The sequence below is a fragment of the Dermacentor albipictus genome, chromosome 5 (assembly GCF_038994185.2).
Source record: "Dermacentor albipictus isolate Rhodes 1998 colony chromosome 5, USDA_Dalb.pri_finalv2, whole genome shotgun sequence".
Classification (NCBI taxonomy): domain Eukaryota; kingdom Metazoa; phylum Arthropoda; class Arachnida; order Ixodida; family Ixodidae; genus Dermacentor; species Dermacentor albipictus.
The window spans coordinates 74265519-74409697 of record NC_091825.1 but is presented as its reverse complement, the minus strand read 5'-3'; the positions used below and the strand labels follow the sequence as shown (position 1 = coordinate 74409697).

The window sequence follows — 144179 nt, the reverse complement described above, 5'->3', positions numbered from 1 at the left end:
TATGTCTGCGCGTTAAGGGGGAGGAAAATGAGGAGAAGTGGGACAGGGAAGCGCGCCTCTCCGTTTCTGCTGCGACAAAGGCCGGGCGCACTTTATCTCGGAAGTAATCGGCGACATGTTAGGGGGCTACCCGAGATATCTGATATCTTCGTCTGACGCGCCTAGCTGACGTTCAAGCGAGTGGCAGCGAGAAGGGCAAGTCGCTCGCCGCTGCTGCCGCTCATGATTACGCCAGCTTTCCGGCATCGAGTGTCTGCGGTCTGTGTTCATGTTCACCAATGCATGTGGGATACCGTGTTCTCTAGTTTATTCAGTAAACGAATGTTTAGAACCATTTATACAGTTGTTAAGACTGCTTATCTTACGGCGCTTTGCAGTCTAACAATTTGCTATCCCAATCGATGTGTCACCACTCGGGCAATACTGGGTTTTTATTGAAAGGGGCCCGAACCACCTATCGGGCTTGGTGAAACTACACAGTCCGCGGGTAGCATACGCGGCTCCGAGCGTCTCAGCCATGTTTTGATATTATACTTGGAGTGTGGAGCTCGCATGCCGATCGCGAAATCACTTTTCTTTCAAACGCTCTCGGTTCAGCAGCCCTGTCCTCACTCTCTCCTAATGAACTATTTTGTCATCGGACGCACTATCTTGTCATTCCCTTAGATGGCTGCTATTGGCCTATAGCTCACATCAAGCTGCGGTCGTCTAGATAACTAGATACCACGACAGCCGCTGCATGGGTGCTGCCACGAGTCCACTGGCTAAGCGCACTGCGGCTCGCTGAGGACCACCGCGTTTGGCTTACGTTTAGAGCGTCATAGGCACCAAAGGAGAAAGTCGTGGCGTCTACGTTAACATCCAAAATCAAATTTGAACTGCGCGCCATGGTGACATTTAGAAGGCCGCTGTGGGTACGCCCCACTGCCACCCAGCCTTCGCAGTGCAATTAACTGAAAAATGAACGCGGGCATAGCGGATGCCGTGTTTGAATGTCAATAATTCCGCGTCTGCTGAACAAATTTAAGTGTTTATTGTGGCAAAGTATTTCTTGAATAGCCTCTTTTCACTTAAGTTGCCTTTTTCCACTTCGATAAAAAGGGGTCCAGGGCCCCTTTAGGCATACAACATCAACCATGCGCTGTGCAGCACTCGTAACATACATTGTTGAATAACAGCTTAGCATGTACTATACAGTGTTTGTTACGTATAACAAAACTGGATTAGGAGACATACGCATAAGCATTAAATATTATATGAGAACTGTCCCGATGGGTAGGATGAAGCTGTCTACACAGCTCGAAAACAAGTGCATGCAATTGAATTTGGTACGGTGAAAGACGTGCATATCGCCAAGAAAGCAGGAAAATATTTTGACATATCTCCTGCGATCAGCTATCCTTGCACAGTTCGCCACTAAGGGGGAGCCTTGGCAAAATAAGGTATCCTTTGCGCAGTTCCCGTTGGATACAACGCATTTGAAAAATCATCGAACCAGTGATTTCAACGTCGAAATTACCCTGCTTGAGGTTGACGAACTGTAGGTGCATCCAAAATGAACCAGTTATACGCCTAGCAATTGCTGGCCCCTTGTCATCGCATTCTGTATACAAGTTCCGGCACATAAACTACAACTAATAATAAAAAAACATCGGAAGAAAACGGGTGAGGTGTAGTATGGTATAACGCAAATTGCTTTAATTTCTTGTTTTTCAGCCTTAGCCATTTTCCTAGCACGTCAGACAACACTGAATAAAATTAAGGTCCTAATTAGGAAGTAAGCATAACTTCACTGTCCGTAAGAGACAAGTGCAGCCTGATTAACAGGGGCCAGGTCTGACTTTCTTGCCTGTGTTCTCCGCTTTCGCCTACTTTCTCACTGATGGTACCTATAAGTTTCTTTTCATGCAATGGCTGTCCTTCCAGACCTGGTCTCAAAACTCTCCATGAAGATCGCTGAAACACTGGGACATCTTGCTCCACTGAACTCTCTTCCATATAAAAAAATATGCCAAGGAATGACAGCCCTGTGGCAATAAAAGTAGCTAGATCACATCATTTCAATAGAATTAAGAAACAATATATGGCGATCACCCCATCTGTGTGCTGCTTCTTAAGCTAGATTTACAATAATTATACCTTTCTTTAACAATGCCTTTTTTTTTACCTTGACTTCTTCTCTTTCGGCAAAGGTTGTGCATCCAAAAGCCTAGTGACTTAATCCCACACATGTTGTTCGGGAGCTTCGGAGCCCAGATAGGTTAACCACTTCCCGATACCGATTTCGCCACTGGATAATTTAAGCAAGTGGGCTCACCAAACATAGAGGCACGTCTCATGGAATTGGGTTCTAACGCACCCTTTCGCGCGTTTTTAACCAAACCTAGTGAAGACTGCCTTTCTGAAAGAGCGCTAGTAATCAATGATGGTTCGTTAATGTTTGGTGCCTTGTGCGAGTAGTACTTTTTAAGTCAATGTGATGCAATACGAATGCCTCAGAGCGAGAGACAGACCGCAGAAAGGAAATTTTTCACCGCCAAAATACCACATCACGGGAAGCAGTGGCAGTCAGACAAACAGCTCTTTGTAAAATAGCTTTGGTCTCTCTCGGCCTCTCATTCTGGCTACGCGCACTCGTGATACTGGATAGTGATACAATATTTTTCCCCATATGGCTAACGCCTTCAAGGAACACGTCTGCGCCACAGCATGAGGAATTTACGATGTGGAACATTGTCCCGACTAAAGTGGCACGAACCAAAATCACACATTTGACAGCATAAATGTCGAGATTGCCGTGAATTAGGCGTAATATTGGAGAAGTATGATACCTTAGCGGCCCATTCGTTCCTCTTATTAAACCTCTTGGCAGTCTCAAACACCGCATTCTTCACAAAGCAAAGTTATTTCCACGCACCTTTGAGCGTCCTTGAGTGTCCGAGATGCCAGCAGCCTTTGAGCAACAACTTGATCCCAACATACGCGGTAGATCGCCATAGCCGAGGTTCCCAAGGAACAAGCCCAAATTGTTTCGTCATTGGTCAGATCAAAGCTGTAACTGTTGCCGAGAAAGAGACTTGCAATCAGTAAAACCACTGGGATCCCACACATTGCAGAGCAGTCACTTATGAAATATTACTCTCATGATAAGTATTCTTACATTAGAGAGAGAAGGGGTACAAAAAGCAGCCACGAAACAAGGAGAATCACGATGTTGTAGACCAGCCTGCCCTGCTCGAATTTTCGAATAGCAAGCCTCCCCCCCCCCCCCCCTGTTTGTAGAACAGTATCTACATTATGTTACAGAACACCTTCTTTGCAGGATAAAGCGAAATCACCGTCATTTCCACGCTTAGTGTGGACTGCTGTGGTTGCCGTCTGCTAGCCATTAGTATGTACACGTGCGTGTCTGACGACAGATTATCGTCGTTGCTCTTTCGTTGTCGTGGCACACTCATAATGACTTGTCAGCGCTTCTAATGCGGTAGCATTGTTAGGGTGGTTCAGGAATTTGCGGGTGTTTTGTATGCATGCATGCATACATACAAAAACCCCTGGAAAGTGTATATTTATTTATTTATTTATTTATTTATTTATTTACGGATGGATCTAATACTATTACCCATGGCCGCGCCCGTCTTTGTGACGCAGTTTCATGTGTACTGACTCTCATTGAGACAAGTTCGTGACGCATTCTCTGACCCCTATCAATATTGTAATTAATTTCGTTACCCTTAGGGATACATTTCAGGCATGTTCTAGTTAGCAAAAAAAAAAAGCAACCCGACCACGGTGACAAATTGGCGCGCACTAAATCTTAGTTCGACAAGGTTGTGGAGCTTTTTCATGGCCACGCCACAACACATATATTTCTTTCGGTACTCACGCTTGTCGAAAACTCGACGAGCGATTGCGGAGAGTAATAGCAAGACAGTGCTGCTTGCGCCGGCAGATAGCGCAAAAGATAACGCCGAGGAGCTAAAAAAACAAGAACTCAAAAATCCGTCTTCTGAGCAACTGAAAACTGGGTTTGCACCCACGCAGTTGTCTTGAGTTCAAGTAGAAGGTATTCTGCGAGTGTCTAGCATGGCCTGGCTGAGAGCCGGTGTTGTGGCCACTTCTGTGTACGCAGCCTGCTATCGCGTCGGCTGAGGTCAAATTGTTTTGGAAACGCGTGGTCGCTCGTGCATTTGTGCTCTTAAATTGCAGGAAATAATTCCCGTGAATGGGGAATGCTTGGAAATCCGATGCTTTCTTCATATTTATAGTACGGCTTGGCATATGTCGGGTATTTTAGAGGTCAAGTATGTAACAGCGAATTGATTTCGTTTGTAATAAAACCCACTCACCACTTTCATGTGTTTACCCTCTACATGCAATGTGGCTGCCTGTTCTCTCAAAAGCAAAACGGTGTACTCTTTGGTCAGCGTGCGTGAGTGATACATGGCCATGTCCGGGGCGAACCTTCAGCAGTTGAAGCAGAAGCTTCAACTGTTGCAGGCTGGCCGGATGAGGAAGCTTACAGAACGTCTCGTTCTTCATTGGCGCAAGAGTTGAACGGGCATTCTACTCTCTCTGAGTGGCAGAGTGAAAACATTTTACTTTCTCCCAGCTGACGGAGTGAACAACGCATTTCACTTGACTTTTGCGAGAATAAAACAATGCTTTGATGTATAAATTGGTCCCTTTACTCCTGTGATACCCTCCCTAGGATTTAGAGTGCAGCGGAATAATCTCGCACCGAGCTCGCGGAACCACTCCGGGCGGGACCTTGAGACAGGCCATAATTTTTAGCACTCAACAAGTTAGTGAGCGTTGCATGTGGTGCGTCATGACGCAGTGACGCATGATGATTTTAGCTACAATAAAATTCTCACAAGGAAATGAAATTAAATCCACACAAAGCGTAATGCGTTCGAAACGTTTCGTCGGGTTAGTGCTTGTCATGGCCTGATACAACTGTCTGTACACAAGTCGCGCTTTATCCCAGTTACGTCAGTGTTAGACGATTATTCAAACATTTCTCTCTGACTGCATCAAAAAGTTCCTGTAAACTAGCCAAGGTCATCGACAAAAATTTTCAATTGCCTACTTCTACCGCTGTTCGCTAAGCTTTGGTTTAACCTCTTTGGCTGAATTAGCTGCAACATCTTGCCTGTGCACATGCCGATAATTAAAAACGGTTTCGAATAAACGGGTACACTATTAGGCGCTAGTAAAAAGAGCTAAATTCTAAACCGCATTATGTTTGATAGGGCTTAAGAACAAAATACTTTTTGATTGATGCTTTCCTTACTTGGCCTTATACCTTGCGACGTCTGTCCCGGTGAGCGGTTGAATTGTAGAATTAGGTGCAGAAGCATCGATAAAGATCTTCGCTACAACCGCCATTGGGGCAAGCAGAGCAATCACGAATTGCATGCAGTCAGTCCACACCACTCCTCGAAGTCCTCCCTGAGGGAAGACAAACAGGGAGTTTTTGTTTTTTTAAGCACGGGGGAGGTTATTTCATTTCATTTTCCTTTTAATACATTAAAGGCCCCACTAGAAGGAGCATTACATATGGGGTGGCAAGAATAAAAATACGTAGTCACAATAGCAGGAAGTTTTTTGCATTTTCGATGAACTTCGATGGGCACATAATGACAGCAACGTCGTTAGGAAGACCGTTCCAGTCTGCAGCTGTGCGAGGAAAAAAAAAGAATGTGAAAACGTGACAGTGCGTGAGTGTGGATGGGCAACCTGTAGCTGATGGCTGGTGCGGTGAGATATGGGTGTAGGAGGAAGTATATAAGGTGCGACGCGCATAGGGCTATGAAAGAATTTGCGAAATAAAGATAGGCTGACAATGCGACGACGGAGCGATAAGGGGGATGATGCGGATGCAGTTTTTGTTGAGGAAACGCTGATATCAAAGGAATATGACGAGTGGATGAAACGAGCGGCGTGATCTTGTACAGATTCAAGATCATTATTCACGTATGCTTGATAAAGATTCCAAATAGGCGATGCAAATTCTAGTTTTGACCTGACAAATGAATTGTAGGCTAACAATTTTACATGTTGAGGAGCATGATGTAAATGGCGTTTTAGAAATCCTAACGTCCTGTTGGCGTATGATATTAGGTTAGTGACATGAGAGTTCCAGGAAAGATCGCTGGAAAGTGTTACTCCTAAATACTTGCACGAATGAATTAGTTCTACTGGAACTTCAGAGATAACGGAAGGAAATACGGGAGAATTACGGCGAAGGTGAATGGACAAATATTTACACTTACGCGGGTTAAGTTTCATTATCCACTCGTTACACCAGTCCTGGACAGCATTAAGATCACTTTGAAGAGAAGATTCGTCAACAGTGTAAGTAATATCATGATAAATCACACAATCGTCCGCGAACGTACGTATGCTAGATGTTACGTGTAATGGTAAATCATTTATGTATATTAGGAAAAGTAGAGGGCCGAGCACGGATCCTTGCGGGACGCCTGATGTTACAGAGACTGAATTAGAACTCCTATTAATAATGGTGACGAATTGCGAACGATCATTCGAGAATTCTTCAATACACTTCACTATACTAGGGTGAAAATTTAAGCGGGAAAGCTTTATCAGAAGGCGTTTATGGGGTATTTTATCAAGGGCTTTAGCAAAATCTAAAAAATATTACCTCAGACTTACGATTACAATCAAGGTTAGAGCGCAGATCGTGTAAGAAAGCGGCAAGCTGAGTCTCGCAGGAGTAACCGCGGCGAAACCTGTGCTGGGCAGGATTGAAAGAGTTATTAGAGTCGAGAAATGCCATGATGTGAGTATAGATGACGTGTTCCATGATTTTGCAAGAAATACTAGTTAGAGAAATGAACGGCAATTTAGAAGTGAGTTCTTGGTACCTAATTTGTGGACTGGAACGATCTTCCCATGTTTGCAATCTTTGGACAGTTGGCTTGTGAGGAGTGACTGAGTGAATAACAAGCACAACAGAGATGAACACGTATTTTTTCTGTTCTGCAGTATTTTAACGTTGATGTCGTCAATGCCAGCAGAAGATGAAAGCCTTAAGTTTTCTATTAGAGACAAAAATCCCCTCTCAAGAAAATGCTAGTGAAGGCATTGTCTCCTGAATAATTGCGAGGTTTGGAGAAACAGCCGGATCAGTTTCATTAGTAAACGCGGATGAAAAAGCTGCGTTAAAAATGTTGGGGCATTCGGATTCACAGAGAGTTTCGCTTGATGCATCGTTGAGGGAAATTGTGCGTGTATTCTGGGGATAATTTACTTCCCAGAACCTACTGGGGTTACTAGACAACATGTTTGGCAGGTCATAATGCAAGAAAGAGTGTTTCGCTTCTCGCACATTTTGTAGGTACGTAATTTCAGCTGCCTAATACTTGTCCCAAGCGTTCTGACTAGGCCGCAACTTGGCTGAACGGAAAGGACGCTTCTTTTTGTTTTCAAGATGTTTGAGTGTATTATTAGGGTTTGGGGGTTAGTTCTTATATTTATGCTTGGAATAAACCTGTCAACCAAACCTTCAATTTTGTCTTAAACAAGTACCAGTGATCTTGAATACATCTATGAATAAAGTCAGTTTGAAAACAGGGTCAGAATGTGCGATGTTTATTATTTATGGCAGTATAGGTTCCTTTATCATAAAGTCAGATGGTACGTTTGCTAGTTGTCCGTGAAAATGGTTTAATCGCGAAGCCGACTTGTATGACGTGGTGGTCGCTGACACTTGGTAGATGCGTGATGGAATGAACATATTCCGGATCATCCGCTAATATTAGGTCGAGAATGTTAGCGCAGTCCTCACTTACACAGGTTGGCTCCGGTATATATTGAACAAGATTAAAATTACGGCAAACATCAAGAAATCCCTCAGCATCTCTGTTACCTGTGGTAGTTAGATTATGCGAATCAATACTCGGGAAAGTGAAATCTCCAAATAAGAGAGTACAGGTGCTTGCGTGCTTCGTTTTAATTTCATTTATTGCATTATTCAGTTTTGTGGGAAACTCCGGACTGGTAGGAAGCCTGTAGCAAACGCCAATCAAAACTGACTGAGGTGAAGCGTGACATAAGACCCATAACATTTCTAGGTCTGATGAAATAATAATGGTTGTACATGGTAGTTCATGCCTGGTTGCAATCAGTATCCCCGCCCCTCCCCTCCTATCTGGCGATCTTTGCGGAAGACCCGGAAATTAGGCGAGTCGGCAAGGACTTCGCTATCGCAGATGTCACTGTTTAGCCACGTTTACGTCAAGATTTATTAGCTTGCTGGCGGAAGATAAGACGATATTCGAAATAAAGTCGAGCTTTGAAATGAAACTGCGCACGTTAGACAAAACAGCTGACAATGAAAGTACTTGTTGTTGAACATGCTTAGAATGACCTGTTGATTCACGGTGAGATGATTCCTATTTCTCTTCTGTTACTGGTTGTGGAGCTTCATCTAATATGCAGCGTCTAGAACCAATGTGTGAAGTTTTTATGCGCAGGGAGAACTTATCGGATACTAATCTGGCATAGCCTACAAGATTTTTGCGAGCATTACGGACGGAAGTGCAAAAGTCTTCGCCAATGCTGTAGTTCGTGCCTTTAAATTTATAATCACATGAGAGATTGCGTTCTTTAGTTTTGGACGATGTGAATTTTACGATCATAGGCCTGGTACAATTAAGTGAGTGACGCCCCAGACGTTAGTACGCTCTGATAAATTAGGGTCGATGTCAAAGCCTACTTGCCGATAGCAATGGCGAATGAGAGTTTCTTCTGAGTCCGCAAAGGTTTCAGCGGGGTTAGTGTCAGGAACATTGTAAAAAATGAGATTGTTACGACGGGAGCGATTTTCTGCGTCGTCCCCTCGTGCTTCCAGTTTGTCGACTTTGCAGGTAAGTTCGGTTGTTAAAGTTTTCAGGGTGTCTATTTCAGAGTGGAGAGCAGAAATGGTAGTGTAGTGGGATTCCAGAGCGCCCATGCGCTTGTTTAGTACGACCAATGTTGTCAGTAGTTTTTAGCTGTTGTTTAATGTCTTGTATATCAGACAATAATGCGGTTTGCCCGGTAGTTAGTTTCTGGAGCTCGGTAAGTACGGTGTCGAAACGGTCGGGGCTTGGGTTAGTTTGCACGTCACCCGACAATAGCAAGAGAATACGAATAACATACGAGCGCTCCGCAACAATACAGGCACAGCACTGAGGGCTTGGTAGCTGCATTAGGAAAAGATTACAGCTTTTTTTTTCGCGGAAGCCGCTTGAGACATCCAAAGTGAGTCTCGCCACATTTGATTGTTTAACCACCATAACTGCGCAAAATAAGTTGTAGTTGGGCAACCTGTCCAACTTCATATCTCGAAAACAGAATTTCTCGCTACATATTTGTTATCTGTTCCTTTTTTGAAGCATCTTTTAATTTCACGCGCTGTCACCATTGCACTAATTTGATTTTTATTTGCACCCATATACGAAATATATGCTCGGGAATAAATAAGCAATTCCATTTTGCGGTATGTAGGTAGGTAGGTTGGTAAGTAGGTTGACGGCTCTTAAGTTGTCCATCCACGCAGATGACATCTGCATTTGGATTTTGGGGTACCAACACAAACATTCGGCACGGATAGCCCCGGGCACAATCTGCGTCATTGATCACCAGTTATCGACCCTTGGCCTATCTTTACCAGCGGAAAAGTCTGCTTTCATGCTTTTCGCGGGAGCGAAGTGAAAGTCAACACGCGTGACGCTGAATATTAGAGGCCATACAATTCGTCGTGAAAATATACAGTTCGATTCCAGGACATCACCATCGACGCCAGGCTACTATGGTTACGTGCAGTTGAAAGAATTGCGGTTGCATCAGTGCAAATAGTAAATGCACTTATTCGCATGGCAGGTGTACGTTGGGGAGACACTCCTATAGCGATGCTTAAACTGAACGCTGCACTGATGGCAAGCCGCAATCTCTATCAGCTGCTGCTGATATCACCATCGCCGAGCCAATTCGAGCGCATAGAGGCAGTGCACAGAAAGGGACTTCGTTTGCCGCTGGGTGTTCCTCAGGCTGCTTCAAACAAGAAGGTTAGCAACGAAGCAGTCTCCTCAACTCTGCATTTTGTCATATCAGGCCTTGCTGGCGCAGCTAATAATGCTGGGCGAGTTCCCTGCAGACACGGCGCTTCTCCGGCGGCTAAGAGCAAGAATTTCCTCCCATTCCCATGCGGCGCTTAACACCTTCCGCTTTCTGGGATCGGAATCGTCTAAACGGAGTTGCCTCGAACCACCATGGTCTTTCTCGGACGTTACCTGCAGCCTCAGTGTACCACACCTACAGGCGAAATGGTTCATTTCAACTGCTGAAGCAAAGACCACTTGAGCACAGCGTTTCAAAGCCCCCTACAAGTGTACACAGACGTGTCGGCGTGTGTAAAAACAGATAGCTGCGCAGCGACATTCTGCATAGCCTTGCTTGATGCGTCATGGTTTGGCCGCCTGGACTGCGTAGTTTCGTCTACAACAGTGGAAAGTGCCGCAATTACCCCTGCCTTGCGAAAACTACGTGCTTATTCCGCACATGACGATATGGTGCTGACGGACCGAAAGCTAGCGTTACAACGATTACACTATGGCATACTTCGAGAGAAGTTTACAAGGCAACTTCTGGCACTAATCAAAGTTCTAATGAGCAAGGAATTGAACGCGAAATTTAGGTGGATCCCATCTCAGGTAGGAATTGAAGGAAATGAAAAAGCTGATGCTCTTGCACGCCTAGCACCGACATGAGTCCCAAAAGTAAAAGCGCAAAAGATCTCTCAGAACCCTAAGGACGGAATCCGCATTCACTTTAGGGTGATCCACCAGGCTCCGCATCAAGCCTGTTTGACCCATCGACTTATTCGCGAAGATGCAACGCTGTTGTACCCCATCCGAACTGGCTCTGTGAACCGGCTTTGCTTATTCAAGACTGGACGATGGGCTTCCCCGCTGTGGGCCTTTCGGCGTGATATCGCCGACATCGAACATTTCATTTAGCTACGCCTGCAGGGCGACACAGAAAGAAAAGCAATGGTTGACAGCCTACAGAAAACAAAAAACAATGTTCATTCGCACAAGACCTTTGAAGACGTCGTTTTATCCTGGTTTCCAGGAAGAGACTGCAACGACTGCTAATTGCCTTCATGCGAGAAACGGGGCTCTTCGACAACTGGTGACCCACATAGTGACACTCACAAGAGACTCGGGCGGAACAATTTCCAGCTAACTCCGCCTGCTGCCACACCACCATCACCACGTACCAACGAAGAGGCGACTCACCAAGACTGTGTAAAGGGTGCCCGACAGTCCGATGAATACGTTGCACCAAAAAAGCGACGTCTTGAAAACTGTAAAATGGGAATCACAGATGCCAACAGTTGGATGTTTGGCGTTGTAGACAGGCATGCGCTATTTTCATGTTATGAACTACCGTTCTTTATTTTATATAAGGGTGCCATTTTATTTATAGTTATTAACATGTATTTCTGGTAATTATTCTGCATAAACAATAGACTATTTCTTCATAGGTTACTTTTTTTCATATAGAACGTCCACTGGAGCACTCGTCTTGCTATTCCTAGCCATCGCTATATATTGTAAGACGACCCTGATGCTTTCTCTTAACGCCTTCCTAGTGGGCCATAAAACTCTCACCAGTTAGGTCGACATTTTTTTGAGACACTTTGAAATGTCGCCATTGTAATTTTCCCGTTAGCCATGCGCTGTATGAAATGGCGAGTGCACTTGAACTATTGATAATCTTTACGAATTTTTGGCACTCTGGAAAACCGGAACGAAATAACTTCGACAGGAAGTAACGTCAAAAGTAACCTCTAGTGCTCGTAGCTCTTACCTAGTCGAAGAACGAAAAGTTTGTGCTTTGGGTGACTAAGTAACATAATTTTCAGATGACAGCTGCCACAAAGACTCAAAAACATCTGTTAGGTTCTGTAGGTTTCTGATCCGCCGTCTCCGCAGTTTTAACGATGTTTCAAATTGGAACATGCTCACGAGTGCGCCAAGAGTCGATGGCTCTAGACTAATATGAAGCAGACCTTTATAATTGTCTCATGGGCTCTTTTTATTCATCAGCGTTCAGATAACGTATGTACATACAACTTGTTCTGTTTTCAGTTATACAAAAAAACGCTGTCGATTTCAGATATATTTTCCGGGGAATCATTACAAGCAGTGTAATCAATAATTTTTTAAACACTCCCTGTGCAAACATCATTATTCATTACTGCGCGGTATTGTACAGCATGCGCCATTACTGTATTCCAGCTTGAGCGCTGTAAAGCTGATGGGAATGCGAAAAAAATGGTAACTAGTCATTGATATTTAGCCTATAAAACTTGTACAAGAGTACCTTTGCTTGCACTAATTATTCACAGGATACCTAGATCATTTGAACGAAGTCGGCAGAAGAATAAGAAGTGGTTTATAGTCCATACGGCAAGCATTAACTAGTCACCAGCGCCGAACATACCACGATCATCATTAACAAAAACCACCTATGATTGCTTTCTAGCGGTGTTAACATAGCGTACTGAACACTGCAGGCTAACAAAAAGTGAATGGGGAGGTCGTTATTATAGAAACGCTGCGATCTCTATGTAGATCCTCAAAAAAACTTGAAATAAAACTCATGACCACCCAACAAATGCAAGAACGAAAAATGATGGGCTTAACGTGAAGATACATAAAGGAAAACATTGGTTTATTCTAGGGACCAAATGAAAGCAGCTGATAATCTTCCTGACGATAACGGGAATATAAAGAGTTGAGATAGCTATGCGCCATGAAGGGTAGCTAACCGGTGGTCTATTAGAGTTACAGAATTCGTACTAAGCGAACAAAACCGTAGTCAAGAATTATGAAGAACTAGGTGGTGTGATGAGATTAAGATATTTGCCGCCATAAGATGGCGTCAGCTAGAGCTAGACAGGGCTAACAGGAAACCGATGGCACAGGCCTTCGTCTTCCTGCAGTGCACATAAAGCAATCTGATAATGTATACCTTGTACAACGACTGCAGTTAAGTGCCTCTGTTGCAGTCCGGAAGACAGGTCGTCACGTGTTACTCTCGTTATATGTCAAGAATAATTCTATTGAGAAATTCAAGTTTAAGGTTCCCCAATTCATTCCATTGGCGAGTGATAGCGCAAAGTTGAATCCATGGCTAAGCTCTCATTATTGCGAAGTAAATTTTTCTTGACTTTTCATGGACGTCTACATATGGATGTTTGCCTAGAACGCACATTAACATTACATCTTTTTCGTCATTGTACTTATAAAACGGACAACTTGCTTCAAGTACACAGAATTATGAGGCTGGGTTATGTTCCTCCAAGGTTTATGATATACTATATTTGGAAGCGTAGGAAAATACGTCAAACAGACTTACCCGTTACAAGCGTGAGCGACGCGGCAAAAATGGAGATCGCCCCAATGCTTTGCTGAATGGAAAGAGAAGCGTATTGTTTAACGTTTGAGTTGTTTATATAGTATATACGATATAAAAGTTACCGCAATATTTTTGTAGCGGGTCGTAAAAGGCAACCGAATATGTTCAGTTGACACCTCAATATGCATTGTAATGCCCACAGGAGATCACGAATGATTAACTAATAGGTTAATAAGAATCACAATTTCACAAAGAGCGACCAAAGAAAGCATGTTGTCTCTGTTTCCAGTTAGTCCGCGGCACACTCTGAACATAAGCCTAAGCACAATGAAGAGATATATCAGGTGATTAAATATATTATAATTACACAAATACGGCAGAAGTATGTGATACACCGGTGGGTACCAAGCCCCAGCGCTAATTTTACAGGTGTGATGCGCAAACAATTGTGCGACAGTGACGGCTATCCATCCACTAAATTGGGTATTTATGGGCACTGTTGTAGCAATAGGAGTGTAAGCCTGCGCAATTCCGGGCCAAGCGTGGATGTAAAACTTCATCATTTATTTTTTTTCTGCCTAAAGGCCTCACGTAACACGCGAAATTAGAACGGTTCCTGGATAATAAACGCTCGTATTCTGCTTAGCGGCACGAAATTTGCCATATTCCAGACGTAGCAGGCAATGAAATCAAAGAAAGCAAAGGGTTAATCAGCTGCGGCTGAAATTGAAACGTACAAAGTAATGAAAAAATAGGAAAATAAAGTGGAGTAAACGATTATTTGTCACTCTTGGTAACCGAACCCACAAGCTTCGCATTACGAAAAATAGCGGTCATGTGTTTTGGGAGATCCCCTCTGACAATTGCACGGGGAGCATACCTGAAGTAATTGCTTCACCGAAGTTAATGTATCCGATAAAATACCAGCATAAAACATTTCACCGACGATTATGACACTCCCTGATGTGAATTTTAAGTGCAGCTACTCAGGCATTTTCAATTCGCTATACATAACATCAAATAATTTCTTTCTGCAGGACAAGGTGCTCTTGCCTGCGGCGCTGAGCCTCTGCTCGGGCAGCTCGTTTAGCAGCAGCGGTAGATGTATGATTTCCACTGGTTGCGTCGCTCCTTGTTCAGAAAGAAAGCGTGAAGACGCGGAGAAGGCGTGGTTTTGGCAGAGCGCATTCTCTTGCGGCGGCGGCAAAGCAGCGCATGCGCAGTGGGTCCGAAGCCCACACCAGTGCTTAGTTTCTGCACTGGCTGCATGCCTATTTTTGTCGATACTCCGCTTCCCTCCTCGCCCTTTTCGTCATTAACTTCCCCGGCTTCCGCCTTCTGGTTGCACTGCACCTTCTTCTACGCTTTCTTCTTTACGTTTTTCGATCTTTCTCTGTTCTCGTTCGCTCGGCTACACCGGCGCCGAGGCTGCCACTAACACTCGCCGCAGGCATGGGCGCCTAAGAGCTGTGCTCTAAAATAAAAAATGTATCGGGTGAAACATCATAGATTGCTTTCCTGTAAAAAGGGGACCATGTAAAAGTGATGAACGGTGCATTCCTAATGTATTTTCGTTTCCGCAAAACTAGCTCCTCAAGTGATCTTTCCACCAACTCCGCCAATGACAGTAAGCTCTTTGAGCACTTAATATGCATTTAGATTTTTTCAACGCACTTTTAACCCACATAGTGTCCCATAATTTATTTCTGGGAAGGCTGTCGCCAAGTCATGCCTGAATTTATTATTTGTTTGCCGATAGAAGCAGAGATTATGTTGATCGGTACTTACGTGTTACAACGAACCAACCAGTATTGGTGAACTTATAATGCCTCTTCAAATCATTCAGCGCGCTTTCGGAATCTTTTTTATATGTAGTAAATGTGCAAATAAAAACGGTTTGTCATCATATGTCAACTCTTCCGGTCTGTGCTATGTGCACAGACCGGAAGCAACTATAGGGATAAATATATTATTTCTTGTAACTATCTAGGTGAAACCACATATTGTAGCTCCAGCGACTATATCTTGGAAAGTACCTCCTGCATTATTTCAAACTGGTGTTCTAAAATGACATTACTCTTCTTACACAAGCGTTTAAAGAACGCGAAAGGCCGCACTTCACCTTTGCCACAATTTCTATTATTGTTTTCATTACCGCTGTTAAGCAAGACATTTGCAACTCGTTCAGTAGATTAACGGCAAAGTCGCGGTATTCACACAAACACGGACATGCATTTTTTGCACATGTACTTGCACTCATGTGTGTTTGCGAGATATATAATGCTTAGCGATTTCACACACTTTCTCTAACAAGGCATAGAAAAGTGTTTTGGAGTGTTCAAAACACTTTGAATTTCGATACTTCTTTTCTTACCGTAAAGAAAATGTAGATTGCACATGCCGTCAGTGAAATGGTGGCGTTGAAGCGCAGACGAAGGTACTGCGCATTGGAGAGAAGGAAAATGTTACATAGTTATTCGTGCTGTCAACTTAAATAGAGCATTCATAGTCACTACTTGCCGTGTGTTCTCAACGATGCTTTTCTGGAAAGTTTTTAATGCTGCTTTCACTCGGTGGTAATTATTGCATATTACGAAACCTAATATGTCAAGTACTACACTTCAGTAGTTGCATTATTGGTTCTATACCTCCAATTCTATCCGTGCTGAACTTCATACTGTGTTTTCGCGAGGCTTGTCAGCCCATTCTTGACGGTAAGACTAGCTCAAGTTCCAAGCAATGCATCCTGAATAGGCCCAACAAAAGGCATGTATTTCAGTAATTGCGCTACAATATCATCAGTTTTATTTTACTGAACTACAGAACACAACCATTTAGAACACCTGCCTGTTTCTTGGCAGGATATGACAAACGTTGTTCCAGAAGTGACACTATAGTAGCCGCAATAAACGTGAGGTGGTCGGGGAGTCAGGTTGACGACCTTTTGTGGGGAAATAAAGTAATAAATTTAGGCCAGAATACCCGGCCAGATGTGCAGCTGTGAGGTCATCGCCCGCGCGGTGAACGAAGCTTGTTATCTTGTGAATTCATCGTTCGATGTTGACCCCACCACTTGCCTTGACTTAAACAAGCACAAAAGATAACGCATGCAAAGCCTCTCTCCGCACCCAATGACTACTATAGACAGTATTCATTCCTCGACAGCTCTTTTTTTTTCTGCTCAATTTAGATTGCCTAATGAACTGGTGGTATGCCAAACATACGTACGTCTATTTTGTGAAGTTCAAGCATCGTATGTCTTCAATTGTGATGTGTTGTATACTTTATGTGGTCTAACATTCAGTGCCCAGTGTTCATCCGAGATCACTTAGTTTTCGAGATCGCATTCGGGTTCAGCTTATAAGTGTAAAGCACCCATGCTGTTCAGTAAATCGGGAACCACAATGCCCTCATGTCATCCTGCGTCGAGCACGAACCATGACTTCTCTGCTGCTACACGAACGACATTTATTTTCACCCTCATGAAAACGCCAAAGAGCTGTGACTTCCATAAATAAAAATCTTATACCTCAATGTTCACATAAGGCGTCACATTGTCCTGCACAGTGCACGCTACCAAGCTCTCCTGATACACAAATATTCAACCTTGTGTACCATCGTGGAAGAGCATCGCTTAACTTCCACGCCTGTGTTAATAAATATTATACAGATCTTAAAACATGCGACCAAAAAGCTTTCACACATGTAGTTGAAACGATAACAGAAAACCGCGTTTCATTAAAAAGCGATGCAACGTGAAAAGCCTACGGCGATAGGTGGGCGAAGAAAGCTTATCGCGATATGGAGTGGTGGGACAATTCGTGATCGTAATGAATAAAGCCGGTTTCGTTCCAGAGTTGTTACAGTTATAGAGCGCGCTTCAGAATAATGAAAATATCTTTGTCCCTCATGACGCAAATATTTGAATGAAGGCTGCCCTAGCCACTATAACATCGCCACACGACATAAATATTATGATGAGAGCAAATGGAAACGACCTTTGTTTTTGAACTAACGTAATACTTTCCTGCCTAGCTGAATGCTACGTTTAAAGAGGTTGTATTGAAATAAAGTGAAAAACACTCAGTAACTTCATTGAGTGTGCTCAACAAGGATTTATCTCCTTATCAAAACAAGCGTTATATAATAGCAGGAAATTTCCTATTTTTCAGTTTGCAGAACTTTCAGACACAATACGCCGATTTGTTGAATTGAATTGATGGCAAGACGAAATAATTGGAACATGAGTACAGCGCTGGATGCTTTGCATTTCGATGCAAGAATATATTCTATTCTAGTATATAGGCCTAACGACAACTTGGGATTTGATGTACCGCAATGAGCCTTATAGAATCGTCCGCTCGATGTTCTGAAGCGTTGAAGCTCGCACTCACGGGAACGTTATCTTTGGGTGGTTGAAAAGGAGCACGTTGCTACATTCGCCTGGCTCTTTTCGATTGTTCTCCTGACAGGTCAAGCTTACTCTGGTGCTGCGAGCCCTGCAGCCGAAGCAGTCATCATGACTAAGTACGTTTTCGGTCTCAAAAAACCCAACGCCACGTAGGGGCCTCGTCACCGGTGGCGACAGGTCGTCTTCACAAAGGTTACTGAGTTCTGGTGTGCCGGTGAGCACCCGCTACATTCGAGCGTCGATCATCGTGTTGTTTTGTAGATTGCAGCGTCGGTGTGGTTTATAAGATTCCGTTGTCATGTGGCAAAGTGTATGTAGGGGAGTCAGGCCGCTGCGTTAACGAGCGCCTTAGAGAACATGAGCGATCAATACCGACAGGCATAGGTTCCCACTTGGCTCAACATTGTGAGAATTGCAAGTGCAAACCCATGTTTCGTGATACCACGATTTTGAAAGAAAGCCGCGATACCACCACCCGAGAGTTATCGGAAGCATTCTTCGTACAGTCGTTAGGGTCACAGCTCCTTAGTGTGCCTTCTTTAAACTTGTACAGTGCTGAATATGATTTTTTAGACTCTGTGGCATGAGTGCGCTCTTGTGATCGGATGTTGGTGGTTCCTGCACATGGTGCTCACTGTGCATGTTCCTCTAGTTTCTGCTTTCTATAAAGGAGTGACGCCATAAAATGATGTCAGTTGAGAGTAGCGCCTTGTCTTTAGGGGGGGGGGGGTGTCGCCTTTCTTGTTTCCATTGTATTGCGCTAAACGAAGTATTTATGGTACAAGCATAGTGACCTTATTTGCTCAAAATTGTTAAGAAAATAGGTTATTTAAGAGGAACTTCAAAGCGCACGACTAAAGAATGCAAGCGAACAGCCTATAAATCACTGGTCAGGCCTCTTCTTGAATATGCATCTGTTGTTGTGGTCACCTCATTTTGTACATGGCAAAGATAAACTCAGGTCTGACCATCAGAAAGCTATCAGATTCAGTTTTAACCGTTACGACCGCAACTTTTCCCCCTCCGTGCACTACCACGTCTTATCAGTTGAGAGTTGACACTTAGTTATTATAGTTATTTGCGAGAACTTCCACATGCTCAGTTTGTAAAGCAAATGCCTAATTCTGTGTTTTGATGTTTCCTCTTTTTTGTATATAACTACTCCTGCAATGTCTCAAACCTGATACAGCAGTATCTGTAAATAAATAAATAGGATGCAACTAAAGGTTATCCTGTCATGTAGCCCTAGTCGCACTGCTGCCGAAATGTAACTAACCTGCAGGTACACTTGCATCGTTACACTCCTGTTGAGGACTCATCGTATAGCATTGAATTTTGTCGTAGCTCCAGGGAGAAACGCTACAGCATCATAAGGTATATTCAACATATGCATTTCTTCACCAGACGTCCTTTTTTTTCTAAGGGACTGCCGTACGCATTTATATAGTCTTCCTGGACATTTACGTATCTAGAAATCAGGACTACATCGTGGCTGCGCTAGTTAGGCGTGTGCTACAGTGCGGTAAATTTTACATTCAAGAGCCAAAAAATTCCGCATGTCATGCTTGAACTATATTTTTCCACTAGTGCCTGCAAACGGCTTGGTTCATATATACACACGCACCGAAGAGCGCTATTCACATTTCGGCGCAGAAGTTGTAGTGGCGCGGTGATAGGGCCAGAAATATGGAGGCTGAATTCTTACTTCCGTTGCATCCTAGGTCGTTACCGAATCCTTTGCTCGTGAGGCACATCGTAGAAGTCAAAGAAAACTGATGCGTCTTTCTCGCATCCTATTCCTTAACTTCCAATCCTCACATTCTCAACTGCAATTACAAAGCCGGCTTATACGACAGAGGCGTACTTTTACCTCAACCAAATAGTGGCGCCGCGAGCGTCGCAAGGAGCCGAGACTGCCTGTCACAATATCCGTACTGAGGGTGCTAGTTGTGCTGCAGCCTTACTAGTAATGTTTGGGCACGGGCTAGTTGGTATTCCATGGTATCAATAATCGCTTAGAGCGCATACATAGACTAGGGACAAACAAGGACGGCGAAAACAAGCGCTTGTCTTCCTCGTCCTTTTTTGTCCCTCGTCTATGTATGCGCTGTAAGTGACGATTGTTACTAGTAATATCTGAGGTTAACTTTTTCAGAAACCGTGTGGTCTCAGCACCGAGCGCACATTGTCTATACTAGGTCGTCTAACAAAGCCTAATAAAGCAAAATAAAACAAGCAGCATACAAAAGCATCGCCACCACACTAACATCAAAAACTCACAATGCCTTACACATTTACGACAGTGCTATGTCCCCCAAGAAAACGAGCCACTTCATATGGAAAACACGGGTCCTCATAACAAGCTGGCTTCTTTTAATACGCCAATGACTTCCACTGATGTTCGCGATGTGCTTATGAAAATTCGCAGCCTTTGGTCCCGGCGAGATTCAGTATTCACTACGATACAGCATATCTGCTTCCGTAGGCACTCTACTTATCACCAAATTGAACGAGCTTTGCGAACTGGGTACCTTACAAGAACAGTGGAAAGAGATTATAGTCGTTCCACTTTCGAAACATGGCAAAAACATACACTTTGAGAAAATGCTCCCTATTTCTCTGTCTTCGTACCTTAGAAGAATGCCTGATTAAGCTGTGTCATTCCATCAACACGAATTTCTTTCAATACACATCTGTTGTACCTGACAACCCTTTTAGATTTAGCAATGATATGCAAGTTGCTGTTTTTGATCAATGTATGCACCTAGGACTAGCAGAACGATAAGCTGACCTATACCGCAGGTTTTTGTCAACACAGATTATAGAAAACCGTGAAAAGAGTGAACAGTTCTTCCTCAACCTCGAATATTTCTTCATGTTAAAACCATACGGGCTTTCTTTGTAGATTCATGTTCCGTGTGGGCGCATGCTAGTTTTCGCTTTAATGCGACTTTCTTCACCTTGCGCGATTCCGCAGAAGTGATTTACAACCTCGAAAACCTAACACTGAATAATTATGTCTCAAAGAAAACTTGACACCTGCTAAGGACTGTACTACAAATGCGAAAATATATTTGGAAAAGCCACCATTTTGCTGCTTACGAAGCATGTGGAGCGAAATAAAAGGTTTTGAAGAATAGGCACCTCTCATGAACACAACAAAACAAAACTGTATATTATGAATTACACAAGTGAAGTCGGTCATACATTTGGAGGCAGATTCCGCAGCGTGCAGTAAATTCATCTGAGTCCTTTCTTATCTATGTGCTCAGCACTATCCATAGGCTAATAAGAATTCCATAATATGTCTTTTGCAATAAACTAAAATTTGAAAGAGTGCATTGCTTCTTGTTGCGATGCAGCGGCTCCCGATTCGTGCTGGAAAGAGGGCGTCATAAAGGGCATTTACCCTGAATTTCGCATCTCTTAAGAAATCTTTTCCAATATTGTACGTACTGACAAAAATAAACTACCGCTACAGTAGAGACGCTGATAGAAAGCTCTAAAGAGGGCAGAAAATTTGCATGGTGATTTTCGCTGTGCTGCACTCACAGGCGTCGTAGACGAAATCCAGATATTCTTACTGGGACCTAGCAGAAGTAAGTGTCGTGTGCAGGATTGGTGTTAACGTTAGCAATCCTGACATTCACCAGATGAATTTCAACGTACGGTTTCCAAATTAGGTCATCCGGATGAACATGTAAGTGTGTCTCATAAAGAAAGTTGCCATTGGGAAAATCTCCCGGTCGATCCCCTCCCTGTTCACCGAGCGAATATGGCGAAAAATACATTAAGCTCACGTAAAATTAGGCTATTTGTCGTGTATCTCATCAGCAAAAGACACTTACATAGATACTCCAGTACTTTATTTGCAGCACGTATTCAGATGAGAAGACATTTTCATTAACACGATGACTTCTAGTAGAGGTCACACATCATGTGAACAAGCCCTGCCGAAACGCGGTTCATGTGATTGTGAGGGATACACAATTTTGAGCTTTTCACAATGATCTATGATTTGAAAGAAAGCTTTCTAGAAACGTTACTATTCGGTAACTTACTACAGTAACATAGGCCAGAATAATTTGTGATTACACGTGTAACGCGGAAATAAAACGAGTATGTACTTCAGCAGAAAGTGATAGTCATTTTATTTCCACTTACAAACGAATAAGTATTTTCTGGCATCGATGGTTTTCAGAAAAATCGAGAAACATACGGTAAACTTTTCTTCAATTGCTTATCAGGTTACTCTTACATTTTAGTTCACCCGGGTTTTGAATGTGTGCTTATGAATAGAACTTAAAGGGAACATGAGAAAATCCGCGTTGACTCCATGTAACTAGGTGACACACGTGATAAGGTGGCCCTCTAGATACACGGAGCCCATGTTTTTACTACAGCTATTACAGCTTTTGTAATTTTGTGATGGTTTAGGAAATGACTGAAAAGTTTGCTTTTCGAGAACTAAGTGTCCTGACACCTGACACAATAAAATATTATCCATCGCACAAAACAGAACGTTTGCTGTGTCGGTGTCACTAGAAACCCTGGTAACATAAAAAATATCAGACATTCTAGTGAACAACCGAATAAATCTACTGGCAGTTGATGTCCAGCATGGGGCCGCCATGACCACTGTACGCAGGGCAATGGACCTCGATGGCTTTCAGGTGCGTTCTTACATCCCCCTGGGATCTGACGCACTCACTGGCGTTATCTACGTCGTAGACGTCGCCGCCCTTAATAACGACTTGCCCTTTCTTATTTAGCCAGCAAATGGTGAGGCCATTATTGATGTTAAGCGGCTATGCAGTTCACGCTGTGTGAATATTTCATTCAAGTGTAAATATATGCCCTTGCATGTTAATGTGAGAAACTTCAGAAATGCAGGGTGGCCTTTCATTGCGAAATTCTTCAGTGCCGCAAATGCATGAAAATGTGGCATGGTGGGCAGCGTCTGCGAAAATCAGGCAGCGTGCCCCCGCTGCACCGAGCCCCACGCTGCAGATAAATGTGGCGTGACTCTAATGAAGTGTTCGAACTGCGGAGGGTCACATGAAGCTTCATCGAAGAATTGCCCCCATATTAGGAAGAAAATGTCCATCTTGAAAGAAATGGCGAGATATCATTCATCTGATCGCGAAGCCGGCGATCAGGAAGTGACGTTCTCATTGTTGACGACCCTCAAGGCAGGCTGTTGCCAATGCGACGCATATGCCACTGCCTACAACACCACCTCTACCTCTACCGCCCAGGCCAGGTTCTGTGGAAAGGACCCCGAAGAAGGCCACTGAGACCACATCTGCCGAATCTTGGCCGGCCCTACTAAAACGACTGCATACACTAACAGAATCACAGCAAGCTTGTGCTTTACGACCCCCGACATCTACTGTAGGTGATCTGTGCTACCAAGACAGCCAGATGGCTGCAATGCTGCAATCGCTAATTAATACAATGTACATCATAATGAACAAGCTGCAAACACCAGCAGCTCGAAGTGCTTTGGAAATACTTGATGCACTACTTGATGCAATACTTGATGAGCTTCATGGCTCGACCAATAGTCCCCTCCCGTACTGAAGTTGAAAGTGCGCCGATCTTTAAATGTAATGCCAGAGGCTTAAGGAGCCGTACAGCAGAGTTTCACCAATTCGTTTTTACAAATCGCTTCCCCCTACTGGTCATTTGCGAACGAAATACATCAACTCCACTCAGACTGTCCGGTTATGAACTTTTCGTCTCGTCCACATGCGGTGCGAGCACGAAAGTAATCATCTACATCCGCACGGAATTTATATATGTCGCTAACGTGGGTAGAGCCTCATGACGACAACCAGCATGTCTGCCCCCATGCCAAAAAGAAGCACGTGTCATTTACACTATTTGGAGCCTACTTATGCCTAGCGGGTCACTTTGACGGGAAACGACTAGACAAAATATTACTAATGAAAAGGTGACATTAACGCGCATCAATAGCTATGGGGAAGCACTAAAATTGATTCCAGAGGCAGGAGTCTCACCTCTTTTGCTGTCCACCATGATATTGCAGTGTGAACGACGGCAGCCCTATATTTCTCCGGGGCACGACCTATGGTAGCTGCTTGGACTTAACTTTGGTGTCACAGCGCTTTTCTTCGAGCGTCCAATAGTTTACGGACATAGAAACACATGGAAGCGACTATATTTCAACATAGATAAAGATTAGAGGAGTTGAGCAACGCTCCTCTACTGCCTTGCGTATAGTTTATTGGTCAATGTTTAAGAAGGATATGAATGACGCATGTCGGGAAGAACTTTCACACACTATGGAAGATGCGATCGCAGAAGCGTTGAAAACATCCATCTCCTCGCTTACAAGATCAGCAAGGTGAACAGACTAGGACATTGAACTAGGGAGTCGGCATGCGGCACACCGACAAGCGGAGTGAAGGTATCGGCGCATGAAGTACGTCTTGGATCTGAGGGCTTCACGACGCACAGAAAGGAAAGTTCGGTATCGCATGGGTGAATTGGAAGGCAAGCGAGAGAAAATTTCTGTCAGTCGTGTGATCCCCGAAAATCGCTCTCGCACATATGGGGAACGGCTAGGGCTCTTCACTTATATCTGCATCTAAGGGAGCCCTTTGCTTCTGTTGATCCCTACTAACTCACCTCAGAACTCGAAGTGGCTGGGGAGTTCTGGGCTCGGGTTTAAGGGTCCGTGATCATCATTAATGAGACAGCACTGAATGACATCCCTGAGGTAGGTGAATCAGAAGTCAGCGTGTTATTTTCCCTCAAAGAACTCGACGCTGCGTTGGCAATCTGCAGGCGTTCTTCATCACCAGTACCAGGTGGCAGACGCTGCCCTATGCAACCTTCAACATGACGCACGCGGTGAGCCGCTCTACTACTACAATGAGTCTTGGAAAATCGGCGCGGTTCCCAAACAATGAAAATCGAGCCGCTTGATTCCCATTCTGAAACCCGGGAGGTGTCCGTTTGATTTATTGTCATATCGTCGGATTGTGCTTTCGAGCTGCGTCGACAAAGTGATGTAAAGAATTATTCTTGCTTGCATGAAAATATACCTAGAGCGATTCAACATCTGTCCGGACGCCTGGATGGGCTTTTGTCGAGCTCACTCTTCCATCGACAACGTCATTGACATCATAACCTGGGTCCGAAATTAATAAAGCCCCAAGCGCCTATCAGTGGTGCTTTTTCTAGATATCAAAGAAGCATGCGACAACGTCGCCCATGAGGCCGTACTGAACTCACTTGAGGCTGTGGGAGTTGGTGGGCGGATGTATCAATGGCTTCGGGACTACATTACTGAGAGGTGCTTTTTCTTACAGACCAAAGACGGCCCACCACACTTCGGAACAATAGACTGAACTTCGGAACACTACACCTGCCATGGTGTGCCGCAGGGTGCAGTGTTGAGCTCCATATTCTTCAACCTCGTACTTGTAGGTCTAGCGGTGCACTTACCGTGGACAGCTCATGGCTCAATATACAGCGACAACATTCGCATCTGGGTCTTTGCTGGGACTCCCCCTCAGGTACGAGCCAGGCCTCAGCGGGCGGCCTCTATGACGCGTCTTATCTCCGCGAACACGACCTCAGTGTGTCTGCTGAAAACTGCGGATTGGTTGGCTTTGCGAGAAAAGAAATATTGTACCCTGTTTTAATGCACGGTCAAAGTGTGTCATATGTTAAGACGCATCGCTTTCTGGGTGTCGTCATTGACCACAACCTCTCGTTGAGCCCTCACTGCCTCTATCTAAAGAAGAACGTAGTTGCCATTGCTCTCGTTTTCAAATTTTTCTGCGGGAAAAACAGGGTTACACCGCTCCATTCTATGATGCAGCTTTACAGGGTACTGTTTCCCAGATTGCTTTAATACAGTGTACCAGTTTTGTCAAATACATGCCAGACGAACATTCGCGCTTTGAAGAGCACACAAGGTCAAGCCCTGCGCACGTGTTTACGGCTGCCTCTGTGCACCACCACAGCAGCAACAGTTTCAATCGCCGGAGGCTTATGATCCAGACAAACGTGGCTGTCGACTCTATCAAAGCGCATGTTCGTCATCTGTCAGGGGTTCCCGATTATTATTCAGCCTCGTTACTAGCCAGGAGACCTCAAGCGACCTTTTCTAGTGTGACTAGCGCTCATCAAGGGTGCATACCGCCATCTTATACACCAGTGGCGAAGCCTTCATCTCCCCTGTGGTGACTGGGATGCCTTCAAGTTAATTTTGCCATTTTCGGAATTACAAAGAAAGCCAATCGTATATCGCCGGATTTGAAGCAACTTACGCTCCTATTACTGCACCAGACTTGTCATGACCACATACATATATATACCGTTGGTTCGACTTCATCGACCAGCTGAAGTGCCGCATTCGCCATTCCAGCTAAGCAGCTTACAGATAGACTCAAATTGTCACACATGACTACATCTACGTCGGCAGAACTTGCAGCCCTCCATGCCGCTATGACATACGTTACCGCAGAGTCCATAGAAAAGCCAGGTCTTCGCGGTATCAAGCCAGCATTACAACCAAAAACTTACAAGCAGATGATATCTGACATGAGGAAGTGCACCACCAGTCTCTGGAAAAAGGATACAACATTATCTTCGAATAGATTCCTGCTCACTGGGGAATTGTCGGCAAAAACCTTGCTGACACGGATGCCTGGTCCGCCCCCCCGAAGACAACCAAAAGCATGCAACCCCTTTGGCGAGATCGTACGCTGCCAGGGAACTTCACCTACTTGCACGCAAAAAGTCACACTATCTCTGGAGTTCACGTGCCTTCAATGGCCGATTGCATAAACTGGACTCCACGCTGTGGATACAACTGCCATCTAGACTTTCCAGTGGCGAAACAACTTTGCTAAGCCGTTTGTGGCTACTCTTAACGTCTATTCCTATCGTATGGGAATGGCCGAGACCCCAGTGTGCGACTCCTGTGGGTGTAGGGAAACCATCGAACACCTATTGTGTACCCGCCTCGCTACGATGTACAACGCCTCTCTTTGTGAGCAAATTTAAACCAACTGGACTCCTGATCATTATCCGAGTCACAGACACTCGGACCGTGGCCAAACCCGTCACAGGCACGCAAATCGATTCGTGCACTAGTACAATACTGAAAGTGCACCGGCTTACGAGACCACTTATGGTGTCCCTGTGCATCCTCCCATACGCACTCAGTGCTTACTCTCTTCGTTTTTCCTCTCTCTAATTTTCTTTCCCCCACTCCCAGTGTAGAGTAGCAAACCGTGTGCTCGTCTTTTTCACCATCCTGCCATTCCTGACTTTGTTCTCTCTCTCTTGCAGAGACATGTAGTATTCGGTATCAAAGGTGCTGACATGCTCTATTGAAGAGAGCCTTCGTACGCGTTCTCTGGCTTTGATTAGCAAAAGAAAAAAAGGAAGAACACAAGGTTAAAACGTTCAATATTGAGGGCAATACGCACTACGTTGGCGATCTTACCTCGAATATGGATGTTATTCGAAGACGGTACAGCACTGGGACGAACACGTGGGTGGACAGTGGCATAAACACCAGAGGCATTACGTAAGCCCAGGACATGTGCCAGCCGTAGGCGTAGTAGTGCGCGGGAAAGCCGACGAGTCCCGTCGAAGAGAAAAGCGACGCCACGGAGGAGGCCGCCAGAGGAATTGTCTTCAGCAGTCGACTTCCAAGAAACACTTCCTCCGTCGTCGCACGTGTTCCGACTCCTGCGTTAGACTTCCGAAAGGAAAAGTACAACCCCAGGGAGAGGTTGCATGCAATCAAGGCACCGAAGATGGCGTACTCTAGGACGAGCGCCATTGGTTGCTTGGCTTCCTCCTTGCGATGCGAGTTTGGCAGAAAGCTGTAAATTGCAAGTTCTACGTCAGATACAATAGAAGTAATATATGGACAGCGCTAGCACTTTTGAGAAGTGTTCTACTCGTTAAGCCTAATTATTATAGGTGTCTGTTAGAGAAGCGTTTTTCATTAACGGTCTCTTAGTTACAGTGCGTAAATAAAAACTCATTACAAGTCGATGAAAATGTGCGATCTGCTTCCCATGGTTGCACGATACCGTAGCGGTGGTGAACATGCCATAGCGCACGCAAGGCAACATTGTTCGAACAGGGAGGAGAGATAGGAGATAATTTGAAAGAAGGCAGGGAGGTCGGCTTGAGATAACATGCTCAGTCCTACTACTCTGCAAAGAGAGGGGGGAACGGGGACATAAGGGTGGGATGAGGGATGATGATCAGATAGAAAGAGGGATGCTCAATGGGGAAAACAGCTTCAATATACTGATAATAAAGATTTCGAAATCTTATTCATGAAGTAACTATCTTGTTCCGTATCTAGTCTGTAGTCACCAATTCAAGTGAGCCTAAAGTTAAAGCGCTAAGACCAAGCTGGTGTGTGGGCCTCCCCTGCCTGAGCAGCCCAATCGCCAAACAAAGCTTTACAACATGTAAAGAGCTGCGATAAGCAGCTCCAGCATGGTGAGCACCTGAAAGAAAGCTTTAGCCGCCAGATTCTGGAGACCACCGAAAATCACGCGCATTGACTCTACCAGATGTATCAACATTTTCTGAACGCTCTCCTTCTCATTGTGTCCATCTCCTTGCTTGCCCGCAGTGTCACCGGTTTCATAGGTCCGATCAGTCTTGGCTTCATGACGCAGAGGACTACTAGGGCCCGCTAGCATGGCGATGGGGCTAGAAGACAGCAAAGACCATTCCGCGTCTGTAACAGCCGGTGTAGGTGAATGTTTGCCGCGCACTCTCATCGCCCTTGCATTAGCAGTACGCGCCTCTACCACCCCGATGCACGTACAGGCAAAGGTAGTCATGGCGCCTGTGCCCCGCTACGTAATGCTTCCGAAATGGGTTTGTCACGCTTCTTTTGCAAGCGTTGGTCACTTTGGCGAGCAGATTGAGCAGCCTCTTTCAGTGAAGTCTCTTGCCATTTTTCGAAGAATACGAACTTCTTGTTTCACCTTGGGTCATTCCTTCGAAGTTACTTCGGGAGAGACAGTACAGCTGGGGCATTTAAATGAAGACGCATCAGAGTCGGTGGTATTATGTTCTCCGCCGTAACGCGAACACGTGGCTTTACTTCAACAAACACAACTCACGTGTCCTAGAACTTTGGACATTTCCGGCTCTGAAGAGGCCTCGGCACCAATCATCCTACGCGGTGTATGACGTAGCCCACTTGGAGAGATGCTGGTCATATTGAAGAAGAAAATATTATCTTGATAAATTGGTGGTTCCTCAAGCAATGAACCTCAAGAATGCGAACCGATGGCCTGAAATGACTCTTGAGGTCCGCATACGTAATTTCATGCTCCACCTCGGAATTCACACTAGTCGTTGTCTCCTTGCCGTAAGTAACACAGGAGCGGACGGTGGACGCTTAAATGTGGAATGGTCTTTAACTTCACCAGTATTGGGGATTTTAACGCGACAGCGTTAAGGAGCTCGTGTCGCAGAAAAGCCGGTGTCGTCGGCGTTGGTGTCGGCGTCGTCGGCGTTGGCCGTGAGCGATAAATCCCAGCAGGCACTTCATGAATAAAAAACAACTTGCAAGATGGGCTAGGTGGGAATCGAACCAGGGTCCCCGGAGTGTGAGACGGAGGCGCTACCACTCAGCCACGAGTTCGATGCTTCAAAGCGGTACAAAAGCATCTCTAGTGAATGCGGTGTTGCCTTAGAAACGAGCTGTTTCTAAGGCTCAGGCGTGCGTCGCTTCCTCAGGCGCACATTTCGTTGCCGCGCCGAACGCGGCGCTGCTCGACGCTCACCGCGTCCGATGCGGGGCGTGTAGTCGCTGCGCCGTAGTCTACTGTCTTACACCCCTTGTCGGGTCGACGGGAAGGCTGCCGCGTTCCACTCTTGAAGGCGAAGCTTAAGCGTCCTCCAATTTTTTTAACATCTATTGTCAGGATGTTCTTGCGAACGCTGATGCTGATCTCGTTTGTTTCCCGAGGGGCCACACTTTTAAAATATTCGGTTAGAAACTGCCTGCGGAGGGAGTTCATGCTGTGTGGCGTCGAGAGCGGCACGTTGGAAACCATTAAGGATTTATGCTCACGCTGATTCGGTAAAGTAGCCTCAGTCGACATACGGCCCATCTTCTTCATACAGTGGCTCGATTCCAGGGCGGGCACACCATGGCTAAGGTGTGCTCGCTGCCAGAGTCCATGACTTCTGTCGCTGAGCTCGCCGAGGAATCGAGCTGGTCCGACCTTCCGAAGGCACGTCGTCACAAAATGAATGACGAAGCAGACCTCTGACCTTGTTCAGGTGGTCGTGGGAGTGTCTTCTTGCTCATCCTTGATGAAATGACTCTCACGAAAATGACAAAAACGTAAAATAATTGCATTGAGAGGCCTAGAGAACCAGTGAGCCCTCGTCACTACATTGTACTAGTACAATTTATACAAGAAGGCCTATTCGTAGGGAAATTCATACGAATATTTACCCAAGTTTCAAGGGCAGTTGGGGTTGCTCATTAAATAATTGACACTTAAGAAAATCGCCACCAAAGCTCCGGCTATACTATAATAAAGAAGAACTTCGAGCGACTAATAAATGTAGAAAATAATACGAAACAGAAACAACATTAGAAGGATAAAGAACGAAATAATAAAGCATCAATTAACGCACCGACTGCCTGGAATGCTATGTTAAACAGGTACTCTGAGCGCGGTCTATCGGCAACACGATAACGTACAATCGCAATCCTTGTTGGTATATCAGCTGCTGTTGATATTCTTACTACACGAAAACATAGACAAAAAAGAACATTCGCACAGCCAAGAATAACTCACATCCATACGAATACTACATATAGAGATTACCTGCGTATTCCACAAAAGCGAAAACAGGAAAGACTGGTGCAAGTTGTGATGAGCGTGCACAAACTGCGATTTTTGGTAACTCGTCTTCAGTGGTACCACCGCAGTGTGGACAACGCCAAAGTACTTGTCAAATGTTCGAATCCAAGGCCATACTTTCGTTACCAGCATGGATTTCAAAACTTTCGCCGCACCTGCATTCGCGTACACTTTCCAATTGAGTTCCCTTTGTCAAGCCGCAGTGTGGCTGTCCATTTTAGCTCGCTTCAGTGCTGAACGACCGCTCGGCTGACTAGTAGGTTAATGCAGAATCTTGTGGCAAGGGGAAAAAAACGACACGACTGCTGTGCCGATTCTGTAGCACTGTACTTTTTCGACGTGCGTGTGCGAAAAATATTGCTTGATCTATCAACTGTACAAAAGGTAGCACCGTAGAGCTTTAGTAAAGAAATAAACGGAGCTAGATGGTGGATTTCCTGATTGTATTGTGCTTAGTGTTGCACGACCGGAATAGGAATCAATTCGTTCTTGTATAACTGTAACACTAAGCGCAACACATCTATGGAAGACCGTAGAGCTATTGCATTTCGTAGTGGCTGACGTTTTTGGCGTAATTGGAAACATCAGTCTACTTTGTAAGCGCCAGATGGAAAGCACCCGTCAGGAGGGTCGCGTGTGATTTTTAATGATACCCACTAAAGCATGGTATTGCTTGACACATTACTAATTTAACAGCAACCTCACACATGCGGTACAACATTGATGTGTTGCTTTATTCATACACATAAGCATAAAATGTTGCGCTCAAATTGCGCAACTGACCACTTCGGTCCACTTGTACGTGTCACACAGGCTGTTACGAGCGACCTGTCAAGTGTGAGAAGCATTCCGGGCTGCGATTCTATGACAAGATAATTTGACTCATCCCAGGAAAGACTATTAGTATAAACCCGGGCATCAACCTGTCAAGTGTGAGAAACATTCAGGCGTGTGTTCCCATGATGAGATAATTACCCTCTTACACGAAAAAGCTTCACCCATTTATGCCCTGTGATGACACAAAGGGAAGGACGAAGAGGAAGAGACACGAAGGGTACGAGCTGATTGACTACAGAAGTTGATTAAGACACTGGTACTGCTAGATGTTCCCCAACTTTTCCAAGAAAACATTGACGCCCACAAGACCACGAGGGGTTATTTAGGTCCGTCTTGGTCACGTGGTAATCAGAACCGCTCGAGGCTCAAGTAGAGTCACAACCATGTACCGATGAAGTGAATAGATCCTTTTAAACTTTTTTCATCATGGCGATGCCCGCCTTTATCACCATTTCCTGATTCTTTCAGTTAAGATCCACGTCACCCGGTCGAGCTCATAACAGCTGGTCGGCAGCAATGGGATACCCCCCCCCCCCCCCCCGTTCGCCCTGGCTTCAGCAGAATGGCGAGCACTTGGCTTTATTTATTTTATTTATTTATTTGACAATAACCCCAAAGGCCTTCTAGGGAATGCACAAAATGAGGCAAATAACCGTGCGCAAATGTAAGTACAATAAACAAACAAAACTGGGAAAAAATAATTACAATGCAGCAACGTATAAACACAGAAATGACAAAAAGAAGAATAGTTAGCAGTACAGCGACTCTAAATGATCGGCGCATGAAAAAAAATACGTTTAGATATCAGACGGTGAAATGGTATATATAAGGTATGCAATGGTACGGCGTAGAGCATGTGTAAAGATCGAGGAATTTTTTTCCGTGGCAATGTGCGGTGGCAGATTATTCCACTCTATTGAAGTGCGAGGTATAAATGAATGACCAAATGCGAGGGAGTGACACATGATGCATTTGACTTAGCAAGAATGATCCCGACGCGCAAAATGGCGGAGGGCTCACACATGAACTCGTTATGAAGAGATACGTGACAGTAAACCTTATGGAATAGTGTTAAACGAGATATATTACTACGAAGGGGCAAGCCTTCAAGCTTGGCTTAATTTTTGTTGCTGTTAAACTGGTTTCTCGGGAATAATTTGGAACGATGAAGCGTACAGCACGGTTCTGCAGTGTTTCTAAGTCAGTTATTAGGTTTGTCTGATGGAGATCCCATATGACTGACGCTTACTATATTTTAGGGTGTCTTAGTGTTGTGTGCTAACACAATCCTAATCCATAAGAAAGGGGACGCCAAAGACTTGAAAAATTATAGACCGATCAGCTTACTGTCCGTTGCCTACAAAGTATTTACTAAGGTAATCGCAAATAAAATCATGAACACCTTAGACTTCTGTCAACCAAAGGACCAGGCAGGATTCCGTAAAGGCTACTCAACAATAGACCATATTCACACTATCAATCAAGTGATAGAGAAATGGGCAGAATATAACCAACCCTTATATATAGCTTTCATTGATTGCGAGAAAGCGTTTGATTCAGTCGAAACCTCAGCAGTCATGGAGGCATTACGGAATCAGGGTGTAGATGAGCCATATGTAAAAATACTGGAAGATATCTATAGCGGCTCCACAGACACCGTAGTCCTCCACAAAGAAAGCCACAAAATCCCTATAAAGAAAGGCGTCAGACAGGGAGGTACGATATCTCAAATGCTATTCACAGCATGTTTACAGAAGGTATTCAGAGGCCTGGAGTGGGAAGAATTGGGGATAAAAGCTGATAGAGAATACCTTAGCAACCTGCGATTCGCTGATGATATTGCCTTGCTTAGTAACTCAGGAGAGCAATTGCAATGCATGCTCACTGACCTGGAGAGGCAAAGCAGAAGGGTGGGTCTGAAATATAATCTGCAGAAAACTAAAGTATTGTTTAACAGTCTCGGAAGGGAACAGCAGTTTACGATAGGTAGCGAAACACTGGAAGTGGTAAGGGAATACATCTACTTAGGGCAGGTAGTGACCACGGTTCCAGATCATGAGACTGAAATAACCAGAAGAATATGAATGGGTTGGGGTGCGTTTGGCAGGCATTCTCAAATCATGAACAGCAGGTTGCCCCTATCCCTCAAAGGGAAAGTGTATAACAGCTGTGTGTTACCAGTACTCACATATGGGGCAGATACCTGGAGGCTTACGAAAAGGGTTCTGTTGAAATTGAGGACGACGCAACGAGCTATGGAAAGAAGAATGATGGGTGTAACGTTAAGGGATAAGAAAAGAGGAGATTGGGTGAGGCAACAAACGCGGGTAAACATCTTAGTTGAAATCAAGAAAAAGAAATTGGCATGTGTCGGACATGTAATGAGGAGGGAAGGTAACCGATGGTCACTAAGGGTTGCGGACTGGATTCCAAGGGAAGGGAAGCGTAGCAGGGGGCGGCAGAGAGTTAGGTGGGCGGATGACATTAAGAGGTTTGCAGGGACAACATGGCCACAATTAGTACATGACCGGGGTAGTTGGAGAAGTATGGGAGAGGCCTTTGCCCTGCAGTGGGCGTAACTAGGATGATGATGATGATGATGATCATGATGATGATGATGATCATTAGTGTTGTGTGTGCCAATTTTAGTCAGTGTACAGGAGCATGTTTGAGATTATGTTTAAAGAAACCAAGCGAACGGTTTGCGGAGGCGAGGATATAGTTGATGTGATTATTGCACGTCAAGTTAGGAGATAGGTGCACGCCAAGACATTTCTAGGATTTCTTTGTGTTCTAGGGTAGCCAACCGGAGATAATATCTGATTAACCTCCATGTCTTTCCTTTGCCTTTTTCTCTCTCTCTCTCCCTCTCTTTGTCGTTTAGGATGTAAGATGTTGAAGTTCGGGTTACCTGATTAGTAAAAGGCATTTAATTTAGTTTTAGCAAGATTTGGAGGCATTAGCCCGGTTGAATGATATACGTTCATGGCGTTTAGGTCAGATTGAAGAATGTCATGATCAGAGTTAGAGTGAATATTGTGACATATGACGCCGTCATCATGAGAATTTATCGTTCTTTGAGAATTTGCCAGGTTTTAGCTCATCTGATTTCTGAAACGCAAAATCGGTTTCTGTACGTGCAGGCTCCTGTTGAAACGTTCGTCACATCACAGAGTAAGAAAGTTTTGGCTTGGTATTGACCATGAATTTAAGCAAACGGAGACAGACAGAGTTGCTATTACTATGTGAAGAGCTGGGAATTGAGGTCTGGGAAAATCAGAGAAAGCCGCAGCTCCTTAAGGCGATTGAGAAGCACGGGGCTCTGGGCGACGAAATTCCAAGAGCATCGGAAGAGATAGAGAAACGAGCTGTGAAAGCTGAACAAAACGCGGTAGTAGAAAGGCAGAGAGCTTATCAAAAGAAAGCTGCAGAAAGAAAGGAACAAGAGGAACAGAGAGTGCACAAACGAAAGCTAAAAGGTAGAATGGCCAGATGCGTGCAGCGGCACCTGGCCATTCAAGTGAAGCAGGAGTAAAAACAAGGGATCTTATGCTGTCATACAAGGTAAACAATGATATGGCATTGTTTCTCGTTATTTCTGAAAGAACCTACCGGAAACATTGGTTGCCACTAGAGAGTTGGCCATAACAGATTCTGACCGTTCTTCCTGGCGAAGAAACGCAAATAGTTGCAAGGCTAACGAAAGACGAGGCAGATGACTATCAGAAAGTAAAACTGCGTTGCTAAGGAAATAGCTGTTTTCAGCGGAAGCTTTCCGGCACCGCTTTCAGAAGACAGCCACAATGCGGGGTGAGTCTTTCGAAGATTTCACTTATAAGCTGAAAGGCAAATAATTGAATGGCTATAAGGGGAAGATGCATTCAGTTGTCGCGACAAGATTGTTGAGTTAATCTACATGGAGCAGTTCTATGGGACATTGATCGAAGAGATGCGCTTGTGGATTCAAGATAGGTCAGGCGAAAAGGGCTTGGAAAGGGCTGTAGTGCTAGCATATGAATTCGCTGTACGTCGCGAATCCAAGAAAATGCCTATCAGACCTCCAACTAAGTTCAGCAAGGAGGAAAACACGCACCCCTTTTACAACGAGAAAACTGGAGGTGGGACCAAAGACGTGCCAACCAATAATTCAGGCCAGGATAACAACGTAGCAAAACACGAAGAAAATCACCAAGAACATTGGAGGCTACGAAACCGGTCATCTGTTTCCGTTGCCAGGAGCCCGGACACCCTGCGATCAGTTTTCCCAAGACACGAGTTTTATCATTCGTCAATAGCGAGGATGGCAGCTTGGTGCTCTGAGAACCCCGTGTACACAACCTAGTAGTGAATGGATGGTCATATGAGGTACTTAGGAACTCAGCGGCCACAATGGACATTGTCCACTTTTGGTACATGAAACCTGAGGATTTCACCGGGGAATGTGCGTGGATCTGGAAGCTAGTTGAAGGGAACAGTGTTTGCTTACCCATAGCCATCATGAAGATTGAGGGCCGTTCGGACTATTGCTTGCTAAAGCAACAGTATCGCAAAATATTTTCAAACATAATCCCTACTTATTTTCAAATCGCTCGGCCATGCTGTTGAAGGAGAAGGGTCTCAAATTTGGCGACCATACAGTCGATGCTCTCACACGTTCAAAAGCTCGTGAGTTAGCGGCGAAGATAAAACAAGCGAATGAAGCCGAAATTATGCCTCATGACAAAGACACTCAGGAAGCATAGCCCATAACTAGTGAAAGCGGGGAGGAAGACGCTAGCGAGGAGGCATCCGAGGCAGTACGAATACCGCAGCAAGGGCATGCAGAGGAATTAGAAACTAATTTGGTACAGCCACATTTGGAAAGCTTTCTAGCCCTACGTAGGGTTTATGAAGAGGGACTCGCGGCAGGACAAGAGAACGATGTATCCCTCTACATGCTGAAAGAACTAAAGTAAAAGGGGATATCCAGAAAGAGCACTTTTCAACGCCGTGGTGGTCTTTTGCACCAACAGTACAAAGACACGACAGAGTACAGTATGACCAGCTCGTTGTTCTCTCAAAATACAGAACTCCATTCTTCAACCTGTGCCATGGCAATGGCTGTGGGGGTCATTTAGGCATAAATAAGACTAAATACCGGTTTCTGCAAAAACTATATTGATCGGTATGCTTCAAACATGTACAGAAATATGTAAAGATATGCGAGGCTTGTCAGAAAGAGCGGAAGCCACACGATACGAGCAAAGGTCCTGTCAAATTAATTTCTGTAATCACTGAACCCTTCAAACGCTTAGTCGTTGATATGGTGGGACCCCTTCCAGGGACCAGCTGTGGGTAGAAATACATTTGGACAATGATTCGTCCTGCAAGGAAGTTTCTGGAGGTCGTTGCTCTAAAAGAAACCAATTCAATCACGGTAGTTGAAGCTTTACTCTCGGTGTTCCCTAGATTAGGTTTCCTTCTGAGCTACAAAGCGATCAGGGCAGAGTATTCACCAGCGTCCTTACTGCCACTTTCCTAAGAAGGTGCGGAATTCGTATCATCCGCAGTTCGGTGTGGCATCCGCAGAGCAACAGTGTAAAATTATCACACTGTGCTGAAATGGTACTGCGGGCTTTGTGTTACGAGCACAGGAAGGACTGGGAAGCGTGCTCAGCGGCCAGTATAATTACATTGTTGTCGGTGCCGCATGAAGCCACAGGGTTTTTAGCCCAGCAGACCTTGTTTATGGGAGGGCGCTTCAAATTTCCCAAACTCTTCCCAAAGGCATGGGAAGGGCGTGGAGATGATACTAGAGTTGTTGAGTACGTATCAAAACTGCTAGAGCGGTTGCAATATTGTCAAGAGCTGGTGGAAGCAAACATGAAATCCACCCAAAGGAAAGCTAAAGTATACTACGATAGCAATGCTGGGAAGCGGACATTCATTGTAGGAGATAAGGTGCTTTTGCTAACCGCGTCCAGGAAAAAACAACGTAGACGCCATCAAATTACCGGGCAGTCGTAAAGAGCTGAGAATCTTCCACAGGAACCCAATGAAGCCATATCGAGAGCGCGAAGCCAAAGTTCACTAGCAGTAAATATGCCCGAAGAAGTGGAAACAGAACTTGCGTATACGATGCCGCCAACGGAACTACCACTTTCTAATGCTTACACGGATAGAAGCACCGACAAAAATTTAGATGCACGCCAGCGAAGCGAACTGCGCGAGCTGGTGGGCGGCTTCGAAGACTGTCTTTTTTCTTGGATCGACCAAATAGAACAAGCTTGATAGAGCATGATATTAGGCTTGTATCTGGCGCACCCACTGAGGACAGGCCCTACCTGGTTTCACCTAGGGAGAGGCAAATTTTGGAAATGGAGATCTAGAGGATGTTAGAGCTAGAGTTAGTTCCCTCCATGAGTGTGTACACATCCCCGCTAATTCTGGCGGATGCTCCGGGGAAAAGCCCCTGGCCTTTTATCGATTACGGGAAGCTAAATTCCGTAACCAAGGATCAGAATTATCACAACTCGGGTCAGAAGTGCATCACAAAGCTGCATGCGGCGAGCGTGACTCGGAAGTATCGCGAAAAGTAATGAAACCAACTACACTAGTGTTAGGGGTCAGAGAAAGCACAAAGGCTTGTCCCAGTAAGATTCAGTACAAGCGAGACTAACTGCGTCGCATGCTCGGGCTGCTTATGGCTGCGTCACAACGCCAGACGCTAAGAGCGTGCCCCAAAACTGCTGAAAAAGTGAAATAATGTTGCAGCTCATAGGAAGCGTCACAAACATCTCCCAGCATGGGTCATTACCTCAAGCTTACTACGCCAGGACGGCCTAGCGTAACAAATCTCGGCACCTTGCCGTAAAAGTCTGAAGTGCTTGAAATGCGTCGCAGGCTGTCAAACAAAATTTCTCACCTTGCCACAGTCCAATAGTGCAGTGGCACCGCGATGAAGTGCACAAGGAATGCAAGAATGCGCTGGTAGCCAAACAAGCAAGCCTAAGTCCAAAATAAAGGGGTCGCCAAACATGCGAACTCTACATGCACAGCCGGCCTCGTTCGCTTTGCTGGCGTATCTGATGCATGACGCGTGCGTATGGCGCATCTGGCGTGCCGCCAAATTGTTACTCTATAACACAAAAAAAGTAAGTCACAAAATAAGCTTCACTTATGCACAAAATATTTTCGTTTTAGGGGGAAGAAAAAAAATATAGAAGAAAACGTTCTCTAACTTTATTTCATATTTTTTTCCAGTGCTCGCGTCAGCTAACAGATGGGATTAACACTAACCGTGACGTTTTTCCTGTTGGCTGTGATTGCCGATTGTGTCCCCTCTTCTTGGATTTCTTTGTCTATGGCGACACTATCCCTCAGTATATATAGGTCCAAGCCCAGAGTGCACTCTGGTTCACCAAGAAGATCTTAAATTTGCTTTGTGGTAAATAACAACCTTTATGCGGACTCGTGCAATGTGGCTGCGCGACCTTGTGCGGGAGTCCCTCCGCGTTCTGCTGTGGTACTTTGAGCGACTTCTGCCCCGCGTCTACCGCGAGGTCTCCCTGGTGCCGCTCTGTTTTGTCTCCTCGTCCTCTTAGGCTAACTAGCGCTGACGCTTGGGTGATTGCTGCTTGCATGGGGGATCCTTTCTTATGGGATCTATTCTCAATGGGTTTGGCCGCGGCGGTTTGAGTCCTTTGTTGCACACATGGTAGCCAGCGAGGTGTCTTCCACCGGACGAAGCGCATCTCGGGGAGCACTGATCAATGAGCACCTGATCGCGCATTCCGTAGGTCATGTAGATTTTCACGTGCTGCTGAGGGCAACCATTTATGTGGTGCCCTCTTTCTTGACATGTCTTGATTTTGCACAGATGTAGAAATATTCGGGCCTGAACATTATAAAGAGGTCAGCCCACACTAGGCGAAGTTTTACTTAGTGTTAGCGGTTGTCTTCATCGTCAGAAGTCGCTTTTAGCGCTGCGGCATCCCCCTGCACGTTATGTGGTAGTAATAACAATTGGGCGTAATATTTATTCGCGAAATGAATCTCGTACTTAAATATTTGTAACTAATGTCTGTAATATGCCTTGTTACTTGATGTGCTGATGTTCTTTTGTAGCAGGATGGGCGCCGCACCACGAGACTCGCGTAGTTAGTACTTCTCGCGGAACTACCTATGTCCGAAACTCATGCCAGTCATCAAGATCTGCGTCGACCTTCGGTGGTTGACTATACTCTTCACAGAGAGGAGCATGGACTGCAATCAGGGAGGCACACAGGGATTGGCGCTATCTGCTGAGGGCCTCTGTCATACCATCGTTGTCGACATTTAACGAAGTCACGGTCATCATCGACATGGCTCTGTGCGATGTTCCTACAGGGAAGCTTTCGCTGGTGTGACTTCAACAAATGCGTGGCTCCTGTGGCTTGGCAGTGTGTGAACGCCATGTGGCCTTGTTGGTTTACTGGGTCCTCACAGTCCATCGATGAGTCACCAGCACTGAACTAGACGAGAACGTGCTTCCCGATTACTCAATGCACTGCTCTTTTTAGTGCGACGTCCTTGAATGCAGTCTTAGCATCAGGAATCTGCAAACGTCTGCAGAGAACTGCAGTCGCGGCGAAGCTAGGTCCCTCGTGAATTCCATTGTCTCCATGCGACGGCTCGAAGCGTTCCCCTGCGAAGCACTTGAGCTCTCCGTACAAGACATCAGGGAGTACCTAGAATCCCAAGCCATTTTGAATGAGCTCGGTGGCGTAAGCTAGACAAGTCTCAATAATCCCACTGCACTTATTCAATGCGCTTCAATGGTTCCTTAGCACAGCTTTAAATTTAACGTCATATTTTTGGTCCAGATAAGAACTAGTTTGGTCATTACATAGAACGAACTGCAAGACTTCACTGCACAAGGATAACAAATTCTTCGCGTTGCTTTTCGTGCTCTTTGGTTCCAGCATTTGAGTACGTAACAAACAACTAAATTGTTCTAAATGTTGGCCTCGTTTGATATCCCCTAGGCATTCATCAAGCCTGATCTTTTGCTGACTTAATCAATGTGAATCATCATTTCAGGATCGTGAATTTAATTGCATGTAGGTGGACTTTTGCAATGTGTCCTCGCCAATACATAGTCACAGGTACATGCATGAAGTGGGACATGCATACCGTGCAGAAAGACGCACGTCACCTCTCGTTCGCACACTTGGACCATCATCTTTGGAGGAAATAAAAGAAAGCTATCTGGTTTACTTATTTCTTCATAAAATCTAGCATCATCTGCAAGTAAAATATGACGTTTTCTTGAAGCCATCTGCGTATCGAACAGATTTGATCGCCAACACAAAGTATATCTTCCTTTCTCCCATACAAAGTTATATTACGATTAATATAATTCGATAAGAAATAATACCAGTAGTTGCTTTAAAAATTCCCTTTAAGTCTGAGAATATAATGTTTATAGATTTTAGTTTACACAATTAACCTTGGTCTTCCACCAGTGTAAATAGTGTCTCCCCCAATGTTACCATCTACCTAATAAGTGTTAATTTTTTAAGTGTTCCATTACACTCCTCACTAAAATTTAGTTTGCGTGTCAGCTTCTTAAAAAAAGAAAGCCACTTATCATATTAGGGTGCTTTTCTGGGCCAGACATTACTTCCAAAAGCCCACTCTCCGGATATTGGGTTGTGCCTTTCTTCGAAGCCATATAACTTATTGTATCCGATTCTGCGGCCTTACATATCGCTGGTATAGATTCATTGCAGCATATCGAAAATAGTGCCGTCCGCATCAACGCATCGGCTCCTCACAACGCTCATATAAGCTTCACCTTCAGCGCGTTAAATCTCCTCGCCATAAATCATCTTGTAGAACTACCATCATCGTCTTTTACCGCCAACTTAAAAGCTCGCAATTACATTACAGCAGTGGCAGAAATATTCTTGCGGACCCTATCATTACTAGGTTGTCTATACAACGTAATCCTTTAGTTCCAAAACCACGCAGCAAATATGGCAAACTAAATATTGCTTTAGCTAGTGGTAAAATATGAAATAAGTTACGGCCTCACGCGAAATTTTCCCCTACATTATCACAGTACAAGCGTTCACTGAGAGCTTATATTACAACTTTGCAAACCGCATCTTTTCCTCGGCGTATTTTTGTTGCTGTTGTTTATTATGTGCACTTTTGAGTTATGATGTGTTGCGATATGCTTTACTGCTTTAGCATTGTAGAATATGTGTAACCCTTCTTTGTTTGTTCCTAACCGCCATGGGCGCCCTTTTAGTTATACAGGTTGTGCCAATGTACACACTATCATGCACCGAGATTTACGGATATGCAAAAGCCATGCAGCTGAACAGAACCAAGGTGATGTTGTTTGCCGTCGCTTGTAGAAAAATAAAGTTTTGCATGCGGCCTAATTGCATAATTAGTCAGAAATAGTTCATTGTCTTCTCAATATAATTCAATGAAATGGCTGAACGAGAGCGCTCTATAGGAATATGAAACACTTCCGATACAGCTTTCTGTTGCTCAATATGTGCTAGAATAAAGTGTTCTTGTCGAGCGCGAAAACGACCCGCGAATACACGCATAGCGCCTGGAGCGGCGAGTTGAAGTTGAAATTTATTTGCCTCATCAAAATGTGGGAATGCTTGGGCAAAAAGTTAAAATCAATCCACTTGAGAAGCGCCCGAGCCCCCATATACAAGGCATACAAAAAGGGCGAAAATATACATTAACAAGGCATTTTAACGGTTCACCATTGCAGGTCAACCTCTAATGTTATACAATGTAATATAATGCGAACGGCTTGACAGTAATTATAAAGGCATAAAAATACTAACAGCAATGGAAAACGAGTACTGACATCATGGAATGAAGAACTCTCGTATGTTACGTATACTGCACATTTCCTCATGAAAGTCTTGGAAAATTAGTCTGTTCAACAGAACTGCAAGTGCATGACGCAATATTTGCCGCCCATGCTCCGTACGACAAAATGGCACGTGCCAATATTCTTTACTACGGAATGCATATACAATGGTGTTCCTTTTCAGCGATGATATGCTAAGAAAGGCATGCCCGCTGCTATATACAGATTTTCTGTATCTTATGCATAGAAAATATTCGTAAAGTTTGGGAAAGGGAACAATTTTAAACAGACGAAACAGTTTAATAGTGCGTGCATTGTAATCAGCAGTAGCGATATGACGTAACGCCTTTTTTTGTAGCACATGTAGTTTGCTAATGTTAGACGATGGGGTATTTCCCCAAACCAGGCAACAATATTTAAGATATGATGAGAAGAGTGTGTTGTAAATTAACAATTTTACGGATAAGGGAAGGTATGAGCGAAATTTTACTAGAACACCAACACACCTGTGTAGGCGAGACATAACTGACCCAGCGTGAGGATGGCATCTCATTTTTTATTGCAAAGTATTCCTAGCGTTTTCACAGTATCAACTATTTGAATGTTGCCGCTGTCGAACTTTATCACTGGTCTTACAATAAGCGAACTTTGACGTGCACGGAACAGCACAGCTTTTGTTTTTTGAGGATATATTAACAGGCGATTTGCAGTGCTCCACGTACTAAATTTTTCCATAGCTTCGGTAATAACCAAGATTAGGTGCTGCATGTCGCTGCTTTTAGATAGGAGGCTTGTGTCATCAGCATACAACATATCACTTGGATCCTTTCTAATAGTTATCATGTAATTACTATATAGCACGAACAATAACGGGCCGATAATACTTCCCTGAGGGTCTCCTGTGGTGATATTCTGGCAAATAGACACGTGGTTTCTTATGGCCACGCACTGGCATCAATATTGTAGGTAAGTATTTAGGAGGAGCGCTGCGATTCCACGAATGCCATACAACTCCAGTCTTTCCAAAAGCATTTCCTGGTTGATCCGACCGACAGCCTTCGAATAGTCTGCAAATACACCGATGCACAATTATGTATTTTCAATAGACTCAAGAATTAATTCCTTTTCCTTAAGGAGAGCTGTTTCTGTGGATGTGTTAGGTAGGAAGCCATACTGTGATGAGGTAATCACGTTAAATTTCACGCGAAAGTTCACTAGTCATTTATAAATTATCGATTCCAAGCCCTTGGAAAACATAGGTAGAATCGAAATTGGCCTATACTTAGCCAAGTAATTTTTGTCGCCCCTTTTATAACGCATACTGAGTTTAGCTACTTGCATCGGTTTTGGAACGCAGCCTGAAGATATTGGTAAGTTATATAAATAAGTCAATATTGGCGCTATTATTTCAACCACGTGTTTAACCGAAGCTATCTCTACACCATCAAAACTCGTGCTTTGCTGTTTTTAAATGAGTTAAATATGGCATATATTTCGGCCTCATTAGTTGGTTCGACATACATCCTAGAAGGGTTGCTATTTATGGCATGTTTGTGCCTACTTGACCTTTGTGGACCTGACCCAACTACTCTTAGAATTGTATTAAACTGTTCAGGTAATATGGATGGCATTTTCAAGCTCGGAATGAGTCATATGTGGTGATGTAACAATGCACTAAAATAGTAAATGCTTATCCAAACAAATCGACATGGTTATACTCGCGTGGTACGCCATCGTGGCGAGAGCCAGGGCACCATCGAGCTGCGCGAAGTTGATTTGTAGTGTGTGCTCGAGAATAACAACTAGTACCTCAGATATGTGAGATGGTGTTTCTACGGTAGAAGATCCCATCCTGAAAAATAGAAGCTTGCGAATAGGGGCATTATAGAATTCAGTACAAGGGTCCTTGTGGATTTTTTTCAGGGTGACGTCAGCGTTATATTGAGCGTTTAGACGGCGAAAGAAAATTTTCAAGTTATCTTTATGTCCTTCATAATTGCGAGCATGCTCGGGCAAAAAGAGAAAGCATTACATTCACGGTTTTCCGCGTACTCTGTGTGCACTACGTACGACAATGATACCGAGAATACAGCACTAATAAACGAACAGAATTTGAAAACAAGTTTACATATTAGTACAGTGTAGTTAAAGGTAAACACTTTCACAGTATAGCTGTGGAGGGCGAAAATATAGGACAAAATAACGAATTATGCATTTTTTTAGTAAACTGGATAGAATGTTGGCGTCTTGGCAGAAGGGTAAGGTTACTCCTCAAGATAGAAAACCTAGTGGCTCAGTCGGCCGGTTGGCTCTCACCGTCATAAAATCCCGCAAAGGACACAATGACGCCACGATGACACGTGAATGCATGCCAACAAATATTTTTTTTTAAATCGAGAATTTCCTTGCCTTTTCCATCGACTTCTTCCAGTGCTGCTGCTTCTGTCTTCCACGCCATGTCGGTGGTTGGTTCTGAGCGTGTATATACACGGAAGGAGCGTGCCAGAGAGAGAAAAGGTAACGCGAGAAGCGCGTTTGAACCTTTTAATCGCCTCTCATGTACACAATGCTATCAGAACTCCCTGTGTATGGCCACATTAGCCTCTTGTCGGCTGTAATTATTGGTGCCCCTACAAAGGCATTGCAGATTATGCAGTGCTTACCCTTCTACTAACGTGCAAGTCCCCTAAAGAGTTAAATAGAATAGTAGAGAGGGGCCAGGAATAAGAGGCGGAGATTCGGTAGAACAAGCGCAATCGAGAAACGAGTGAATAGTAGCCTTGCGATTTATAGCTCGCAATTTGCATATACAGTGGAAGGAAAGGGCGGGACAGGGAAAAACCGACGTAAGAAGACAAGGAAACGCTGCTACAATAGACACGACAGCGGCTGCGGGCAAACTGAATTACCGATGCTGTAGTATTGCGCTATTCCTAAAGAAAGAGATAATGCAAATCTATCAAGCGAACAACAGACGCTGGGCGTACAGACCGAAAGCCAAATTAAATCACTTTATAGTTTAGGCATCGCTGCGGAAGACCCCGCACGGCATGTCAACTATTCTGTGACCACCGCGATAGGTATGGGGCTATAGCATTGCTTGACTTCGTGAGTTTGGCCCAGACCACCGCAGCCGGATATCGACGGGGGCAAAGTACAAAAATGCTACTGCACTCATATTTAGGTGCACGATAAAGAACACCAGGGTGTCGAAATAATCCGACGTCCGCCACTACGGCGTGGCTCATAATGAAATTGTGATTTTGGGCACGCATAGCCCCACAATTCTACAAACACTTCAGCAAAATGTGATGTGCCATGTGAGGAAACTGCAATGCTCAGCGCTCTCATATATTATGAACAATGTCGAACGATAACTCCTCAAGCTAACATGTCTCCCTGTGTATTATGTGTACTACGCAGTCAAACAGCAGTGGTGCACGTAAGGTACCGTATAACATCAACTCACCCCTCTCATATTTGGCTAAACGCTGCATAAATAAATATTCGCAGTGAACATCGCTGCCTATTAGCGTCAATCATAGCAATCTACAAAGAAAGATTCGCTTTCATTGATCCCACCGGGTTGGGGACCCACATATTTGTTAATGCGAATTCACCTGCTTAAGAATTGTGCTCATTAGTGGAATTGTTTCATCCGAATTGAGAAAAAGCAGCTATTGTGTCCACGCAAAAGTTGATTTAAACGGCTTCAAGTCTATGGTCATTGCATCATTGCGGACTTCCGTATGATCCTAGTAGTCGAAATGGCCTACAATGGATAGTCCTTTCAGAAGGTGCATGAACGGCGAGAAGGGAGGCACTTGCAGAAGGCCCCAGGAAAATATATCAATGGGGGCACGAAAGCAATTGTTATGTTGTGCAAATACGAGAGAGTTAGTTGACGCTGAGTATGTTCCTGAGTCATGCGGCGGAGTTTTGTCCCTGAGTTAGGTGTTGCGGCGAACTGCTCCTAAATTTAGTGCTGCTGCGTAATGTTTGCGAGTATAATGCTGCTGCTTCTGAGGTCGTAAAAAAGCAAATGAACAAGTCAGCCATATTACGATCTCTCAGCAGAGTTTCATCTCCGTAGTTGTCATTAACGTGGTGTTTCACGCACAATGGGATCAGTGTTCTTTCTAGATGACACTACTTTTCAGCACGACGACATCACTTTGCGGAGCGCCACCATTGTGTTGACACTACATTTCTTCATCGGGTTCTTAGGCGAACTTCACACCATGCTCAGGGAGGGTAGCGTAATAATTTTCCGACGGGACCTTGAACTGTTTGCATCTTATTCGTCGTCGTCGTCCAGTGGCATCAGTGATGGCGTCATGCACCACCTAGTCAGTGGCCCGCCAGGCAGGCCCCAACCAAGTGCGCAGTCTCGAAAATATTCATTACTATCGCTTATTGTAGCGGTGGTGCAATGAAATGATGGCGCAGTTGTTAGCGCATGGTCGATTCGCATGGTCGCGATGGTGAGACTGAAATTCCAAGCCAATGAGCAGCGACATGAATTATGGTTGTGTGACTGAAGCGCGACTACATATGTCGGTGCAAAACACTACTTGATGAAAATTATGCATCCAATGCGTCGCCAATGGAAAAAATTGAAACGACGCTCGCCTGAAGAATCTCCAAAAATAGCACCTTCCGCATGCGTGCCTGCAACACCTTATAATTCCCGAGGGATCAGCTATAGCCCGCAAGACATTTTACGTCTCCTTATGGAATTCTTAAGAGCGACTGGTTTGCTGAACACATGTTGAAGCCCTTCAGCAGTATTGTAAGAGACGCTCGGGTGGAGCGATTGCCGGCCTTGATCGCCAGGCTGAACTCGCCTGTTGCTACAATTCACCACCACCACCACCACGACTACAGTTCATTGTAATTAGAGAAGAAAATATGAAATCGCAGGCTGTTGCCTTGCAACATCGAATAGCTATGACTATGCTAAACTGTGCAGGCTTTCTTAAGTTTGCTCAGGGTGTTGCGGGCTGAGGCATTCCGATTGTGTTACCGTATTTAACAGTGTAACGTCGTCAAAGCTCTCTTATGCGTAGTCATAAGAAGTAATGCCAATATATACGGTGCTAACCTTATAAGACTTGATCTGTAACTTTATTGTTTAAGGGCTTTTTCTCTAAATATTGTGCTTTAGCTATGGCTTTATTACTAAAACAAAACTACAGAAGGCATGTGCGTGAGATTAGGGAAGAATAAAGTGTATTTTTTGTGAATTACTTCGACCTAATCTTGATTTCATCTGAACAGCGAGATAGCGGATGTGCGTTAGTAGGAAAGACACATGCATATGGTACTTTGTTCAAAATGTGGAGGAACCGATTGCTATGAAATTATGCAAAACTCTCACGTCTAAGCGGTGTAATGCTTGCCATTATAGCATGAGTCGTATAAGTGTACTTGGGTCAACTCAGCTTACGTTGTGACGTGATCTTGTGGCAAATATTTTCACTTAATTACGCTTCATTTTGTACTCTTGTGTGCTCTGTATATGCGATGTGGTATGAATTGGTGCAGTACAGTGAGAGACGACTTGAAGCAACAAGTCTCGAACAGCAAAAGCTTTCCAGTATACAAAAGACAGCAAAAGAGGTGACGAATGGTGACAAGCGCTGTTGAGGGTTGCGAGAAAGGACGAGTGCGAGAGGATTAAGTTATTACGTCTCGCATAACTAAAAATAAACTGTAGAAGGTATTCGACAGGGATAGATGGTGCTGATCCATGATGTTTTACAGCGCGAACTTGTCACCTCTGTCGCCCTCCTTTGTCCAAGTTCGCGCTATGAAACATCATGATTTTTCTTTGCACCGGGAATTAACCTCGCGAAATGTATATGGCGTTGCCCGCCTCTACTTGTCGCTATTCTAAGATGTATGGACTTCTGTGATACCTTCGCTACCATGTTTACATATACCTTGGTTGCTCGTCTATGGTGCGGTAGCAGTGGTGGTGGGGAAGAAAATCGAATCTTCACCATGGTCAATTTAATTTTTTTTACATTAAGATGAGAAAATTTGTGCGTTCTTTTTCTGGTACGGCTTTCCGATGACAGCGGCACGACGCAGTAAGCGAAATACTGCTCTCATACCAATAAAATGAATTTTTCGACATCATGGTCAGGGGGCCGTGCAATGTCTTCAATGTGTGTGAAAAATCCCCCAAATGTCAACAAAGGCCGATGAAAATGCAGGCAACATTGGAAAGGCGAAACTGCTTCAAGTTTCAGTACAGCACTAACTAAATCTTTAGAGATAACATAAAGATGAAAGGCCACAACCTTGACAGGGTGGCCAAGCTTCGGGACAAATAAATCGTCTCTAAGTGTTCAGCTGAAACCCGATGCTGCGCAAAAAGGCGCGAATGTCGGCAAGTGTTGAAGAGCGCAGAGTTTCCAGCAATATCTACGAGAGTGAACTCAGGCGCTGCAATCATCCAGCCCCCAAGGGAATGATGGCTAGTACATGGATTTGTCTGACCTTCAGGCTCGTGGATTAAAACAACGTTGTGGATTTCTTTATTATGTTTTATGGCTTTCAGTGCCCTAGATTTCAGTGGGATATATGCTTTTCTACGCCTAGAAAACTGTGATCACGGACAATCATAACAAATTTTAGCAGTTAAGCCTGTCGAGATGGCCGAATTGACAAATGCCAAGCGCCTTATCACGCTGACTTGCAAGCAGTAAATTTATAAGGGCATATTGTACGCCGCTTGTCGATGCACACATCCATGGGGTAATGGTTTCAATATACCATGCTAGAAGTCCTTTGTTCGAATCCAACCGCAGCACAATTGCACCAATGCTTATTTCAATATTTATTACACAGTACTACGTCTAAAATGACGAGTTTGAGAAGTCACAAAGCCGTTGGCAGCCAGAAAGAATGTGCTTACTACCAATCAGTCCCAGGCTGGCTCATCCACCCCGCTTGCAGCTTCTGTGGACTGTAGCGCCATTGTTTCCTCTTGTAATTATTCTAGGAAACTCATACTTAAGAGAGGTCCAGTAGGTCCTATGGCCCACGCCAGTGCCCGGCAACTGTTGGGCGATGTCCGACAGCCTGCGTCTCAAATTTCAGACTGTCGCACTGTGTCGTTCGCAATTTGAAACTTTGTAGACATCCGCATCCAAAATTTGAGATCCGACTGTACCCTGAAGCCGGTAAGTCGAGTCTGAAATTCGGAACGCGAACTCCATCATCATCAAAACAACGCACTCTACGGTACCATTCTTCTACTGCTGCTACAGATTATCGCGCGATCAGGATACAAACAGGTTGTTTCCTCTGCTGTCTGTCACCTTCCTTGAAGTACCAACATTTCCTAATGGTGCCCTTGACAACGACATAAGTCTTGAATACAAGTGTAAGGAGCTGTATGTTAGGCTTTTGAGCATGTGGGCAGCCTTTCTGGCATTCGATATGTGCTAGTCTGCATTGCGGCAGTGTTATACACGCGGAACGGTGACATGGTAGACAATATGGAGGACAGACGACCCTTGCATGTGTAAGTGCGCAATAATAATGACGTGCAGCTACACAACATTAATAAATAGCGGTCTTCCTTCACGCACCTGGATAACCTTGACAAAACAACATTTGGACTAGCTGCGTGTACATGTCACACTCGAAGGTGTACCTATCCTCGTCGCCGGTAAATGCGGCGCAATATTCTGACCAGCTTCTGTCATAGAATGCGAACAGACGGTGACACAGAGACAGTTTACACAATTCCTGTGTTTTGCCTTTTGCCTCAAGGTGCAAAACCGACTTGTCGATGTGACCCGCCGTGGTATGCTCAGTGGCAATGGTGTTGGGCTGCTGAGCACGAGATCGCGGGATTGAATCCCGGCCACGGCGGCCGCATTTCGGTGGGGGCGAAATGCGAAAACACTTGTGTACCACGATTTAGGTGCACGTTAAAGAACCCCAGGTGGTCGAAATTTCAGGAGTCCTCCACTACGGCGTGCCGCATAACCTGAAAGAGGTTTTGGCATGCAAAACCCCATAATTTATTTTTTTAGCTTGTCCATGCGTCTGTTATAATACTTAGGCTCATATTCTCCCCATTGGCATCCGTCATGCAAGCCCATGAGAGCGGATGGCAACATTGCTTAGGAACGCGGAAGCAGTTGGTCATGTTCTGTGCCAGTGCCCGCAGCACAGTGTGCAGAGGCAATCACCGTCCGTCGTGCTTAAGCAGTTCGACGACCAGCCTCTGTCGGAATAAATTTCGAAACGATTGACGCGACTTAACATCCTGTTGCGACTCGGGGTCTGGAGATGTGAAATGTAATTGTCTCGTGAAGGCATAAGGGAACGTGGGGCTGGGCCCGATATCCAGGACGTTTTACAAACAAGAATATATTTACATATTTACAAGAAAGTTCAAAGTAGTACAGAAAAAGTTCATGAAGAAGTTGTAGCAGCCGATGCCTCTCGCCATCCGTTGCTCCGTTTATGCCCTGCGTGGTCATTGTTCAGTCACCTCCCCCAATCCGGCGTCAGGAGACCGATGACAGGAGGTTCCACCGATCCGGAGGCCTGTTGCCCTTTCTCTCCGAAGGGAGCTTTGTCGGAAAAACGCAATCACTGGGCACAAACAGGAAATCGATCGTACACTGACTCCATCTTCGGCGTGGACATGCCAATTTGTGCGGCTGACAAGTGAATGACCGTATCCGTGCTAATTGCCCAAACCTCTCTTGACCTAGGTTACGGCACATGGCTGGTCATAAATAATCCATTTTGACAACCATTATGACGAGGCCACCGGCCCGTTCCTCCTAATGACGCTAGGCGTGACCGGAGATTGTCGTGGGGTGAACGGTCTTTCACAACAATCCCATTGGAAGGTCGTGCAGGTACTGCAGTGCTTCTTGAAATCGACCGGCATTTGAGAACGCCTGTGATTTGATTGGAACGCCTATTCGATAATTTATTTTAGTTCTTTTATCCCTTTTTTCCTCGTTCTTTACTCGTTCCTTGTTTTTCTTGCGCTTTGTCGTCTTTACAACCCCGATATGCCCTAGCCCAGTGCAGAGTACCAAACCAGAAACTCGCCTATGGTTCAACTCCCTGCTTTTTTCATCTCTCTCCCTGGGTAAAAACCGATAGTTCAATATGAAAAGCCGTTCACGATGGCGTCTCTCGTAGACGCTTATCGTCGTTCACCCGCTAAGAGTGTGTTCTGACCGAAGAAAAGTTCCCATGGAGTGCTTCCGACCATCCTTCACCGTTCGTAAGAGTGGCTACGCAAGGATGGGGGTAGATAAGATAAGCTACCACTATTACGTAGCCAAAAAGTACCGAACACCTCCTCCTCCAATCCTGCTCTATACACTGCCCCCACCCCCCTAAGCGGCATAACGACAACGTGAGAACATTTTCTAAACAGCGACACCCCCTTTCAGATGACAACACTTAGATGACACTGACTATATAATTACCCTCGAAGAAACCAAATTTCTTGCAACCAACAACAACCAACTAAATGACAGCTTAAACCGTTCCAAGGGAAACTTGCCGACCGGTTAAACGCACACTGTATAAATAGAACCACCTCCGACCGTCCCCAGCCTGCCACCCCATCCCCCATCTCGACCATAAAAACTTAAAAGTTGCGCCTCGTCATCTCTGTGGTGATTCCCCGCGACATGGTTTCGAAATTCATCATTATTTAATACAACCAGACAGGCACTTCCATCAGAATATTTAGGTTGTTTACCGCCTTTTAGCGGCAAAAAAAATTAAAAACCTTTGCCGCTCGGCACAGGAAGCGTCTGCATGTGCCGGGAGTTTCTAGAATGTTCTCGATGGTTCTTTTCGTTGTCTGTTGTCACCAGAAATAGCGTAATCTGAGTGTTTACGTGGCAATTGTGCAGTACTTTCTGGAAAGCACGCGGGCCGCAGCGCTTACGCCGCAACGTTCGACGAAGTCATATATAAAAGTCGATGCGCTGAACACGAGAATAAGGTTTCGATGATCGCCGGGTGCGCCCACCATCGAGCCCACCATCGCGTTTCGGACATCTTCTCTGCAATCGTGGCCTCTGTTAGAAATTGTGTTAGGTTGTTCCTAGGGTGGCCCATAATTCAACCGAAGAGCTCCTCTTTACACCACGCATAAGGCAACAAAATTTGCTTTCTTCGGGCATGTCAGGTTCGGCGTGCCACAGTTGGCGAGTTATCTCCTTTGTGAAGCAGACAACTGGGGCAGCTGCTTGCAGGTTTCTAGTAGTGCTTAGGGTCGATATTTGCGCACTACACACGTGAACGTCTGTAGAAAGCCGCCGCGGTAAAGATCCCACGTGGTTAAGCTGGTCTCTTGATTTTCGAACCCCGCCTCTGCTACATATTCTAATGAGAAAAAGACATTGCACAGCTTGTCTCCGCTGTTTTATTTGTTAAATGTAGCGACCGTTTACCAAGTCACCCGCCAGCTTTACGGGTGATCAAATATTGATCTGCGGAATGTCAGTGGCTCCCTAGGGTGCTGGAGCACGATCGTTGTTGACGACACTGGGACTGTCACTGTTGCCGCTGTCGTGTTCGTGCACTTCCTGGTCTGCGCAAGAAGTTGTTGTTGTTATTGTTGTAGCCTGTCACATGTGTGGCTCATATGCACTATGGGGAATTGGCCAAGGAATGGGTGGATGATTCCAAATTAAGATGGAGCATAAGTTTTCTAATATCTATGAAATTAGCATCGAATAGCGTAGAATTGCCTGTTAAAATAGAATCAGGAAAGTCGTGTGGAATGAGCAATAAATAATTTATAAGGATTAAAGAAATTAGCAGGGCATTTCTTTAGAATCTTTAAGAAATGTTTAGACAGTGAAGCAAGCATCTCTGTGGCTGAATCCTAAAGTAGACGCACCGAATCAAAGAATAGCAGGTTCTGTCAGGTCGAAGCCAATTCTTCGTAAAGGTATTTCCAGCAATCTTTTTCTCCCCGCAGTAAAGTGGCGGCAAGATAGAAGAAAGTGATGTATCGTCTCCTCCTCATTGCAACATGAACAGAGGTGGGAGGGAACAAAACTCGGCCTGTGTGAGTAGAAATTCAGGGAGGGAATGCGGCAACGTAATTTGGTGAGGCAGACCTCAAGCATCTTTGTGTTACAGGATTCGCTACGCCAAGGAAATGCCAGGTGCTTATAATCTGGAGAAGCAGTCAGATCTGGATTTGATAAGGCTATTCTAACTGATCGCATCCGAGATCTTGCCGCCATTATCTGTGCTGTCACTGGTAGAACAGGACTAGGGCCGGAAGGTGATGTCTTTGCCAGTGAATGGGCAGTTTTATTAAAAAGACAAACCTTTATAACCAGGCAACCAAATCAAAGGAACACATCACACATGGGCAGGAACTAGCCAGTGGAAGAGGTTTAGCATGGGTGAATCGTTAGTAGCGGTAAGGTAAGAGCATACAGAAAGGGAGTCAGTAAGAATAGCAGCTGTTGTAATCATTTCGCCTAATTTACGTAAAGCTAGAATTACTGCTAAAAACTCAGCCAGAAAGATAGGCGCAAAATCGGGCAATTCTAAAAAAAAAGACCAGTCGAATGCACGACAAAATATTCCAATGCTAGTTTTTTCCTTGCACTGTGATGCATCTGTTGCAATCATAATGTTTGTTTCTAGAGTGCTTAGGTGTTCTTGCAACTTGACGTTTAAGATGCCGTATGGGAGTAGCTTCTTCGAGTGGTTTGGGAAAATGTCATCGAACCTGATCTCCGGGTATTTTGGATGCTTACTATTAGGAAGCACATCGAGAATTGCACATTTAGTGGTTCAAGTAATGTTTTCACAAATATGATCTGTGGTGTATGAAGCCTGGGCCAATGAACGGGAAAAATAATTCTGGATTGGAGACGAAAATTATATGAGGACGGTTTAATGGTAATTCATATAGTCTTAAGAAAGTCTGAATGGTGACAAGGCGAAATCGGCGTAAAATGAGTGGGATTCATGCTTCCAGCTATAATACGGCATTCGCAACGTACTTTAAAAGGCCTAGGCGCAGACGTAGCGCCTCTGGTTCTAACAAAACTAGAGGCCGAAGCTTGTACGAAGCAGCACGTAAGAACAAAACACATCCAAATTTTAATACCGGACGGACGTACATTTCATATACCATCATGAAAGATTTTGTTCGCATACCATTCTTCGATTGCTCAACTAGCGCAATCTGCGCATTGTACGAGCTCCTTTTGTCACAATACATTCAATATGTGGCCGCCAGTTAAGATTTTCGTTGTGAATAACTCCAAGGTATTTGATTGACTCTACTGTGGGATAACTTCGAGCTGATAGTTAGGCGATTTGTATACTGGGTCTCTAACGGAAAAAAATTAGGAAAGTACGCTTATCAGCATTCAGGTTTAAGTGTAAGCTATCCAGCCAGACTTCCAGTTCCCTTAGATACGACTGCGAAATTTCGTAACAAGAGCATATGCCACTAGCCATACCCAAAAAGGCAATGTAATCAGCATAAACGTAGGTATTGACACCTGGGTGAAGGGATTCTGCTCAGTAAAATATTAAATAATACTGGTGAAAGTACCGCTCCGTGTTTACTAGAAAATAGCCACTTCGAAAACAACAGAATTCCCTGTCTTAAAAAAATTCATGCACCAATGCTAAAATATAGGCTGGAAAGTAATGAACCTGTAACCGATTTGTTACAATCGTATGTTCAATGCTGTCATAGGCTTTACATGTATCTAAGGTAACTAAAGCCGCATATTGTTTTTTTATGCCTGGCGATGCTAATGCGAATATCAAGGTCTACATGCACGTGCCATATTCAATAGCCAAATCTAAATCGAACTTGACAAGGGCTCAACAATTCATTTTCATCAATGAAATCTATTATATGCCCGTCAAGCACTCTTTCAATCAGGTTTACTATGTTTGATGTCAACGCAATTGGTCTGGTATTGTCGATAGTATACCTAGCCCCTTGCTTTTTAAGTAATGACATAATTTTGGCGATCTCCCATTCTTGTGGGTTCCCTGGATTACTAACAGAGTAGTTTAGCAACTTCAGAAGCTTACTTGGAGCGTCTTGAAAGAAAAGCTTCAACATCGCATTTGTTATTCCATCCCGGCCAGGCGCTGTAGTTGGCAACTGTAGCATGACCTGTGCTACTTTCAAATAGGATATCTCTTTCTAGTCTGAGAATGCAGAAATAAAAACAGAAGTTCCAAGGTGCGTTGTGAACATGCGGGCTCTCCAACCCTTTAGCCAATATTTATAAGGAATCCTGTATTTCCTGTGAGGTATAGACGATTGAGTCTGCATCATTGCTCATTGGGAGTCTGTTTCTAAAACGAATGTAATTAAACAAAGCACGTTTTTTTTGGACTTAGATAGATATTCGAAACGTTTTTTATTGTACGCATATTTTCTGCGTTTAAAAGTACGTTTGAAGGTTACCGAAATAAATTATTAATCTTTCCAGTTTTGTGGGTTCTGATTATCTAGAAGTTTTTTCCAAGCAGCTTTATTTCTCCAATGAACTCATGTGCAGTTACTGCTCAATCAGAGACTACATGAGGTACGCTTAGCTTTCTGAATTACGAATCCAGAATTTTGTCGAGTCATCTGTAACGCTTAACAAATATTCAAGCCAATTTCTTGGTCATTACAATTAGTTAATGACGCAATGGTGGAGCGCAAGCAGTCTTAAATTTTTTTTTTTGCAATTCACAAATATTCTGCCTTGGGCAACTGATGTTATAGGGCATGCAATTTCAAACTATAAGAGGGATGATCGCTCTTTGTACAGAAATAAATTGTAGTGCAAGATGTCATGGCGATACTCGTCCTAGAAAACGCCAAATATAACACTGAGCGAGATTGCCCATGAACAAATGTAGGTCGTCCGATAATAGGGCATGAAAGATTTTTATCTATGGTCCAGACCCACAGACGTGTCATAGACGCATCTAATCTGTAACCCCATGACACGTGATGCGAGCTGAAGTCACCAGTAGGGATGACTTATTTTCGCAACTGGCAAGCACACTATCCAATTTGTATGTACCATGTATGCCCGTAGGTAAATAAGCATTTATAATCGAAAATGAACGGTAGCCTGGGATGCTAAGCTGCACTGCCAAAATTTCACATTCCGGAGACACTAACTTGAAAGCAATTTCCGCTTTATGACAGAATTTATATGACAATAAAATCATTAAAACACTCCCTAGTGAAAGGCGATCTAATCGAAAACATCGAAAATCTTTAAAATGATAATTTTTCTCAGGAGTAAGCAAGGTTCCCTGTAAGATTATGACGTCAGAATTAAGATGGGTTGTTATGCAATTGAAGCCTGTTGAAGCAGAAAACAAGGAACGACAGTTCCGCTGTAGTACCTTTAAAAAAGCTATGGTGATGATCTAATTGAACTAATTACTTCAGTGACTACCATCGCAATGTAGTTTCTTGGATGCCAGAGTGATAAATAGGATCGCCCTTTTAGTTTTTGGCATATGGACAAGACGGAGTTACTGGAGGCCCAGTTTGCTTTGCTGCCTGATATCCTGACCTGTTTTCATGTCAACCTGTGAGTCTGACTGACGCGAAGGACACGGAAAGGATAAAACAAATGTTTGGCCCGACATGGTACTTGGCGCTAGGACTGAACTCGCTACCTGTTTTCCAGTACAAGCAATGAATTAGGTTATTTGTGTTGCAGCTGTTTGAAACAGCTGTGTCATCTGCATAGTAAACACTTGGGAAATACATTCGGTAACACTTGTGACAATATGTTTCATAGCCTTTATGATTGCTTTTTGACTGCTGAGTCAGTGAGTTTAGACAAGTTGTCTTCACGTAAAATAGATTGCCTCGCAGTGAAGCAAACGTATACAAAGCTCTTTCCTTGACAACTGCAATAGCTTCTCGCCGCGAACATCGTTGCTTGTCAATTAGCTCGAGTAACTGTATTTCGTTAGCTCTTGCCAAGGAATTTCCATAGTCAGCTGCATGGTTTTCTTAACATAGGAAGCACGTTTCGACTCCAGCTGCACACTCATTGGGGGAATGACCTTCACCGAAGACGCGACATCGTGCATTTGATTTGCAGGCTTCGGCACTATGGCCGAAACACCAACAGTTCCAGACGTGGACGGGAAGCGGCAGGTTTCACTCTAAATATAGGTGGCCACACATTTAGTTTACATGGGCAGGACATGCCAGCAAACAAAGCAATAACTGGTTCAGCGGCAACTTTTTTCCCGACAACGAGTCGGTTACATTGGTATACAGCTATGACGCCAGCATCAGGCAGTTTCTCCAGATTCTCAGTTGGGCTAAATCGCGAGTCTATGCCCCGGACAATTCCTTTAGCGCATGCTCGATGGGGAGGAATAAACACACTCACCGGGACAGATGCGAAAGTCCTACACTTTAGGAGGTCTGCGACACAGGTCGAATCTGATGACCTACAAGCTATCCCACCTCTTCCAAATTGTCGGACATCGCTTATCATGTGGAAGTCACGCGTCATCGCTTGGAACTCGGTCTGAGCAGCCTGTGGGTTGTTCAGCCGCTCCAATCCACCGCTCGAGGGCACCGGTGCGACAGAGATGCTACTAACACCGCTGTGGAAGAAAGATTGCAAAGGCAAATCATCAGGAGAAAGGGAGGCTGACCAAGTCCGCTCTCCGGAGGCTGGTTTGGCCGCCTGAGGCTAGCTCGATGGTCAGGGACGGCGTCGGTGCTGTCTTCGTGGTTCGGGCTTAATTCTTTCACGCTTTGCGGGGGCGTCCAGTACATGAACACAAAGCATTTCCACCAAAATTTTTGTATTCGTTTGACGCATCAGGACGATGCTTTTTTTTAAGCGGGGGGAAGTGACAAGTACACATTGTCAGTCTCCGGTTAGCCTTCTCAGTGGATGAGAAATTTAAAACGTTATTACTCGGCGCAGGACGTGCCTGCGTGTGTCGGAAGTTACTCGAATGGTATCTTTGTTTTTTTACGTAGCCTGATGTGACATAACTTGTGTAATCTGATTTTATGGGAGACGCCAATTGTGTAGTACTTTCTGGAAGACAAGGCCACACCAGCAGTTCCGCTGGTACCTGTCACTAGTCATGTATAAATGTTAACGCGGTAGAGCCGCACATTAAATTTCTACGATCGCTGAGTTTGCTCGCCCCTATCATTGTGCTTCGACTGTCACTTGCTTTTAGAGGCGCAAATTCGCTTACTCAAAAGTTATTCTCGAGATTCACAATTTTGCTATTGTGTCCTTCAATGTCAATACAATGCGACAATCTATATATATATACATATATATATACATACATATATATATATATATATATATATATATATATATATATATATATATATATACACATACAACTATGTATACATATATATATATATATATATATATATATATATATATATATATATATATATATATATATATATATATATATATATATATATATATATATATATATATATATATATACGCGCCCCAGGCAAACTTTGCGGTGTTAGAAAGTGATCCCAATAAATCTACACCAAGGGTCATTGGTGCATGAGAGCACTATGGCTGTACTACATGCCCAACACACGACTTGTCTCGGGGATGGGAGAGCCATATGTTGCAGCATTGCTTCGATGCTAGTCACTTTACCATCGGCTTTCATCGTGATATGCGTTGTGGCGTTTCTTCTTTACAAGTTCGAGGATTGCTGTAGGAGTGGTTTTGCAATACGTTGTGGTTGCGAGTGATTTTACAGCGAAGTTGTACACCCCTACCACCCAAAGAAATTTTCGTGTCGTTGTGCTAAGCAAAAAACTCCCCATAGGTGAACCGATCCTGGAGATAGTGCAATCATGGGCCTACCCGCGGTGGAGGTGAAGCCGGCGTTAAGCACTCCCCATAAGTCCGCCTATCCCGAATATAGTGCAATGCCGGACCGACCAGCGGCGGAGGTACCGTTCGCCATTAAGGAGCCCACACAGACAGTTTTGCTGGTCATCCTTCTTCACAGAGTGGAAGGGAACTGATATTTTTTTCGTGACAGTAGATTAGCACAGTGTATTCGTAATGGTAACAGCACGAACAAGACGTCGACGGAACGAAAGGACACAAGACGAGCCCTCACTCACAACTACCATGAGTCAGCGCTTGTCGTGTGTCCTTTCATTCCGTTGTAGTTTTTTTAGAGCTGTTACCATTATGACTGCATACGAACTCGCCCAACTTTCTACTTTAGCACAGTGTACTTCGAGAGCTGCTGCCGCTTCCTCCGAATGCGTGAGGTTTTACACTTTTCCGTGAAATCGTGGAGGTTGAGGTGGGTTCCGTTTTCTTGAAGTGAAATCATGAGTTCCAGAAGGGAAATATCTAGGAAACGTTTTCTTTTAGATATTCCACTGCTTTGCGAATGATGAGACATTTGCAGAAAAAAAAGTTAATGTGGCCTCTAATACGAGTCGCCGCTTGTCGTTGTGGCGCTCTCCGGTACTGTATATGCGATGGGAGCGACTGTCCCCTGGAGGTTGTGGCCGTGGCACACTAGGGAAGCGATAGGGTGTGACGACAAATTTAGGTTGGCGCTGCCTAGCTTATCGAAGAGCAAGAGCCGCATGGGCAAACTGGTGTGGTTAACAATACCTGTATGGTGTCAGAGAAGGGTGCCTACGGACATTGCAAATTCCCGTGTACCGCGCTAGGTTCACAAATACGACAAATAGAGTGACCTGAACTGTGCTCACTGTCAATAATTATCCTGCTAGTGAGGACCATTAGGGCCTAAGGTTGCCTGGTGGATGATGCATTTGGACGTGAAAATAGGTGTGAAGGTGTCAGCGGTACCCTTTGGAATTCATGGGCCTCTTTGATTTGAATTGCTTGAGAGCATTTCACCAACGAAGACGGGCGCTCAAGGTGTGATCAACGTCCATTACCGAATGTGCTTGCTCACTGACTCCCATCCCTTCATGCCAAGATATCCATTCCAAAACTACCCGTAGGTTAGGATGTCAGGGCGTGAGTGTTTCGACAAGTGTGGTGGTGAAAAGAAAGGGGATCACTGAGCTCGTCTTTCGTTGTCGGATCGAATAATATTTCTGTTGGCAGCGTCTGCAGGCTGGAACACGGTAATGTGCAGTGGCTTGTGTTTCAGCTCCACGACTGCTGGCACCTTTACGAATGAATTCGTGAACAAATAGGAGTAATTTATTACCGCAGTAAGCGCGAGTTCCGGTGGGTTGACAGCGTCCCCGTAGCACGTGGTGTGCAGCGACACACGGGGTGTGGGCGTGCCGGTGCCGTGGTGACTACCGGCGTTCAGGTGTCAGAGTACCGGAAGTACGTCTACCAACGGAATGGAGTCCCACGTTGGATGCGTTGACGAAATAGACGGACGGATGCCGTAAATTTGAAATATAACTTCCCATATCGATTCTGTGCTGCCGTACATGTCCGCTTGGCTAAGAAGAACTTCAAAATTATTTGCGCTGAAGAGTATGGCTCGCGACGCAATGAGAGCCGTATCGGTTATTTTTCTTCAGTACAGATAATTTTTGCAGAGGTAGCGCAACTACAATGTACGCCAGTTAAGTCGAAAACCGGTGTAAAACCACCTGTAGCCTGATGACTACAACACTACTTAGCCTGTGTTTTCGCATTACAGACTTGAGCTCACTTGAATTTTCGAAGTAAAAATTCATGACGCTAACTACGAATGAAACTGCTTCGTTGTACTACACAAAAGCACAAATATACCGAACAATAATTATTAACGAAATCGTTGGGGCTATTTAACACCTGTAACAGACTGAGCAACTGACAACAGACATGGCGTGGTGTATGGCGGAGTCTAAATATTTGTCTCTTTTGTGTATGTGAGGAGCGTTTCTATTTCATGTTTCTTGCCGTGCTGCTTTCCATTGTTATCCGGTGTTGTTGCACACTGTAAAAAAAGGTACACATTAGGACTCGTTATTGAACAGTTCAAACGTCTTGGAATTATACGCACCTGAACTTTTTCTTCAGGACATGGAGTTATCAGTTTTCTCCAAAACGCGACAGCCCGATCACAACAAAGATGACGTTGCCATTTTGTGTTCTTCATTTCACCTAAATCAAAAGTAAATTTTGAAAATATTAGGTACTAGAATAACGCCTTGAAGAATTTTAGATACGGTAACTAAGTATTTGAACGAGCAGTTTAGCAAAGAATCTTCAACATACTTGGTAGGAAACCATGCACAATATTAGGCAAGCCTCAGAGAAGTATAAGCATGCAGTGGATCGACAGCTTGTGTTAAGTTTATTACATGTTGTCTTGTCTACAGAAGCACCCGACTTTAAACAGAAATATTAAAGAAGAAGCCTGCAGGCATATAACTACAATAAAAATGAAATAAAATTCACTAACATTTGGAGTGCTCTGCAATGCATACAATTTCTCTGATCATGTAAAGCGAAAACATACAAAACATGCGTCTCTAAAAGGTACATTCTACTAGAAAAAAATGTACTTCATAGGGAATGTGCGTTTCACCGCAAAATGGCGAGACTAGCTCCCGACTTAAGTTGTGGAAAAGCTGTAGAAAAGTGAAGTTAGGAAGTGAAGGAAGTTTCCTTCCCTTCTCAACTTCACTTTTCTACAGCTCCTTCTGATCTATTTAGCGCAAGCACAAAATAACAGTGCGTCATCTCCAACAACAAATCGTCGTGAAACCTGCGCGAATAAAAAAAAAAGCGCTCGACTAGCTAGTCTAGTCGGTCTGTTTTTCTTCTTCTTTTTTTCCCCAACACGCTCGTCTGGTTGATAAGTGCGGTTCCTCTTTCCTCGTTAAAGTTTTAATAGCGCTCCTACCTTAGACACTGCTCACTCGTTCAGGCAGCAATTTCCGCTAATGTTGGTTAGCTCGATCAAAACGAAATGCAACACTAAAGTGAACGATAGTTGAAGATTCCCATTTCCCATTTGTTGTACTGGTTTTTGTTGTTTCCCGGTCATCCACCTAGCTCTTCTGTAAACAAGCTCTGCAGCATCAAGCTGTAGAATTTTCAAAACTTTTGCATTTTTAGTTACATATAAGCTGTTTGTTTGCTAAAGTAGTACGAATTACAATACCACTGTATTGAGTAGTTAAGAAAAAAATGTAATTTATAAATGATGAGTATGATTTACCTGTAACAGCACTCACAGCAACACCAATTATAACCGTTGCAAATATAGCAAAAAAGCTAGTCCACAGATACGACATGCGAAACAGAACAAATGGTTCTTCGAGGCTGCAAAACAAAAAAAAAATGTAGTGATGCAGGAGCTCCCGCACCTGCCAGTGTCAAAATATAAATCTGGAATACGCATTGACAAACCACGAAAACATTCCTGGTGCTATGAGCTTGATCTCAAAACGACGTAACCTACCTGCAAATAATATTAAGTTAAAAATCAAAAGGATATGCTGCATAATGATCATGCAATTTCATGAAACTCTGTTTTCTTTCTCTTTTTTTAACTAACACAGTGTATCGCGAAATAAATATCCGTAGGTTGCATCACTTCCATTACTTTTTTTTATTACTTCCATAGAATTCATTACTTTCGCACACTGCGCGCTTGAGATGTGCTGTGGTGCCCAACACATATTTCTTTGTTTTACAGTACAAATGCGCAGACAAGTATACATTAAAGTAGGCAGGGCAAAAAAGGAAGATCCGCTGAATGACGAGGAGAAATATTGCGAAGTTAGAAATATGCAATATTTACTTTAAAACACACGGCACCACTAAGGCATGTAAGAGCCGCCAACTTACTCTGTGTGCGTGTCCACAAATGTAGCATTTATGGCTGAAACAATGCTGCTTTCATTTCCTGGGCAGCTGTCGAGCGATGCTTCCATTCTGGGAGGCCTTCGTCCACTTCGAATGATTGTCGTTATGTGGCAAAGTTGGTAGATGACCATTGAAAGCGTTGCCACGCCAGCACCCTGCATGAGCAAAGTTTTGCCATACAAATGTAGCAGCAAGGCACAGAAATCAAGGAAAACCTAGCACACAGTCACTGTTTTGTCAAAAGAATTCTTCGCCATAAATATGACATCTTGAACGAAATGGTTGATGCATTGTTTGTTGCCAAGCTGACGATCAGTTTAAGGTATCTGTCTTATTTTGACCCCCTTCGTCTGCACTGGACAGATGAAAGGTTTTTGCCTTGTATAATGACGTTGCTTGGTTAAAAGCACCTTGACCATAATCCCACAAAGGGTCTTTATAAGGGACGCTGATACCAATCTTCAAAGTTTTGAAGTGACGATGTCATGTGGCGTGCTGCTGTTAATAACGCGCACCCTCACCTTCACAAAGCCGACAACACACGAATGACTTCGCCAAAAGAAACATAAAACTGTCACTACGAGCACGCAGTTTTGCATTTATGTTTAAAATTAAGTTTTCAGGTTTATCCATGAATGTAAAAGCTGCCGTTCTATCAATCGCCTCCTTTTCATTCTCTCCAATATTCTAACCGTCTCATGCCTATGTCGATTGCTGACCAGTTTTTAAGTGCGTAGAATTTGTTCGCCTAGCTTGAGCCAAAGCCAATCCCGAGGCCGCTCAAAATCGCAGAGTTCCTCACCGATGGGCGCACGCCCCCATGCGCCCCCTCTCTCGCAGCTACTGGCTCGGTGCCTCGTTGCTTCTCTCGTCGGCACCGTCGCATGCGACAGTAATAAACACGGCTCGGGTGCTCTTGTTGGGCTATGTGGCGCGTGGGCCTGTGCTTGCAGGTACAACAATGAGCCCTCAAAACTACCACACAGAAGAGGAACTTAAGGTCGCAAAGGCCATTAAGAGATCGCAGTGGTTTTCGGTGCGTAGCGAAGCAGTGAGGGCGGAGAGTCAGGAGGCGAAGCGACGGGCCGACAAGATTGGGGATACCGTGGTGCGCGAGCAATGAGATCAGGCGCCGCCGTATAGCAGATCGTGAAGGACAGGAACTGACGAGTGGCCGAAAAACACACGTCAAGCAGATGGGAACCGAACAGGCCATTCAGACCAGGGGGAACTGATTGGAGTAGCACGGCACTTGCTCAGAGCAGACGCGTAATTTCAAAAGCACTTCGTGGAAACCAAACTTAGTGCGGCCAGTCGTGGTTGTGGTCACACGTGGTTCCAACAGCACGTCATCTGGGTGCCGCAGCCCACGCTTGTGACGTTCCTCGAGCGAGCGTTTCACTGTGACCACATGAGCTCGTCTGGGCTGTGTGCCCTGTTCTCGGGTTTCCTTAGAAGGGGCGCGTTCGCGCACATCTCACGAAGCGACGGACTCACACCATGAAAGGCCCTCGTAACTGCTGCCTCTCAGCGGTATCACCCAGTGCCAGGTGTCGCTCTGGTACAGTTCATGCTAATGAAACTTCTCATGCAGGGTGGCCAGTCTGAAATTGTCGGCCAGATCGTCAATTTTCCGCTCGACGTAGAGGAGGTTGTGTGCTCGCCTCCCCGCAATGTGGCAGCCCCTCCTATGGTGCCAACAACAGCAGTAATGACAGTAGGTGAAGGAAAAGAAGGCGGAAGCAAGAGCGGAAGGTAGTGAAGGCAGCGCAGAGCTCTCCGGCAGGGCCGAATAGATGCAGCAGAAAACAAAGTGGCTCCAAAACACTTATGTGGTTCCAAAACACATATGAGGTCATTTTTTCACACGCGATTCGCCCATGTAATCTTGCAGACGAGTGTAGCGCCTGACAAAGGCTATGACATCGTGTGTTGCGCTTGCCTGTTTGAAGTGTAGTCAATCAGCGCAGACTGCGCGCCATCTTCCGTTCATCTGTGCGTCATCTGTTGTCTGTGGTCATCTGTGCGTCAGGTCCTGACTTCGCACCTACTGTATGTGCTTATGCCTTTTCCTGAAGCTGTACGTCAACGTATGATTTCTCTTTCAGCAACAAATCTAGTCGAACTGCAAACCACGATAGCGCAGCGCAAGAAAACAGCTAGTCTCCTTTTATGCATACATTCAAGCGCCTACAACATCTATGAGATCACCTTATCTTTTTGTACATCCATTCGCCGTCATCTTTGATACACGGCAACGCGAGCACTTAACTGCCGCTCCTGCTGCCGCCACTCTCTATCGCAGCTATATCAGCGCCGACAGTCACGAAAAAATTGTGCAAGCATTTGCAAGGCCAGCTGGTTGTCTCAATGGTAATATAAAACCAGCTCAGTTGCACAGCTCCTCCGGAAAACCTTTCCAATAGCGGCACTGCAGTCACGACTTTCTTGACAGGCAGATGTCGTCCGCTACGCAGAGAGTTAGCGTTGCCGTTTCGCAGCCGGTGCATTGTTTTTTTCAGTCTGGTGCAGATGCACATTGGCACATTTCCTCTAGAATATACTGACCCCTTTACAAAGCCAGGTTTCAACAACGGACGCGGCCGACGACTGCGAGCGGCTTAGGCTAATCGCACGAGGCGCAACTGAACGCAGACTGAACGCACGTTTCGAACAACTATCTCCGTTTGCGCCCCTGGGTGCTCTCTGACGCTATATGCGTGCCAGGAAATTACGATATGGTCAATGCTTCCAAACGCCAATGATGTTAGAGCTTGATGTGCTTGCACGCATATAAATAAATATTCATCATATCTTCCTCTTATTGTAGTTGCATTCGATACTATGTATTGTAGACTTGGCGGGAAAACTTTAGTTTTAGTGATAGCCTTCGCAGAACGTGACGGATGATGAGGCAGGACGCTTGTGTATGGCCGGATACGTGACCAAGTGAACTCACGAAAGCTCCACCGTATTAAAAGATTCATCTGGCTCGGCTCACCGTTTGCCGCTCAACGTATGGTGCTGGACAAGTCTATTAAAGTTATATCAAGCCAAATTTTACAGCCAAGTTTTTTAGGCTGCCTTGATTAAAAGGTTTGTTCAGCTCAGCTTCACGTTAATGCTGCTCAGTTATTGCACTGGACCACTCCATTCAAGTTGTGTCAGGCTGCATTTTACGGCCAAGTTGTTAGAGGGCCTTGCAGTGCTCGAAAACATGTTACGTGTGGCGGTGTTGAAATATTTATTCAAATTCATCTTCTGTCATTTCTGAGAACACCATTCACTTGCAGGAAAAAATAATAAATGCGATGGCGTAAGGAAAAAGTACCGGGGGTATTTGCGCGGGGAGGAACCAGTACTGGGGGTATCTGCGCCTCATGAAGGAACCAGAAAAGCGACGGAAATATTGCCTTGTGGTGTCGCTCGTGTCCTTTGGGGCGCATACACGCCTTGTGTATACATGGCTAGTGAATATTTGATTACATTTCGAAAAGGCATGGTGTGTGATTAACAGTAATCTGAGAGAAATATATATCAACAACCGAGCCTGAATTTGGATGAGATGAGGGACATGTTAAGGCTGCCGAGCAGAGAAATCGTAACGTCTGCAGGCTGATTAGAGGGTAAATTATCAACACTAGTTTTCTACCTTTTGAAAGACGCTAAACGTATTACACGCTCACAAATCTTCCCACTGTCTTGATGAGGTTACAGGCGCCAGAAATATATATATATATATATATATATATATATATATATATACATGGATATATATATATACATGTATATATATATATATATATATATATATATATATATATATATATATATATATATATATATATTGACACGTGGACTTGTTTGTCATTATCGGGAGACACGTTTCACCATCTAACAAATGTTATCGCACAGCGCAGGACGCGCCTGCATGTATGAGACGTTTCTAGAATGTTATCGATGCTTTCATCCGCTGTCTCTGACCGAACCCATGCAATCTGATTGCATGTGTACGCGACGCGAATAATGTAGAACTTTGTCGAAGGCATGCGGGTCCCAGCGATTACCCTGGAACATTCGCCGATTGATGTATAAAAGCCGACGCGCCAGTCCCGTTGGTCAGAGTTTCGATGATCGATGCTGGGTTCGCCGCTGTCGCCGTTCTTTGAGGGTAGCTTGTTTTTGAGGGCACCGGTTCACCGAATAAAACGCTGGTTTTGTCTTGCCCAGTGCGGCTGCTTTCTTCACTGTCGCTACCACGTGACAATACATATATATATATATATATATATATATATATATATATATATATATATATATATATATATATATATATATATATATATATATTTGGAAAAGTAAGAAGAAAAAAAATAGCTCATGCAAGGTTTCTATCTAGTTCAAAGCACACATTTAGAACCACTCATGAAGCTTACTTTACGTTTTACAGGAAGTGGAGCGCGTTTCAGATTTCGCTTTTTAAATAAGGATAGGATAGGAATAAACTTTATTTGTCCAACGGTTGTTGATGTTGGTGCCCGGGGCTAGGCTGCCAGGGGTCCATCGCCCGAGGAAAATCTTTCGAGATCCTCGGCAACGGCCCTGGCCCGCTGGACGGCCCACTCCTGGTCTTCGGGTGCCTCGCTGAGGAGGGCGGCTTGCCATCTCTCAGCGAGGCGCCCCGCTTCAGAGGGTTCTGCTCTTGTATTCCCCCTTCCTCTTTGTCCTTATTCCACGTGGCGTCGGCACTCCCAAAGCACATGGGCCATATCGGCCCGTTCGTTCTCGCACCACGGGCAGCCGGGCGACGGGTGCAGCGCGGGCCACAGGCGGTGCAGGTGGTAGGGTTTGGTGAAAGTGCCCGTCTGCAACCGTCTCAGGTCGACCGCCTGGGACCTGTCTAGGCGCCCGTGGGGTTGTGGATATTTTCTTCCTTCTTTCATATAGTGACCAAGCACCTCCCGGTACGTTGCCGGAAACTCCCTGACGTCGCAGGCGGCGTCCTCGTGATTCCCAGCTCCGTCCGCCGCGATTTGTGTTGTATTGGTAACAACAGCGGCCGCGCCAGACGGAGTGGCAGCCGCCGTCGCCGTGACTCCTCCGCTGGGGTCCCGCACAACAACGGCAGCGGCTGCCCTCTGAGTGACCGCGTCGCGGTGGGTAAGCTGCCTCGCGACGAGGTGGGCGCGCTCGTTGTGGTTGGGTGGAGTGTCGTTGCGTCTTCGGCCGTTAGCATTGTTGGTGTCATTATTATCGTGGCTGTTGTTGTTGTTACTGCCAAGCTCCCCGACGTGCGCGGGAAACCACTTGAGGGACTTGTTTGTAATCGTGCCGGATCCGAAGTCCCCGGCCCGGGCGTTGAGCATGCGTGCCACATCCGCGGACACCCAACCTTTGGTGTAATTCCGAATGGCTGATTTGGAGTCGCTGATAATCAGGTTATCCTCCGCACCTCCGTGGAGTACCGCGAGGGCTATGGCCATCTCTTCCGCTGCTTCGGCCGACGGCAGCCTCGCTGATGCCGTGACTCGGATCGTTCCCTTTGTATCTACGACTGCCATGGAGAAGGCGGGCGCCGCCGCCGTCGGCCGGCCGTGTCGATGTTGCCGTTGTTGCTGCTGCCGTTTTTGTCGTAGTAGCAGTAGTGGTGGTGGTACTGGTAACGGCGGTTCGTCTCGCACATTCCCTTGTAGCGGCGGTGGTGGTCGACGTTCCTCGTCGCCATCAGAGTCACCGACTGGCCGCGGGTACCTGGCTGCATCGACGAAGAGGTCGCCTTCTTGTCTTCCATGCTTCTCGAGGAGCGCTACCGCCCTGCGTACACGTCTTTGCACATCATGCAGCGGGTGCATATTCTTCGGCAGGTTTTCCGTCTGTATGGCGTCCCTGACTTCCGGCAGCAGTGATTCTTTCAGTCCACGCGCCTCGTGATATCGAATCCCGAGCAAGTCTAGGATTCGTCTGCCCGTTACGGTGCTCGACAGCCTCTCCAGCTGCGCGATTCTCTGCGCCTCGGCGATCTCCTCGAGCGTGTTGTGTACGCCCAACTCGAGGAGCCTGTGGGTTGGCGTGTACTGGGGTACTCCCAGGGCGGTCTTGAACGCCCTGCGGATCGCCACGTTCAGCCTGTCGGTTTCGCTCCTGTTCCAGTCGGCATATGCGGCGACGTACGATATGTGGCTCAGCGCGTAAGCCTGTATCAGCCTCGTGACGTTGTGTTCTTTCATTCCTTTCCTCTTGTTCGCGACCCGCCGCACGAGGTGTGTGGCGGCGGCCACTTTCTTCTGCAGTCGGGCAACCAGCTCGCGGTTGGCACCGTTCTCTTCCAGCCACAGGCCGAGCACTCGCAACTTGGACACCGTCGGTATTCGGGTCCCCTCCCTCGTCGTGACGCGGACGCCCAAACGACGAGCGTCTAGCACGGCCTGCGGAAGGGGCCCTTTCTTGCGCGGCCTGTGGAGCAGGATCTCCGACTTGTCGGGTGAGCAGACGAGTCCCGTGTCTTCGAGGTGCCGCTCCACCTCCCGGACGGCCCGCTGCAGTCGGTCTTCCATTTCGCCGACGCTCGTGTTCTCCGTGGTCCACACCGTCACGTCATCTGCCTATATCGTATGATTGATGCCCTCTATCGCGTCAAGGCGCTCCGGCAGGCCGATCATGACGAGGTTGAAAAGCATGGGGGAGAGTACGGAGCCCTGCGGCGTTCCCGCACCGCCCATTCGGACCGTTCGTGGTGAAGCCCCGTCGATCTTGACTGTCGCCTCGCGCCCATTCAGGAAGCTGCTGACATATCGGTGGAACCTCGCCCCGAGATCAAGTCGGCTGATCTTATCCAGTATGGCCATGTGCTTCACAGTGTCGAAGGCGCTCTTGAGGTCTAGCCCGAGTAGGGCGCGCACGTGTGTGCTCGGAGCGTTCACGACCTGTTCCTTGATCTGCAGCATGGCGTCCTGCGTGGAAAGTCCCTTCCGGAAACCGATGATGTGGGTGCCGAAGGCGTCCTGCTTCTCGAGCAGCGTCGTCACCCGGTTAAGGCAGGCATGCTCCATCACTTTCCCGACGCAGGACGTGAGGGAGATCGGCCTCATGTTTCGGACCTCCAGCGGTTTGCCCGGCTTTGGTATCAGTATAACGTCCGCGGTCTTCCACTCTTGCGGAATTTGCCCTTCCTTCCAGCACGCGTTGATGTACTCGCAGAGCTTCTCGATGGCGTCGTCGTTCAGGTTCCTCAGGATTTTGTTGGTGACCCTGTCAGGGCCGGGCGCCGAGTTGGTCTTCAGTAGCTGGAGGACCGTTCTAATTTCCTGCACGGAGAAGTCCGCGTCCAGCTCCTCGTTGGGAGCCCCGCAGTACTCTGGGTGACTCTGCCCTTCCGGGCGTGCGAGGTGCGTCTGCACGATCTCTTCCGCGAAAGCCTCTGGGTCGTCCTTGTACTTGTGTCGCAGCTTGGCCATCTCTGTACGGGTCGCCGTTCTGGTGCTTGCCGGGTCGAGCAGGTGCCTGAGAATCTTCCAGGTGCGTCCAGCGCTCATGTTCCCGTTCATCGTGTCGCACAGCTCCTGCCATTCTTGCTCGCACAGGCGGGCGCAATGCGTCTCGATCTCCCGGTTGATTTCGGCGATCTTCTTGCGTATCTTCCTGTTGAGTTTTTGCCTACTCGCTCTCCGTTGCATGGATTTCTTGGCCGCAACAAGATGTGCCAGCCGGCTGTCCACTCTGGACGGTTGGGGAGCGCCGTCGCCCACGGCTCCGCGGGACCTGTCTGCCTCTTCTTTGGATGGTTCTTGTCGCCAGTCCGTCCATTCGACCTCATCGGTGGCTTTCTCTACGTCCGCGAGTAGTACTCTGCACCATTCGCTGATGTCTTCGATCGGGCCCTCCTTCTTGTCTTGCTCTCTATTTTTCCAGAATCTGTCGCAGTCTACGATTCTCGCCTTTCGGCAGACGCCCTCTTCGCTTTCAGCTCTAAAATATTCACCGCACGTTATGACTCTCTAAAATCCGAAATTTCAACGCAGCTCTATACGTGTTTTTATTTCGCGACACATTGGCTGGCGCAGGCAACCTGTCTCGTGCGGCAAGTTACAATCGGAGAGCGAAGTGTGGCACGACACCCTCACTAAACAATCGGGAGATCGCGAAACCCAGCGCGTGGGTGAGGCGTGGGCGCAATTCATAGCAGCAGCCGCAAACAGATCTCCCCTTGTCCAGCGCTTTGTTTTCATTCATGATATCGGTGCCGTCATCGGTGAAGAAACGTCGCACCCGACCCTGGCTATAACTCGTAGCCATCGTCGCCGCAGAGCCCGCCTTGCCCGGCACTACGATTTTCTTCTCGCGCTTTGGCCATGCCCTCCTCCTCCGATTTCTGCTACATGGTTCCGCTGCACCCTTCTCCTCCACTTTCCTCCTCGTGCTGCCTTCGCTATCACCGTCTTTCGTTCCCCTCTGCACTCCGTGTTCGGTCTTGCACACTTCGCTGTGCTCGTTGGCTCGTTTGCGAGGGACTCCTACGCCGACGTTCACCGCAGAAACGGGCGCCCAAGCGCTGAGCTCTAAAGCATGCCATGCAAGGAGCATGATCCGTCGTAATTACCGTGTGAAAATTACTGTCATCCCCAGAAAAAAAAACGAAGAACGAAGAACTACCGCACCATAAGAACCATATAAAACACGGCAACGCGGAATGAACGACCAGTGGGCATTGACGTATTGTCAGTAAGTATACGCATGCCACTTTCTTTTTACAACAGTTGGAACAAACAAAGATAACACAAATATACGTAAAAAGGAAAAAATAAAGAAACAAAGATTGTGGAGGAAAGCCGCTCAGAAATGAAAATGGCTGATAGCTGAATAAACGTAGAAGTGTTATTAAAGGTGACACCAAACAAAAAGCGACTCAACAAAAGTCTTGGAGCAGCGGAAGTGGATTACCAAGTACACTTCTTAGAAACTGCTAAGCATATTCATACGAAATCATCCAAAATATCTAATTCCTTCGGTTACAAAGGCACTGATGGCATGCTTATGCATCCGTAAGATCTCCTGAAAATGAAACATTATCCGATCACCTCCGTTCATAATTATACAGCTACTTTGGACAAGGAAGCTAGACACTCTAATTTCTGCGCGCAGCCACAGTCCCTACTGCGAAAATCCAGGTGTCCTCCAAATTCATCCTGTATTCTTAGAATGTACTTTCGTGCTCTTTCATTGAAACGACATGCCTGTTCGCTATACACGCTTGCAGAAGGCAGGATAATTCAGTACACTACTATCAAATCATGTGCTCTGGCGTTTCAGATAAGCAGCGGATCATTCTTTGTCTATCATTGCACATAATTTTCCAACCTACATGGTGTGGAAAGGACTAGTTGTTTACGGTACCGATTGGCTGCTTCATTAGGATTATGTGACAAAAACGGGAAGTATGACATTACATGAGGATTGCCCGCCAGGGGGCCGTGGAGCACCGACGTCTCTCACATGGGCTCCCGCTTTTCGTGCTTCTCACCCCGGAACAAGGCCAGTGACGAACCAAAGTTTTGCACCGGTGCGACCGGCAAGACGAAAGAAACCGGCGGACACTAGCCGCTTTCGGGTGAGTGCCCCGTATCACAAGATATCAAGCGTTATTCCCAAAGACCGCCCCCACGCCCGGTTAAGCCTAACGCCAGAACCAGCTCCGCGCGCCGCGCGCCGCGTGAGCACGAGCACACGAGCGCTCGCCCACGCCGCGGCGAAGAGCCCCTACGATGAGCCGAGCTGCTGCAAGCAAAATGTCAAGCCAGAAAGAAGATGAAGCAAATGCTATGCAAACAGACCGGACGGAAGAAAACACCGGGGAAGGTACCTGGAACTATGACGCAGAAAGCGGCCGAACAATCGAAGCCGAAAGCGCCTGGATCACAAGAAACAAGAAAGCCAAGAAGGACACCTTGAATTCAAAGACGCCGGCAAAAAAACCAACCGATGAGCAAACGCCAAATGCAGCACCTTAACACCAACAACGCAGACCCAGGATGCCGCCCCTGCCGCTTGACGACTTTAAGATCGTCTACCGCCCGCAAGCAGGTCTCGACCTCGCCAAATGGAATACCGTCGCAGTCGTGCACGCCATCGGTAGAGCGAGTGGACTATCACAGCAGGACTTCAATGACAAAGTACGCGTGCAAGTACAGAGAATCGAAAATTTAATCATCGCAAGCACGGCCGACAAGGAAGACGCAAAGCTGCTGGTCAGCATCAACAGAATACAGCTCGGAGGCACTTACCACAACGTCAAAGGCAACATACGAACTCCTGACGACGTCTCCCGAGGCGTCATCAATGGCCTCATACCAGGAACAAGCACCGCAGAACTTATGGCAGGAATCCGAGCACCGGCGCGTTACACCGTTCTTCATGCCCGAATGATGGGTCAGTCGACCGCGGCAGTCGTATTCTTCGAGGGACCGCACGTTCCCTACTACATCATCTACCAGAGCGTAGACTTCCGCTGCAGACCATATCGCAAGTCAGTGCAGTACTGCCGCACCTGTGGCAACATGGGACACCGCCAAGACGTCTGTCCGAAACCGATCCCAGATTTTTGCTACAAATGCGGCAAGACTGGACTACCAAAAGACCATGACTGCACACCGACCTGCAAGCTCTGCGGAGAAGCGCACGAAACCGCAAGTACAGAGTGCAAGAAGAGACTGAAGCCAAGTCCTCCACCCTACAATATACGCCAACAGCGCCTTAACAGACTACAAGAAAGAGACAACCACTGGAACTCCAGCAGTGAAGAGTTCCCGGAGCTGGGCACTTCGGCCACCAGCTCGAGCAGTGTCAGCGCGAGCAGCTCCCCTAGACGCAGCAGCTCCAAGCCAATACTGCGAAGTGCTTCGCGCTCACGTTCCCGCTCTCGCTCCCGCTCAGTCAAGCGCGCGAGCTACGCCGACGCGGTAAGCGGCTCGAGCGTCTCGGGTGGTACGAGCAGCTTGGATGCATCGGCCGAAGCCGCAGTCATACGGGTCCTAGAAAACAAAAAGCAGAACCAGCAGAGCAAACTGGAGAATCAGCACAGCCAATTGCAAAGCCAGCAAAACCTCATAGACAAGCTACTCCGCAGTCAACAGAAACAGCAAGAGCTCACCGATAAACTGCTTCAAAAATGCAAAGAGCAACAAGAACTCACAGACAAGCTGCATCAAAAATGCCAGGAGCTCGAAAACATAAACAGAGCGTCGGGAACGACGTTGACTAAGGCCGACGTTGAAGCCATAGTAGATGCAAGGTGCCTGATATTTCAAGAAGCCTTTATGAAGAACATTCACGCCACACTGGAAAAAGTTGTACAATCAGCAGTCGAAAAAACAGCCGCTACCTTCGAAAACAAGATCGCCACGTTAAACGCCAAAATAGATGGGATCGCACCACAGCTCACCAATTTTATCGCGCACGTAAAGAACAACTACATCACCAAGGCACAGCTCGACAATTCGCGCCCCACGAGTCGGAAGAAGGCACGGGCGAACAGCCACAGCGATTCTTGCTCGGTCTCGCCCACTCGCGATCGCCGACGCGAATTCGAATCCATCGACGATGGCGATTCCTAACCACAAGGCAAAGAAACAGCATTCTACTATACGCATATGGCAATGGAACTGTCGATCATACCGCCCTCGACACGCCAATCTACAAGAATTCGTCAAGCTGAATCAACCCGACGTCATAGCACTACAAGAAACGAATACGCAGAATGTCCGACTGCAAGGATACGACACATATGCACAAACCCGACGAACTGCCATACTGGTGAAGAAAACTCTGACAGCCGAAAAACATGACATAGAGAACACCCAGATCGAACACACCTTAATCGAGGCTTTACCGGAACGAAAGACGCAGAAAAGCCTATTCGTGGCCAGCGTGTACAGCCCGCCTCGCGACCAGCTACCCGATTTCGATCACTTTGTACGAGAAATCAGGAAATCCACGAATGGACACCAACTCGCCATAGTGGGTGACTTTAACGCCTCGCACACGGCATGGGGCTATCCTACCACCACAAAGAAGGGTGCTAGAGTGCACGATGCCGCACAGCAACACAGACTCACCCTCTGGAATGATCCCTTCCAGACCACGAGAATTGGAAACAGCGTCTCCAGGGACACAAACCCCGATCTTACCTTTACTGCGGACGTCCCCTGGGCAGAGTGGAGTCGACTCCTGGAAACCTTAGGCAGCGATCACCATATCCTCCAATTAGATGTAGCACACACCCGTAAACAGACCAAGACCGGAATTGCACGGCTAACCGATTGGAAATCCTTCAGGGACAAGCTAGATTCCGGAGCAAGCATAAGTGACATTGACGAGTGGCTCAAAAATGTATTAGACGCAGCAGAACGTCACACCAAGATCATACGACTCGATGCCGATACACCCGCGGTCGACGCGCACCTCCTACATCTCTGGGAGGCAAGTGGCCTCCTGAAGAGATGGAAGCGGCAAAAGCTTAACAGAAAGCTAAAAACACGCATCGCTCTCCTTACCAAGCAGGCTCAAGACTATGCGGAAAACCTCGTCAGGCAGAACTGGCACGCTTTCTGTGACAAGCTACAGGGGACTTTGAGCACGAAGAGGACCTGGCACCTCCTACGCGCACTCCTCGCCACTGAACCCACCAAAACGAAACAGAAGCAACATCTTCACAGTCTTATCCACAACCACGCCGGATCAGAAGAACACCTCCTGCAAGAACTACAAAAGAAACTATGCGGAGATGCACCCTCTACCGCGTCAACTCGCTGCAAAGAATACTCTGGAAAACCGAACCCAGAACTCGACCGACCTTTCACGGAGGCCGAAATCCACGTAGCCCTATCCAAGCTGACTAGAAATACCAGCCCAGGTAAAGACAGGATCGTTAACAAACACCTACGCAACCTACCGCAGCAGGCCACCGAGGCTCTCCTCTGTTACTACAATGAGTGCTGGGAGAAAGGAGAACTGCCTGCTGTGTGGAAACACTCGGACATCACCATGATCCCCAAGGCCAACAAACCTCTCAGCTTGGAGAACCTACGCCCGATCTCCCTCACCTCGTGCGCGGGAAAGCTTTTCGAACATATGGTGCACGACCGCATTACCCAGTACCTAGAAGACAACGACCACCTACCAGACACCATGTTCGCTTTCAGGCAGCACCTCTCAACGCAGGATGTACTCTTACAACTAAAAGAAGGCCTTCTAGATCACCTAAACAATCGAAGCAAATACTCCATAGTGGCAATAGACGTCAAGGGAGCCTTTGATAACGTTAGCCACGACGCGATCCTCAACCATCACGAAAGCACCGGCTGCGGCACTAGGACCTACGCATACGTCAGAAACTTTCTGATGGACCGCACGGCAACAGTCGGAATCTGCAACATCCGCAGTGAAAGCTTCCTACTTCCAAACAGAGGCACCCCGCAAGGGTCGGTCATTTCACCGCTACTCTTTAACGTAGCTATGATCAAGCTACCCCCACTACTCGAGACCATACCAGATCTGCGTCACGCGATGTATGCTGATGACATCACGCTCTGGACCAGAGCTACGAACGTTGGAAGGCAAGAAAGTAGCTTACAAGAAGCCGTCGACACCATCGAAAGCTATCTCCGAAACTGCGGCCTCCGCTGCGCCCCGGAGAAGTCTGAACACCTCGTCCTGAAAGCAAGAACGAGAGGCCGACCACCCAACTACGAAGAGCCCGACCCCAGCATCACACTCAACGGGACAACAATCCCGAAAGTCGACAGCGTGCGAATACTTGGACTCCACATCCACAAAGACGGATCGGGAGCTGCCAGTCTACCGAGACTAGAACGCACCCTTTCGCAACTAACGCACCTCATCAAACGGATCCCAAGCCAAAGAAGCGGGCTCAAGGAGCAAGACACTCTAAGAATAGTACAAGCGCTCCTCGCCAGCCGCATCACATACGGCACGCCGTACCTGGCTTTAAAGAATGCTGAAATAGAAAAACTGAACATCATGATAAGGAAGGCAATCAAAGCCGCCCTGGGACTCCCCGCCATGGCCTCTACATCACGTCTCCTTAAGATGGGCGTCCACAACACGTGGCAAGAGCTCGCCGAAGCGCACAAGAACAGCCAGCTGGAACGACTCAAGCTCACGCCCACAGGGAGATCAGTACTCCGAAACCTAAACTACAGTGAGACGTATGTCGCAGACATGGACAAGAAAGAGCGAATACCACCGGACGTTCGAGAGTGCATTTCCATCGCACGTGTCCCGCGTAACATGCATCCCATATATCACAAGAGTAGAAGACAGGCTAGAGCCAACGCCATCAAAAGAAGTTTCAAGCATGACCCGAATGCCCGCTACACCGATGCGGCCAAGTATCCGCATCGAAACGCGTACGCTCTGAGCGTCGTCGACTCCCAAGGCTCCGAGCTTGCATCGGCAACCATCAAGGCACGCAACCCGGAAACGGCTGAAGAAGCGGCAATCGCTCTCGCCACCACCACATGCACAGACGCAGCAATTATATTCACCGACTCTCAGGCCGCCTGCAGAAACTTCTTGAGGGGCCGCATCTCGGCCGATGCACTCAAGATACTAAAAAGACGAAGCACTCCGCTCCCGTACACCTGCGTAACGTGGGTACCCGGACACGAGGGACTAGAGGGGAACGAAGCGGCCCACGCCGCTGCCCGCGAGCACGTCAGCCGGGCTCCCCACTCCCCACGCGCTCTCGGACCCGTGACAGAAGAGGCGGAGGCCGTACCCACCAACTATTCGGCCATATTGCAGCATTACAGGCTCGAGCGTCGAGTGTACCCTCCACCGCACCCTAAACTCGACAGAGAAGAAAGCCTAATCCTTAGACGCCTGCAAAGTAACACATACACGCACGGAACGATGATGCATCGCCTCTACCCGACACTCCACGGCTACCTCTGCCCACTGTGCAACGTACCCGACACTCAGGCACACTTGCTCCTGGAATGCCCGTGGCAGGAAGGCAGCGAAATGCAACCAGAAACGCAGGCAAACGACCTGTTCGAAACGTGGGAGGCCAAGCTAACCCTCGGGGACCTGGAAGACCAACGACAACTCGTCGCCAGGGCTAAGAGGGCAGTCGAAGCCAGAGGGTTCCTGGACTAAGGAGCCCTCCCACCTTAGGGTGATACCCGGCCTCGCTCGGGACACTGTTTCGTCTAATAAACGTTTCTCTCTCTCTCTGACATTACATGATGCATACATATTAAGGATCCCCTTGCTAGCGTCGGGCAAATATACTCAGTTGCTTCGGAACACATTCAATAGTGCTACAGAAATAATGGCTGAGTCTATGCATGTTTCATTCAAGCACTGACCTTACGTCCGAACTTTTCCCAGTGCTACGATAGAAATTTTCAAGCGCCGAGGGACCATATCCATCCCAAATAACCTGTATATTAGCCAAATGGGTACCACTGCACGACAGCAACGCTCGGGCCGTTCTGAAGCAGCACATCGAACATATATGATCATACTTGTAAGAAATAGCTGGAAATCACACAGGCTTCACCAACATTTCAGCGACTAATGTCAGATAGACATATAGTTATATTATGTCTGTTTTGGCTTCATCGATGTGCAGATTGAAGTCGACGTTCAGCTAATTCACACCTTCCTTTTTTCTCTCGTGGTCTTGCGTCTTGCCCTGCCTATGTTTATCCTATTGCAGGCTCCATGCATAGCTATAAACATAAAAAATTCGCATGACACGTAAGTTTTGCCTTCAGGAATGAATCACGATAGTATTCAACGATCCCTGTCTGCTTCTCACGCTTACGGGGAACGGCAGCTTATACGCAACAGTAATGTTTACCATAAAATACTAGTCGCAAATCTCCGCAAAAAGGCGTGGTTTGTGGCAGAAACGTGGCCTGTTGCATGCGCCAATCTTCTGTGATTGCTTCGCATTTTTGATAGTTCAGTCTAAGATTTAACATAAAATTCATTCGCTGTCGGTGTTCTTTCTTTCATGGCATTTTTTGTGGGTTGCCATTTTCAAACTCCCACGGAATATCTTTGTAAACAACGTAAGACAAAGTGTGAGCAACTTTAACGATAGAATGACAACTTTAGGGCCCTATACAGGACTTTAGTGCCGTCTTTCAGGATTATTCTCTCGGGCGCGAACACTGGTGCCGACGCCTACGCCTACACTGATGGTCTGCGACACGTGGTCCTTAACGGTATCGTCTTACAACTGAAATCATCACCATGGTAGCACGTACCTTTGAGTGAACAAATGGAAACAAAACAGCCAGCAGACACAATCCTACAAATGGTGCTGTGATGCCATTGTAAACCATCAAGAAAGCCTGCAAGGAAAATGAAATTACCAGACCGAATTTGACAACTGAGATGTTGAAAACAGTGAACATCGAGGTTGCTTCTCAATTGCTACCTTTCGCATTTAACAAGCTTGTACGCGAGGTAAACATCTCCAGGCCACTTCATACGTCAAATTTCAGTGCCTAAATAACCTTTTTCTTGTATATCGACCATGGATACGCATTATATATATGGTATCGCCGCTATCGTAAGCCAAGTTGTTGAAATAAATTAGAAAAAGTAAAAACGAAATTGTATACAATACAACCTTGACGTCTACGGTGTTCGGTCTTCAGAGCTGTGACAACCAAACAGCGTACGTTTTATAATCGTGCTTTGCACAACATTTTAAAATATTCTTTGCTTTGAATGATTTGGATATCGTAAGCCAGAACAAACATTGTATAAATACAATAGCTTGCCCATGAAACATAATGCCCTTTTCGCCTTGTCCACACAGAAGCGTAGATGCACAAAATAATATGTTGCTGGCCTTAAGCGAAGTTCTACAGCTGTCAACCCCGGCCACACATTCACGCTGGTACAGGACATCAGCACATCTAGTTAGTTAGGAAATTAGCCCCTGGATGACCTGTCAAACATGCAAAATGGCGCACTCCTACCGCCACACGCGACCATCGGGTCGGATCCGTCGCTAGCAGAGGCCATTTGTATTTCCCTTTTTACTCTTCCTTTCTTATTGCTCAAAGAACAGACATCTAATAAAATTAGGCGTGAAACTGCTGCATATACCGAGTGCACGTTTCGCGAGCTGCTGTCCACATATATGGGCGGGTTTGGCAGATGTGACTACGTAGCTAGGGAACGCGGATTTGAAGTTCATTTGTTGTATTTTTGAAAAGCATATCGTTGCCGCTTTTATTGCTCCTAGTATTCGCCTAGGACTGGTGGAGCCATGTGTGTCATGCGAGGGCGCCAACCTGAAAAATGTGAACAAGTCGCCATTCCTGAAGTGCATGAGCAAAAACAACGTGATACCGATTATTCCTGGTGCCGATAAGCTTTCCCATAGCTTTGGTGAAATTCGACATGCAACTTCGTTTACTTAGCGAGTGAAATACCCTTAAAAGCTTCTGCACAAAGGTATAAGTCGTTCAGGACACAGGCTTCATTTTGCTAACCGCAAAAGCTTTTACACTGACGATTACAGCTACAAAAGTGAATTTGTTGATCCCATTTCTCCCGACTCAAGTAAAAGCCCCGCTCAGCCGAGCTGCAAAATCCAGCCCAACTACAATATGAAGGAGGGAACAGTTTGATTTATTGAGGGAAGACATTTTAGAGGACCACAACGGCAGATATATTGATAACATAATTGCTGTCCACTGGCGTATGAGCTTGAAATGGTGAGCGCATGTGTGCTCGCATGAGCAGTTGAACATGCTTATGCATAGTTCACAGAGCAGAAGTGCCTACAGTTGTCTCAACTTGCTCTTCGCTTTCAGCAGCCTGGCCACATATACCTACAATCACAGCTCTAATAGTCACAATCATCAAGCTGGTATGTGCCGTGGGGCACCACTGAATTTACATATGAGTTGTCGTAACAGGCATTGCAGCTTTTTCCCTAAGCACCCTAAACCCCGTTGCCTAGAGTAGCAACCACTGCCTGCCGCAGAGCCTGGCCTGAAGGGACCTTCTGCTCCATCATCGCATCAAGTATCCCGCAATAGTGTGCCATGGAAAGCGCCTGCTGGCGAGAGTATTCGCGAATTAGGCTGCTCCAAAGACGTGAACTGCAGATTGCCTCTTCTAGGAACCCGTTGCTGTTATTATCGGTAAGCTGCTGTGCTTGCTTACGGCGCTTATCATGTGGTAATAATGTTTTCAAGGCATTGGTTAATTGCTATGGCGGTTTGACTTGCGCTGCTCTATTTTTAGCACAGTCTGCGTGCGTGTATTCCTGCCTTAAGCACCAGTTACTTTGTTGCACAAAACGAGTATACTTTCTTCCACAGAAACACCACAATAACACTCCTTTGCAGTTCTTACCTGAATTCTTGCATTAGCCAGCAACGAAGTTATCACTGCCTCTATATGCTTGAGGGCATTCTTCAGGAGAATAAACTAAGCCTCAAGCTAGAATTAAAACGTACTGTTTAGCAAAGTGAAGTGGGTTCGCTGTTTAAAGTAAACTAGGGGGTCTGTTACTTTTCAACGCCACTGTATATTCATCGTGCATTCTGAAGGGTTGTCTCTCCAAGAGATTAAGCAGTTTCGCATTCGGTGTGTGGGTGCCTCCTGCAGGCAATACATGGATTACCAACTCCTTTAAATTGAAGGCGCTCTCTCTTCGAGATTACCAGACGTAATCTAGTTATAGCTTAGACAGGGTTGTGTACCCTTTAGTCTTTTTTGTTTCGGAACATGATCAGCATCTACTTCCTCCTTGCTGCAGCATAGCTACATTCAGATGGTTTGTGCTGAGCTTCACCTCAATTCGCAGCGATGCGGCGTCGTCTTGGGACCAGAGCCAGATAAAATCTATCCCAGCCTTAGGTTCAGTTCGCCCCAAAGGAATCGGATGAGCCACGTCCGATTCTGCCACGTGCACGTCCGAGCCACGTCCAAGTGAGGAAAGGTAAAGCGACGACGTGTAGGAATTGTGATCTAGTTCTTTATATTCTTGTCTAGCATACGGCCTCTTCGTGCGATTCATGCAGCGCACGCCAGAATGCCATGGTATCTTGGTTTGGAGGTACTGCCACATCCACATAAAGTTTTGACATCGTGCCCTGTGAGTATTTCTGTTTTCACCAGTGAGGCCATTCATGGGATGCCAGCATTTGAGCATTGACAATGAGATCAAGTACGCTGCCTGTTCACGTCTGCAAAAGCGAAGAGAAACCTTTTCTACGGGGAAGGCATGAACGCGCAGCGGAAAAGCTTGGGCACGTATGTTTCTTTCAAGACGGATAGCCTCAAGAAAGCAGACCACTTCCACGCGTCTAATGAATCACGTTTCGTAGTCTTGAGAAATAAAAGTCCTTGCTTGACTTGAGAACCCTTCAGAAATTCGTTGCTTGAAGCATGACTTAGGTTATTCTAACGGGCTTTCTCTCACCATCTTTAGCTTTATTTTTGGTTTATACAAGTAAGGCAACACACGGCATGGATTTCATCGTAGCGTTGTGTTTCAAGCATTGCTGAACCAGATGCCTTTTAGAAATTTATTGAGACAGGTGTTTGTCGACGTAAGTTGGCGCTTTGCAAGAGGGGCTCTACGAAACCGATAGACTTTCTTAAAAAGAAAACTTTGTAATTGGAGAAAAATGTGCGAGGAGTGCCTGATTAGCGATAACTTTTTCTTCCGCTGCAAAGTTTTTATCCTGGGAAGCCCATTGAGTTTCCTTTGTAGTTTTGTGCTAAAGTCAGGTAGATTACAATTTTTTCCTTTTCATGTAATTTATTCTTCACACGTGTAAACGAAACCGCTTAGTTAAATGCATGAAATCCGGCAGAACTCAGCTTCAAATGCGTATTGTGAAAAGTTTTGTTGAAGAACTAGCCATTGTAAATTGCAAGCAAGGAAATAAGGGTGTTTCACTTTTGGCAGGGATGTGAACACTCTATATAAGCATCAAAGAATGTGTCTGTTTGAAGGAATAAGTCGACAAGCGTAACAGTAGGGTCGTAAGTGCAGATGTAATGACGGATGTCATAATCCGAAAAAGAAAAACTCCAGCGGTCTGTTGGAAATGCATTTGAAGTTTGCAGTACTTACCCTCGTCACAGAGCCCATACGTGCGCAGAGCATGCTGTAGAGGGTCATTAGAATGCCCAAACCTAAAGCTGAAATAAAGCAAGCCGTTTTGTTAGTTAGCCGTTGTGAGGTGGTCATTTGTTCCTCAATTTGACAGAACAACTTGCATTTAACTATGAACTAGCTACCTTATTGAAATGAGTATGGCTACAGTGTGCACACTGCCTGAAAATTTTGCAAGCTCTCTCACAATGAAAAGATACTCACTTAAGATAAATTATACATCTGTCGTGCAGTGGTATTATGTCTATATTATTAATGGAAATTTATTATTCTTTCAGCTTTGTAGCTACTAAGTTCGAAATTTCTTTACAGTTGATCAGCTGGGACAGGTATTACGTAAAGATTCTTCCCTTGATTAGTTTTAATTATTTCACATTATCGGTTCTGCTGAGTCACCAGTCTCAGAGATGGCGAAGCTGCGGCTACTTGTGAACCAATGTGAAATGGCATAACGAACAGAAAGCCAAAAGAAGCGTTACGTATTACGGACCTGGGAAAAAAGGTACCACGTAGCCTTAAAATTCTAGTATTCTCACACTTCAACTGCGTGCACATAAAGTTCGCTAGGGAAGTATTTTTTAAGTACAGAAGTTAGTCTTGCCAATGTCATGCCTCCTTGCAATAGTTTTCGCCCGGGAAACCTATGTCCCTTCGTTCGAATCATTGGCGGGGAAGTCTGAGAGAGAGCGTGAAAGCGCTTTGATTGGAATGCGGTGAGTTCTTTCAGAGCGCATTTAGCCATCTACAGTCGGCTCCGCACGGGTAAAGATACCGGGAACAGAAATGTCAAGGCTCTTAAATCGGGAACGTGTCTGTAGACGGCGCTGCGGCAATGGCCACGCCATTGGGAGTATTTCTACAGAATTCCGGCCTCCTAGCCGTGTGGTTAAGCGCAAAATCAAAGGAACCATACATTTTATCAAGCAGAATGTGTGCTACCATCTCTCTGATAAAGTTATGAATGGTGGTGACATACTTCTTTTCTAGATGGCGCCACTTAGATTTAGTTTACTGCTAACTGGGGAAGCGAGTCTACAGCCTTACGTGTCTCTTGCCACGAAGAAAAGTGCGATTAAAAAAAGAATTTTTATTATTAAAAATATTTCCTGCCATGCCTCGGGAAAAAATTGTGACGGTGGCTGAGATGTTCTTTTTTTTAGAGTGCGTCACTTGGATATTATAGACAGGAATATATTGAGTACGCGGTGTGGAGTGGGTCTTCAGACGGATGATTTTCTCGGCATGGGGACTTTTGATGCTTTTGCAAATTGCTCCAAAGTTTCAAGCATTCCGAGAAGTAACAAAAAGCTTTGACAGACAGCATGATTGCGGTGTTATTGGAACAGAGTGACGACTTTGACGATGACTACGTGTTGGATCTCGACAATGACTCTGACAGCGAATATAACGACAGAAGACGAGAACGACATGGAAGAGCTAGACACCACTGGGAATGCAAAAGAATGGCATGGAAGTGGATCCGCAAGAACTCGGTCTTCTTTTTTTGCAAGGAAGTCCTGGGTTGAAATGGAATGTTGCTTCAATATTTTCATAAGGAAACGAGCTCCTCAAGCTAAAAAGAGTGTAACACAATGTTAAATAATCAATAATATTCGCTTATCACAGCCTTTCCTTGTTTATTTGGTTTAAAATAAAATGTAGCTGCCCATGGAGTAGTAGTTCTCAAGTAAAGATTAGGGGATATTAAAAACGCCAAGTGTCACCTCTCGGGTTGTAGCAAAGCTTAAACTCCATCGTGTAGTGGAAAACGGAAAAATGAAGCTGCTCGCTTGACATGATAGTTACACGCATAGCTGCTACATTCACCCAAGTTCCACGTTGTCATCCCACTACTACTAACTTTTGTATGCGAAGAAAGGGGTTTTTGGCAACGCCGATAACAAGTTACGTTTGTTTTCTTATACAATTGATGATAAATTGGTGAATATAATCGAGTGCGCTTACTGAACAATGGGGACGCTGACGACGTAGTCCGCTTAATTTCCCCCGTTTCTATTTGTGTGCTGCGACGTGTTCACCTCACCGCTTTGTTTTTTCACATTGCTTTTGCTTAAATTAGTGCTAAAAGGCAAATCTTGCTTGTGTATGAATAATTGCTTCGTAACGCGACTGCCCGGTTAACATATATCAGTGTAACAACGTTTGTAATATTTTCGAGAAGGCACTGCTGTTGTATATACAATGCATTAAGGGGTTTTGTAGCTCAAGAAATACCTTCGCGAGAGAATAGAAAAGTCCCCCACAATTTGTTACAGCACTAAATTCACTCTATTTTGCAAGCAAAAAAAAAAACTTTGAAGAGCTTGTGAGAAGACAGCGCGATGATGACAAAAGTTTAATTTGGATTCCCATCCGCAAAGAAATAAAGAGAAAAACTGAAAACGCGTGCTCACAATTAGCAATGGCGTGCAGATAGAACATTTGCTACTGGCGTTCATTGACTGGAAGGCTTACAGAGCAAACGAAATTCCAACAAAGGCAGGCACCGCTATGAGAGAGAACTCGCAGTTTCACCTGAAGATCGAAGCTAGCTGCCCACAACTCTTTGGGCAGCTAGCTGTACGAACTAAGGATAGTAGTTTTATCGGTTGTATTAACTTGTAAACATAGGCATAGTGACTAAATTAACAAGCACGATGATGCACGCGCACGAGCAAACACGAACACATCCCACTCGATCACCGCTGAAACTCGCTTTCAAAACACTGGAGTGAGGAAGCGTGGCAGCAGCAACAAGCGAATTGACCTTCGTTCAGGTCCTCGCATCAACGCGAACAAAACCGCAAAAAGCGAGTGCGTGGCCGCCCAGTCGGCCCAGCGGAGAATGCGCTCCCGCCTCCATATCCGTCCCACGGATCGCTGCGTGCGACGCAAGACGGCGCGCTTTTTCTCCGCTTCCCTCACTCGCGTCCGCGAGATTAAGCCGCGAGCGCCAGCTCACCCTCGCACACTTTTACTCGCGCATTCAGCAAACGTTTCGTCGCGACGAGATTACCGACCTTAGAATTTATACTAAACCTCACGGCGACGGCCACTGCGACGCCGACGGCAGAAATCACATAATTGCTATAGCAATAAATATAAATTGAGTAGGCAGGACGCCGGTGCACATCGCCCTATAGATCTTTACAACATTTCACCAACGGCACAGCGAACGAGAAAGCCTGCACACTCTATAATCAAGCTACACCACGCAGCGTGCCGTAGGATCGCATCAGCGTTCGTCTTTGTTATTTCCATTTGACATTTACCTTCCTTGTACCTTTCTTCGCGTACTGCTTTGGTATGTAGACGCTGTGCTAGAGAGTGTACCTAACCACTAATTTGCAGGGCGACTGGTGCTATTGCGCCGTGCTTGAAGTCGGAGTGCCTGTAAACAGATTGGTTCACAATAATTAGGAACGCCTGCATGCAGAAGAAAACTGGTGCGTGGAACGTGAGCGACAGAGAACACACGCAACGCCGTATCGTGCGAAACTTCGATACTTGTGGCAATGAGTGGCACAAATATGCCCACGGAGCGAGTCAACTACGACCGTCAACTCGCAGGTGACGTCTGTCGTTTGTTTTTACGGGACTTGCTTGTGTGACCTCACTAGCAGAATTTCCGTTCACGCGCTCTAGGCGCAAATCGAACTCGAGCGAAGCAGCCACAGTGCTCATTCGTTCCGTGTATGAAGCTTTATCTGCTACGACGAAGAGCACTGGTACCGCACATATTTGATTTGCGGCAAAGCTTTTTCAAATCAGACCGGTTTTCTTGTGAACGCCACGAATCTGTGGAATTTTAATGCAAGGCAAAGTTATTTTAAAGGCTTCAGTCGAAAATTAATGAGCGTATAAGCAATTGTACATAAGGTACTTAACTCGGATTCGAAGCGCACATCACCGCAAAAATAGGCTCGGCCAACGTTGCAGTTTCAACGCAGTACGCCTCTTTATACTTACGTACGTACGGTTTAAAAAGGGCGATAAAACGAGTAGCCATGGCTTTGTTTATAGGTGGGGCATAGTGACGTTGACTAGTGATTAAACGCTGGGGGATGAAGGCGAATTTTGCATTTTTGGAGTCCCAAAAGTCCGCACGCCCATTATATATGGTGGGCTCGGCCAGTGTTGCCAGACCACTATGCCTTTCGAGCATTCCCCATTCCAGAATTAACAAGCTAAGAGGAGGAAAGTGGAACAAGGGCAAAATGTCAAGGAATATTACTATTGAGATAGTAGTATCTGCATTTGAGATGAAGGGGAAGGTGCACACCTAAATATGCCGCAGCTTGTCGATAAAGCCAATGTCTGAAGGAACGACAGAGAAAAATTTAAAGCGTAACGTTACTATGAAGGAGAACGCATAGGTCCTACGATGCCTTCTAGATTACAAAGTAGCCCATTGTTATATTTTGTTACCTCCTAGCTCATGTGGTTCTTAGTAAGCAGCGCCTATCCTAAAACTCTATACATCCCTGTAAGCTGGTCATTCGAACAGAGATGATCTCGGGTTTTCTAAAGCACAACACTTATTACAATAAGGACTGATTGCCAGTCAAAGATGCAGTGTTGAGGCAAAGTTGATTGACTCAAGGTGACGAGGAAGCTAATGATGAAATAATGAAGGGAAGAAACTGTTACACTTACCGTTGCCACGTGTAATCCACAGCACGTGGTTCTCAGCATTTTTGTATCGATGTGCAATGACATCCACGTATAAAATAGCAGCTTGGGAATTCACTGTCGAGGACACTGTACTTCAAAGAAGAGAGAAAGAAAAGTAACGAAGGCGCATTATAATTAGGCATAGTGAGTGTTGTATCGTTTTATACAGAATTTACACTTATTCGCCTATCTCTGCTCAGCGAAATTTGAGAGGCGTAACTCGTGTGGAATCGTGTGGTTCAGTAATGTCTGAACGTAAGAACACAAACACTCATAAGTCAAGCTCGCTGAATCATTTGGAATTATGAAATACCGATGGATTTCGTAAAAACGCAAGTGACGAAAGGGAAGCTATGGAAATAGGTAAATACATTTTTTGTAAAAGATTATTGGAGGCACATTTGTCTCGATACGTTTTTTATTGTTCTCAACAGAATATGCAATAGTACCATTTTTTTTTTTCGGAGGAAGTGCCTCACCACCCGAGTCACGTTGAAAATTGTTTACACTGTTAGGTGTAAACACCTAACACCTGTTAGGTGTAAACACCTAACACCTGTTAGGTGTAAACAAACACCTGTTAGGTGTAAACAATTGTTAGGTGGTGGTTGTTTGCGTGGTTGGCGATGCACTAAAGCATTAGGTTACGTATGCTTCAAAAAACTGCACCACCGACGTCGAACAACCGGTATTCTAAACACGCCTGCAATATCTCTAACATTTCTGCGCAAAAAAATAGACATTAATATAAATGAATACTGGAATGTCATCCCCCCTGCCACAAACGAATCAGCAGTGAGGAGTAATATTGGAAATAACAAAATAAAATTTATTGCATGCACTTGGCTAAAACGGCAGTATCAAATTGATTTGGTATAACTTGCTACATGTTATCGTGTAAATCTTTCGGAATGGGTAGATCTGCCTTTCTTCACAGGCAGTGTTTTGAATATCCAGAATGATGCGTCTCACTGAGATAGCTCGTAGCGATGCAACGTGTTGCTACAATTATTTCAGTTATACGGAACACCTTGATTGGTATAGCGTTTAGTTAAATATTACTAGAATGCTTAATTTTGTTCTGAATGATATTGCTATAGATTCTTACAATATTACTGTGTCAAATTAGAGTACTGTAGTATCGAATGATAGTGCCTGTGGATTACTGTACTTTCTTTAATACGAATCTGCGTTCAGAAAAAAAATTGTTTCGTTGGCTTGAACAATAAAATCAATATTATTATGCCTCAATATAGATAACAAAGGTGTTCTTGCAAGAAACCAGCAATGAAAGTTCGCACTATGCTGTTACTTGCAGAAAAAAAATGTAGTATATATAACTAAATTTTCCTGCATCTAAAGGCAGAATGACCGGAAGTTTTTGGCTAACACAAAATTTACATGAAATTCTAGACAAGACAGCTCTGTTTCAGTACCTTGTTGCAGCGCTCACGATACCAGCGAGAAATAATCCAGAAAGTCCAGGAACGTGCATCAGGTATGTGTGGATATAATAGGGCACAATCTGCAAATTGACCAAAAATTGAATAAAAAATACCTTAACCGATACCACCAGAATTGTGAGAGCAGTTTTGTTATTATAGCGCTAATTTCCGCAGTAAAGTTCAAAACTATTTTTCTGCTATTCAAGGACGCTAATGCAAAATCTTAGGTAAAACAAAATATTAAGGCTGGGCTTTTGAAATGACAAATCGGTCATTCGTAGCGAGAACCGAGCTTTTCCATGCGATAAAATGACGTAACTGACAAATCGTAGTGGTGCCATCTGTGGTTGGCTAAGGTGCGTCTGATTTGTTGTCAGCACTGATTGATTCTATGAGAGCAGCAGTAAGGGAGGTCACGTGCTGATTATATAAATTCGTTCGTTTTTGCGCGGGTGGTCCATATTGAGAAGCTGCAGTGGGGCCTTCGGCAGATATTTTTTACGGAACAAAGTGATAAATTGGCACACGGAAGACGACGATATACTTCGAGGCAACAAATCTATGTAGGTGTACCTAATATTTTCCACCAGTGTTCCTTACGGTGTGCGACAGCCTCCGACATCGTTGGGTGGCAAACGTTTGTAATGGCAAGGACACATCATTTATTTATGTGAATGACTGTAAATGTACTGAAGTGGTGTACACGGACAGAAAACGGGATGCCTCTAGAGTCAATGTTCTTATAGGGGAGCGAAGGTGGGGAGTCATGCAATTTTGTCCAAACAATAGCCTATTCTACATTCACTCCTAGATTCATTGGTAGGGATGAGCACGTTTTTACCCAGGCATTGAAACTCTTCACGCGCAGTCATGTACTTTCAGAGAGAGTGCCAAGAAAGTGCTTGCATATTTTAATGCGCCACGTAGCCTGTTCTGCACGCTATTGGGAGGAGCGGCTTAACCGTCATTGTGAGAGGTTTCCTTTTTTAAATTTCAGGAAATCGAGGTTCGCATGACGAAGAACATCTTTGCCATGCGTACAAGTTTAGAGGAGCTATGGACCATTTTATTCTGTTATCCTACCATTTTATTTCAGTGTTTTCATTTCTTTCGTAGCAATGCCTACAGGATAGGCGGTAGGCAAGTATACGTGGGTTAAACACTCTGAGCTTCGACAAAGAGCACTTGCTCTTTTACATTTCTAGAGGAAATATGCGCTGAAATTTTGAGTACTAGTATCAGAGCCCTGGCGCACAGCATAGTGGGTAGAGAAAACAATATTTAATTGTACTTGCTTCGCGTTCGCATCAATAAAGTTACAGGTCATTTTGTGGCACACCTTTTCAGCGTCTGACGAGTGGAAACCGCGATGCTACGGCGTAAGAGTGCATGGCTTTCGCAGGACCTGCTTTACAATGGACATTGGATCGCCGGATGCAGCGGCCGTTATCAAAGGATGGTACCATTCTATCTCAATGTTGATAAGGCACAGATGTATCATCGCCTCGTTCAACCTTTCTATAATTTGCGTGGCGTCCGAATTGGATGGAGCCGGTACATTTTAGGACACTTAAATTGCTGTAGCGCCCACTGGCAACCGCTGGTTACCTTTACGTAGTTTTCTTGATAACTGCATTATGCAGTGCCTTTAATTTCGGGTAGTAGCTGCAAGTACGAGCAAGATTAGGCGGGGCCATTCTTCTCAACGCTCTTGCTATTACTAGCTGAATTTCCAGTGTTCAAGTATCAAATAGCTGCAGTTATACGCGGCATATCTCTATGACTTTTTATGCGGGGCTCAGTAAACAATGCTTGAAAAACATCATTAGTTGCTTTTCTACATTGACTCGGTCTGATATCGGGGCAATTCTTGTGATGTGCACCATATGCGTCCCTTGGTTGCCCTACTATACTAATTAGCCAGCCGAAATGAATTGCTTACTTGATCTATGCTGGAAATTTCTCCCAGCAATGTTGGGTCACAGCCCCGAAACCAAACTGTTAAAGCTACTCCCAAGAAGAGACCTGTGAAATATATCAGCACGAGAAGCAGGGCGCTTGTCTTGGCGGTCCTGGAACAGGATGATGCAAAAAAATCATTATACATACAATTACCTTACGCATACATTGTTCCGATGAAATAGAGTTGATTGTATGGTTTTGAAGAAATACATGTGTTATCCAAACAAATAGAAGTCTGAAGAAAGTGGGAGACTGGACGTGATGATGAGATGTTGAGGAAAAATGTCACTGAATCCAAGATTTCGACAAGCGCCTTGTCGAAACATCGGCTCAAGTGACATTCCTTGCTCGACCATTCTGGATCACTGCACGTGTTACGAAGTCTATCATACATCTGTCACTTTTATTTCCTTTCACCAGAATTAAATTTGTAGCGATAGGATGATGGGCGTCTGGGAACCTTTTGCAATTAATAGCATAGCTTAGTCATTGGATATCACAAATTCTCAGTTTTGATTAAAGGCAAACTCCAGACGCATTTCCGTCATGGGCGCCACCGTAAAAAGATCGCGGTCATTCGCCGTATGCTGGAAGGATGAAGGAATGCATGCAAGCTGAGAAGAATGATGCCTTTGTCTTTGTGCGGCGTGGGGAGGGTGTGCCCCGGCTTTTCGCACGCACATGAGGGTGTATGGAGGAGGGAGGGCTGAGATGTGCGCATTTTATAAGGGAGGATGAGGAGGAGAAGTGAAACAGAAACGCACACCTCTCTCCTTCTACTGCGACCGAGGCTGCACGCGCGATGTCTCAGAGATAATCTGCGGTATGTTTGGAGGCTAGCCGAGGAGAGATATTTGATGTCTCCGTCTGGGGTGCCCACCTGACGTTCAATCAAGCGGTAGCACGAAGGGCAACTTGCTCGCCGCCGCCACTACTCTTTACTACTCGAGCTTTCTGGCACCGAGTGTCTGCTGTCATCGAGATAGATGTGTTCATGTTTACCTGTGTGTGCGTGACCACGTGTTATTTAGTTCATTCAGAATGCGAATGTTTAGAACAGTTTATACAGTTGTTAAGACTACTTGCGGCGTTTAGCATTCTAATAATTTGTTTCCCAATCAACGTGTCCCCACTCGGGCAATACTACATTTTTATTCAAAGGGGCCCTGGACCATCTCTCGCGCTTGATGAAATAACATAGTCCGCGGGTAGCATACGCTGCTGTGAACATCTCAGCCAAGGTTTCGGCCGCACGCGCAGCGTCCAGCTCGCAAGGCGATCGCAAAATCACTTCTCTTTCAAACGCTCTGTTTTAAACAGAAGGCCCTGTCCCCATTCTTTCTTCTACACGCACTATTTCATCATCGGACTCAATATTTTATAACCTTAGACGGTTGCTATTGGCCGATAGCAGACAACAAGTTGCGGTCGGCTAGATGGCGTAGATACAATGGCCGCCGCGGGGTGCCACCACTAGTCCACTGGCTAAGCACACTGTGACTCATGAAGGACAACAGGCTTATGTTTAGTTCTTCCTAGGCACCAAAAGTGGACGTCATGGCATCTTCATTAACATCCAAAATGAAGTTTGAACTGCGCGCCACGGTGACATTTAAAAGGAGCAGCGCTGTGGGAACGCTCGACTGCGCCGTAGGCTTCGCAGTGCAAGGCATTGAAGAAGGAACGCGGGCACAGCGGAGGGCGTGTTTTATTGCCAATTTTTCCACTTCTGGTGAACGCATAGAAGTGCCTATTGCGGCAAAGTATTTCTGAAATAACTTCCTTTCACTTCAAATGCCTTACTCCCCTTCAACGAAAAATGGTTCAGGGCAACTCTAGGCATTAAAATACATTACCACAAACTTGTGGTGCTACTGGCTACAGCTGGATTTAATGTGCCGGAGATTTGCGAAGGACCAGCACGGAAGGGGAAGCCCCACCTCAAGTCGGCCCTAAAGCCCCTTGATAATTTCAATGTAGAGACACTCTCCTCCTCACGGCGCTTTCCTCCTCGATTCTCCTCACCCACCGGCTGCGCACGGCGCGCTTTTCCTCCTGGGCTCCCGCGGACGGGCCGCAGGATTCTATGGAGACGTGTTATTATGGGCCAGTTGCGCGCCCCAGTGGGGTTGAAAATTTTGAGAAATGCTAATAACAGCATCGATAATGCTGGAGGCAATGTTTACAATGAGGTTGGTTTTTTCTTAAAGCCGTATGAACGGGGTATACCAATGTAAAGGGAGCTTTGAGGCGAGTTCTATACTCCAGACAATTTTTATGCCACTTGATCAGATGCTTTACTTCGTGCGTCTGATCTAGTATTGCTTGTGACACATCCCTTTGTGTGTGGCTTATTAAGCGAAAGCCTTAGACCTCCGTTTCAAGGTCCCGTTGTGATCTACAGAAAATATCACGTGACCGAAGGAAGGCGGGAAGCAAACCAAAGCATGTGAAGCCGCGTATCAGAGATGATTAATGATTAGCAAGAAATTAGTGATTGGATTGAGATGAATTCGGGTCTGTTAAAGAGTATTAAGGTGGATTAAAGTCGATGAAGGTGAATTAGGGTGAATGAAGGTAGATTAAGGTGCATATAGGAGGACTAGGTTGGATTAAGGTCGATGAAGGTGAATTAGGGTGGTGAAGGTGCATTGAGGTGCATTAAGGACGATTATGGTGGATTAGGGTGAACTAAAGTGCATGAAGAAGGATAATGGTGGATTAAAAAGGATTAAGGTGCATTAAGGAGGATTATGGTGGGCAACAGTGAATTATAGTGAATAAAGGAAGATTGGGGTGGATTAAGGGGTATTAGGGTGGACTAAGGTAGATGAATGTAGATTCGGGTGGATTAAGGTGAATTAAGGATGATTATAGTGAATTAGGGTGGATTAAAGTGAATCAGGAAGCATCAGGGTTGTTTAAGGAGGACTAAAGTGCCTTAAGGAGGGTTAGAGCAGATTAAGGTCGATGAAGGTTGATTATGGTGCATTAAGGAGGACTTTCGTGGATAATGGTGGATTAAAGTGAATGAAGGAGGATTAGGATCGATTAATGTGGATTCGGTGGATTAATGTGCATTATGATGATTATGGTAGACTAATCGGTCTTAATACTCAATGAACCCTAATTCACCTTAGTCCACTCTTACCCACCTTAATGCTCCTTCTTCCACCTTGATCCAGCTTAATACTCCCAATCAACCTTATTATAACCAAATCAACCTACATCGCCCCTAATGCACCTTAGCCTACCCTATACGGTCTTAATCCTCCATTATCAACCATAATTCATCATAATTCGCTTTAAATCTTCTTCATCCACCTTAATCCTTATTCATGACCGTTATTCCAACTTAGTCGGGCCTAATAGTCCCAATCTACCTTAATACGCCCTAATCCCCTTTATCAAGCCTAATCCAGCTCCAGGGTCCCTAATCAACCATAATCTACCCTAATCCATCCTAATCGGTCTTAATATTTATTTATCAACCCTAATCCACCTCAATCCACATTATTCAACCTTAATCTACATTTATACACCTTAATCCACCCTAATCCTTGTTCATGCACCCTAATCCACCTTAATCGGCCTTAATGCCCTTTCATCAGCCCTTCACCTTAATCCACAATATACCGCCTTAATCCTCCTCCACCAACCTTAACATTCATTCATGCATCTTTCCTTCGTAATGCACTCTAATCCACCTTAATCTTCTTTAATACACTCTAATCAGCCTTAATCCTCTCTAATCCAACTTATGTCAATCACTAATGATTCACTAATTAACTTGAGTAATCATTCTCTTATACAGGGGTGGACATGCTTTGGGTCACCTCTGGACTTCTTTGGGTCACGTGATACTTCAAGTTTACAAGACGACCTTGAAACATAGAGATCTAAAGACTTTCGCCTTGAAACATAAAAAAAACTAAATGTTGACTAGCTAATGCTCGTAACCTGCAATACAACGGGTATACTTGCCACTAATTTTTTCAGGGCGCGAAGGACTGAATAACAACAGTTAGCGACGTGCGAGGTGATGGAGCCGCCCCAGAATATTAAGCATACTGAGGACAATGGCAAGAAAAACGCTGGTGAGCAGGCCGGAAGAATGAAAAAAAAATCAGCATTACGGGATGCTTTGCTACGAGCTATAAGAAAGACGTCTCAGCTCGGAAACAACGCTGTTCTTTGTCGGAACAAAGTTCGTTCGGCCAATGTCATGCAGCCACTGCTTCCTGCGCAAGCCGTCACGCTTTCCTTGTAGTGTCATAAAAACGGCATAAGCGTCTTCAGGCTCCTTGCTGCAGTTACATGCAGTTACAGCACGAAACACAGCGTACAACGTTCGCTATGCCGAGCTAAAGCGCCGAGCCAGCCGTGCTCAGGAGGAAAATGGCGCGAACGAAAAAGAAAAACACAAGCAAAACTCAAGATCCACGCGTTTCTAAGGGCAACGGCAGGGAGACCAATCGTCGCGCAGAAAAACGGGGGCGAAACTGGTTGCGGCGGGGGAACGCGCAAGGGGTGAGGAGGAGGTGAGGAGGTCGCGCGGTGGCGGCAGAGTTCAAAGGGTGTCGTTACTTTCAAGTTATCAAGGGATTTTAGTCGGCCCTTGCTGTCCAGCACTGGCCTCCCCCAGATGTCATTTGTAGGTGGGCTACCTTGGGGAAAGCTACCATGTCTTTGTAATACTTATCTCATATGGCTATGGCCTACCTCAAAACTAACTACATCATAAAAAGCAACACAATGGTAGTCAAAACAGAGGGAAAGAAAGAGAGAGAAAAAAATTTAAAAATTAATAAACCACAAACGACAACTAGAAATGTGAACGAACGCGTGACGAATCTCCAAGGAACATCTACACTATTTTTCTACATCTGTTGAGACAAATAAGGCTGCCGCGAAGGACGCAGGCACTTTAACAAGCCAGATCAGAACGTGAGAGACGCAAGGTCTCGCCTAACTCCAAAGTTTCTCGACAGGTCATGCTTCTAGCTCGGAAAACCAAACCATGAGAGGGAGGAGAATTTCTTACGTGGATCCAAGCAGCTCCTTAATGGAAGCATACTTTGCTGCCTTCTCACATGTCTTGTCGTTAAGCACCCCCACATTGGCGGCCCAGACGACACTTCGACTACCAACACTTCGTCCACAGTCGCAATGACTATGTCAGCCTGCAGCCTAGTACCCTCCCGAGTCGTTAAACGAGGTACTTCTTGAACGATAACGCATGGGCTCTTTTCCTGTACTTGACGGGCAAGCTGCTTCGCTACGAAGTTGTGTCGTTCAGTACGTGGGAGGTGCACCGACTCACACTCCTGCAAAATGTGGAATGAAGTTTCGGGCTTTTCATGACAGCGATGGCATAGCCGTGACATCGGATCCCTGCTTTGTTTGTTAGTAAGAGACCTAGTCAGATACAGATTAGTCCTAAGGCCTTAAGACGATCCCCTTCCTTCAATAACTTGGAATCGTAATTCAACCAAGTGTTAGCGACGACCTGGTCTTGGTGTGCCAGGAGGTGCTTATTGGTGTATTCAGGCTTTCGATCGGACCACCACTTTTGGGAACCTCTATTTATTGCTGACTGAATATTTATGCTGACTCATGAAACAAGCGTTGTGCAGCACTTGGAACATACATTTTTGACAAACAGCATAGCAAGTACTATACAGCGTTTGTCACGTATAACAAAATCGTAACAGGAGGCATAAGCATACGTATTAAACATATATGAGAACTGTCCTGTTTGATATGACGAAGCCGTTTACAAAGCTTGAAAATAAGGACAATTGAATCTGGTACCGTGAAACGCGTGCATATCGCCAAGGAAACTGGAAAATAATTTGACATGTTTCCTGCGATCAGCTATCCTTGACCAGTTCGCCACAAAGGGCTAACAAAATGAGGTATTCTTTGTGCAGTTCGCTCTGGAAAGAACGCATTTTAAAAATCATAACCAGTGATTCTAACGTCAACATTACCGTGCTTCAGGTAGACGAACTGTAGGTGCATCGAAAATGAGCCAGTGAGACGCCTAGCAATTGGAGGCCCCTCGTCAAAGAGTTCTGTATACAAGTTCCTGCACACAGTACTATAACTAACAAGAAAAAAAAACATCGGAAGAGAACGAGTAAGGTTTAGTACATTATAAGGCGAATGGCTTGAATTTCTTGTTCCTCTGCATTATCCATTTTCCCCGCACGTCAGACAACACTGGATCATATTGAGGTCGCAATTACGAAGTAAACACAACTTTACCGCGAGTAAGAGACAAGTGCAGTCTGATTAAGAAGTGCCCAGTCTGATTTTTGTCCTCTGTCTTCCCTTTCACCTACTGTCACACGGATGGCACCTATACATTTCTGTTCTTTCGACGGCTTTTTTCTTCCCGACCTGGTCCCAAAACTCCACATGAAGGTCGCTGAAACGATGGGACATCGTTCTGCATTTAACTCTCTTTAATATTAACAGCTGTACCAAGGAACAACCGCCCTGTGACCTCACAGGTACCTATATCACATCATTTCAATAGAATTGAGGAACAATATAGTGCAATCACCCCCTTTGTGTGCTGCTTTTTAGTTAGATTTACAATCAATACAAAAGCTTCATTTAAAGGCCCCTGAAACGGTTCGGACAAATTTTGTAGATGCGTAGGGTACAGATTAAGTAGTACATTCGCACCACAATTTGAGTGAAGCGTCACGTATTAATGGAGCTACAAGTGATTACAAGTTACCCTCCTCTTTAGCCCTGCTTTTCCTCCTCAACTCATTCGCTGGGCGATCGGGGCTAAGCTCCGCCTTCACTGGTTCTGCGTCACGATGAGACGTCACATCGTCCACTTGCGGTTGTTTTGGAGCCCGCCCCCTCCTGCGCGAAACGTCTCCGCTGGGGGCTTGGCCGTCAACCCCAAGCGAGAGCTATCGAAGCAGCTTGCGTTGCGAGCATTCTGTCGTAGCGCCGAACGTGTCTTGCAATGCGGTGATCACACACTAGCAGAATGTTTCGACGGAATGATGAAGGCATAAACTCAAGCTGATGAAGAAACTTTAGCGTAGACGTACGTGAGCTGTCTGATCGGTCTCTATGGTCCAGCCACCCGCTGGCGCAGAGCTTTACCAGCCGGAGAAAGAGCTGATATTGGTCTAACCAAGTGTAAAACATTTTAAACATTTACAAAAACAACGTGTTAACGATTAGTCTCCTGCGATAAATTTACACCAGCAGCAAAGAATACATTTTGGCACTGCCACTGTGTGTGGTTGAGCTCTACGGCACCAGGTGGCTGCACCGTGCCGACCATTCACATTTGCGCTTCTGTTCATCCCCTGAAACGACACGCAGGGGGACACGGCCAGGCCCTGTCCCCTTACGCTTGCGTTTACCCTAATACCGGACTCGCGAAACGCTATTGCGTTAGTAATCTTCCGGTGTAAAGTGACGGCCGCAACCGCGCAAATCCTGGCGCCCATCGGATAGCGGCAGTCCAGTGTGCTGCAGCCAGTCCGCTCGTCTACTGGCTTACAGAAGGACTCGATGTCGCAGCTTGACATATTTCCAGCCGCTACATTTGCGGTCCGCAACGCAACAAAGTCGAATCATAGCGCTCGCGGAAAGACAGACTGACACTGACTGCGGAGCTGTCATCAAAAACGGGGCACGTTGTAACACAAGCAGACGACACTAGCTGTGTGCCGGAAGTGCTTAAGTGTACTGAAGAATTGTTATTGCGCATTCTCTTTATGTTACTTTCTTTTTATAAAAACAATTTAACTAAATTCCAACTATTACAAACATCAGTTCTTTACCTTAAAGTTGGAAAAATTATCGATTACGCGCCCTGGTCAGCCAATCAGATAGCTCACCCCACTGACGTCATATGGGCGATTTATGTCATATGGGTAGGGGCGGCTTAAAATTCCGCCGAGCAGTGTGCTGCGATCTGCAGCGGTGTACAATTTTAAAACCTTATAATAAATTACACGCTTCACGCGGAGCACTTCGATGTGTCAATTAATGATCAGGAGGACCTACTCTAACGTCTCAGTACGTATGTAGAAAATCGTCAAAATTGTTTCAGGGTCCCTTTAAGAATGCATTTTTATTTAGCATGACTGCTTGCTTTTTTGGCAAAGGTTGCGTATCCAAAACCCTACTGAATTAATCCCACACGCGTTATTCTGGAGCTTCTGAGTTCAAACCTGTTAACGACTTTGGGATACCAATTTAGCAACTCGATATTTCAAGCAAGTGGACTCGCCAAACATCGACCCTCTTCCTTCTAAACATCGCCAAAGACCGAGGCATCTCATGGAGTTGGGTTCTAACGCACTTTTCCACACCCTATCAATTAGACCTGGTAAATACTCCCTTTCTCAAAGAGCACTAGTAATCGACAACGGTTATCCAGGTGTAGTGGCTTGTGCGAGTGGTTCTTTCTAAGTAAATGTAATGCAATACGAATGCTTCAGAACTAGAGACAGACCCCACAAAGGAAATTTTTCACCCCCAAAATACCACATCCGGGAAGCAATGACAGTCAGACAAACAGTTCTGTGTAAAATAGAGCTGGTCTTTCTCAGCCTCTCATTCTGGCTGCACGCACTCGTGATATTCGATAGCGATACAATATTTTACCCCATACAGCTAATATCTTCAATGAACACGTCTGCGCCACAGCATGAACAATCTGCGATGTGGAATATCGTCACGTCTAAAGTGGCCTGCACTGAAATTACACCTTTGACAGCGCAAATGTCGAGATTGCCTTGAATTAGGCGTAATAATGGAGAAGCATGATACGTTAGTGGCACATTAATTCCTCTCATTAAACCTGTCGGCAGTCGCAAACACCGCTTATCAGTAAATCACAGTACAGCCTCGCACCTTTGAGCGTCCTTGAGTGTTCGAGATGCCAGCAGCCGTTGAGCAACAACTTGATCCCAACATACGCGGTAGATCGCCATAGCCGAGGTTCCCAAGGAACAGGCCCAAATTGTTTCGTCACTGGTCAGATCAAAGCTGTAGCTGTTGCCGGGGAAAAACTTGCAATTAGTGAAGCTAGTGGGGATCCATACAATGCATAGCATGCACTCATGAAATATTACTCTCATGGTAAGTATCCTGACGTTAGAGAGTGAAGTGGTTTAGAAAAGCAGCTAATTTCAACGCCTATAAAGTGAAGAACACAGAAATCAAGTATCAAATATAAGCTACTGACCTCTTAGCAAAGGGAAGTAGGAGTCAGGTGTATAGAGGTTTGCAGAGCAATCCTTCGTAAAGTCATAACAAATTTATTCCAATATACTTTTAGAAGCGTCCACCAAAGCAATTTTTTTTCGAGGTGTGCGCTTCTTTTCGTTCACAGTTAGCTGAAAGGATGGGTGGAAGACGGCATGAATTATAGCATCAGGTTATTAGTTCCAAGTGCTCGGAGCGGCGCCTTCTCGCAGGTGATGTCATGCGGGCGACTCCGCTGCCGCACCTGGCGTGCGCTCGCTGCGTGAGGAAACATGAAGCAACACGATATCGTCGACCGGCCTGTCTTGCTCAAATTTATGAATAGTGAGTCCCCCTGTTTGTAGAACAGCCTCGACATTATATTCCAGAACATTCTGTTTGCAAGATACAGCGAAATCACCGTCATTACCACGCATAGTGTTGACTGCTGTGGTTGCCGTCTGCTAGCGATTAGTACGTACCCGTGTGGGTGTGGCGACAGATTGGCGTTAGTGCTCTTTTGTTGTCGTGGCACACACGCACAGACTTCTCAGCCCTGTTAATGCGGTATCATTCTTACGGTACTCCAGTAACGTGCCTCGGTTTCATATATATATATATATATATATATATATATATATATGCATGCATACATACAAAGCCCTCGACAAGTTTTGAGTGATTGATTGACGGTCGGTCCTAACTCTATACCCGCCTCCTTGGGTCTTTGTGTACCAACTTTAGCAAATGCTCAAATGAGTACCGCATCGGGCTGCTGTTATCAATTTGGATGGCTAAGTATGTGCCAGGGTGTTCATATGTGCCACTCATTGTTTTCTCCCAATGGTCGACGACGTGCAACTGAGAGCGTGCGGCATGGATGGAGCATCGATCTCGATTTTAATTTGGGTGGTCTCGATGTGCTGTAGTGCACCTCAAAAGCATCCGCTTTGCTTGTTTATTGCGTCGTGTATGTATATATATATATATATATATATATATATATATATATATATATATATATATATATATATATATATATATATATATATATATAGATTCTTACGCATGAAGAAAACGAAGAGCGGTGAACGTGCTTGCGGTCCCGAGTGGGGGAAAAAAGAAGAGAACGACGCTGAGTTCATCAACCAGCTGGCCGCTCTTCTGCACACCTTCGCGACCTAAACTACACACCCCCATTCATCCATAAGGCTGATAAAAGGTCTCCTTCGCGCGTAACAAAGCGGTGGAGGTGCGGGGTAGCGCTCACAACAACGGAGCCATCACTGCCACAGCTTCGTCGAATCCGTCAACTTACCGGCCTCCCGCCATCATCCATGACCGTCTTCGACATGACAAAAGATGTAGCCGCTCCGAGGGCAGCGCCTAACAGTCCATTGCCATACTACCGAGTTCCGCCCACCTTCTGAGGCAAAGCGGGCGAAGATGCCGACAAGTAGCTCGTTCACTACAAACGAGTTAGCAAGTCCAACCAGTGAGATGCAACCGCTCAGCTCTCCAATGTGGTGTTCTCCCTGACCGATGCCGCCCTCGTGTGGTAGGCCGCGCTTACGACGTGGGGAAATTTTGTTGACGAGTTAAAGGCGTGTTTTGGGGACTCAGTTGCCCCAAAAGAAATGTTCGGAGCAGACACTCTCGCAACAGGCGCAGCTACTAGGTGAGACATGCACAACATATATCGAAGTCTTAAAGCGGTGCAAAGTGGTCAGTGCTCGCATGTCGGAAGAAAATATAGTTGGACACTTGCTGAATAAAGTGGCTAAGGATGTGTACAATTTTCTCATTGGAAAGCAAAGCCTCAGTTCTGCCATCGTCGTCATTCGGTGTTGCAGAACTTTTGAAACACTCAAGATGCATCGGATTGCACCAAAGTTTGGTTGGTTGGCAAATGTTACGACGGTTTCCAGTGTGAACATGAGCCCTTGCCTCGACTTTCTTTCGACCATATGACAGATTGCCCGCGAGGACCTTTCCCTCCGCGAAGAGCTGTTGCATTCTAGTGCTGACCACCATGACGAGTACACGTCACGTGAGGTTATGACGGCGCCACATTCGGCCCCTTGGCAACCGATAGTTACCGCAGCGGCCGTAGAGTACAGTGCAGCCCCACAGTCGACCATGTCAACGCGCCCTCCAACTTCGCGCTATGACCAATGCGCTCAGCGCACGCCTTTTCGACGCCAGATTTATCGTCGTGACATGCGCCACGAACCAACCCATTACACGAGGGAAAATGATAATATCCGCTTCATCAACAAACGACCAAGGTTTCGATCTCTCCCGGTGTGATATTCCTGGGGTGTCCCGGGTCATATATCGCGGTTTTGCAACCAGCGTATGACCACGTGGTATGGCCAGCTGGTTAATGAATTCAGCGTCGTTCTCTTCTTCTTTCCCCCACTCGGGACCACGAGCACGTTCACCGGTCTTCGTTTTCTTCATGCGTAACAATATATATACCCACACAGGGTGGGTATATTTGTGTTTTACAGAATTTTTAAAGATTGTCGGTTGCAGATAACATAAACCTAATACTTGAGTTCGATTATTTGGAGAACCGGGCCTTATTTCCACGAGAACCAGAAACGCCTGTTCTATTAGCTAACAAATATCCACTAATCATGTTGTGAAATACTTACATTTACGGCACATGTTATAATTTTAGAATTGCAGTGGTGAGAGGGCAAGGCATATCGACTTGGAATTAATTTCCATAATGACGATAGAACTAGCCGTAAAAATTTACCATTGTTCCACATACTTTTTTGACAAAAGGCACTTTTATTCATTGAAGCGCAAAAGTAACAGGAAACCCCATGTATTTCGTTCCACACTTTGGGAAATATTATCGCGAAACTGGTGTAATCTTAAGAATTCATTTCAAGTCTATGCGTCCTGAAAGCTCAGCAGCTACAATTCCTAAATTGAAATATGGGACACAAGCTTATTAATAAGGAAGCTAATTAGGCAGTTTTAGTTAGTTAGGTGAATGTGTTATTCGATTTTGTGTTCCACTAGTGTGCGCCGCTTCCAGCTCAAGGGCAACAATTATGTTATCGGCCTCATGTGATTTTCAGAAATTTGGTAAAGCTCAAATATGATCACACTTTATGTAGTGATATAATGTATATAACTATCTATATATCCTTTCCTGTTTCGTAGTTGTCAATATTTCGCTATCCCCTTGTCGGAACAAGCGAAGAATGGAATCTACTGTGTTTTCTTTAAAGGCATTTACAACGTTCTGAACCAGTCACGTGTCTCACCCTAATGAGTTCATCACATTACTAAATATTTCTTTTGTCGTATCTCTTAGGAAGTTCGAACAAATGTATCGTTGAATCATAGCGAGAGACAATATGTCTGCTGCCACTTGAATTGAAATGTCATTTTTCTGCAACTTCTATTTTGAGCTGCCTCTAATTCTAGGTATTCAGAAAGAAACCCTGCGCCCACAAGATGTGTGTCTGAACAGGAACACCGTATTTGGAGCCTTTTTGGAGAAATCAAGCTAACTGATCAAGTAATTTAGGTTTGAATGAACACAGAAGCAATCAAACAGTATGCTGGGTGTACGTATTTATTGGGAAAGAAGCATTACTATTAACAAAGGAAAATATTAAACTAATATTACAATTATTAAGTGAGTTTAAATAAAACAACGCAACTGTTTTAACTGAAAGTGTCAACATAATTTTTTTAGATATCTGGTTGTAACGACTGCTTTGTGGAGCTCTTGACAGCACAAAATGAATATATGGCCCAAGCAATCATGCTTTAAGCTACAGGGTTATGCATGCCATTGTTGCAGTACCTATTCCATAGTTCCATTTGCAAGCCTCATCCTACATGGCACTATATTATTAAAGTTGTATCAGGGTTGAAGTAATCATGAAAAGCCAAGGACCAATTTCTGATGCCGCCTAATATCGCTGTAAGCGTTATTTATTTGCGTGTATTGTACACGCCCTTAAATTTAGCTTTGAGTAGAACGTCAATAATAAAGTTACAGCTTCTCAAGTACATGTTATGTCAATTCTATTTAAGCAAAAATTCTCAAACGAATGTTCAACATTGGTCAAGAAATTTCGCATTTTTTCAATGAACGCTGAACCTATGCCCAAAATAACTTATTCACACTAACATAGTTTTTAATCGCAACTCAAGAAAAATATCAGTAAGGTATTACGCAAAACTTCTAATTGGAAGAATCATCTTTCATGTGAGTGCACAATAACATGCTCTCCTTCCTAAGCGGTCATGTATACATGTCGCACTATCTTTTATACGTGTCTTCCCTTTTAATAAAACGCACGAGTATATTGTAAAATGAGTACTCGTGCTTTCAGCTGTGCGCGAGGTAAATAAAATCGCGTCTTGCGCATGCGCAAGCTCATAAATGTTTATTTCCGTCTTTCCCGCGCCTCCATTATTGTTGAGTGGACAGGATACACTTTGTTTCTTTTGGGGCGCTATAACGTAAAACTATTCCAAACTTTTCTATTCCAATTCTGCTATCAGCCCTCCGCGATTGGTCAAAAACTTTTTTCGACCACCCTCCACTTCACCTGTCTGTCACGCGACGTTACAAAAACCGCAATACCTCCCCATCTGATATGATGTGTGCACACTGATTATGCATGATTTGACAGAAAAAAGAAAAACAGTTATTTCTGATTCGACCCCTTTTCGCCATTAGCCCTCGGCTATTGGTGAAAAGTTTTCGGGCTGCAACCACTTCACCTGCCTGTCACGCGACGTCACAAAACCGCACGAACTCACCGCGTCAAAGTGACGTGTACGCGATAAAGATGCATTAATATGCCGAATAAAACTGAATTTTTTTCGGAATAGCCGCAGGCTGCCCCGTTCCGAAAGGAATAAAAGATAGCTGCCGCCGATCGCGGAGACGCTGGCTACTCGCACCTGCCCGAGAGTATGGGTGTACTTGCGTATAATAAAACTTCTTGCGTGACCGTGTAACGTTTTCAAGCACTTTCGGCACGTTTACTACCTCATTCTGCCAACTCTTCTTTGCTGAGGGTCAATTTTAGCGTCATTCTTAAGCTTCCGTTGCATGCCGCCGCGATTTTCGACCAGCCACCACAAGCTAAGTAAGGGAAAGCCGACCAATCGCAGACGCCAGCACCACCCTCTTCATCCGGTTATCGGTTTTCAGTGCAGTGGCTCGGCCCCATCGAATCCCTCTCCACTTGAGCGTTCTCCTCGCTTCTTGTGAGCCAATTAGATACAACAAGCCGCTCAGTGTAGGCAATGTTATTCGTTTTTCAAGCAAACAAAAGGGACGTCCTATGAACGAGGAGAGCGTTTGATTGGTCTGTTCAGACAACCCTATGGATGACCGCCCGGTGCTTGCGTCGGTGGTTACGCAAATTTGACGTCAGGAAATTGGAATAGAAACATATTGGAATAGTTTTACGTTATAGGGCCCCTGCTTTCCACATCAACGTGGCTTGTTTAACGACGTAAATAAACTGTGGTTCAAAAACGTTGCAATAAACTATGGTTTATTGTTGATTTGCTTTCTTTATAAGCTGGTTTAACATGCTCAGGGATTCTCACCTGTCCGGGCCCAAATTTTCGAATCTGGTCGAGATAATGACACGGTGAGATAACTTATTGCTAAAATTACTTTTGATATTCACCTAAAAATTGATTTCTTAGTATTCCATCGCAGCCACTTATCAGGAACAGTTGGCCCATAAGTTTCAACTCACCGCCATGGCGGCGTCTTCAAACTAATGTGGTATGAAAGGAATAATCTTATCTGCAGAGATAGCCCCTCACGCCTGTCCCCTTTTTAGTGGTTTGGAACTAGGCAAACGGTTACGCTACAACCGACTAAAAAAACTAAACAACCAAAAACCTCTTGGATTTTAGTCGCCAGAACTGCTCCGTACTTCGGTACAGCAGATTTCGTTCCATCTGGGTTTCCTCACATGTCATTTCTGCTATGCGATGAATTTCGTGCAGAAACCTTCGGAGAAATCTGGCGCCGAGCTCGGGGAATCACTCCGGCCGGGACCTTGAAACAGGCAATAATTTTTTGCACTTCGCAAGTTAGCGAGAGTTGCCATTGGTGCACGATGACGCAATGTGGCATGCTTATTTTATTTCCTTGTGGGAATTGTATTGTAGCCAAAAAAAAGTCCACACAAAGTCTAAGGTGTTCGAACCACGTCGTTGGTTTAGCGCTTGTCGTGGACTCATAGAAGTGTCGGTAGGCAAGTCGTCCTTTACCCTAGTTATGTCAGTGTTAGACAAATATTTTTGCACGGCTTGCTCATGGCGTGACAAAGTTCCTGTGGAATAGTCAAGGTCATCGACAAGAATTTTCGATTGCCTGCTTCTACCGCATCTCGCAAAACTTTTATCGAAACTCTTCGGCTGAGTTAGCCACGACATCCGGCCTGTGCACATGCAGATAAGTCACAATATGTGTCATAGGGTTAACAACAAAATATTTTTTAGCGGATGCTTTCCTTACTTGCCGATATATTTTGCGACATCTGTACCGGTGAGCGGTTGGATTGTAGAATTGGGTGCAGAAGCATCGATAAAGATCTTCGCTACAACGGCCATTGGGGCAAGCAGCGCAATCATGAATTGCATGCAGTCAGTCCACACCACTCCTCGAAGTCCTCCCTGAGGGAATGCAAAACAGGGAGTCGTTGCTGGTATAGGCACTGGGTAGGTAATTCCTCGCGAAGGCCGCTTGAGACATTCAAAGTGAGTCTCGCCACATTTCATTGTTTAATCAATATAACTCCTTTGTAAACGGCTTTGGATAGCGTGCATTCTACATGGTGCATAAAAAAGGTTCGGGGATGCTTCATCAGGCATCACCGAACCATCACAGTCAAATGGCACAATGTAGCTTTAGCAAGGTGACAAAACTGTGATATTTCTCTTTGCTGAAGCAGAATGTATTTTGAATGAATATTGTCGTATTATTGGCGTGTTCCTCATAGGAGCCCATTAACATTTGCCCGTTATTATTCTATTATACTGTAGCACTTAGTAGCACATTGTGGCCGCCTTTCCGTTCGCAACCGGATGAAGGACCAGAAATATGCCCTTGTACGGAAGTACTTCTCAGAAAAGAATAAAACCGGGCAATGCATAGTCTTGAATAGTTTGTTCATGCAGCCTTGTATAGTAAAACAATAGTACATTCGTGTATTTTGACGGGTTCTTATGTGTGCTTTATTGTTCAGTCAAGTAGACATTTCGCGAGCGCTGCAAGATCTTACCTCTCTACAGCTGATAGAGAATGAGAAAAATAAACTTTGCCTAAAGAGCAAACAGAGCTTTACAACAATTAGGCAAGGGACTTTCTATTGAAATGACATTAGAAGTTCGCGCATCCGTTGTGCAGTGTAGTAGTTTGATATAGATTCTGAGAGTATACCGTCCCCCTTCGACCCACTCCGCGCCCTGCGGCACAGCGTTGCAGCCATACTTCAAGATAACAGCAGAAGTCTGTTACGAAGGCGTATTTGTTCCCCTCATTCTTATCAATTCAAATCGCTAAGTTCGCCTCAGTACACGAAACATGTGGATGGGTAAATAAACCTCTAAAGGATAGCACATCTTTATATGTTCTATTGTCGGTTACACTACTGTATAAGAATGACATGTTGTATAAGAATGACTTAGATTGTTTCCAAAACGTGCGTTGTGAATGATATTCATTGGAGCAAAATGAAAACGAGCCTGCTCATTTTTTTCTGGCATCTTAGGTATCTTATTGTGCAACAGAATATTCACAAAGTTTTAACTTTTCCCCAGACATTCTCCTATTGGAAATATTCGCACCATTTACGCATTCCGGATAAATTTGTGTAGGTGGTGAAAAATGATTTTCTTTTAGAAACAACCTTACGTAGGATGGGAGGGCCACTTACCTAAAAATATCTCCAGGAAATATATTTTGGCATAACTTTACTAAAAATGCAAATGTCGCTATTTCGTGATATAAATTTTGTCGTAAATTATGTCGTAAATACCGCATCAAAAATCTGGCAACATGTAATAATTTTTTAGACAGAACTGTTGTTTTCTAAAGATCACTGGATCCCATATCGTGGATCACACACGTATGCAAAAACTTCCAATGCGGATTATTTCCTATGAGAAGCCGTGTGATTTGAAAACAGATGGAAAGGAAAAATACAAAGACGGCCAGTGACTTTAAACTGGCGCTTCATTGAAAACACGCGAATTTCTAAAGAACATTTTATAGGAAACTAAGATGAGAAAAACAAAGAAAACAAACACCACCCCTACCGTGAACCGCTATCAACACGCGTACAAAGCACATGTGTTTGTAATCCTATTTTCCTAACATATGTGTGTAAGATTTCGCGCTTTCAATGACGTGTCAGTTGCGAGTTGGCCCTCACCCTTGTGCTTCTGCTGTCCATCCTTGTGACATTCCACAGCTTTTCACAATCAACGTAAATCAGGGGTGCTATCTAGGAAAACTGCAGATAAATACATGGATGAATGCGCAGTGCACGAAGTCAGTGCGCAGTCTGAAACAGCCTGCACCATCCATGAGTAAGATAATTTTACCTTCTTGGAAGATTAGCTCACCTCCCTTTGTGACACATGGGACGTTATAACGTAAAGCTATTCCAACCTTCCTATTCCAATTCTACGTGCAATCAGCCCTCCGCGATTGGTCCAAAACTTTTTTGGACCACTCCCACTTCACCTGTCTGTCACGCGACGTCACGAAAACCGCGATAGCTCCCCATCTGATATGTCGTCTAAACACTGATTATGCATGATTTGACCGTAAAAGGAAAAAAAAATGTTGTTTCCGATTAGACGCTTTTTCGCCATTAGCCCCCGGCTATTGGTCAAAATTTATCGGGCTGCACCCACTTCACCTGCCTGTCACGCAACGTCACACAACCGCAAAAACACATCGTGTCAAAGTGACATGTACGCGATAAAGATGCATTATTATGCCGAACAAAATGGAATTTTCTTCTGAATAGCTTTAGGCTGCCCTGTTCCGAAAAAAATAAAAGATGGCTGCCGCCGATCGCTCAGGCGCTGGGTACTTGCACCTGCCGGAGAGCATGGGTTTATTTGCATCTGATAAAATTGCTTGCGTGGCCGTGTAACGTTTTCGAGCACTTTCGGCACGTTTGCGACCTCATTCTTCCAACTCTTCTTTGCTGAGGATCCTTTTAGCGTCATTCTTAAGCTTCTGTTGCATGCCACCGCAATTGTCGGCGAGCGACCGCAAGCTAAATAAGGGAAATTTAGCGGACCATCGCAGACGCCGGCACCGCCATCTTCATCTGGTTATAGACTTTCAGTGCAGTGGCTAGGCCCCATCGAATCCCTCTCCACTTGAGCGTGGCCCTCGCCTCTTGTCAGCCAATTAGATAAGACAAGCCGCGCAGTGTAGGCAATGTTATTCGTTTTTGAAGCAAACAAAAGTGACCTCCTATAAATGAGGAGAGCGTTTGATTGCTCTGTTCAGACAATCCTGCGGGCGACCGCCCGGTGCTTTCGTCAGCGGTTCCGCATATTTGACGTCAGGAGATTGGAATAAAAACATATTGGAATAGTTTGACACTATACGGCCCCAGCATGCCCATTTGCCAGCCTTGGATACTTTCTTCGCCACTTCAAGCGAGAGTGAGACTGTAAAACTGTATGAGTGAACATTTATGTTTAAATACTGAATAAATTGCGAACATAGTCTCATGAACAGCACATTACCGTAAAGCATAGCTAATTTTACTTCAGAGCATATAAGCACTATACTACACAGAGGAATACAGAGCTTGTTCTGTGATTGCGATGCTACCTTCGAGGCAAACTCCATTATTTCGGCACCACACCAGCTACGTTTACTTATAGACTGTGAACAGAACTTTCATGGCATTTGCAATTACCACAGCATTATTATACATTCGATGAAGCCAGGCCAGGCAAAGCCCATTAGAAACCTAAAGAGGGCTCAAAAATTATTCTCATGAGATGAAGTACGTAGCAATTTGCAAAAGGAGTTGGTCGCTGGGCGACCTAACTTCACAACAAGAAAACGTAATCACTCGCAATTTATTGTTATCCGTTTATTTTTTGTGGCTCCGTACGTCTCACGCACCCTCAAGATTACACTAATTTCATCTTTATTTGCACCAATATGCGAAATATAAGCTCCGAAATAAACAAGGGAGGGTATTTTGCACCAAAACAGGGACTCACCAGGAATGTGTAAAGTGTCCCCGACAGTCCGATAAATATGTTGCACCAAAAAAGTGGCGTCTTGAAAACTGTAAATTGAGAATCACAGACGCCAAAATTTGGATGTTGGGCACTATGCAATGCCATGTGCAATTTTCATGTTGTGACGTCCAGTTTCTTAATTTCATATAGGGTCGAAATTTTATTTATTTTTCATGAGATGTATCTCTGGTAATTCATCTACTTATACTTTAGAACTTTTCTTCATACATTATTTCTTTTTTCACATAGGACTTCAACTTGAGCACTATTCGCGATATTCTTAGCCATCACTATTTTTTGTAAAACAATCTCAATGCGTTCTCTTGACGCTTTCCTAGTGGGCCTTAAAAAGTTGAACAGTTAGACCCACAGTTTTTTGAGACACCGTAAAATGTAGCCGTTGAAATTCTGCTGTACACCATGGACTGTATGAAATGGCAAGTGCACTTTGATTATTGATAATATTTACAAAATTTTGGCACACCGGGAATCCCGAACGAAATAACTTCGACCGGATGTAGCGCTGTAACTATACTCTAGTGCTGCTAGCTCTTGCCTAATGAAAGACTGCAAAATTTGTGCTTTGGTCGACTGGGCAACATAATTTTAGGTAACAGCTGCAGCAAAGACTAAAGAGCTTCTGTTAGGTTGCATACTTTTCGGCTTCGACATCTGGGCTGTTTTAACAATGTTTCAAATTCGTACTTGCTCTGTAGTGCGTGAAGACTTGATGACTCTTAAACTAATATGAAGTTTACCTTGATAATCGCCACATGTGCTTTTTATTTATCAGCGTTTAGACAGAGTAGTATTACTTGTTCTGTTTTCAGTCCTACAAAAAACACTCTCCATTTCAGATCTACTTTCGGCGGACGGTTTACTAGCAGTCTGATCTTTACCTTTTCAAACACTCCCGTTGCAAACCTCATTATTCATTGCCGCGAGGTATAGTGCAACACTCGTCATTGCTGTAGCCGAGTTTGCGCACAGAAAGCTGATAGAACGCGAAAAGGGATTATGAGGTTCGTGTGTGCTCCCCAATTGCCCAACTATTACTGCCAGAGCAAAAAGAAACGTCGTGAAAAGGGTATACGTGTGTGCGTTTGCTACAGTGAGTGAATAAAAATGTTCCTTGCATCACAGGTGCTTACTAGTTCAAACTGGGCTAAGCCATAGCTTTCCAGCATAGCATAGAGATCACTATGATGAACGTTAGCGCCAGTAAACGTCTCTCTCTCTCTCTCTCTCTGTATATATATATATATATATATATATATATATATATATATATATATATATATATATATATATATATATATAGTGTGGCCCAGCTTCCAAAAGGTCGAAACTAAGAGTCGAGTTGCGTACTTTCTGCATTTGCAATCTTTTTTATACTTTTGCTACATATACTAAAGAAAGCAAATTATTACGTTCTGTCATGTTTTAGTGCAATAGAACTTATATAGAACCCCAATCGCATTTCAGCCACGGCGTCGCCGCGAGGTTCCGTATATAGTCCAAGCGTGACAATACCATCGCCACGTGCCCTGCGCTGTATCTGCGAGTGTAGGCATCTGAGAGGCGCCGATGATCGCGGCTTGACCTCACCGGCGCGAAGGATACGAAAGCGGACAAAAAGCGCGCCTTCTCTCGTCGTGCGTGAGGCACCCGACGTTTCGAGGCACCAGGGGGAGGGAAAAGAGGGGCGGGGGCATTCAACTGTGGCTGCAACTGCACATGTGGCAGCTTTTGAGAGCGATCTGCGTTGGGGGCAGAGTTTACGTGCGTCGATGGCTCGTAGCTTGGTGCATGCTGTGTGTACTCGGTACTCAATTTTCGTTGAACCCCCGATAGACAGCGCGATTATCTCTTCGCTCTCTGCTGCTGCCACGTTTCCTTATGACAGCGTTTTGACAGCGAGTTTCCGCGGTCATCGAGACAGTGGTGCTCCTGTTTGCTCTTGCGTGCTCGCGACATGATGCTTGTTAACTTACTTAGTGTGCCTATGTTGGCACGTTTATACGGCCGATAAAACTGCTATCCTTCTTTTGTATAGCCGTCCACTAACTTGTTATCGTAATCGATCCTTCGCCTTTCGAGTGAAACTTTTGGTGGTGGTGGTAACAACTTTATTAACAATCCGGCAAATTCGTGGCCTGGGCCTAGGCCGCCCCCGAGGAGGTCCGGAGATCCTGTCTCCTCGCCGCCTCACGGGCTTGCTGGATGGCCCATAGTTGATCTTCGAGGTTTGAGCTGCGCAACGCGGCCGTCCATCGCGCCGCAGCTTCATCTGGGGAAACTGCATTTTCTTCGCATATAACGTCACATTCCCAGAGAATGTGTCTAAGAGTTGCGTGAGCCCTGCTGCATAGCTCGCAGTTATCATCTGAGTAGACGTCCGGATATATCCTCCTGAGATGGACGGGGTTGGGGAAGGTCTTTGTTTGTAGCTGCCGCCAGTCTACCGCTTGGGCCCTGTCGAGTTTGGGGTTAGGGGGCGGATAAACCCGCCTTGAGTTTTGATAAAATTTTGTAATGTCACAGTATCTGGTCATTCTGTCCCTCTCTGTCCATGCCTCCGTTGGATTTCCAACCCCAAGAGAGGATCCTTCTTCGCGGGCGCGGAACGTGAGACCTCGCGCTACGCGGTGGACCTCCTCGTTGAGGTTGGGTACGGGGGTGTCGGGGGACATGTGAGCCGGGAACCATATAATGTGTCGTTCCTCCGTCTCCTCGGAGGTGACATAGTTCGCGTTAGCTTTGAGTATAGCCTCAGCCTTCGGCGAAATTCTGCCTTGTGCATAGTTTCTGACCGCCGTCTGCGAGTCACTGATTACGTATCTACAACTGGGGTTAACGATGGCTAGGGCTATCGCCACCTCTTCCGCTACCTCGGGGTTTTTTACACGTATGCTACAACAACTGACCAATTGTTTCTCGGTATTGAGGACGGCCACTGCAAAAGCACGTCGATCCTCGTATTCTGCCGCGTCTACGAACAGCGCTTCCTTGTCCCTACCGAAGGCTTTGAGTAAAGCCTTGGCTCTACTCTCTCTTCGACCCTGATTGAATTCGGGGCTCATGTTCTTGGGTATATTAGCCACCTGCAGCTTTTCCCTGATCGCGCTTGGAAGGGATGTCTTGTCGCCGTGCTGCTTGTGATAACTTATCCCAAGTTTGTCCAGGATACTCCTGCCCGTTCGTGTCTTCGATAGTCTTTCGAGTTGCGAAATTTGGTGTGCTTCAATTAACTCTTCAAGCGTGTTGTGGACGCCCAGCTGTAGCAGCAGTTCCGTGCTGGTGCTGTCTGGAAGGCCCAGTGCCATCTTGTATGCTCTTCTAATGAGGGTGTTCAATTTGGCATATTCGGCCGCGTACCAGTTGTGGTAGGCGGCCACATAGGTAATGTGGCTAATAACGAAGGAGTGTATGACTCTGACGACGTTGGCCTCCCTCATACCCTGATGTCTGTTGGTGATTCTTCTGATAAGCCTCATCGTGTTCGTGATCTTAGTCTCCAAATTCCTGACCGTTTCTCCGTTGTTGCCGTTCGATTCTATGATGAATCCGAGCACCTTAATCTGCTTCACCCTGGGTATTTCTTGTCCGTCTTTGGTGCGTATGCAAATTTCTTCGTATGCAGCATGCTGGATGTAAGCCTTGGGGGGTCTTCCCCTAAGCGTCGGGCGGTAGAGGAGGAGTTCCGATTTTTCTGGCGAGATGACGAGACCAGTTCCGACGAGGTACTCCTCCACCACCTCGACCGCGGTCTGTAATCGCTGTTCGATTTCTCCGTCGCTTCCCTCGGACACCCAGATCGTAACGTCGTCCGCGTATATTGTGTGATGCACTCCCTCGATGGCGTTGAGGCGCTCGGGGAGGCCGATCATAATGAGATTAAAGAGCATCGGCGAGATGACCGAGCCTTGCGGGGTGCCGACGCTGCCTATGTTCCTGTCTTCGGATGCGAGTTTGCCCAGCGTTAAGGAGACTTTCCTGTTTGTGAGGAAATCCTTAACATAGCTGTACGCACGGTTTCCTAGATTGAGTGCGGCAATGCTGCGTAGTATGGCTGCGTGAGCTGCATTATCGAAGGCTTTCTTGAGGTCTAATCCTAGAATGGCCCTGGTACCTCTTGTCTTGTTGTCGAGTATCTGGTGCTTGATTTGCAACATTGCATCCTGCGTGGAGAGATGAGCTCGAAATCCGAGCATGGTGTCTGGATACGCTTCCACGTCGTCCAAGTGTGCGTTGATACGGGTAAGGAAGGCGTGCTCCATCAACTTGCCGACGCACGACGTAAGGGATATTGGTCGAAGATTGGCCAGATCTGGGGGTTTCCCTGGTTTGGGGATGAGCACCATTTTTGCTCTTTTCCACTGGTCAGGGATGCATCCTCGGGTCCAGCAATCGTTGATGTACTTGGTCAGTTCGGAGATGGTCTCGTTGTCCAAGTTACGAAGGGTCTTATTAGTTACGCCGTCCGGTCCCGGGGCCGACTTGCTGTTGAGCTTTTGTAAAGCGGCCCGGATTTCCGCCTCGCCAAAGTCTCTGTCCAGAGAGAAATTGGGATTTCCCGTGTATTCGCCGTGTTGAATAGTCGGGCTGTGCGGGGCGTATCCGTCGCAGAGGTCGGAAAGTATTTCTTCCTCGTCCTTGGTGTGTGTGTGTACTAGCTTGCGGATGGTTTCCCGATGTGTTGCCTTGGTCTTGGTCGGGTCTAGCAGGTGTCGGAGCAGGCGCCATGTGTGACCGGTGCCAATCCGTCCGTCCATCTCGTTGCAGATCTCATTCCATTGTTGTTTACTAAGAGTTTTGCAGTGTTCTTCTATTTGTTTGTTGAGTAACGCTATGCGTTTCCTCAACTTCCTATTGTGTCTTTGTTTCTGCCACCTGGCTTGAAGCGATCGTTTGGCCTCCCACATGTGCACCAGGCGACTGTCGATCTTCTCGACGGGAAGTTCTGGCGTCACGGTCTTTGTAACTTCATTGACGTCAGCCATCACTTGTTCGGCCCATTGTTGAATGTCTGTGATGGGCGCGTGCGTCATTCCGGCTCGATTCTTGCGGAACTGGTCCCAGTCCGTCCATTTGAAGGTTTTGTTGGGTTCGACCATTAAATTCTCCGATAATTTCGTTTCGAGAATTCTGTGGTCACTACCAAGGTCTTCGAACGTGTTATTCCAACTTGCTCCTCTTGCGTTCTTCACTAATGTTAGATCGGGCGTGGTGTCTCTTGTCAGCCCTGTTCCCATTCTGGTGGGGGAGCTGGGGTCGGTGATGAGCGTCAGGCCTGTTTCCTGTATATCCTGCCATAAAGCCTTGCCTTTGGCTCTTGTATAGGCATAGCCCCACGCTCCGTGCGGGGCGTTAAAATCTCCCCCGATTAGTAGGGGATGGGAGCCCGCGATGTCGGTGGCCCTCCTAAAAAGGGTTAGAAAGCGCTGTCGTATGTGCGCTGGCTTGCTGTATAGATTGAGGATAAACGTGCTGCTTTGGCTTTTGCTTTTAGGTATAATTTCTACGAATACTTGTTCAATCTGCGCTACCTTAAGGTCGTGACGAACGACCACTAAGCCTTTCCTGACCAAAGTAGTTACCGCTTGGTTCTCCCCGGATGGGGGACCGATGGCTTGGTAACCGGGTAGTTTAGCTAATTCGTGTGTCTCTTGTAGCATTATTACATCGGGTTTCGATTTGTTTTTAAGGTGTTGTTGCAGGACCGCTTTTTTTGCGGTGTAACTCCTGCAATTCCACTGCCATATCGTCAGCGCGCCTCTTTTACCGTGCTTGCCTATTTTGGTCTGGTCGAGGGCTGGAGGTCTGAACGACCCCAGATGCTCCTGTGTTGTTTACGGGGATGTCGTGGAATTGATTAGATGCGACCCCAGTTATGGGGGCCCCTGCGATGGTTACTGGCTGCAGCTTGGCTACTCTAAGACTTAGGTTGGCCACGTTGCTTTCGAATTTGTCAATTCTCGACATTATGGTCGAAACCGCCAGCGTGAGGTTGCCGACGGCTTCCGCTTGTTCTTTCAGTACATTTTGCATTTCTGTTAATTTTTGTCCTAGGTCTGCCAGTTGTGATCCGGTTTGGCTGCTAAAGGCTGGAGCCTTTCTCTTAGGTGGCGGAGGGTTGTCGTCCTCCTCCATGCTATTATTAGGAGTTACCGCAGCTGCACCTGCACTACAAGTACTCAGACGAGGAGATATCTCCTCCCTTCGACTATTCTTCAGTTCCTGGATTTCTTTCGTGAGGTGTGAGATTAATTCTCTCAACTGCGCATTTTCCCGTCTCATTTCTGCTATTTCTTTAGAAGCTGCAGTTTCCTCAGTTCCGCCGCGGCGCGACGAGCCTTTGACCGCGTCTGCCCAGCTCACCTTGTTGGTGGCCTCTTCTACCGCCGGGCCGCCTCCGCTGCGGCGGGAAAGCGACCGCGTACGGCTCCTGGATCTGGTTCGGGCCGGTCCGGGTGTGCGGCTCCGTGATCTGGACTTTCTGGTTCTCGAGCGGGCCCTCGAGCGTGAACGGGGCCTGGTATCCCGGGAAGGGCGTCCAACAGATTCCCTCGTAGCCTCCGATGCTAGAAATTCTTCCTGTTGTCGTTGTCTTTCCCAGCGTCGTCTCTTGACTATATATGGCGTCTTGAAGCGAGCCTTGCAATTCTTATCGGCCGTTAAGTGCTCACCCCCGCAAAGTTGGCAAAGGGGGTTGCACTGGTGGTCGAGACCTGGGTTGGCCGTGCCGCAGCCTCTACAGATGCGGTCCTGCGGATTGGGGCACACGTCCATGCGGTGGCCCAGTCTGCCGCATTGGAAGCACAGGTCAAGTTGTTTTCTGTACAACGCGCACCTGATGAGAGCGCCTCCGTAGCGAACGAAGGAGGGAACTTTCAGTCCGGAAAACAGCACGATGACCGTGGTGGTATTGCTGAGTCGTTTCGCAGCGATTGCCGTAGGATTCTTGGGGGTAACGACCTGGGCGGTGATGTCGCGGGGCGAATCTTCGAGAGGTATACCTCTGATGACTCCTTTGGAAGTTAAGTCGGGTGCCGATTCATATGCGTTGGTCTCATAGGCCTGGCCGTTGACCACGAGGCGCTCGACTCTTTGGTATCTGTCTGCGTTGGCTTCACTGGGGGTACTCACTACGATGATGTTCTGTTGTACGTTGAGGCACACGGTGTCGTCTTCCCTGTGCTCCCCGGGTATGCCAGCAGCTTGGTAGACGCACGAAGCTACTCGGGCCGCTCCTAATTCGCCAATCTTGAGGCCTCCCTTTGGGCGGATGATAATCTTGAAATCGCCCTTCGGTAGATATGGCATGCGGCTGGCCTTGATTAACTGCTGTTTCAGTTTCTGCTCGCGCTTCTTCCTTCCGCCGGTGCCGAGGTGGGCGCCGAAACTGCTCGTATTCGATCTCTCAACGGCTTGCTTTTTCGAGCCGACGGTACTCCAGCCCGTGCCAGCCTCAAATTCTGCTTGGGAAATGTTCTGCCCTTGCACGAGAACCTCCATTTCTTCCGTCGGCGAGCGAGCGTGGGCGCGCGCCACGTGTACTTCTTGCGGGGGCGCCTATAGGCCTAGGCTCGCGGCAGCCACCACCGCGGCTGCCGGTGTGGCAGACGAAAATTTGGCGTAGAAGTTCGAAAAATGGGATTCCCACCTTGAAGTTGGTATCGGCAGAATCTTGGTAACTTGCTGCGTGAGATGGTAGCAAAAACTCGGTGATTTTCGGTGACTTCCCTGCGAAATCATTGAACGAAGACGGAGCCGACGTGAAGTGCATCTGCCTTCTTCGGCCACCTCTTCTTCCTGAAACTTTTGAGATGCTTCTTTTTTTAAGTTGCACATAAAATTCTCAAAAACGTCAAAAATTATTTCAGCTTCCATTCCAAATACTAATGATGAGAAACAAAATTAATATTTGGCAGTACCTGTTGCGACTAATGAGTATTGAAGTAGAAAGTTATAACCTAAAGGCCCCGAAAATTAGGCAATTTGTAGAAGAAAAGGTAACTAGTCAGAGGATGGACTTCATGATTGTTGCAATGTAATTAACACAAATGGCTACGTTTAAAAAGCTTTTATGGATGAAGGGCTGTGCTTCTCTGCATAGGGATAACTTTAATGATAATTAAGATATCGATTTGAATATTCAAACCCAGGTCAATAAAGAAATGCGTCAAAGTGCAACAAGAGAATGGCGTTAAATCATTGGCATTTAACCTATAAAATTGGTACAAGAGTACATTTGCTTGCCCTAACTAGTCACAGGATACCTAGATCATGTGAACGAAGTTGGCAGGAGAATGAGAATTGGTTTGTAATCCATACGGCAAGCAATAACTGGTTCATCAGCGCTGAACATACCATGATCATCATTACCAAAACTAACCGTGATTGCTTTTTACCGGTATTAACATAGTGTACTGAACACTGAAGGCTAACAAAAAGCAAAGAGGGGGCTTATTAAAGAAACGCTGAGATCTCTATGTGTATCCTCAAAGAAACTTGAAATGAAGTTTATGACCACATTATTGCAAGAACGAAAAATGATAGGCGATACGTTAAGATATGTTGAGGAAAACACTAGTTTATTTAGAGAACAAACCAAAGCAACTCATAATCTAGCTGAAGTGAACCGGAAAATAAAGAGTTGAGCTAGCTATGCAGCATGAAGGGCAGCTAACCGGTGGTCTATTAGAGTCACAGAATTCGTACTAAGCGAAAATTATTGACCGTAGTCAATAATTATAGAGAACTATGTGGTGTGATGAGATTAAGATATATGCAGTCGTAAGACGGTGTCAGCAAGAGCTAGACAAGGTTAACGGGAAACCGATGGCACATGGCTTCGTCCTCCAGGAGTGGACATAAAATAGGTTGATTACGTATACCTTCTACAATGATTGCAGTTAAGTGCCTCTCTTGTAGTCCACAATACAGGTCGTCACCTGCCACTCTCGTATTATGTAACGCATAACTATTTTGGGAAATTAAAAAGCTTAATGTTGCCAAATTCATTACAACGGCGAGTGATTTATTAGCGTCAAGATGAATCCACAGCTATGTTGTCTTTATTGCGAAGTCACCTTTTCTTCTCTTTTTCATGGACGTCTACATATGAACATTCGCATAAAACGCACACTAACATGACATGTTTTTCGTGATTGTTCTTCTAAAACGGACATTTTGCTTCAAGTACACGTCAAGTACGCATCTATGGGGCTGGATTATGTTACCAAGCGGTATATGATATATTTTAAAGCGCAGGAAAATACGTAAAACAGACTTACCCGTTACAAGCGTGAGCGATGCGGCAAAAATGGAGATCGCCCCAACGCTTTGCTGAGTAAAAGAAGAAGTGTATTGTTCTGTTTAAGTTTTCACTTGTTTATACAGTATATAGGATGTCCAAGTTACCGCATTATTTTGGTAGCTGGACATAAAAAGCAATCAAATATGTTCAGTTGATACCGCAGTCTACATCGTAATGCCCACAGGAGATCACAATAGATAAACTATGAGCTTCGTAAGAATCACAGTTGCAAAAAAGGTGACCAAACAAATCATGTTGACCCTCTTTCCAGTCCGCGGCGCACTCTCAACATAAACATGAGCTCAATCAAGCATTAGATCACGCACTTACATGTAATATGATTGCAGATATACGCCACAATAAACGAAATAAACTTTTATATTATTCATAGAAAACTAAGAACGTTGTCGTTGCCTCATTTATCATTATCGCGTTCGCCACTATGCCACAATAAATCCTCAGGAAAACCTTTGTTTTGTTCCATAAAATATTGCTACGGAACAGCCGCCACAGTGTGGCTGCACTGAGGAGGAGGAAGACTACGTGAGCCCGCTTGATATAGCGTCGCCATTTTGGCCTTCCGTTACCGTCCCTGCAAATAAAGTGTATATAGCATTGGGCTTCGGCTACACGTAACAATATCACGCAAACATTGAAACGCTTTGCACAGGAAGCCTAATGGCCATACCAGGTCGATGCTCTGTTTATGCTCGCAGAACTAAATTCTAGAATATGTACGTGTTCAGCCTCTACACTGTTGTACCGGATAACTGAATTGCTCAGTTGCACCATTCTAAATTAACATTTGCAGAAGGGCACTTCTGAAATAACTTGGAAATAATTTCCTGGAACTGCAAACGACAAGAAAGAAGTTTTTGCGTTAAGAAAAAAAAAAGAATGCCAAGCAAGCGGGCAAGAGAGAGAGAGAGGAATATAGGAAAGCAGGAATGTTAATCAGTCAAGAGTGAAGCCAATGAAAGTATAGGGATAATTATTTCTGTTTGTTGAAATGTTGAAAAGAATGAAGAAAACGGGAAACGAAAGCGTACAAAAACTTACCTTGACACCTGTGGGCACATAACCACATTCTTAGTGTTACATGTGTGATGCGCTACCAACTGTGCTACAGCGACGGCTGTCAATCCATCCACTAAATTGGGTATTTATGGGCACTAGATCTAGCCTGGGAGTCTAATCCTGTGCTACTCATTGTCCGGGGTGTGGGTGTGAAACGTCTTCTTAATTTTTTTGCTTGAAGGCGTCATGTAACACGTCAAATGAGAGCAGGTTACTGGCTAATAAACACTCGTATTCTACTTACTGGCGCCAAATTCGCCATGTTTGGCCCCGAGCAGGCAATGAAGAAAAAAAAAAGAAAAGGGGAAATTAGCTGCGGCTGTAGTTGAGAGGTATAAAATAATTAAAAATAGAAGAGGAAATTGAAGTGGATTAAAAGATTATTTGTCACTATTGGTAACCGAACCGGCAACCTTCGCATTACGTAAACCAGCTGCCATAGGTTTTGGGAGATCACCTTTGACAACACAAGGGGAGCACACTTGCAGTAATTAGTTCGCCGAAGTTAAACTATCGAACAAAATGCCAGCAATAAAAATTTCACATATGATTGCGATACTCCTTGATGGAAATTTTGAGCGCAGCTGCTCAGATGTTTTGAATTCATTATATATAATGGCAAAGAACTTTATGCTGATGGGCAAGGTAGCCTCGGGGGCGTCGCTGAGCCTCTGCTTGGGCAGCTAGTTTAGCAGTGGCGGTAGACGAATCATATCCACCGGTTGCACCACTCATTTTTCGGAAGGAAATCATGAGCCAGAGCAGAACACGTGGCTCGCGCGGAGCGCATGCTCTGGTGTTGGTGACGCCACCAGCAAAGCAGCGCATGCGCAGTGGGTCCGAAACCCACGCCAGCACTCTGGGGCCGCATGCCTATTTATGTCTGCACGCCGCTTTCCTCATGGCGTTTTTCGCCATTCCCTCCTCCGGTATCCTCCTTCTGTTGGCACTGCACCTTCTTCTCCGCTTTTCTCCTCGCGGTTTTAATTGCACCCTGCCCCCCCCCCCCCTGCGCTCCACGTTTTTTCATCTTTCGCTGTTCTCCCCGTAGGAACGAGTGCCCAAGAGCTGCACTATAGAATTAAAAGTGTACCTTCGACTAAACGCCATACAGGGCCTTCCCGTTAGAAGGGGATCATGTAAAAGCGATCAACAATGCATTCTTATTACACTTTCGTTACCGCAGAACTAGCTCCTCACCTGATCCATCCACCACAACCACTAATGCAAGTGAGCTCTTTAAACACTTCTTACATATTTTGAATTGTTAAAAGCAGCTTTATTGCACATATTGTCCCATAACTGAATTCGCGTATGCCTGTCGACAGCTCCAGCCATAATGTATTACTCGTTTAGTAATACCAACAGAGTTTGAGTGAATCTGTATGTAGGGTGTTCCAACGCACCCACTAATATTAGTTAACATAAGAAGCCAACAAACACTGACACCAAGGACAACATATGGGAAATTACTTGTGCTCAATAAATGAAATACAGTAACGATAAACTAATGGAAATTAAAGTGGATGAAAGAACAACTTGACGCAGGTGATGAACGATCCCACTACCTTCGCATTTCGCGTGCGATGTTCTACCAATTCAGCTACCACGGCGCCATTTCCCCGCCCACTTGCTTGGGTACTTATCTTTCCTTGTAGAATCCTGGGAGTGTTAGCCACCGCCACCACTGACAGACCTTGGCGGCGGACATAGAACATCCTTTCTGCCGCATGCGTCACGAGAACGTGATCTTTTGGGAAAAGCAACCGGTCAATAAACCCACACATGCTACCTGAAGGCATCAATGTTGCCGGCTTCGAGACTCTCGATATGTAATATATAGATCGATCGTTCCCCACCTGCGGCAAGTTGTTTTTTCATCCACTTTCATTTCTATTGGCTTATCGTTTCTTTATTTGATTTATTGAGCACGAGTAATGTCCCCTGTGTTGTCCATGGTGTCAACGTTTGTTGGCTTCTTATGATATGACTAATAAAACTCGGGCCCTTCGATTAACCCCCTTTATTCTCGTTTAATACATAGCGAGGGTCTCGGATCCCGACACATTGATGCCTTCAGGTAGCATTTGTGGGTTCATTAAATGGTTGCCTTCTCCCAAAACGATCACGTTCTCATGGCGCCTGTGGCAGAAAGGATGTTCCACGTCCGCCGCTAAGGTCTGTGAATGGTGGCGCTGGCTAACACTCCCACGGTTATGCAAGGAAATATAAATACCCAAGAAAATGGGCGGGGAAATGGCGCCGCGGTTGCAAGATTGGTAGATCATCGCACGGGAAATGCGAAGGTTGTGGGATTGTTCACCACCTGCGGCAAGTTGTTTTCTCATCCACTTTCATTTCCATTAGTTTATCGTTTTTTTATTTCATTTATTGAGCACAAGTAACTACGGCTATGCTGTCTTTGGCGTCAGTGTTTGTTGGCTTCTTATGATATGACTATTAAAAATCGGGTCCCTTAGTTAACCTCCTTTCTTCTAATATTAATTAACGAGTGATGCCTTTTCGAATCATTCTGCTTGATTTCACATTATTTTCAACTATTTTTATATGTAGTAAATGTGTAAATATAAAAGATGCATGTCATCATACGTCTACTCTTTCGATCTTTGCTCTGTGCCCCAACTTTAGGGAGAAATAGATAATTTTTTCTCGTTTATACCACATGTCGTAAATCCAGCCACAATATTCTAGAAAAACCTACCACATTGTTTCAATGTCTTATTCTTAAATGACAATGCTATTTCAAAGCAATCGTCTAAAGCACGCCAGAGTCCGCACTTCACATTTGCGACAATTTCGATCATTGTTTTTACCACCGCACTCAACCTAGACGTTTTTAACTCGTTTAGTAGATGAAAGATGAAGTCACCGTATTCACACAGACGCGGATATGCATTTTTGTGCCCCCACATTTATGCTCATATGTTCTTACGAAAGATTTAGCGCTAAGAGAGATTTCACACTCTTTCATTTAAAACACCTAAAAAGGTGTTTAGAAGTGTTCAAGACACTTTGAATTTCAATAGTTGTTTTCTTACCGTAAAGAAAATGTAGATCGCACATGCCGTCAGTGAAATGGTGGCGTTGAAACGCAGACGAATGTACTGTGCATTGGAGAGAAGGGAAACGTTACATATTTATTCGTGCTGTCAACTTAAATAGAAGACTCATAGTCACTAGTTGCCTTCTCTACTCATGTGATGCTTTTCTGGAAAATGTTTTATGCTGCTTTCACTTCATCACAATTATTACATACGAGGAACCTAATGTATCACGTACTCGTGTTATCTTTAAGACAATCGATAGTGGCTTTTACAATACACTACTCGTATTGTTATTTCTATATTGCCCAACCTGGAACTGCTCAGTTTGATAGTATGTTTGCGCAAGACTTGCTGCCTCTTAGTAATGCTAAGACTACCATAAGTTCCAAGATATGCATCCTGAACCTCCCACAACGCAAGCCATGTCTGTAAATCTTTGTTTTACAAAAACATCTGTTTTAATTTTCTGTAATACAGAACACAACACCTATAACCCCTGCCTGTTTCTTGGCAAGATTTGACAAACGTTGTTTCAGAAATGACACTAGTAGCCGCAATAAATGTAAGGAGGTCGGGGAGTCAGGCTTACGGCTGTATGTGTGAAAAGAATGCCATAAATTTAGGTCACAATTCTCTGGCGGGGGTGCAGCTTCGAGGACATCGCCCTCACAGTAAATGACGCTTGTTCTCTTGAAAAAGCATCGCTCGACTTTGGCCACAGCAGTTTCCTTGATTTAGGCGGCACAAAAGATAATGCACGCAAAGCCTCGCATTGTAGCGATGACTGCTATAAACAGTATTCATTCTTTGAGAGCACTTTTTCTCAGCTAAATTTTGATTGCGTAATGAACTGGTGGTATTGCAAACATACGTGCATCTATTTTGTGCTAAAGTTGAAGTATTGCATGTCTGCGTTTGTGACTTGTCATACACTTTGCGTTGTCTACCATTTAGTGCCTAGTGTTCATCCGAGATCACTGAGTTTTCGAGCTTGCATTCAAATTCTGCTGATGAGTGCAAAGTTCCAATGCTGCTCAGCCAATCGGAAACTGCAATGCACTCATGTCATCACGCGTGAAACTCGAAGCATGATTTCACCGCTGCTACACGAATGACATTTATTTTCATCCCCATGGCAAGAAGAAAAACATGTGACTCCCATTATTAAACTTTATATACTTCTAGCTTAACATGAGGCCTGAAATTGTCCTACAGAGTGCACGCTACCAAGTTTTGTTGATACACAAATATTCAACCTTGTGTAAACGCGCAGAAGAACATTCCTTAACTTCGACGTATCCGTTAATAAATAATATACGGTGCTTAAGACATTCGACCAGAAAGTGTTCGTATCATTTTGTTGAAACGACGCCAGAAAACCACGTTTCACTGAGAAGTGACACGACGTGAAAACCTTACGGCGATAGGTGGATGAAAAACACTTCTCACGATTTGCAGTGATGGGACAATTCGTGATCGTAAAGTGTGGAGCCAGTTTCTTTCCACAGTTGTTACAGTTCGTGAACGTGCCTCCGAATAATCAAAATACGTTTGTCACTCTTGACGCTATTATTTGAATGGAGACTGCCCCAGCCACTATAAAGTCGGCACACGACATAAACGTAATGATGAGAACAAATGGAAACATCCTTTGTTTATGAACTAAGGTAAAATTTTACTACGCAGCTGAACACTACGTTTAAAGCGGCTGTATTGAAGTAAAGCGGAAAAAACACACAGTAACTACATTTAGTGGGCTCAGCAAGCATTTCTATCCTTACGACAACCAGTGTTGTCTCCTAACAAGACATTTTCTATTCTTCAATTTGGCAGACTTTACGACACAATACGCCAATCTGTTGAATTGCATTGATGGCTAGACGAAATCACTGGAACATGAGGAAGGCGGTGGATGCTTTGCATTTCGCCCAAGTTCATGAAATATTTACAATAAGCATCGTACCCCGTGTATCCTAGTTATCTAAGCCTAGGGACAACAAGGTATTGGATTTACCGCAATGAGCCTTATGGCTCATTGCGGTACAATCACTGAAGCGGTGCAATCACTGAAGCCAGCACTCACAGGAACCTTTATCTTTCGATGGTTGGAAAAGAGCACGTGCCTGCGTACGGCTGCCTCTGTCTGATCTTTCGTCTGGCACGTCGAGCTTTCTCAGCTACCGTGAGCCCTGCAGCCGGAGCAGTCATCGTGACTAAGTTCGTTTTCGGTCGCGAAGACCCCATCGCCACGCAAGGGCCTCGTTGCTGTAGGCGACAGTTTGTCTTCACGGAAAGTCACTGAAATTCGGTGTGCCGGTGAACATCAGTAACATTTGGGCGCGTATTTCCCGGAAATATCGGAGTTTCTTCATGCTATCACAGAACTTCACCCGCCGTGGTTGCTCAGTGGCTATGGTGTTGGGCTGCTGACCACGAGGTCGCGGAATCGAATCCCGGCCACGGCGGCCGCATTTCGATGGGGGCGAAATGCGAAAACACCCATGTGCTTAGATTTAGGTGCACGTTAAAGAGCCCCAGGTGGTAAAAATTTCCGGAGTCCTCCACTACGGCGTGCCTCATAATGAGAAAGTGGTTTTGGCACGTAAAACCCCAAATATTATTATTATTATTCACAGAACTTCGACGTGACGGCGGCTTTCATCACAAATCATTTGCATGGACACTCAAAGCACATTCGCGCCATTGACATTGTCGACATTGCCGTGCTGTCACGGTATCAACGGAGCATAGGCGGCTCGTGCTTGGTGGTTTGCCGACGCCATAGACCCACTGTGTGTTCGGCTGTATTAACGACGAAGCCTTGTGGTCACACACTCAAGCTCCACTAAATTGGTTCTGCTGCAGAGCCAGGGCAGTGTTCTGTTTCCACATGTGGCATAAGCCATGGAGTTTCATACAAAAATTACTAGAGAGAACTCTAGAAGAACTTACTAAAGATTGACCCAGCATGGGAATTATGGGAAGTACATTGATTAGTCTAAACTTCGTCCTTCTGGGTTCAAACGCCTTCGTGACTTTGTATACTCGTCATTTTCAACAACGCACTGCCTAATAAATAATCAAATAAATATTATTAAAATTGTCCAGCGGCATGATTCGACCACAGGACCTCGAACACAGAAGCCTGATATTCAAACCATTACGCAACGGACGCATGCATCGACGAGCGACGTGAATCATCCTTAGGAATTTATGGCGTGCATGCCGGTGCCTTGAGACGCTTGGCGCCTTTCAATTTGGCTACCTCGACAAACTTAGTTGTTCCAATTAGTAGCTATTCTCTGCGTTTGCCGCACCTTCTGAACTTCGAAGAGTATACACTTCTCTGAATATTACAACAATGGAGGCGCATAAAGTGCTATAAACACAGCCAGAAGAACGCCTGAATCCACACGCATGAAGATCAGAGAAATCTATGTATTGCAATTCATTCCCATGATGGGTCAACGACTGCAGTGCCAGTGTTCCCACTCATATAATGTAGGAAGCTTTCTGGCAATGGGCATCGTGTCCGCCAATAATAGCACTCCAGCTGCAGAGCTATGTGCGTACTAGCCTGTAGTGCATACAGTGGTCTGAGCGAAACCGACGGAAAACTTGAAACTTCAAACGACAACCATTTTGCCTAGATTTTCACCAACGAGGCTTGTGAAACGTTGCCTCTTTTCATGTATCAACGAGGTTGAAACTGAAATGCCGCTGGTGGCACTCCTCATCAGCCCAACATTGTGGGATGCCTGGTAGCTGACACTGCGTGCTAGAGTAAAAGAGAGTGACACTGCGTGCTCTTTTGGTAAAATTCGGCGTAAAGGAGCCACAGCATTTGCTATGAATATTTTAGCAGCAGTCGAAATGAGATCGGCTCGGATGCCTGTCAGCTACCACGTAAACGGCTTTAGGTGTCTGCGCAATTTATCGTAGCTGCCAGCAACGCCGCGTAACCTTCTCCAATGGTTGCTTCCATAGCGACTGTGCCTGGTTGTGAAGATTGCACATTTCTGAATGGGCGGAAGAAGTGGAGTTTCACCAGACTGCCACCATAAATTTTGCCTCCACGATCCACAGCTACACGATGACTGCAAGGAGGCTCAGTGCTGACCTCACTGCCACGTGCAGAGCCCGCAGCACGCGGACTGAAACGTGTGTGTCGCCTTCCTTCAGCGAATAGCACGCAGCTAATGCTTATCCTCCCATGTAGCCCTACTCGCATTGCTGCCGAAATGTCACTCACCTGCAGGTGCACTTGCGACACAACACTCATGTTCAGGACTCATCGTATAGCAGTGAAATTGAGGCAGCTCCACAGAGAAACGTGACAGCACCATGGGGTATATTGAATACATGCATTTCTTAAGCAGACGTCATTTTTTTCTGAGGGACACCCGTATGCTTTCATATAATCTTCCTGAAGATCTATTTACAAATCCAGAAATCAGGACTACGGCATGCCTATGCTAATTAGGCTGCTAATTAGGCTGCTAACGCTTGAAGTTTTATTTCCACCAGCGCCCGCAAGCGCGAGAGGCAGCTTCTTCGCCTGCTTCATGTCTACATTCGCCTCAAATTCCGCTATGTAAATTTCGCCGCACAGGTTGGAGTGGAGCAGTGATAGCGTCACACTTATTGCGGCTGAATTCTTACTTTCGTTGTTTCCCATATCGTTAACGAATCTTTGGCGTGAGAGGCGTGTCAGATGAGTCTAATAAAACTGCCCCCTCTTTCGCGTACCCTGCTCCATAAATTCCGCACCTGAAATGCTCAACACTTGAATTTGGTCATAGCAAAGCCAGCTAGTACGACAGACCCGCACTTTAACGAATAGCGGCGCCGTCAGCATCAGATGAAGCTGAGCCTGCCTCTCACAATATCTGTACTGAGGCTGCCAGTTGTGCTGACAGCCTTACTAGCAATACCTGGCGATAACTTTATCATAAACCAAGTGGTAATCTCAGTACCAAGCGCACATGATTCTACGCTAATTGATAGAATAGAGCCTATATAACCAAGCCAAATTACACAAGCAGCGTTCCAAAACTTCGCCACACAACATCAACTCACAATGTCCTGCACATGTACAACAGCACTATGTTCCACAAGCAAACAAGCCACCTTATGCGGATAAAACGGGTCCTCATAACAAGCTGGCTTATTTTAATACGCCCACACCTTCCACTGAGATTCGCGACGTGCTTATGAACATTCGATGCGTTCGCACTTAATCTGCATTTTGTATTTCTTAAGGTATCTCTTCAAGCATTGCAGATACTCACAAACCAAATCAACTACTCCAACAGACGAGACGCTGATAGAAAGCACTAAAGATGGCGACCAATTTGCATGGCTATTTTCGACGTGCTGCTTTCACAAGTGCCGTAGACGAAATCGAGCTATTCTTACCGGGACCTAGCAGAAGTAAGCGTCCTGGACAGAATTTGTGTTAATGTTACCATTCCTCACATTCACCAGACGAAATTAATCGTATTCTTTGCAAATTAAGTCGTCTGGATGAAGATGTAAGTCTGACTTCTAGAGGAAGTTTCCGTTGAGAAAATCTCCGAGTCGATCCTATCGCTGTTCACCAAGCAAATAAAGCCAAAAAGGCATCAAGGTCTCGTAGAACTAGGCTATTTGGCATGTATGTTGTCCGAAAAACACACAGACTTGCATAGAGGTTCCGGCATTTTTTTTTTCAGGACGTATGCAGATGAGCAGATGTTTTTATTAGGACGATGACCTCAAGTAGGAGCCACTCATCGTGGCAACGGGCTCCGTCGCAACGCATTTAAAACAGTGCAGGTGAGGGATACACAATATAGAGTTCACAATTATTCACGTAAGAAAGAAAGCTTTGTAGAAATGTTAAAATTCGGTAGCTTACTAGAGTGACATAGGTCAAATAATTTACGGTTATAAGTGCAACGCGGAAATAATACGAATCTGTATTTCGGTAGAAATCATACTAATTTAATTTCTACTTATGAAATAAAATTTTCTGGAGTTGTCACTGCATTGATGGTTTTCCGAATCGCCGAGCAACATACGTGCATTTTCTGCCATAATTGGTTATCAGATTACCTTTACAGTTTTACTACCCCAGGGTTTTGAATGTGCGCTCCTGAATAGAACATAAAGGGAGATACAAGAAAATCCACGCTGATTCCCGGCATTCAGGTAACATACGCAATAAGGTGACCCTCATGAAAATGAAGCCCATGTTTGCATTCCAGCTATTTCACCTTATTACAAGCTTTTGAGTAACGTAAGAGAGGACTGAAAACATTGCTAAGTGTCCTGACGCCCGTTACCATAAACTAATATCCATCGCGATACACCTAACATTTACATAAACACATAGTACTGGTATCAAAGTTGCAGACGTGCTCCACTGAAGAGTGACTTCGTAAGCGTTCTCTGGCTTTAATTAGCAACAAATGAAAAAAAAGAAAAACACCAAATATACACGTTGAAAATAGGGGGCAACAAGCACTCATGTGGTGACCTTACCTCGAATATGGACGTTATTCGAAGGCGGTACAGCACTGGGACGAACACGTGGGTGGACAATGGTATAAACACCAGTGGCATTACGTAGCACCAGGACGTGTGCCAGCCGTATGCGTAGTAGTGTGCGGGAAAGCCGACGAGTCCCGTCGAAGAAAAGAGCGACGCCACCGATGAGGCCGCCAGAGGAATGGTCTTCAGCAGTCGACTTCCGAGAAACACTTCGGCCGTTGTTGCACGCGTCTCGACTCCTGCGCTAGTCTTCCGACAGGAAAAGTACAACCCCAGGGAGAGGTTGCACGCAATCAAGGCGCCGAAGATGGCGTACTCCAGGAATAGTGCCATGGGTTACTTGGCCTCCTCCTTGCGATGCAAGTTTGGCAGAAAGCTGTGAAATCAACTGTAAATTCTACGTTAGGTACAGTAGAAGTAGCATCTGAACAGCGCTAACACTTTTGAGAAGTGTGTACTACCGTGCTTACGTAAACTGGTGTCACCTAATTACTTTAGGTGTCTGTTAGAGAAGTGTCTTTAATATATGGTCTCCTAAGTGAGTGCGTGAGGAAAATAACACTTTACAAATCGGTAAAAATATGCGGTCTGCTTTTCAGGGTTACTCACTACCATAGCGGTGGTAAACATGCCATAGCGCACGCCTGGGGAGATTGTTTGAACAAGAAAAAGTACAATAGACTAGTACAATGAACATGCGAAGGCCTATTCTTAGCGAAGTGCATGCGAATATTTACCAGAATTGTAGGATCCGTTGTGGCTGCTTAATAAATAATTGACACTTGTGAAATCGGCACCGAAGCGCACAAAAGACGAACAATATCAGAAGGGCAAACAACCAAGGAATAAAGCATCAACTAACTCACCGACTGCCTCATTGATATGCTAAACGCGTACTCTGAGTGCGGTCTATCGGCAACACGATAACGTACAGTCGCAGCCCTTGTTAGTGTATTAGCCACTGTACATGCTGTGCCTACACGAAAACACACACGCACAAAAAAAAGAACATTCGTGCGGTCAAGAATAAAGCACTTTCATGCGAATATTACATCTAGAACATTACCTCCGCATTCCGCGAAAGCGAAAACAGGAAAGATTGGTGCGAGTTCTAATGAGCCTGCACAAAGTGTTTCTTTCTAAGTCTTGTTCAGAAGCGATACCACGATGCGGACAACACAAAAGCACTCTTAATATGCGTGGATACAGGGCCAAACTTTCTGTGCCAGCATGCATTTAGAAACTTTCGCAGCACCTGAGTTCGTGCACGATTTTCAATTGAGTTCCCTCTGACACGTCGTCGTATACCTGTCCATTTTAGGTCGGACAGCTAGGCTGGCTAGTATGACAGGACTCAATCCTGTGGCAAGGGGAGAAAAAACGACACGACTGCGGCACCAGTTTTGCAACACTGTACTGTTTCCAGATGCGTCTGCAAAAAATATCACTCGATCTATCAATTGTTCAAGAAGTAACAGCGTAGAATTTTAATAAAGGAATAAATTGGGCTAGGTGACGGACGTTCATGATTGTATTCAGCTTATTGTTACACTGCCAGAATTGGAATTAATTAGTTTTCCGTAAGTGTAGCAGTAGGCGCAATACAACCATGAAGGACCATCGAGCTACTCAATTTCGCAATGGCTGACATTTTGCGCGTGATTGGAAAAAGCAGTCTAGTTTGAAACTGCCAGATAAAGAGCATCCGTCAAGAGGGTCACGTGTGATTTTTGACAATTCCCACTAAAGCGCGGTTTCTGCGTGACACATTACTAATTTAACATCAATCTCTCCCATACAGCACAGCATTGATGTATCGCTTTATCCCCATATACAAGTTCAAAAATGATGCCGTCCAACTGCGCCAATAGCACTTTCACTCCACTTGTACAGGTCCCTGAGGTTTACTTCTTACCGATGAAACATTTTTTTCTGCGCAGGTAATAAGATTATACGGAATGTGCGCAATGTGCAAGAAAAAAAACTTGAAGCAAATTTTTAAAGTTTAATTATAGTTAATGAAAATAGGCCAGCGTTATCGCAGGCTTGGCACAGTCATGGCAAATAGTTATCTAATTGATATCTGGAGTCATAGATGAGCACTTTCTCAAGCCTTAAAGCAAGTCCAGTCGCAGCAGAAGAACATAGCCTGAGGCGTTCAAATATCCAGGCTTTATCTGTAAACTTAGTGCGGACGGGGGTCTCGCGTCGATATGGGTCGACGTCCACTAATGGTATGATTTATAATGGTTTGACGTATCTTTCTACACCCAGCAAAATTCTTGTCTATCCAACACATATGTTGAAGTCTACGCTAAACGAGGCTTTCGTGAAGCTGCTAAATCAACGTAATGTATACAACTAAACGCCATGCGTGCATTTTTTTTTGTTTAGCCTATGAAACATGTGATTTTACCCAACGTTTCTGTTAATGAACCCTGCAGTTCGCCGCTTTCATGTTATGCAGGGCTCACGTTTGCACCGATTCTTGGGCATGGCGAAGAATGGGCACATATTGAAGGCAACAGACCCAGTGGCCCACGAATACCGCAAACCAAATATTTTAGATATTGAAAAATTAGAAAGAAGGCTGTTCAATATCGACCGTAATTTGTGTTCGATATCGTGCTGAATGTCGAACGTAATAATATGTGCAAATATTTTATATATAATTTATTGTTGTTGTTAATCTAGATGGACAACCTGTTCTTCGTCCGTGAGAAAACAGCTACTCGATGGGACCGAACAGTCCGCCCATTCGCGCTTCTGTTCTCGCTGCCGCTCCTCCATCGGAGCGAACGATACGCGTCCAGCCCATAGCGCGGCCAAAGTACAACAGATAACGTCGCTAGGCAAATGACTACGTCAGGACAGAATCATGGAAAACAACGGATGATGGACTATAAACGCCAAAGGCGTGTTCAACAACTAGACATGGTTCGATAGAAGCACGCATTTGTTTCAGAACCTAGCTGTACAGGGTGTTCAATATTAAGCTTTATGGTTTTCTTAAAGTTAGGCACTGGGGCGCACGCGATGACAATTTGTGCAAATAAGTTATGTGGCCAGGGGGGGGGGGGGGGAGGACAAAGTGAGATGATAATTTTCGCTTTTAGCAACTCAAATTGCTCAAATTGAATCATTTTTGTTGACTTTTTGTTGACTGCAGTAAAGGGGTATGTTTGTACTGAAAATTTAGAGGCAGTCATATTTCTACTCAATAGCAGTTGAAAGAATTCTTCTAGCGGGTCTGTGCTCCCAGATATAGGAATCCAATTTTAAGTTGTTCGCGTGGTTACGCATGCAATAAACGATCGGCGCATAGCTCCTCCCTGTTGTGACGCGTCTGTTGCATGCGGCATTTGGTCTGGTGGTGGTGGTGATAAACTTTATTGAAAGGGGGAAGGGTAAAGAGGGACGTGGCTGAGGGTTAGGGCTCAAGTAAGGCCCTGGGCCTGCTTGGCCTTTTCCGCCCAGTCCACCAGTTCAACTTGTCGGTTGACCTCCCCGGAACTGAGCCGGTCTGTCCAGTCAGTCTCGCTCCTGACGGGGGGATGAGAGAACGGGAGTGAAGTGCATTCCTACATTATGTGTGTGACTGTTCCTGTTTCTGAACACAGCCTACATTTGTCGCTTTCCGTGCCCCCTGTGATTTCGTTAATGTATTTTGGGTGTGGGTATGTGTTTGTCTGAAGTCGCCGAAACGCCACCGCTTGCGTTTTGTCGAGTTGCTTGGCCGGTGGTGGGAGCGCGCGACGCCTCAAGCGATACCGATGGGCTATTTCATAATAAGTCTCGCAGGGTTCCTTGTGTCTCTCCTCTTCATTCACGCCGTCCGCATCCGCGGACGAGGCTCGGCGCGCGAGATATCGAGCCAAACTGTGAGCCGACGCATTGCCGGGAACGGCCGCGTGAGCGGGGGTCCACACGAGAGTTTTCAAGCCGCTTAGGGGGCGTGTGAGGACATGGCAACGGGGCGAACCCGGAAGCGCTGTCGTAACGCGCGATGTAACGATGGCAGCAGGCTTAATGGCGAAATAATGGCGCGTGCGGAGGAGCCGGAGGGCAGTGCGCGTGCGTAAGGGTGACTAGCTACGAGCCAGCCGGGCCCTTGCGTGGGCTACGCAAGTAAAGTGACTACTGATTTCCAAGTATTGCAAGTTTTATTGAAATAACAAGCAACAACTGCACAGCACGTCATGCTGTCATATCATGATTTCGCAAGTCGAGAGCGGAAGGGGAACAGTTATCGTCTTTGTCTTTGCCTCCGCCCCGTCGACAGGCTAAACGCTGCACGCAACAGGCACGTCACATCAGGGAGGAGCCTTGCGCCGATCCTCACTCTTGCACGCGTAATCATGCGAACGACAATTAAAATCTGGAGTCGGATATCTCGGAGCCTGAAAATTAAATAAATAATTAATTAAAATATTATTGAATAAACGCACTTTCATTTCACCACGAGAAATATGGGGTGACGGTAAAATAGCCACCAACTGCTCCTCTACAAGGCCCCGACGCCCTAAAAGTACAGCAGTAAGTGAGACGAGGCACGCTTTTAAATAAATGTGTATAGTGAACAACTAAACTTCCTTATTGACGAAAGATAGACCTACAACCTAGTTTTACCTAAAAGAGCAGAATGAGATTGAATTTGGAATACAACGTGGGAATATCTTACATACAGAATCAAAACGAATTAGAATGCTGTGAAATACAAAACACAGATAAATAAAACAAAAAAAAACAAGGAAAGAACATCTCACACTATATGAGTTTGCCATTTGCACTCACCTCTAAAGATAAAATAACCTCAGAATTCTGAAAGAATAAAGGTGAAGAAAAAGCCAAAACGACACAAAGAGAAAATGAGTTGTGACGTATAGTAAGAATTTAGTACCACGAAAACTAAAACCAGCGCTAGAAAAAGAAAGGAATGTGCCAGTCAGTGCCGAATGAACACATGCGCTACAAATTCAACTTACTGCGTTCTGCGACTGCTGCAATAAATTATAGGCAGTGCTGCTGAACCCAAGTAAGCATCAGCCGGCCAACAGCTTAATGGCTATGTGGGCTGAGTCATATCTTGACCCGATAAGAACATGTAAAATTTGCGCATGGATGCAGTCTCAGTGTTTATGCCATGTTTGGCATATTTGTTTAAGAGTGAAGCTAGTTGGAACGATAGCGACTGATTTCCTTAATTTGTGCGGCATAATCGCTGGAGCCAAGGATCCTAAATTCTTGTGCTGTATAGTTAGTTCCGCTTTGCTAAAGAAAGGAACCGATGAAGTCAGTGTTAATGCTTTTAATAGAAAAACGCTACAGGAAAGACAGAATGCGTAGATAAATTCCACTTTTAGTATTTTAAATGCGTTAAAATAACTAGATGTATGAGTTACGTACGAGACGTTTGTAATTGCATAAACTGCGTGCTTTTGACATAAACTGAGCTTCTTAATGTTATCTAGTTATGTAGCCTCATAGAAGGTTTCAATAAGTTAGTGTTGGTAAAAATATTACATCCTAAATAATTTTTTTTTACTTTTACTGGTAATATTAGGCTGTTTTTATGAATCAGTCCAGTGGCGCAATTTAATTTCTTGCAGATATTTTTCACTTGCTTCTTCCATGATAGTGTGTGAACATGTAACTCCCAACGCCTTAATTTCGTTAACAATACTAACTACATCATTATCTAGATATAACGTTTCTGTCAAATAAACAACTGTGTGCTTAGTGCGATAAAATATAGTCTGTGTTTTTTTTATGTTGATTTCCAAACAATTTGTTCTTGATCAATTTTGTAACTGTGCGAAATATGCTGATGAGCAGTCTTATGCGATGGCTGCCAAGAAAATTGCATTTCGGCAGTTTTCGGGCCCCAACATTTGGTATCATGGAAATATTTTGTTCATAAATTCGTGCTTAACACGCCAGGCGCCGGATGCGCGGCGCGCTCTCGAGCGAGCTCCGTATCGCCGATCAAGTTTCTCTGCCCCAGCAACGAGCATGGACCTCGAAGTGGCCGCCGAGACGGGCTGGCGAACAACTCGCCTTCGCCAACCGGCGAAGCTGAGGGAAGACTCTTCACCCCAAACTAACTCCACCCAAACCTCAAGCACTCGTTCTCGTTCCAAGACCAGGCCACCAGTCAAAGCACAAGTTCTCAAGGCTGGACGCATGCCTCCGCTACCTTCCAACCAAATCAAGATTGTCATTCACCCCAAAGGAGCGCTCAACATCGCCAAAATTGGTAGTCCTACCTTGACTACAGCCGTTCTCCAAGCCGCACAGCTCAGCCCAGCTGATATTCAGCAAGACACGGTGTGCCCCAACACCCAACAAAACATTGTCGTTGTCAGTACGCCAAGTCTGCAGAACGCCGACCGGTATGTCTGCATAAAATCCATTCAAGTCAATGGGGTCACGCACGATGTTAACGTGTATGAGACGGCCGCCAAGTACACCACCAAGGGAGTCATCCGCGGAATCCCCCTCTCCGATATCCCACAGCAAGTCAATGCCAATATCGTCAATACTCGCAACCCCCTCGCACTAGCCGCAAAACGAATTGGAACGACAACCACCGTTTTAATCGCCTTCAGTGGCCCCGACGTGCCATATCTGGTCTGTTACGGAGCTACCTTAATCCCATGCTCATTATTCCGCAAGCAAATAGAAATTTGCTACCAATGCGGCCGCGTCGGACACCGCATGGATGTCTGTCCTTTTCCCAATAACAAGATCTGCAGAGGTTGCGGAGTCCGCAACCCACCTCCCTATCACACGTGTAACCCCAAATGCTCACTGTGCGGCGGCCCTCATTTTACAGCGGACAAATCGTGTACGGCTCGCTACAAGACACCATACGTTATTCGCAAGCGCATTGGGGAACGCCGAGCTGCAATGCAAGCCACCCTTCAAGAAAGCGACTTCCCGCCCTTGAACTCCAGACCCCGCTCCAGATCTCGGACTCCATCAAGCTCGAGGCAACATTGTTCCCGGACCCCTTCACGTTCGAGACAGCGCCGTTCCCGATCCAAATCTACTTCTGCCCCACCCGCCAAGTCTCGCTCTCGCAAGAGCGAGACTTGGCGGGTGGGGCAGACACAAGCTCTCGCAAGACACAAGCTCTCGCAAGAGGTTGGCGATCTTAAACAATCCAAGACACCCGCTCCTACAACACCCGCCGAAGCGTCCCACTCCTCTAGCCACGATGCTCCACTGACACCAGCCCCCAAAAAGCGGGCCCTCCAAGAGGAAGCCACGGGCCAAGTGCGCTCAGAGGTTAAGGACATGCTAGTCGCACTTCAAAGCACGATGACCACACTCCAGAACGCAGTCGAATCCATGCAACACGCCATTCTCGCAGTGGCACAGCGCGTCACAAACATTGAAACCCACCTACAAGCTCCCCCCATGCCCGCTCCTCCTACCCTCCAAACCCCAGCACTGCCCCTGACGTCATCCCCCAATCCCCATCATGGCCAACAATAACAGAGATACACTTATCTGGCAGTGGAACTGCCGAGGCTATCTCCGCAAACAGCCAGTCATCCGTCAACACCTTCGTACCGTCACCCAGCAACCGGACGTCATCATGATTCAGGAAACCCATATCGATTCGGTCACCCTCCCAGGTTACCAACCTTTCATCCCGCCACATGCTTCTCGCCGCCTCTGCACTTTCGTCCACAAGAGAATCACCGCCATCGAACACAATCTCCACGACCGAAACATCGAACACCTTCTCGTTGAACTTTTCCCCACCAGGAGACGTAAGGAAAGTATTTTTCTCCTTAACGTGTACAGCCATCCCTCTGCCAAAGTTCGAAGCCGTTTTCTCACCCTCTTCAAGAAGGCCCTTAACGTAGCTGGCACCAACCCCCTCGTCATCGGTGGAGACTTCAATCTCCCCCACACGGTATGGGGATATGGCTACTCGACGACGGCGGCTCGAAACCTCTGGAAAGACTCCCAAGACCTCGGCCTCACTTTCATTACAGACCCCACGTTCCCCACACGCCTCGGTAGCTCCACTTCCCGCGACACGACCCCCGACCTGACATTTACCAAGAACGTCACCAACGCCCAATGGAGCAACACACAACATGATCTCGGTAGTGACCATTGCATCATTGCCATACTTCTCCCTCGGATAGCTGCAGTTACTGCCAAACCTCGTGAGTTCACGTGGGTTGACTGGGATGCATTTCGCAAGCATCGATCCGCTGACCAGCACGCGGAACGCATAGCGGACATTGATGCATGGACCCGAAATCTCCACTCCGATACCAATGCAGCCACGCACACCATTACCACCGGTGCCCCCGTCGAGCGCATGGACAGTAGACTGGCCCACCTCCTCGCGGCTAAAACATCCATCCTATCCCGCTGGAAAGGGCAACGTCTCAACAGGCGCCTCCGCGCTAAAATAGCCCTCCTTAATAGAGAAATCGAAGCCCATTGCCTCACTCTGAGCCGGCAGCAGTGGACTGAACTGTGCAATACTGCTGACGGACAGATCCATTGTCCCTCTTCTTGGAAGCTTCTCAAACGCCTCCTCGATAGTCAAGCCACCCGCTCTTCCCAACAAGATCGCCTCACTAAACTTCTCTATACGGAAAGGAAGAAACAGGGCCGCGCCCAAGTATTAGACTACCTCACCAACAAGTATCTCCCCGTGGGCCCAGTGCAATCTCACGGCTCCTACACCGGGGCCCCCAACCCCCCACTGGACGAAGACTTTAGTGTCGCTGAGATCCAAGCCGCCCTGCATAAATTAAACAGCCGTTCTGCCCCTGGGCCCGATGGGGTCACTAACAAAGCCCTCCGTAATCTGGATGATGCCTCCGTTACCCACCTGACAGACTATATCAATGACTGCTGGCGTAATGGTGCCATTCCGCCGGCCTGGAAAACAGCAAAGGTCATCCTTATTCCGAAACCTGGCAAACCTTCTAGCCTCGATCATCTTCGCCCCATCTCACTAACCTCATGTGTGGGAAAGGTTATGGAGCATGCTTTCCTCACGCGAATTAACACCCATCTGGAAGACACTGCAGCGTATCCTCACTCTGTCATTGGCTTCCGGGCCCACCTGTCGACCCAAGACGTCATGCTACAACTTAAGCACCATATACTAGAAGATAGAACACGTACTACTAAAGCTATACTCGGCCTCGACCTCGAAAAAGCATTTGACAGCATAGCCCATTCCACCATTCTTGACCGCATCTCACGCCTTAATCTCGGTGCGCGCGCTTATAATTACGTCAGAGACTTTCTGTCTAATCGCACGGCCTTCCTTTCGGTGGGGGATCTACGCTCCGACGCCCAGACTTTGGGCAGCGCGGGAACTCCCCAGGGCTCCGTTATCTCCCCAACGCTTTTTAATCTTGTCATGATCGATCTTGCCAAGGAGTTGCAGCAAGTGGACGGTGTCACCCACACCATATACGCTGACGATATAACCATCTGGGCCCACAAAGGCAGTGACGGCGAAATAGAAACGGCACTACAATCCGCCATTGAAACAGTCGAGACCTATATCCAAGGCACGGGGCTTCGCTGTTCCCCTGCGAAGTCCGAACTCCTTCTCTACAGGCCTACTCTCTGTGGCCGCCGTCCAAAATACTCCACCGCTAAACGATATTACGAAGACATTGCACTTCATCTCATGGATGGGAGCCCCATACCCCTGGTCACCAATATCCGTGTGCTCGGCTTGCTCATAGAGGCGAACGGAGCGAATGGCATGGCCCTCGCCAAAATCAAGATGAATACAGCCAACACCATGAGACTTTTGAAGCGTGTCTCCAACCGCCGTGGGGGTATGAAAGAGGAGAATCTGCTCCGATTAATCCAGTCATTCGTAATTTGCCACATCCCCTACGTTGCTGCGTATCTATACTGGTACAAGGCTGAACACACCAACATCAACATACTTATACGCGGTGTCTATAAACAAGCCCTCGGCCTCCCCGGTTGCACCAGCACTGACCTCCTCCTTCAACTAGGCGTCCACAACACACTGGACGAGCTCATCGAGGCCCAACGTCGCTCTCAGCTGGAGAGACTCACTCTCACAGCGACGGGTCGCCATATCCTCACCTCGCACGGTATCACCTACCACCATCAACACGGCTATAAGCACCAGATCCCCTCCACCATACGAGCTTGGATTCACGCCGATCCTATCCCCAGAAATATGCACCCCGAATACAACCACGCAAGTCGCACAGCACGTGCCACGGCTCTCACCAAATCCCTTACTCGGCACGACGGTGTGAGTTTCGTCGACGCCGCCGAGTATCCCCACGGTACCCGCTTTGCAGCCGTCACCACGCGTGAAGGCTCTCTCCACCATGCTATCAGCCTAGTAACCCCACACGCTGAGGAAGCTGAAGAAGTGGCCATCGCGCTAGCCACACTAGACCCAACATGCCATAACATCGTCTCTGACTCACGCTCCGCCGTTATCAACTATATCAACGGCCGTATTTCACACCAAGCCTTGCGCATCTTGCAACAAGCGCCCCGCTCAACCGACCATCAGGTTACACTCGTCTGGTTCCCGGCTCATGTAGGCACCGTCCACCCGCACCTCCCCAACCTCAACGAGGTTACCCACTCCCTAGCGCGAGGCCTAGTTAACCGCGCGGGAGAAGGGGAGGTTGCCCCCACCGGTAGGGATCGCCTGACACGCTACAATGATCTTGTGAAGTCCTTCTACTTAGAGCGTAGAGCCTTCCCCGGCCCACACAACAAACTATCCCGAGCGCAGGCTACAACTTTCCGCCTGCTACAAACCAATACTTACCCCTCGTTACAACTTTACAACAAGATCTACCCAGACATTTACCCCAATCCCACGTGCAATATCTGCAAGACACAGCCAGCCACACTTCCACACATGCTTTGGGACTGCACACACCAATACCCCGACACTCACCCCACGGCCCTCTCGTCGAGATGACACGCTGCCCTGCGTAGCCCCAACCTTGACGACCAACTCTGGGCGACCCAGCAGGCCTGCGAGGCGGCGAAGAGGCAACACCTCGACGTCCCCACGTGGGAGGCCTAGGCCCAGCCACCATCTCTTGCTGGTTTCAATAAAGTTTATTCAGTCAGTCAGTCAACTCGTGCTTATAGTATTTGCATCGCCTCGGATGGTGTTGGCATTTGTGTTCTTGGCCACCACATTTCATAGGAACCCATTTATATGAAATAATATTGGTTGAGCATAGCAAACTTTCTGCAACTTTGTCCACTGTTCACTGTTGCGCTTGTATTGCAATCAAGAGTAATTCCATTTCGCACAATCAGAAGTTATGACAGAGGCGTCTTTTGAATTTATAAAAAAGTTATTTACGTACGTAAGGCGGCGTCTTGAAATTCCCTCACGCGGTGCGAGTAAGCAGCGAAGTTAACAAGGGGTAGCAACGCCGGCGCTTGCGTCAAGCAAGCGAATACACCTGGCGCTCGTAAAGCTATCAGGGATTTCGGCCGTTTTGAGCCAGCCGAGTCGGGCTGGGTGAGTCACTTGCGTTTCGCGAAATAGCGAGCACGTGGCCTAGAACGTGCACTCATCACCACTGGCAGGTTGTGTCTGTTGTCTCATGGTTAAAAACAAGCGCATTGGCGCCCACTATACGATGACTCATTCCATTTCCTGGGGACACGCATCTTTGCTAATGAAGCAGATGACGGCTTGTACGCAGCAGACGTAATGAATCATATGCTTCGAGCTAGCTGCTTCATTTTTACTGAGGAGTACAAGTGTTTTGCTTTATCATGAACGTTGGGTTTAGTGCCTTCATTTGAGCTTCTTAGGGGAAATGTAAAGTTCGCGTCAAGTGACGAAAGCAAAATGGGGCCACCAGCACCATGTTGTACGCGTCGCGCCTATATATACGTCACGACTCGAAGAAAATGGCGGAATGGCCAGCGTAGAGCCACAGGAGCGCTTCGAAAAGCTCTTGCTTGTTCGCTTTGCAATCGTCATCTTTCCTCTTTTCGCAGCAGTTGGTTCAGCGGGCGATACATGTCAGCATAGCACGGAATGAAGTGCCCGTGAAAAGCAGCAATACGGGGAAACCGCTGCCAACCATTCATGTTATTTGGAGATGTCGACCATGTTATCGCAGGAAGCTTATCTGGATTCGACTTCAGCGTGCCGTTATTCACAACAAAACAAAAAATTGACTATGTTAGTTGCCATGTGTATATCATATACAGGGTGCTTTCTTTTAGCCGCACCAAATTTTCCAGATATTGCCTATGGCACATAGGAGAATTATAACCCGTGATCTAAATCGGCCGTTGAGGTGGCCATTACTTCTAGGAGAAATAAAATATCTAGTTGAAAAATTAACGTAATTACGCTAATTACCTCTTATTTAGTTACTATGTGCCAAATATATAAATTTACGAATTCTCCCACAGTGTGTGGGTACAGCTGCAGCATGCATTGACTGCTGCGTGCTGTTGAAATGATCGAGAAGCCCTTCACATCTACGGGAAAATACAATTACATGATCTAGATGAAGCCAAGGTAAAAAAAAACACAAATATGTTTCGGATCCGTATGTGTTCCTTGATAACACTAAAGCGGGGAAGGGCGGTAAGTCGCTTTTATGCCGAAATATTCTGTAAGGTGCACGCGTTCATTGGTCCTATCGATACTGCAGTTCGTCGTTTGAATAAATAAAGATTCCAACAAAAGGAGTGTCATTGGATAGTGTTCCTCGGACATTATAGCAAGCTTTTCCCAATCGACACGGTCAATGCGATTATCTGCGCATTCAGCAAGGGCGTTTGAAGTTTTTTGATGTGGGAGACGCTCCTTCTGCGCTCCTTTATTCTTGGGAACTTGCTGGTTTCAAGGATGTACCTGCAGCTAAAGTCTGCGAATGGTATCTTGTAGGCAACACCAGGGTAATTCTTGGCTTCTAGCCAATTTTCTTTATATTAACAAGCTCATTTCTCACTTAGATGGACAGCATGTTTGCTATTCTAAGATCTTCTCTCGAGAATACGCAGCTAAGAGCTTCGCTGACGCT

The 144179-nt window shown here is 45.7% G+C and overlaps 1 protein-coding gene across 1 annotated transcript; it reads right to left on the bottom strand.

Annotated features, from left to right (window-relative positions):
- Positions 1 to 61178: 61178 nt before the first annotated feature.
- Positions 61179 to 131482, bottom strand: LOC135899745 (sodium-dependent multivitamin transporter-like). The gene is made up of 15 exons (XM_070539645.1): positions 131104 to 131482; positions 124573 to 124638; positions 120414 to 120465; positions 111094 to 111161; positions 107348 to 107505; positions 100486 to 100626; positions 91565 to 91694; positions 89614 to 89702; positions 88160 to 88269; positions 83462 to 83529; positions 79617 to 79703; positions 63307 to 63479; positions 62675 to 62778; positions 61511 to 61611; positions 61179 to 61444 (listed from the first exon to the last, which is right to left on the bottom strand). Exons 1-15 carry the CDS (start codon positions 131443 to 131445, stop codon positions 61352 to 61354), a joined length of 1782 nt encoding a protein of 593 aa, XP_070395746.1. The 5' UTR covers positions 131446 to 131482; the 3' UTR covers positions 61179 to 61351.
- Between the last annotated feature and the right edge of the window lie 12697 nt (positions 131483 to 144179).

Coding starts and splice junctions, on each gene's coding strand:
- LOC135899745 (XM_070539645.1), bottom strand. CDS start 131,445: ATGGCACTATTCCTGGAGTACGCCATCTTCGGCGCCTTGATTGCGTGC. Junction 63,480..79,616: donor TTCCATTTGTTCACTCAAAG/GTACGTGCTACC, acceptor TTGCTCATGCAG/GGTGCTGGCGTGGCAACGCT. Junction 62,779..63,306: donor TTTGTGGACACGCACACAGA/GTAAGTTGGCGG, acceptor TTTGTTTTGCAG/CCTCGAAGAACCATTTGTTC.